General features: G+C 41.8%; 1 protein-coding gene across 1 annotated transcript; it reads left to right on the top strand.

The window, feature by feature from the left end:
* Positions 1-43,830: 43,830 nt before the first annotated feature.
* LOC108699921 (tubulin polyglutamylase TTLL11) lies at positions 43,831-141,431 on the top strand. The gene is given in 8 exon segments (XM_018232610.2): positions 43,831-45,067; positions 55,259-55,316; positions 57,437-57,570; positions 81,179-81,754; positions 82,592-82,687; positions 88,354-88,472; positions 125,156-125,410; positions 138,865-141,431. Coding segments are annotated over 8 exon segments (2,424 nt in total). The 5' UTR covers positions 43,831-43,987; the 3' UTR covers positions 138,971-141,431.
* The last annotated feature ends 629 nt before the right edge of the window (positions 141,432-142,060 follow it).

Below are 142,060 nucleotides of genomic sequence, written 5' to 3'. Positions count from 1 at the left end.
CCTTATTCTGTGTCCTGTGCTAAATATTCACTTACCTGTGCACAGGTCCGGACTGAGAATTAAAATAGGCCCTGGCTTTTCAGGTACACAGAGGCCCACTCAGCCGACATAGAGGCCCAAACAGCCCCCACCAGCCCACTAAATACTGACTTTCTATGGGACCTTATAGCAGCCCCTCTGGCATTTGCCAGAACCCACAGATTGCCAGTCCAGGCCTGTGCAGTACCAGCCTTATTCATCATTTATTTATATAGCGCTGTCAAGATACGCAGTGCTTCTGAGTCTTGTGCTAAATATTCACTTACCTGTGCAGTACCAGCCTTATTCTGAGTCCTGTGCTAAATATTCATTTACCTGTGCAGTACCAGCCTTATTCTGAGTCCTGTGCTAAATATTCACTTAACTATGCAGTACCAGCCTTATTCTGAGTTCTGTGCTAAATATTCACTTACCTGTGCAGTGCCAGCCTTATTCTGAGTCCTGTGATAATATTCACTTACCTGTGCAGTACCAGCCTTATTCTGAGACCTGTGCTAAATATTCATTTACCTGTGCAGTACCAGCCTTATTCTGAGTCATGTGCTAAATATTCACTTACCTGTGCAGTACCAGCCTTATTCCAAGTCCTGTGCTAAATATTCACTTACCTGTGCAGTACCAGCCTTATTTTGAGTCCTGTTCTAAATATTCACTCACCTGTGCAGTGCCAGCCTTATTCTGAGTCCTGTGCTAAATATTCACTTACCTGTGCAGTGCCAGCCTTATTCTGAGTCCTGTGATAATATTCACTTACCTGTGCAGTACCAGCCTTATTCTGAGTCCTGTGCTAAATATTCACTTACCTATGCAGTACCAGCCTTATTCTGAGTTCTGTGCTAAATATTCACTTACCTGTGCAGTACCAGCCTTATTCTGAGTCCTGTGCTAAATATTCACTTACCTGTGCAGTACCCGCCTTATTCTGAGTCCTGTGATAATATTCACTTACCTGTGCAGTACCCGCCTTATTCTGAGTCCTGTGATAATATTCACTTACCTGTGAAGTACCAGCCTTATTCTGTGTCCTGTGCTAAATATTCACTTACCTGTGCAGGTCCGGACTGAGAATTAAAATAGGCCCTGGCTTTTCAGGTACACAGAGGCCCACTCAGCCGACATAGAGGCCCAAACAGCCCCCACCAGCCCACTAAATACTGACTTTCTATGGGACCTTATAGCAGCCCCTCTGGCATTTGCCAGAACCCACAGATTGCCAGTCCAGGCCTGTGCAGTACCAGCCTTATTCATCATTTATTTATATAGCGCTGTCAAGATACGCAGTGCTTCTGAGTCTTGTGCTAAATATTCACTTACCTGTGCAGTACCAGCCTTATTCTGAGTCCTGTGCTAAATATTCATTTACCTGTGCAGTACCAGCCTTAAGGTGGCCATACACGGATAGATCCGCTCGTTTGGCGATGTCGCCAAACGAGCGGATCTCCCTCCGATATGCCCACCTTGAGGTGGGCAATATCGGGCTGATCCGATCGTGGGCCCTAGGGCCCAACGATCGGATCCTAGCGTTCGCCAGACGGGCGGTCGGATCGCGGACCGCATCAACGAACAGATGCGGCCGCGATCCGACGGGATTTTTAACCCCATCCGATCGAGATCTGGCCGACTTTCGGCCAGATCTCGATCGGGGAAGCCCGTCGGGGGCCCCCATACACAGGCCAATAAGCTGCCGACTTGGTCTGTCGGCAGCTTTTATCGGCCCGTGTATGGCCACCTTTATTCTGAGTCCTGTGCTAAATATTCACTTACCTGTGCAGTACCAGCCTTATTCTGAGTCCTGTGCTAAATATTCACTTACCTGTGCAGTACCAGCCTTATTCTGAGTCCTGTTCTAAATATTCACTTACCTGTGCAGTGCCAGCCTTATTCTGAGTCCTGTGCTAAATATTCATTTACCTGTGCAGTACCAGCCTTATTCTGAGTCCTGTGCTAAATATTCACTTACCTGTGCAGTACCAGCCTTATTCTGAGTCCTGTGATAATATTCACTTACCTGTGCAGTACCAGCCTTATTCTGAGTTCTGTGCTAAATATTCACTTACCTGTGCAGTGCCAGCCTTATTCTGAGTCCTGTGATAATATTCACTTACCTGTGCAGTACCAGCCTTATTCCGAGTCCTGTGCTAAATATTCACTTACCTGTGCAGTACCCGCCTTATTCTGAGTCCTGTGCTAAATATTCATTTACCTGTGCAGTACCAGCCTTATTCTGAGTCCTGTGCTAAATATTCACTTACCTGTGCAGTACCAGCCTTATTCTGAGTCCTGTTCTAAATATTCACTTACCTGTGCAGTACCAGCCTTATTTTGAGTCCTGTTCTAAATATTCACTTACCTGTGCAGTACCAGCCTTATTCTGAGTCCTGTGATAAATATTCACTTACCTGTGCAGTACCCGCCTTATTCTGAGTCCTGTGATAATATTCACTTACCTGTGAAGTACCAGCCTTATTCTGTGTCCTGTGCTAAATATTCACTTACTGTGCAGTACCAGCCTTATTCATCATTTATTTATATAGCGCTGTCAAGATACGCAGTGCTTCTGAGTCTTGTGCTAAATATTCACTTACCTGTGCAGTACCAGCCTTATTCTGAGTCCTGTGCTAAATATTCACTCACCTGTGCAGTGCCAGCCTTATTCTGAGTCCTGTGCTAAATATTCACTTACCTGTGCAGTGCCAGCCTTATTCTGAGTCCTGTGATAATATTCACTTACCTGTGCAGTACCAGCCTTATTCTGAGTCCTGTGCTAAATATTCACTTACCTGTGCAGTACCAGCCTTATTCTGAGTTCTGTGCTAAATATTCACTTACCTGTGCAGTGCCAGCCTTATTCTGAGTCCTGTGATAATATTCACTTACCTGTGCAGTACCAGCCTTATTCCAAGTCCTGTGCTAAATATTCACTTACCTGTGCAGTACCAGCCTTATTTTGAGTCCTGTTCTAAATATTCACTTACCTGTGCAGTACCAGCCTTATTCTGAGTCCTGTGCTAAATATTCACTTACCTGTGCAGTACCAGCCTTATTCATCATTTATTTATATAGCGCTGTCAAGATACGCAGTGCTTCTGAGTCTTGTGCTAAATATTCACTTACCTGTGCAGTACCAGCCTTATTCCGAGTCCTGTGCTAAATATTCATTTACCTGTGCAGTACCAGCCTTATTCTGAGTCCTGTGCTAAATATTCATTTACCTGTGCAGTACCAGCCTTATTCTGAGTCCTGTGCTAAATATTAACTTACCTGTGCAGTACCAGCCTTATTCTGAGTCCTGCGATAATATTCACTTACCTGTGCAGTACCCGCCTTATTCTGAGTCCTGTGATAATATTCACTTACCTGTGAAGTACCAGCCTTATTCTGTGTCCTGTGCTAAATATTCACTTACCTGTGCACAGGTCCGGACTGAGAATTAAAATAGGCCCTAGCTTTTCAGGTACACAGAGGCCCACTCAGCCGACATAGAGGCCCAAACAGCCTCCACCAGCCCACTAAATACTGACTTTCTATGGGACCTTATAGCAGCCCCTCTGGCATTTGCCAGAACCCACAGATTGCCAGTCCAGGCCTCGCTGTGCAGTACCAGCCTTATTCATCATTTATTTATATAGCGCTGTCAAGATACGCAGTGCTTCTGAGTCTTGTGCTAAATATTCACTTACCTGTGCAGTACCAGCCTTATTCTGAGTCCTGTGCTAAATATTCACTCACCTGTGCAGTGCCAGCCTTATTCTGAGTCCTGTGCTAAATATTCACTTACCTGTGCAGTGCCAGCCTTATTCTGAGTCCTGTGATAATATTCACTTACCTGTGCAGTACCAGCCTTATTCTGAGTCCTGTGCTAAATATTCACTTACCTGTGCAGTACCAGCCTTATTCTGAGTTCTGTGCTAAATATTCACTTACCTGTGCAGTGCCAGCCTTATTCTGAGTCCTGTGATAATATTCACTTACCTGTGCAGTACCAGCCTTATTCCAAGTCCTGTGCTAAATATTCACTTACCTGTGCAGTACCAGCCTTATTTTGAGTCCTGTTCTAAATATTCACTTACCTGTGCAGTACCAGCCTTATTCTGAGTCCTGTGCTAAATATTCACTTACCTGTGCAGTACCAGCCTTATTCATCATTTATTTATATAGCGCTGTCAAGATACGCAGTGCTTCTGAGTCTTGTGCTAAATATTCACTTACCTGTGCAGTACCAGCCTTATTCTGAGTCCTGTGCTAAATATTCACTCACCTGTGCAGTGCCAGCCTTATTCTGAGTCCTGTGCTAAATATTCACTTACCTGTGCAGTGCCAGCCTTATTCTGAGTCCTGTGATAATATTCACTTACCTGTGCAGTACCAGCCTTATTCTGAGTCCTGTGCTAAATATTCACTTACCTGTGCAGTACCAGCCTTATTCTGAGTTCTGTGCTAAATATTCACTTACCTGTGCAGTGCCAGCCTTATTCTGAGTCCTGTGATAATATTCACTTACCTGTGCAGTACCAGCCTTATTCCAAGTCCTGTGCTAAATATTCACTTACCTGTGCAGTACCAGCCTTATTTTGAGTCCTGTTCTAAATATTCACTTACCTGTGCAGTACCAGCCTTATTCTGAGTCCTGTGCTAAATATTCACTTACCTGTGCAGTACCAGCCTTATTCATCATTTATTTATATAGCGCTGTCAAGATACGCAGTGCTTCTGAGTCTTGTGCTAAATATTCACTTACCTGTGCAGTACCAGCCTTATTCCGAGTCCTGTGCTAAATATTCATTTACCTGTGCAGTACCAGCCTTATTCTGAGTCCTGTGCTAAATATTCATTTACCTGTGCAGTACCAGCCTTATTCTGAGTCCTGTGCTAAATATTCACTTACCTGTGCAGTACCAGCCTTATTTTGAGTCCTGTTCTAAATATTCACTTACCTGTGCAGTACCAGCCTTATTCTGAGTCCTGTGCTAAATATTCACTTACCTGTGCAGTACCAGCCTTATTCTGAGTCCTGCGATAATATTCACTTACCTGTGCAGTACCCGCCTTATTCTGAGTCCTGTGATAATATTCACTTACCTGTGAAGTACCAGCCTTATTCTGTGTCCTGTGCTAAATATTCACTTACCTGTGCACATGTCCGGACTGAGAATTAAAATAGGCCCTAGCTTTTCAGGTACACAGAGGCCCACTCAGCCGACATAGAGGCCCAAACAGCCTTCACCAGCCCACTAAATACTGACTTTCTATGGGACCTTATAGCAGCCCCTCTGGCATTTGCCAGAACCCACAGATTGCCAGTCCAGGCCTCGCTGTGCAGTACCAGCCTTATTCATCATTTATTTATATAGCGCTGTCAAGATACGCAGTGCTTCTGAGTCTTGTGCTAAATATTCACTTACCTGTGCAGTACCAGCCTTATTCTGAGTCCTGTGCTAAATATTCATTTACCTGTGCAGTACCAGCCTTATTCTGAGTCCTGTGCTAAATATTCACTTACCTATGCAGTACCAGCCTTATTCTGAGTTCTGTGCTAAATATTCACTTACCTGTGCAGTGCCAGCCTTATTCTGAGTCCTGTGATAATATTCACTTACCTGTGCAGTACCAGCCTTATTCCGAGTCCTGTGCTAAATATTCACTTACCTGTGCAGTACCAGCCTTATTCTGAGTCCTGTGCTAAATATTCACTTACCTGTGCAGTACCAGCCTTATTCTGAGTCCTGTGCTAAATATTCACTTACCTGTGCAGTACCAGCCTTATTTTGAGTCCTGTTCTAAATATTCACTTACCTGTGCAGTACCAGCCTTATTCTGAGTCCTGTGCTAAATATTCACTTACCTGTGCAGTACCCGCCTTATTCTGAGTCCTGTGATAATATTCACTTACCTGTGCAGTACCCGCCTTATTCTGAGTCCTGTGATAATATTCACTTACCTGTGAAGTACCAGCCTTATTCTGTGTCCTGTGCTAAATATTCACTTACCTGGGCTGTGCAGTACCAGCCTTATTCATCATTTATTTATATAGCGCTGTCAAGATACGCAGTGCTTCTGAGTCTTGTGCTAAATATTCACTTACCTGTGCAGTACCAGCCTTATTCTGAGTCCTGTGCTAAATAGTCACTTACCTATGCAGTACCAGCCTTATTCTGAGTCCTTTGCTAAATATTCATTTACCTGTGCAGTGACAGCCTTATTCTGAGTCCTGTGCTAAATATTCACTTACCTGTGCAGTACCAGCCTTATTGTGATTCCTGTGCTAAATATTCACTTACCTGTGCAGTACCAGCCTTATTCTGAGTCCTGTTCTAAATATTCACTTACCTGTGCAGTGCCAGCCTTATTCTGAGTCCTGTGCTAAATATTCACTTACCTGTGCAGTACCAGCCTTATTCTGAGTCCTGTGCTAAATATTCACTTACCTGTGCAGTACCAGCCTTATTTTGAGTCCTGTTCTAAATATTCACTTACCTGTGCAGTACCAGCCTTATTCTGAGTCCTGTGCTAAATATTCACTTACCTGTGCAGTACCCGCCTTATTCTGAGTCCTGTGATAATATTCACTTACCTGTGCAGTACCCGCCTTATTCTGAGTCCTGTGATAATATTCACTTACCTGTGAAGTACCAGCCTTATTCTGTGTCCTGTGCTAAATATTCACTTACCTGGGCTGTGCAGTACCAGCCTTATTCATCATTTATTTATATAGCGCTGTCAAGATACGCAGTGCTTCTGAGTCTTGTGCTAAATATTCACTTACCTGTGCAGTACCAGCCTTATTCTGAGTCCTGTGCTAAATATTCACTTACCTATGCAGTACCAGCCTTATTCTGAGTCCTGTGCTAAATAGTCACTTACCTATGCAGTACCAGCCTTATTCTGAGTTCTGTGCTAAATATTCACTTACCTGTGCAGTGCCAGCCTTATTCTGAGTCCTGTGCTAAATATTCATTTACCTGTGCAGTGACAGCCTTATTCTGAGTCCTGTGCTAAATATTCACTTACCTGTGCAGTACCAGCCTTATTGTGATTCCTGTGCTAAATATTCACTTACCTGTGCAGTACCAGCCTTATTCTGAGTCCTGTTCTAAATATTCACTTACCTGTGCAGTGCCAGCCTTATTCTGAGTCCTGTGCTAAATATTCACTTACCTGTTGTCAGGGCCCGAAGGCTCTGTTGTAGTGTGGACCAAGGAGGACACAAAACAACACCAAGTTCGCAGTACAAGAGGGTTTATCAGAAGAATGGTCAAAAGCAGGCAAATTGGTCGGTACAGGCAGCAAAGAATCAGAATCGTTAAACAGGCAATAAGTCAATACACGGAGAATCCAAATAGCAAGAAATCGCACCCAGGAACTATACAAGATAGACCTATAATTGGGCAATGACAGGATGGGCAAATAGATTTAAATAGTACATAGTTTGGCGCCAAAACTTGACGCGCTGACGTCATGACGCCGACGCCGGCGTCCTCACGTTGGTGTCCTGACGCCGACGCACATTCTGACGCCGGCGTCCATTCCGTCGCCGGCGACCAATCCTGGGGCGACACGTTTCTGACGCAGTCCCACTGCGACCAGGAAGAACCGCATGGTGGAGCAGGAGGTCGCCATCTTGGATGTCCCGTGGGGTAAGTTCCTCCATTTCCATTACAGTACCCCCCTCCTTAGGGGGGGCCTCAGGACCACCGAGGCTAGGGGAAGAAGGAAAAAGTCTGTGGAACTTACGGACCAAGACAGGAGCATGAACGTCAGAACTTCTCACCCAGGAACACTCTTCTGGACCGAACCCCTTCCATTCGATAAGGTATTGAAGAATGCCCCTAGAAATACGAGAGTCCAAGATTCTCTTGACTTCGAATTCCTTATGATTGTCGACCAAGACAGGAGCTGGAGAGGAAGAAGAAGAGGGGCAAGACACAGCAGGTTTAAGCAGGGAAACATGAAAAACATTGGGTATCCGCAGCTCAGGAGGAAGTTGAAGACGAACAGCCACAGGGTTGATGATTTAGATGATAGGGAAAGGACCGATGAATTTAGGAACAAGCTTGGGTGTAGGAATCTTGAGACAAATGTTGCGTGTGGAAAGAAAAACTTTGTCACCAGGAACATATGGAGGGGACGAAATCCTTCTTTTATCGGCAAACCTCTTCTGCACCAGGGAACTTTTCTCCAAGTTTGCCGCAGTAGCATGCCAAATAGCCAACATGTGAGCAGCTTGGTCATTGGCCGCAGGAACGTTGGTAAGAAGAAGATCCTGGGAAAAAGCCAAGGGATTCAGACCATACACACAGAAGAAAGGAGTCTTCTGGGAAGAAGAATGCAGAGCGTTGTTGTGAGCAAACTCAGCCCAGGGAAGAAGATCCGACCAATCATCCTGGCACAGGGACACATGACAACGAAGAAACTGTTCCAAGGCCTGATTGACCTGTTCTGCGGCTCCATTAGACTGTGGGTGGTAAGCAGAAGAAAATTGAAGAGAAATGTTAAAAGCCTTGCAAAGAGATCTCCAGAACTTGGAAACAAACTGGGAACCCCGGTCGGACACAATCTCGGCAGGAAAACCATGAAGACGAAAAATGTGTTTAATAAAAAGTTCAGAGAGTTCAGGGGCGGAAGGCAGTTTCCGAAGCGGCGTGAAGTGAGCCATTTTGCTGAATCTGTCGATTACCACCCAGATGACAGTGTGGCCAGAAGAAACAGGGAGATCAACAATGAAATCCATTGCCAGGTGAGTCCAAGGTCGAGATGGAATGGGAAGCGGCAAAAGTAAACCCTTGGGGGGGAATGTCCGGACTTGGAAACAGCACAAATGGAACAAGAAGAGACAAAGTCTTTAACATCTTTCCTTAGGGTCGGCCACCAAAGCAAACGAGACAAGAGCTCGGTTGTCTTCTTAATCCCGAGATGACCAGCCTGTTTGGAACTGTGAGATTGGGATAAAATGGCATGACGGAATTCCGGAGGAACAAAAGCAACACCAAGAGGAGTCTCTACAGGAGCCGAAGACTGAGCAGAAAGTAACTGAGAGGCACAGGAGGGAAACAAGGCGGCAATAATCTTGGTAGAAGGCACAATGGGTTCAGGATCTTCAGGGCAGGAATCTTCAGGAACAAAGCTTTTGGACAGAGCATCAGCCTTCCTGTTTCTGGAGCCAGGACGAAAGGTGATAACAAAATTAAAGCGAGAAAAGAAAAGTGCCCACCTGGCTTGCCGGGGATTGAGGCGCTTGATGGATTGAATAAATTCAAGATTTTTGTGGTCAGTAAAGATGGTCACAGGAACTGAAGAACCTTCAAGTAAATGTCTCCATTCTTCCAGGGCCAACTTAACGGCAAGTAGCTCGCGATTCCCAACATCGTAATTTTGCTCTGGGGAAGAAAATTTTTTAGAGAAAAAAGCACAAGGATGAAGTTTACCATCAGAAGAAGATCTTTGAGACAGAACTGCTCCAGCTCCAACATCAGAGGCATCAACTTCCATGAAGAAGGGTAGTAGAGGTTCAGGGTGTCTAAGAATTGGAGCAGAAGAAAAGGCTTCTTTGAGGGTCTTGAAGGCTTCGAGAGCTAGAGGGGACCAGTGTTGAGGTTTACTCCCTTTACGGATCAAGGCAAGAATTGGAAAGATTTTGGAAGAAAAGTCTTTGATAAACTGTCTGTAATAATTGGCGAAGCCAATAAACCTCTGAACTGCCTTGATGCTGGTAGGAAGGGGCCAATCCAAGATCGCAGAGACTTTGGCGGGATCCATCTTGAAACCTTGTGGAGAAATGATGTAGCCAAGAAAAGGAATGGAAGAAGCTTCGAAGATGCATTTCTCCAATTTGGCGAAGAGATTGTTTTTCCTCAACCTGGAAAGAACTTCACGCACTTTGCAACGATGATCCAGAAGATTCTTAGAAAAAATAAGAATGTCGTCTAAATACACGACCACACACTGTCCCAAAAGATCACGAAAAATGTCATTGACTAATTCTTGGAAGACCGCAGGAGCGTTGCAGAGACCAAATGGCATGACGAGGTACTCGTAATGTCCATCGCGAGTATTGAAAGCGGTCTTCCATTCATCTCCCTCACGGATCCGAATGAGATTGTAGGCCCCGCGTAGATCCAGCTTAGTAAAGAAATTAGCACCCTTAAGCCGATCAAAAAGTTCGGAGATGAGAGGAAGAGGATATCTGTTCTTTATGGTGATCTTATTTAACCCCCTGTAGTCAATGCAGGGCCGCAAACTACCGTCTTTCTTTTCGACAAAGAAGAACCCTGCTCCAGCAGGGAGGTAGAAGGACGAATGAAACCTCTTTGAAGATTCTCCTGGATATATGACTTCATAGCAGAAGTTTCGGAGGGAGAAAGCGGGTAAGTGCGGCCTCGGGAGGGCATTGAGCCGGGTAAGAGTTCAATAGGACAATCATAGGGACGATGAGGTGGGAGAATCTCAGCGGATTTCTTATCAAAGACATCGGAAAAGGCTTGATACACAGGAGGAAGAGAAGAATTTGAAGATACTGAAGAAACTTTAACAACAGGAACAGCAGGCAAACAATTATGTAGACAAAATGAGCTCCAACGGGACACTTGTGTGGTGGACCAGTCAATGACTGGATTATGAACATACAGCCACGGCAATCCCAGGACAACAGGAGTGGAAGGGTAATCGATAAGAAGAAAAGACAGTCTTTCCAAATGCATAGTGCCCACCTTGAAAGAAAGTTCCTGAGTAGACTGCGAGATGATGGCAGAAGAAAGAGGACGATCATCGATCGCCAGGACTCGAAGAGGGGTTGCCAAGGGTTGGAGCGGAATAGCATGTTTACCGGCAAAGGCTCGATCCATGAAGTTGCCCGCAGCGCCAGAATCGAGGAAGGCTTGAGAAAGGATCTTCTTGGAGCCGAACTGGATTTGTATAGGAAGGAGAAAATATTGAGCAGAGGAATGGGGAGAATGAAAAATTCCACCCAGGTAAGTCTCCCCAATCTTACCTAGGTTCAGGAGTTTCCCGGCTTCACTGGGCATTCATGGGCGAAGTGGGCTTTTCCCCCACAGTAGAGACATAACCCAGCAGCCCTTCTCCGGAGCTTCTCCTGTTCGGAAAGACGTGCCCGTCCAATCTGCATTGGTTCTTCAGGAGGTAAAGAAGAAGTAGCAGATGCCGCAGGAGGCGGAGAAAGAAGGTTGGAAGCCGGACTGGAGAGTAAGGGTCTTTGGAAGCGTGGAGCCAGGGTGGGTTGGAACCTGGAAAACTTCCTAGCGCGTTCCCTGTCAAGTTCGACTTGGAACTCCCTTTGTCTGGTGTCAACTTTCACAGCCAACGCAACAAGATCTTCCCAGCGAAAAGGAATCTCCCGTGATACAAGATCATTCTTGATGCGCATTGCCAGGCCGTTGTAGAAGGCAGCATGGTAACCATCATTATTCCAAGAAGTTTCAGCCACAAGAGTGCGGAATTCGATGGCGTATTCCGGAACAGAACGAGTCCCTTGCTGCAGCTGAAATAAACGAGCCGAGGCAGAGGTAGCCCGACCAGGAGCATCGAACACCGTGCGAAGGTCATGGATGAAGGCCTTGGCATCGTCAATAACCGGATCCTCCTTCTCCCAGAGAGGAGAAGCCCACTCCAGAGCTTTCCCTTGCAGGCGGGTGATGATATAGCCCACCTTCGCTCGCTCCGAGACAAACTGACCTGGAAGCAGGGTGAATTGGATCTCACACTGGTTGATGAAACCACGGCATGATTCCGGATCACCGCTGTACAGAGGAGGTGCAGGGATGCGAGGCTCGGAAACCTGGAGCGGAGTAGCAGGGACAGGCAGAGGAACTGGAACCACTGGAGACAAGGCAGACAATTTCTCCAGGATTGCTTCTAGTGCCTGGCCGAAGTGGGTTTGTTGGGCTTCGTAGGTCTGCATGCGAGAAGCCAATCCACAAACAGCTCTGCCGACATCAGTAGGAACTTGAGGCTCCTCAGAAGGGTCCATGGCCCAATTATACTGTCAGGGCCCGAAGGCTCTGTTGTAGTGTGGACCAAGGAGGAGACAAAACAACACCAAGTTCGCAGTACAAGAGGGTTTATCAGAAGAATGGTCAAAAGCAGGCAAATTGGTCGGTACAGGCAGCAAAGAATCAGAATCGTTAAACAGGCAATAAGTCAATACACGGAGAATCCAAATAGCAAGAAATCGCACCCAGGAACTATACAAGATAGACCTATAATTGGGCAATGACAGGATGGGCAAATAGATTTAAATAGTCCATAGTTTGGCGCCAAAACTTGACGCGCTGACGTCATGACGCCGACGCCGGCGTCCTCACGTTGGTGTTCTGACGCCGGCGTCCATTCCGTCGCCGGCGACCAATCCTGGGGCGACACGTTTCTGACGCAGTCCCACTGCGACCAGGAAGAACTGCATGGTGGAGCAGGAGGTCGCCATCTTGGATGTCCCGTGGGGTAAGTTCCTCCATTTCCATTACACCTGTGCAGTACCAGCCTTATTTTGAGTCCTGTTCTAAATATTCACTTACCTGTGCAGTACCAGCCTTATTCTGAGTCCTGTGCTAAATATTCACTTACCTGTGCAGTACCAGCCTTATTCTGAGTCCTGTTCTAAATACTCACTTACCGGTGCAGTGCCAGCCTTATTCTGAGTCCTGTGCTAAATATTCATTTACCTGTGCAGTACCAGCCTTATTCTGAGTCCTGTGATAATATTCACTTACCTGTGCAGTGCCAGCCTTATTTTGAGTCCTGTTCTAAATATTCACTTACCTGTGCAGTACCAGCCTTATTCTGAGTCCTGTTCTAAATATTCACTTACCTGTGCAGTGCCAGCCTTATTCTGAGTCCTGTGCTAAATATTCATTTACCTGTGCAGTACCAGCCTTATTCTGAGTCCTGTTCTAAATATTCACTTACCTGTGCAGTACCAGCCTTATTTTGAGTCCTGTTCTAAATATTCACTTACCTGTGCAGTACCAGCCTTATTCTGAGTCCTGTGATAATATTCACTTACCTGTGCAGTGCCAGCTGTATTCTGAGTCCTGTGCTAAATATTCACTTACCTGTGCAGTACCAGCCTTATTCTGAGTCCTGTGCTAAATATTCACTTACCTGTGCAGTGCCAGCCTTATTCTGAGTCCTGTGATAATATTCACTTACCCGTGCAGTACCAGCCTTATTCTGAGTCCTGTGCTAAATATTCACTTACCTGTGCAGTGCCAGCCTTATTCTGAGTCCTGTGATAATATTCACTTACCTGTGCAGTACCAGCCTTATTCCGAGTCCTGTGCTAAATATTCACTTACCTGTGTAGTTCCAGCCTTATTCTGAGTCCTGTGATAATATTCACTTACCTGTGCAGTACCAGACTTATTCTGAGTCCTGTGATAATATTCACTTACCTGTGCAGTACCAGCCTTATTCTGAGTCCTGTGATAATATTCACTTACCTGTGCAGTACCAGCCTTATTCTGAGTCCGGTGATAATATTCACTTACCTGTGCAGTACCAGCCTTATTCCGAGTACTGTGCTAAATATTCACTTACCTGTGCAGTGCTAGCCTATTCTGAGTCCTGTGCTAAATATTCACTTACCTGTGAAGTACCAGCCTTATTCTGAGTCCTGTTCTAATTATTTACTTACCTGTGCAGTGCCAGCCTTATTTTGAGTCCTGTTCTAAATATTCACTTACCTGTGCAGTACCAGCCTTATTTTGAGTCCTGTTCTAAATATTCACTTACCAGTGCAGTACCAGCCTTATTCTGAGTCCTGTTCTAAATATTCGCTTACCTGTGCAGTGCCAGCCTTATTCTGAGTCCTGTGATAATATTCACTTACCTGTGCACTACCAGCCTTATTCCGAGTCCTGTGCTAAATATTCACTTACCTGTGCAGTACCAGCCTTATTCTGAGTCCTGTGCTAAATATTCACTTACCTGTGCAGTACCAGCCTTATTCTGAGTCCTGTTCTAAATATTCACTTACCTGTGCAGTACCAGCCTTATTCTGAGTCCTGTTCTAAATATTCACTCACCTGTGCAGTGCAAGGCTTATTCTGAGTCCTGTGATAATATTCACTCACCTGTACAGTACCAGCCTTATTCTGAGTCCTGTGCTAAATATTCACTTACCTGTGAAGTACCAGCCTTATTCTGTGTCCTTTGCTAAATATTCACTTACCTGTGCAGTGCCAGCCTTATTCTGAGTCCTGTGATAATATCCACTTACCTGTGCTGTACCAGCCTTATTCTGAGTCCTGTGATAATATCCACTTACCTGTGCTGTACCAGCCTTATTCTGAGTCCTGTGATAATATTCACTTACCTGTGCAGTACCAGCCTTATTCTGAGTCCGGTGATAATATTCACTTACCTGTGCAGTACCAGCCTTATTCTGAGTCCTGCGCTAAATGTGCCAGTATTTGGCCAGTGCCAACATTATTCTAAGTCTTATGGTAAATGTTCCAATATTTGGCCAGTGCCAGCCTGGGTTTAGGCAAATGCCCGGTGTGCTGCTTGGTAAATGCAAATGAGGTCAGTCTTTTATATGTAAATAAGCCGCTAGCTTTAGAAATGTAAAAGAGTTGTTCGTAATGGACACGCACAGCTAAGCCAATGCTTGTATTTGTTAGTGCACATGCGCATAGTGCACATTTGTTTATGAGTGACTGGGGGAATATACTGTATAGGACTACTAATCCAATGGAAAGAAACACGGGCTGCTTTGATACCTTTGCCAGGGCTGCTTTTTCCTCCCAGTCCGGCACTGGCCGAGCCCGTCTTGTTTATGGATTGTGTGGTAAGATGAGGTAGTGCCAGTGACTTAATGGCATATACTCTTCTCTATTATTATATGCATTATTTATATAGCGCTGACATATGTTCCACAGTTCTTTTCAAAGATTATACAGGTATGGCACTTGCTATCCAGAATGCTTGGGACCTGGCGTTTGCTGGATAAGGAATCTTTCTTTAATTTGGATCTCTATACCTTAAATCTACTTAAATTTTTTTTATATTAATATGATTTAACCCAATAGGATTCAATGACAAGGTATAATCTGTTATTATAGAGAAAAAGGAAATATTTTAATTATTTGATTAAACTCCAGTCTAAGGGAGACGGCTTTCTGGATAACCGCTTTACGAATAAGGGATATACCTGTAGATTATTTATTTTTATCAACCCCTATCCCAGTGGAGTTTACAATCTAAGGTCCCTGTCACATTCACACATAACCAGGTTAAACAGTCCCTTAAGCTTATTTGTGCCACTGACCTCCGAAGGATTTTTGTGTGGATAACAACAATCGTGCAAAAAGTGACCTTTTTTTGTTGTTTTTTTTTTTCATTTCAGTCTTGCCTAGTGATTACTTTGCCTGCAGAATCTTGGACAGTCACACAAAGGGATCTCCTGGCATGGTATAATTTGTGTTTGCAGTGCCAGTCTGGTTTAGCCAGAGTGTAAATAAACCACAGTGTATGATTGAATAGGAGAGACTGGTTCAAAGGGCTAACTTTAATTTATGCAGAGAAATTTCCTCTCCTTAAAGGAAAAGTGCTAGTCATTGCCTGGGTTTAAAGGAGAAGGAAAGGTCATTTTTAAAATGTGTATCCCTGTCTGAACTGCGCATGCGCTGAATTTAGTCCAACGATGATGTTGCCTTGTACCACCTGACCGCAGTATCGCTGCTCTCATGGGGGAAGAAAAGGATATTATTGTACGCATGCGCAATCTATACAACTTTATTTGTATTTTACCTTTCCTTCTCCTTTAAGTAGAGTTCAGTTTCTTTTGTGGCCAAAATCACAATGCCTCCTGAATCTCATTGTCAAATTTAGGGCTGTTTTTTTTTAATTGAAAAATATTACATAACCTTATGTTAAGGCATAAGAAAAAAAAAAGGAACTGGGTTGGCAACCCTGCATGACCCTGCTGAAAATGAACCCTGGTCAGATTCAAACCAGTCACACAGCTTTGAGCTCATTGCCTTTGTCTGTGCTGTCAGCCTCCCTGCTGTGCCTGTATGCTGGATAGATCGATGAATTCAATAGAAACAAAGAGGAGAAAAACTGTCTTTTCTAAAGAAAAAATCTTGGTGGACCAGGTTTTGGATAAAGAACCTGCCCTTGTATCCAGGAAATACACTGATAAAGCATTGACTTTTTATACAAGGAAATAATGGGGTAACTAAATATCACTAGGCCCCCCACAATTTAGGATGTCAAAATAAAAGGGGCTTAAAAATTTTTTCTTTTGCATACTCTGCATCACTGTTTAATGTTAAAGTTGATAATGAATTTAGCAACAGAGTCCTTGCAGGTACAGGCATAACACTTAAGAACCACATGAGCAGTAAAATCCTTTTCATATGCAGATGAGTCTTTGCAGCTGAAAAGTATGTTAGCTGTAAAATCCATGCCAGTAACCAGTAAATGAGCAGTAGCGTCCTGTAGCTGGCAGCCATATGAGCATAACATTCTTTGTAGCTAATCAGAACTAGTACAGTTTTACTGTAAAGTCTCTGGAAAGGGAATGTGACTGTGGGATAGCAGGTATAGTAGGGAGAGATGGTGCCTATAGTAACAGTGGGATAATAGTCTCTGGGAAGGGAGTGTGGCTGTGGGATAGCAGGTATAGTAGGGAGAGATGGTGCCTACAGTAACAGTGGGATAATAGTCATTGGGAAGGGAGTGTGGCTGTGGGATAATAGGTATAGTAGGGAGATGGTGCCTATAAGTAACAGTGGTATAGTAGTCTCTGGGAAGGAACTGTGTCTGTGCGATAGCAGTTATAGTAAAGAGAGATGGTGCCTATAGTAACAGTGGGATAATAGTTTCTGAGGAGGGAGTTTGGCTGTAGTATAGCAGGTATAGTAGGGAAAGATGGCGCCTATAGTAACAGTGGGATAAAAGTCTCTGGGAAGGGAGTGTGACTGTGGGATAGTAGGTATAGTAGGGAGATGGTGCCTATAAGTAACAGTGGTATAGTAGTCTCTGGGAAGGAACTGTGTCTGTGCGATAGCAGTTATAGTAAAGAGAGATGGTGCCTATAGTAACAGTGGGATAATAGTTTCTGAGGAGGGAGTTTGGCTGTAGTATAGCAGGTATAGTAGGGAAAGATGGTGCCTATAGTAACAGTGGGATAATAGTCTTTGGGAAGGGGCTGTCGGATAGGAGGTATAGTAGGGAGAGATGGTGCCCACACGTGTCCATTAGATGGTATACTGCAGACAGTTGATAATGAAGGTGGGCTGTTTTGCAACCACAATAAATATCCATAAAGGTGACTCATTGCTTAATTATTCACCGCTACATCATTTGGTTCTAAAGTTTATTTTTTCAAAGTAAAGGCCATGCATTAAATAATATGCCAAACAACAAATAAAGTAAATTTAATACCAGCTCGCATGTTGGTGAGAAGAATAAAAACAAAACTATAAAACGTGAATAATTATCCCTTCCAATAACTCCCATCAGTTTTGCCATTAGCCTGATTAGAACAACAAAACATGTGGCGCTTCCCCTCCAAGTCTGATAATAGGCCCGCTTTGCTATAAATTGTAAATAATCTCCTCATTTACATGATAAAATCCATGATGTGACTCCTGCTGTGCCATTTGGTGCCGCTCTCAAAATGATTGACCCTCCTCTCAGTTCAGTTCAGTTGATTTAGATTTGATTCCGCTTCTCGTTAGGGTTCTCTTTGTTGCATAGAATCACAATACGTCAATTTAATTTACTGTATGGGGTGATCAATACACAATGTACGGTTAATGAGGAATTGGCAAATGCTGCGTGGGTACAGCTCTGGGAAATGCATTCTGCAGTGTCACAACCTGACTTGCTGTATATCAGTGAAATCGCTGACTAGGCCAAAAGTTGTCACCTTAGTGCACTAATTGAATTGCTCAGAAACGCGCTGCCAATACAGTTTTGTCATGTGTTAAAATGAGTTCGTGGTTCGGCCTTTCACAAGTAGTTTATATTAGGGGCTGCCTGGTAGGGATGTCGCGGACTGTTCGCCCGAACATCGGGTGTTCGCGTCCGCCGAATGTTCGCGAACGTCGCGCGACGTTCGCCAATTTGGGTTCGCCATAGCTGGCGCTTATTTTTGAACTCTCACCCCAGAGCAGCAGATACATGGCAGCCAATCAGGAAGCTCTCCCTCCTGGACCACCCCCACACCCCCTGGACCACTCCCCTTCCATATATAAACTGAAGCCCTGCAGCGTTTTTTCATTCTGCCTGTGTGTGCTTGGAAGAGCTAGTGTAGGGAGAGAGCTGTTAGTGATTTGAGGGACAGTTGATAGTAACTTTGCTGGCTAGTAATCTACTTGATACTGCTCTGTATTGTAGGGACAGAACTCTGCAGGGATTTGAGGGACATTTTAGGTTAGGTAGCTTTGCTGGCTAGTAATCTACCTTCTACTGCAGTGCTCTGTGTGTAGCTGCTGTGGGCACTGCTTCTGAGCTCTCATCTGCTGACTGCTGTAATAACCCAATAGTCCTTGTAAGGACTGCTTTTATTTTCTTTTTTGTTTTTTTACTTTGCTAGTTGCTACTATAAGAGCCCAGTGCCATTAGTCTAGCTGTGTTGGGGTGGGGAGTGGGACTGGTGTGCTGCTCCTAGTAGTTCAGCACCAACCAGAGTAATTTTTTTTTTTTTAATATATATATATTTTTTTATTTTACTTATCTCACTGTTCTTTAACGTGTCCAGTGCTGTTTGCTGTTCTTCATAGTAGTGCACCAATAGTAGTGCACTTGCAGGCATTATTTGCCCAGTGTGTTCTTCAAACAACGACCACCTAGCTGTGTGAGCTTGTTCACATTCTGTCTAAATATCAATAATAATACCGTCTCCAGAAACACCACCTGAGTGACGTTTTTCAAGCAGCAATAATATATTCCGTATCCACTGCTGTAGTGTATACGTTGACCTTGCAGGCATTGTTTCAATTTGTTTGCCCAGTGTGTTCTTCATTTTCAAACAACGGCCACCTAGCTGTGTGAGCTTGTTCACATTCTGTCTAAATATCAATAATAATACCGTCTCCAGAAACACCACCTGAGTGACGTTTTTCAAGCAGCAATAATATATTCCGTATCCACTGCTGTAGTGTATACGTTGACCTTGCAGGCATTGTTTGCCCAGTGTGTTCTTCATTTTTCAAACAACGGCCACCTAGCTGTGTGAGCTTGTTCACATTCTGTCTTAATATCAATAATAATACCGTCTCCAGAAACACCACCTGAGTGACGTTTTTCAAGCAGCAATAATATATTCCGTATCCACTGCTGTAGTGTATAAGTTGACCTTGCAGGCATTGTTTCAATTTGTTTTCCCAGTGTGTTCTTCATTTTCAAACAACGGCCACCTAGCTGTGTGAGCTTGTTCACATTCTGTCTAAATATCAATAATAATACCGTCTCCAGAAACACCACCTGAGTGACGTTTTTCAAGCAGCAATAATATATTCCGTATCCACTGCTGTAGTGTATACGTTGACCTTGCAGGCATTGTTTGCCCAGTGTGTTCTTCATTTTTCGAACAACGGCCACCTAGCTGTGTGAGCTTGTTCACATTCTGTCTTAATATCAATAATAATACCGTCTCCAGAAACACCACCTGAGTGACGTTTTTCAAGCAGCAATAATATATTCCGTATCCACTGCTGTAGTGTATACGTTGACCTTGCAGGCATTGTTTCAATTTGTTTGCCCAGTGTGTTCTTCATTTTCAAACAACGGCCACCTAGCTGTGTGAGCTTGTTCACATTCTGTCTAAATATCAATAATAATACCGTCTCCAGAAACACCACCTGAGTGACGTTTTTCAAGCAGCAATAATATATTCCGTATCCACTGCTGTAGTGTATACGTTGACCTTGCAGGCATTGTTTGCCCAGTGTGTTCTTCATTTTTCAAACAACGGCCACCTAGCTGTGTGAGCTTGTTCACATTCTGTCTTAATATCAATAATAATACCGTCTCCAGAAACACCACCTGAGTGACGTTTTTCAAGCAGCAATAATATATTCCGTATCCACTGCTGTAGTGTATAAGTTGACCTTGCAGGCATTGTTTCAATTTGTTTTCCCAGTGTGTTCTTCATTTTCAAACAACGGCCACCTAGCTGTGTGAGCTTGTTCACATTCTGTCTAAATATCAATAATAATACCGTCTCCAGAAACACCACCTGAGTGACGTTTTTCAAGCAGCAATAATATATTCCGTATCCACTGCTGTAGTGTATACGTTGACCTTGCAGGCATTGTTTGCCCAGTGTGTTCTTCATTTTTCGAACAACGGCCACCTAGCTGTGTGAGCTTGTTCACATTCTGTCTTAATATCAATAATAATACCGTCTCCAGAAACACCACCTGAGTGACGTTTTTCAAGCAGCAATAATATATTCCGTATCCACTGCTGTAGTGTATACGTTGACCTTGCAGGCATTGTTTCAATTTGTTTGCCCAGTGTGTTCTTCATTTTCAAACAACGGCCACCTAGCTGTGTGAGCTTGTTCACATTCTGTCTAAATATCAATAATAATACCGTCTCCAGAAACACCACCTGAGTGACGTTTTTCAAGCAGCAATAATATATTCCGTATCCACTGCTGTAGTGTATATGTTGACCTTGCAGGCATTGTTTGCCCAGTGTGTTCTTCATTTTTCAAAAAACGGCCACCTAGCTGTGTGAGCTTGTTCACATTCTGTCTTAATATCAATAATAATACCGTCTCCAGAAACACCACCTGAGTGACGTTTTTCAAGCAGCAATAATATATTCCGTATCCACTGCTGTAGTGTATACGTTGACCTTGCAGGCATTGTTTCAATTTGTTTGCCCAGTGTGTTCTTCATTTTCAAACAACGGCCACCTAGCTGTGTGAGCTTGTTCACATTCTGTCTAAATATCAATAATAATACCGTCTCCAGAAACACCACCTGAGTGACGTTTTTCAAGCAGCAATAATATATTCCGTATCCACTGCTGTAGTGTATACGTTGACCTTGCAGGCATTGTTTGCCCAGTGTGTTCTTCATTTTTTCAAACAACGGCCACCTAGCTGTGTGAGCTTGTTCACATTCTGTCTTAATATCAATAATAATACCGTCTCCAGAAACACCACCTGAGTGACGTTTTTCAAGCAGCAATAATATATTCCGTATCCACTGCTGTAGTGTATACGTTGACCTTGCAGGCATTGTTTCAATTTGTTAGCCCAGTGTGTTCTTCATTTTCAAACAACGGCCACCTAGCTGTGTGAGCTTGTTCACATTCTGTCTAAATATCAATAATAATACCGTCTCCAGAAACACCACCTGAGTGACGTTTTTCAAGCAGCAATAATATATTCCGTATCCACTGCTGTAGTGTATACGTTGACCTTGCAGGCATTGTTTCAATTTGTTAGCCCAGTGTGTTCTTCATTTTCAAACAACGACCACCTAGCTGTGTGAGCTTGTTCACATTCTGTCTTAATATCAATAATAATACCGTCTCCAGAAACACCACCTGAGTGACGTTTTTCAAGCAGCAATAATATATTCCGTATCCACTGCTGTAGTGTATACGTTGACCTTGCAGGCATTGTTTGCCCAGTGTGTTCTTCATTTTTCAAACAACGGCCACCTAGCTGTGTGAGCTTGTTCACATTCTGTCTTAATATCAATAATAATACCGTCTCCAGAAACACCACCTGAGTGACGTTTTTCAAGCAGCAATAATATATTCCGTATCCACTGCTGTAGTGTATACGTTGACCTTGCAGGCATTGTTTCAATTTGTTTGCCCAGTGTGTTCTTCATTTTCAAACAACGGCCACCTAGCTGTGTGAGCTTGTTCACATTCTGTCTAAATATCAATAATAATACCGTCTCCAGAAACACCACCTGAGTGACGTTTTTCAAGCAGCAATAATATATTCCGTATCCACTGCTGTAGTGTATACGTTGACCTTGCAGGCATTGTTTGCCCAGTGTGTTCTTCATTTTTCAAACAACTGCCACCTAGCTGTGTGAGCTTGTTCACATTCTGTCTAAATATCAATAATAATACCGTCTCCAGAAACACCACCTGAGTTGTTGTTGTTGTTGTTTTAAAAAAAATGCCAGGCAAAGGCAGGCTGCCACGCAGAGGCACTAGGGGCCGTGCTGCTATGCTATCCTGTGGCCCTAGGAAATTGCCCAGTTTTACAAAGGCAATTACCCTGAACTCCCAAAATGCTGAAGAGGTAGTTGACTGGCTTACACAGCACACCCCATCCTCTACCGTTTCTAACTTTGCCACAACATCCTCATCCTCCTCTGCTATGGGCACCCCACGTAACACTTCCTCCACCACCGGCGCCCCTTCTTCACTGGAGTCAGAGGAGTTATTTACACATGAGTTTTTTTAACTGAGTGATGCGCAACCATTATTGGCAGAAGAAAATGAAGGAGATGAGGACGTTACACCAGATATAATTCTGGCAGACAACACAACAGAGATGGACATAATGAGTGATGAGGAGGTCCCCGCTGCTGCTTCCTTCTGTGAGCTGTTAGAAGAAATTGATGCATCTGAGGAGAATGATGATGAGGAGATTGATGTTTTGTGGGTGCCCAGTAGAAGAGAGCAAGAGGAGGATAGTTCAGATGGAGAGTCAGAGAGGCAGGAGGAGAATAAGAATTAGAAGAAGCAGGGAGGACAGCTCGCAGGGAACAGTAGGGCAACAACATGTATCGCCACCTGTGGTCAGCCGGCCAACGCACCCGCCATTGCCGCCAACTTCTACTGTTACCACGAGATTGCCAGCTTCAAATAGGTCAGCAGTGTGGGATTTTTTTAATGTGTGTGCCTCTGACAAAAGCGTTGTAATTTGCAATGAGTGCAGTCAGAAACTGAGTCTTGGGAAGCCCAACACCCACATAGGTACAACTTCTATGCGAAGGCACATGAACGGCAAGCACAAAGCACTATGGGAGCAACACCTCAAAGGCAGCAGACAAACTAAAAGCCACCCTCCTTCTGGTCCAGCAACTTACTGCTCTACCTCTGCTGTCCTTGACCCGTCTGAACCACCCTCCACTCCGCCTTCCACCTTGACCACCAGTTCCCAGTCATCTGCCCCCAGCCAAGTTTCTGTGAGGGCCATGTTTGAGCGTAAGAAGCTAATGTCTGCGAGTCACCCCCTTGCCCGGCGTCTGACAGCTGGCTTGTCTGCACTCTTAGCCCGCCAGCTTTTACCATACCAGCTGGTGGACTCTGAGGCCTTCCGCAAATTTGTAGCAATTGGGACACCGCAGTGGAAGGTACCCAGCCGCAATTTTTTCTCCAAGAAGGGAATACCACACCTGTACCACCATGTGCAGAGCCAAGTCACCGCATCTCTGTCACTTAGTGTTGGGGCAAAGGTCCATATGACTACTGACGCATGGTCCTCCAAGCATGGTCAGGGCAGGTATGTCACCTACACTGCCCACTGGGTGAACTTGCTTATGGCTGGGAAGCAGGGAATGCGTGGCTCAACAACAACAGTGGAGTTGGTGTCACCGCCACGGATTGCACGCGGTTCTGCCACCACCTCTACTCCTCCTTCGCTCTCTACCTCGTCTTCTTCCTCTGCTTCCTCCTCCTCTGCTGCTGGGTCCTCCTCCTCCACACCTGTGCACCCCCAGCTCCCCCTAGGCTATTCGACGTGCCAGGTACGCCGTTGTCATGCTGTCTTGGGGATGACGTGCCTGGAAAGCAGAAACCATACCGGATCTGTACTCCTGTCATCTCTGCAGTCACAGGCCGATCGGTGGCTGACCCCACACCAACTGAAGATCGGAAAAGTGGTGTGTGACAACGGAAGCAATCTGTTGGCAGCACTGAGACTGGGCAATTTAACACATGTGCCCTGCATGGCACATGTTCTGAATTTAATAGTCCAACGTTTTATCTCGAAGTACCCAGGATTCCAGGACATTCTCAGGCAGTCCAGGAAGGTGTCGGCCCATTTCAGACGTTCCTACACAGCCATGGCACGCCTTGCTGACATTCAGCAGCGGTACAACATGCCAGTCAGGCGTTTAATTTGCGACAGCCAGACTCGCTGGAATTCAACGCTCCTCATGTTTGAACGTCTGCTGCAACAACAAAGAGCCGTCAATGAATACCTGTTTGAACTGGGTGGTAGGACTGGATCTGCAGAGCTGGGGATTTTTTCCCCCGTTACTGGGTGCTTATGCGCGATGCCTGCAGGCTCATGCGCCCTTTTGAAGAGGTTACAAACATGGTCAGTCGCACCGAAGGCACCATCAGCGACCTAATGCCCTTTGCTTTCTTCCTGGAGCGTGCCGTGCGACGAGTGACAGATGAGGCTGTAGACCAGCGTGACGAGGAGCAGGAAGCGCACGATTTCTGGTCGGAATCACCAGAACGAGCCCAGGCACCTGCTGCAACGCAGGGAGAGGTGTCAGAAGTGGAGTCAGAGGAGGAAGGTGGCTTTGTGGAGGAGGAGGACCAACAGGAGCAGGCTTCCCAGGGGGCTTGTGGTGACCGTTTGGGGACCCCTGGTCTTGTACGTGGCTGGGGGGAGGAGACCGTGGATGATGTAGTCCTTGATAACGAGGAAGCGGAGATGGATACCTCTGCATCCAACCTTGTGAGAATGGGGTCTTTCATGCTGTCATGCCTGTTGAAGGACCCCCGTATCAAGAGGCTTAAGGAGAAGGACCTGTACTATGTCGCAACGCTACTAGACCCTCGGTACAAGCATAAAGTGGCAGAAATGTTACCAACGTACCACAAGTCCGAAAGGATGCTGCATTTACAAACCAGCCTGCAAAACATGTTGTACAATGCTTTTAAGGGTGATGTCACTTCAGGAACTCATCAACATTCCAGGGGCAGAGGTGCCAGTAATCCTGCCACGAGCGCACCTGCAAGGACAATGCACTTTGGCCACTCTGTAACGTCAGACATGCAAATGTTTTTCAGTCCAAGGCAGCGCCAGAACCCTTCAGGATCCACCCTCAAAGAACGCCTCGACCGGCAGGTAGCGGACTACCTGGCATTAACTGCAGATATCGACACTCTGAGGAGCGATGAACCCCTGGACTACTGGGTGTGCAGGCTTGATCTGTGGCCAGAGCTGTCACAATTTGCCATGAACCTCTTGTCTTGCCCCGCCTCAAGTGTCCTCTCAGAAAGGACCTTCAGTGCAGCAGGAGGGATTGTAACTGAGAAGAGAACTCGCCTAGGTCACAAAAGTGTGGATTACCTGACCTTTATTAAAATGAACGAGGCATGGATCTCGGAGGGTTACTGCACGCCGGAAGACTTGTTCTGACTCCCCATGCAGCTGTCCTTCTCTGCACGCCGCATGACTCCACACACAGCTGTCCTTTAGCGTCCTCCTCCCTCCGCCACCGTTACAAACTAGGGTGCAAACCCTACTGGTTTGGTTTCATTTGAACCAAAACTTTTTGGACAGGTAAATCCTGAGTTTTTCTGGCCTCTGTGCTTCAGTGGCTGCGACAAAAAAAATGACTATTTTTAGCATTTATATGGCATATTTTTTCTGGCCTCTGTGCTTCAGTGGCTGCGACAAAAAAAATGACTATTTTTAGCATTTATATGGCATATTCTTCTGGCCTCTGTGCTTCAGTGGCTGCGACAAAAAAAATGACTATTTTTAGCATTTATATGGCATATTTTTCTGGCCTCTGTGCTTCAGTGGCTGCGACAAAAAAATGACTATTTTCAGCATTTATATGGCATATTTTTTCTGGCCTCTGTGCTTCAGTGGCTGCGACAAAAAAAATGACTATTTTTAGCATTTATATGGCAAATTTTTCTGGCCTCTGTGCTTCAGTGGCTGCGACAAAAAAAATTACTATTTTCAGCATTTATATGGCATATTTTTTCTGGCCTCTGTGCTTCAGTGGCTGCGACAAAAAAAATGACTATTTTTAGCATTTATATGGCATATTTTTCTGGCCTCTGTGCTTCAGTGGCTGCGACAAAAAAAATGACTATTTTCAGCATTTATATGGCATATTTTTTCTGGCCTCTGTGCTTCAGTGGCTGCGACAAAAAAATGACTATTTTTAGCATTTATATGGCATATTTTTCTGGCCTCTGTGCTTCAGTGGCTGCGACAAAAAAAAAAGACTATTTTCAGCATTTATATGGCATATTTTTTCTGGCCTCTGTGCTTCAGTGGCTGCGACAAAAAAAATGACTATTTTTAGCATTTATATGGCATATTTTTCTGGCCTCTGTGCTTCAGTGGCTGCGACAAAAAAAATGACTATTTTTAGCATTTATATGGCATATTTTTCTGGCCTCTGTGCTTCAGTGGCTGCGACAAAAAAAATGACTATTTTCAGCATTTATACGGCATATTTTTTCTGACCTCTGTGCTTCAGTGGCTGCGACAAAAAAAATGACTATTTTTAGCATTTATATGGCATATTTTTTCTGGCCTCTGTGCTTCAGTGGCTGCGACAAATAAAATGACTATTTTCAGCATTTATATGGCATATTTTTTCTGGCCTCTGTGCTTCAGTGGCTGCGACAAAAAAAATGACTATTTTTAGCATTTATATGGCATATTTTTCTGGCCTCTGTGCTTCAGTGGCTGCGACAAAAAAAACATAATTTTTCAGGAAAGTACACATGCCTAATTTTTCAGGGTTCTGCAACAGTGGCAAAATCGCATCTCTTATGGTCACCGCAGGTGATCAATAAAGTAGACCAAAACTGGGCCCACACTGCAGAATCAGTGTTTTTTGGTTCACTTCACTGTACATTGAATTACCTCTGCCTGACCATGCACGTGCGCACAAGCACGGTGACTGCTAAACACACCACTACAGAAATATTGCCACCAACAGGACGAACATCCTGGAGGTGACAAGCAACTAGTAATTAAAAACTATTATTTGCTCACTTGACGGTATCATTCATGAAAGCTCTTTGCGTTTTTTTGCGTTGCAGTAAGCGCCGCGTTTTGTCTTTGCGTGTGAACAGGCTGTAACCTTTACACGACTTGATTGGCATGTAGACGCCGGACGTTTTAAAGCAGTTTATTACACAAGTTTAGAAATGTAGTGTGATTTCTGCCCTTTACAGCACAAAACGCAGCGCTGTGTCAACAATGTATTTTTTAGATACATTTTTGCCCTTGATCCCCCTCTGGCATGCCACTGTCCAGGTCGTTGCACCCTTTAAACAACTTTAAAATCATTTTTCTGGCCAGAAATGTCTTTTCTAGCTTTTAAAATTCGCCTTCCCATTGAAGTCTATGGGGTTCACGACGTTCGCGAACCGTTCGCATTTTTGACGCAAGTTCGCGAATATGTTCGCGAACATTTTTTCCGACGTTCGCTACATCCCTACTGCCTGGTACAGGTATGGGATCTATTATGGGAGATGTTTTAATATTTAAACATTAAATAAACAAAGTATGATGATTTGACTTAGGGATGTACCGAATCCAGGATTCGGTTCGGTATTCGGCCAGGATTCGACCTTTTTCAGCAGGATTCGGCCGAATCCTTCTGCCCAGCCGAACCCAAATCCTAATTTGCATATGCTAATTAGGTGCGGGGAGGGAAATCGCGTGACTTTTTGTCAGAAAACAAGTAAGTAAAAAATGTTTTCCCCTTCCCATCCCTAATTTGCATATGCAAATTAGGGGTTGGTTCGGTATTCGTCCGAATCTTTCACAAAGGATTCGGGGTTTAGGCCGAATCCAAAATAGTGGATTCGGTGCATCCCTAATTTTACTACATGTATGGGATCCATTATCCAGAAAATCAATTATCCAAAAAGCTCCGAATTACGTAAAGGCAGTCTCTCATAGACTCCATTATAATCAAATAATCCTAATTTTTTTTTTTTTTTTTAAAAATATATTTTTCTCTGTAATAACAAAACAGTAGCTTGTACTTGATTCCAACTAAGATATAATTCATTCTTATTGGAAGCAGAACCAGCCTATTGGGTTTATTTAGAAGCCCATTTTTCAAAGTTCGAATTTTGAATTAACGTCAATTTTTTTTTATTCAAATATACAAAATAATCGAATGTCCAATATTCGATCAAATGGTTCCGACCCGAAAATTCGTATTCGATTCGTACAAATAGAGTTCTTCTCCCAAAAAAAAAACCTTTAATGTCAGGAAGGCTATTAACATCTCCAAATGACTCAACAGACCTCTGCCATTGACTTGTACATAAATTTGGCAGGTTTTAGGTTGAGAATATTTGCATTAGGACTGTTTCCATTGTCAAGGTATGATAAATCTCACATTCACATTTACGTTCGAAAAGGGAGATTAAAATTCGAATGTGTGAATTTTGAAACTCGTAAATTCAAATTTGAATACGAATTTACTATTCGACCCTTGATAAATCTACCCCTTAATATTTACATAATTTTCTAGTAGATTTAGGTGGTTATTTATTAAAGTCCAAATGCCAAAAACTTTTGGCTATAAAATATACATTTTTAGTGAAAAATTATTTATTGTACCTTGAGGATGGAAAAAGTCCAAATCTGAAAATCAGACCTGCCGAGGTTGTATATAAATATATAATATATATATAAATATAAATCAATGAGAGAAGTCCCGAAGATATCCTGATTTGCGCTGTGTTTCGTGCAATAATCCGAAGATTTCTTGGTTTTTGAGGCCGGAAAATCCGAAAAATTAGTACGATCCAAATTTTTAAAGATTTTTTAAAGATTTTTCCTACACTGGAAATTTTCGGGAAAATGTACTGATAAATAAAGGGAAATAACCTGTGCAGATCTGGCCGGAGTATATTTCAGAAATAAATGAGATCAATTCAGATTTTGATAAATAACCCCCTAAAGGCAGGACACCACGGACGATTCCGGAGCGATCCGACGCGAAGTGCAAAAACGCAGGTGTCACGTCGGATGCGACGGAAATGAGGTAAGTAATGCTATTGTCGGATCGTGACGCTGCATCTACATCTGACAGTCATGTCGCGTTGCATCAACAATGCGACACACTAATTCACTAACTTGCGGATTTTACTGAAAGTTACCTCTTGCGCCAGACTTTACTTCGCCAGCTTAGACCAGGCGAAGTGCAAAAGAGTAGATAGGAGTTTGTCAAAAAAAAAGTTGAAAATTTTTCTAAGTCCCCAAAAATGCTTCAGTTTTTTACTGCGTGATAGGCTGAAAAAGATCATAATTTTTTTTGGGGTACCCTCCTTCCCTACATTTGGCACCTAAACTATACAGTGGGCATATGTGTAGGGCAATATAAGACCTCTATTAAATTTTATTACGTTTCCCTGGCCTTGTGTAGAGTAATGTAGTTGCTGCATCTTACACGTCCCTTGTACTTTAACTGCACGCCGTATGCTAATTAGGCATCACTAGCGTAACTTCGGACTGCTTATCGTATTATCGCTAGCACAACTTTGCAACTGTTTGGTAACCTGTGCGCAACTTCGAATCTTCGAATTTGCACAGCCCTGGCGAAGTGTGGCAAAGCCATCGCTAGCGCATTTTCGGCTCATAGTGAATTTGCCCCTATGGGAGAGAGCTGTCCTGTAATTTGGAACTTTTTGAAGATCAGGTTCCGGATAAGAGATTATATACCAGTGTCTAAATGTCTTTTGTTATCTCAACAAAAATTATTTAAAAGGCAAATATATGATTCCAAGCACAATAGTGTAGATATCTACACATAAGGAATTATCATTTTATCATTACCATTTTCACACCAACCTAGAATAGAGGCATTCTTTCACTGCTATTTTCTGAACAAGAAATTGGGGAAACTAATCTAAAAATTACAAAAGAAGAATGACAATGGTATAAAACATGAAAAATACAATCATTTTGGAAATTAGAGAGCTGATTTGCTATTTATCGCCACAGGGCTAGGCAGAGAATTACCTCCTGAAAACGAAAAATATTAGAAATGTTTCAAAAGAATGGAGACGTGGGTGCTTGACAATGATTAAAGTGGCAGGTATTGCAGAGAATTATTACTTTAATAGACACGTCGGTCTTTCCAGAGGACACAAGGGCATCCCTTTAGACTGCAAGAAAGGAGGGTTCTTTATAGTGAGAGCTGTGAAGTTGTTCTATTGCCTCCCTTAACTGGTATATACATCAAGAAAGGGTTGAATGCCTTTTTACCAAGGTTAATTCAAGGTTAATGAAATTAACTGTCTTGTACCAGAGTTTATGCAGTTAATTTCGTCACGTTAGGAAGAAATTTATTCCACCCCATCCATTAATGCCAGTAGCGACCTTCCCTTCTTTCTTCTTCACTTCGTTCTTTATTTGCCTCTATTTAAATATTTTCTTTCTTCTTCCCCTTTAGCTCTTGTTTATTCATTTTACCCTCTTCTTTGCTTATGTTATAGAGCTGCAGTGAAGGGCAGGGCTGTAACTGTTCTTGCTGCTAATGTCCTTCAGATCAATAGAAAAATTAAATTTGAGAGGTTTAAAAATCCATCTGAAGCCTCTAGTTATAAGATAATGATCTTGTGACGTTAGCGGATTGTTTTGGGGGATTTTGCTGCCAGCATGTTGAGCAGGAGTATAAAGTAATTTGGTTAAAAGTCTGAAGGTTATTTTTTAAAATGTCTTCTGTGTCTTCTCAGCAGGTTATTCCAGCAGTGCTTTGTATTGTAAGGTTTCGACTGCTTGTGAAAGATTCGACCCAATACCGAAACGAATCTGAATCCTAATTGGCATATGCAAATTAGGGGTGGGAAGGAGGAAACATTTTTTATTTCCTTGCTTTGTGATAAAAAGTCATGCAATTTTCCTCCCCACCCCTAATTTGTATATGCAGGTTTGGCCTGGCAGAAGGATTCGGCCGAATCCAAATCCTGCTGAAAAAGGCCGAAACCTGGCCGTATCCTGAACCGAATCCTGGATTCTGTGCATCCCTAAATTACAGTTTTCAAGGGAAGGGGGAACAATAACACAAACTAAACATTGTTCACTTCCAGGATTCCATAGCATATACATACATTCGCAAGTTCTATTTTTTAGCAGTACACAGGGCCTGATTTACACAGTGGGCACCCCTAGGCTCACTGCCGTTTGTCTCCCCTATCCCCTCCCCTTTATTCGTGCAAATTTTAATCATCTGGACTGTAGCAAAGGGGATTGGCGCATGGGAAATTTAAAAAATAATTGTATATGCAGTGCATTCCCAGTGTTTTTGAACCAATGTGGGATTGGTTGGGCAGCATGCCGCCCCCCTAAAATCCTGCTGCCCTAGGCCCGGGGCCTAGGTGGCCTTTCCACAAATCCAGGCCTGGGGGTACAGCAGCTTTAGCTTTATCATTGTATCCTTTATCATTTCTGAGAAATGCCTCAATTGGAACAGTGTGCAAGTTATGTATTACTAGCAGAGTGTATGAAACTGACATCTCAACATGCTTGACATCTAGCTATGGATTCCATATCTTTTTTAAACTTAAAGGAAAACTATACCCCCAAAATGAACACTTAAGCAACAGATAGTTCATATCATATTAAGTGGCATATTAAAGAATCTTACCAAACTGGAATATATATTTAAGTAAATATTGCCCTTTTACATCTCTTGCCTTTAGCCACCATTTTGTGATGGTCTGTGTGCTGCCTCAGAGATCACCTGACCAGAAAAACTACAACTCTAACTGTAACAGGAAGAAGTGTGGAAGCAAAAGACACAACTCTGTCTGTTAATTGGCTCATGTGACCTAACATGTATGGTTTGTTAGTATGTTTGTGAGTACAGTGAATCCTACGATCCCAGGGGGCGGCCCTTATTTTTTAAAATGGCAATTTTCTTTTTAAGATTACCCAATGGCACATACTACAAGAAAAGTATATTATTATGAAAATGGTTTATTTACATGAAGCAGGATTTTACATATGAGCTGTTTTATGCAATATCTTTTTATAGAGACCTACATTGTTTGGGGGGTATAGTTTTCCTTTAACTGGGCAGCCCTGGGTTATGTAGGTAAGTTTGAGAGGTGGTAGGGTTTTATTAATTAAATTGACCCAGGCTTTAATTGTTGGGGTACTGTGTCCCATCCAACCCATTACAATCAATTTCTTAGCATAGTACAATGTGACTCTCATAACTAATCGTGTCCTATTCAGTGGCAGCAAGTCCTCTACCAGCCTCAGTAGACAGACCTCCGGGGAGCATAACCACTGCATTTTTAATGTGTTTACTGCATAGTAACGGATTTAAAGGGATACTTAACTGTATTCATTTTGTGCTACGTACAGTAACTTAGAAGCTAAGACCTCCAGTGACAGTAGGTTCAGGAGAAAATTAACCTGCATGTATGTTTTTGGAAAATGGAAGGAATACAACTCAGGATCCCAATGCTCCAAGGAAGAAGCACTTTCACCTCCTACTGTACTGTTAACAACCATGGCAACGCCAACCCATAAGTATCAACGCAGACATACAGTGAATTTTTGTATGGGTCTTTCAGTAAGTTATACCTTTATTCTCTCTATAGGAAATATATGGCAGCAGGTTTCCATTATACAGTCATGTCTGGGCACACATTGAGCTTTTCCCTTTAAACTGCCACATTTGTAACCTTCAAAGTAACTTTTTTCCCCTTGATCCTTAGTCTTTCTAACACCTGCTGTGATAGAAGATGAGCCATGAATATGATTTAAAGTTTCCCAGGTCTAAACTATAATTGGAAATTCTTTATGAAATACTGCATGCTAGCTGGTCTCTGGCCTCTGCCTTCATTTATTTTATAGCATGGCATCATCATTAAAAGCCTTGTATTTTAATTAGGTTGCAGTTCAAATTGGAGTAATCAAATAAAATGTAATTAGTTGGTAGCATGTTTTCCGTTAATGGGAAATGTCGGCGTTTATATACCAACCATCACGAAAATAAGGATTTATAGTTATCATCTTCAAAGGCATGATGCTAATAAACCTGTTCCAACAGGAGCTAGACTGTGAGACAAAAAAAGCAGCTTATTAAAATTAGCATTTTGGGTGTCATTTAATAATAGGCCACGGAATCTAGTTGGATTTAGGCAGCAGACCCTGTTTCTCTGCCTTATGATGTCCACTGAAAGTGCATACACATTTCAGTAATGTGGTTGTTGTTTGGATAGGACAAAGGGCACAAACATTCAAAGTAATGGTAAGTGGAGCAGAAAAAATAGGGACCTGAACCCGAGCACAGAGAAGCCCAGGTCCCGGTGGCGTAACTATAGAGGAAGCAGACCCTGCGGTTGCTAGGGGTCACCAGGGAACAAGGGGGCCCAGGACTCAGGGCCTGCTTCCTCTAAGTTACGCAAATCTCCCCTCTGGAGCTGCATTCCTAATTGAGAGCCAATGGGGAGCAACAACAACCAGTGAAGGGGGGGACGGCAGGTGGGCTGGTATTTGGGGGGCGTTGCAAGAGCGACTGTGCCCGCCTCTTAAAACCTTTTGGGCGGGGGGCCCGGTGGCACGTTGTTATGCTGCTGCCAGGTCCCATTCTTTGGATACCATAATGGGATGCCTTAAAGGATAGATGCAGTGTATTGCCAATAGATTCGCCACAATAACGCAAGCTATAACACTATATTTATTCTGCAGAATGCTTTACCATACCTGAGTAAACAGCTCTAGAAACTCTCTCTGTTTTGTTTAGGATAGCAACTGCCATATTAGCTTGGTGTGACATCACTTCCTGTCTGAGTCTCTCTTTGCTCACTCATAGCTCTGGGCTCAGATGACAGCAGGGAGGGGAGGAGGGAGGGAGAGAGAGAGAGGAGCAAGCTGAGCATGCTCAAGCCTTTGCCCTGGAGGTTTAGGCTGAAAACAGGAAGTCTGATACAGAAGCCCATGTGTACACAGTAGAATGAATGAAATGCTGTTTTTCTTTACATAGGACTCGGAGCAGCGTTACTTTGAGGGATTACTGATGTATTTATATAGACCTTTCTGATAACGCTTACTTACTTTTAGCCTATCCTTCGCTTCTAAAGGAGAAATCAACCCCCTAATAATAAAACCCCCTACATAGCCTCCCCTCCACCCCCGCTCAGGTGATAACATCTGTAAGTGCCCCTAATTACCTCACATTGCAGAGTCAGCGCAGTGGAGCTCATGGGCGCCATCTTCGTCTTCTTCGGGAAGTGAGCATCGTATTGGCACAGTCTTCTGGTTTGTGACACCTGTGCATATGCAAAATGTGACGGAAATTGCTGAAGGAAAAAAAGAAGACCCGAAGAATACCGAAGAGCTGGAACATGGCACCTGCCAGCTCCGCTGACTCTGCAACGAGAGGTAATTAAAGGATTAGGGCCAATTTATTATCACCTGTGCGTGGGGGGGGAGCGGGAAGGGGGGACTATGTAGGGTAGGGAGTAGGGGTTTTTTATTAGTGGGGGGGTTGAATTCTCCTTTAAAGGGGTTGTTCACCTTTGAGTTAACTTTTAGTATGATATAGAGAATGATATTCTGAGAAAATTTGCAATTGGTTTTCATTTTTTTATTATTTATGGTTTGAGTTATTTAGCTTTTTATTCAGCAGCTCTCCAGTTTGTAATTTCAGCATTCTGGTCCGAATTATCCTAACAACCATGCACTGATTTGAATAAGAGACTGGAATCTGAATATAAAAGGCCTGAATAGAAAGAGGAGTAATAAAAAGTAGCAATAACAATACATTTGTAGCCTTACAGAGCATTTGCTTTTACGATGGGGTCAGTGATCGCCATTTGAAAGCTGGAAATAGTCTGAAGAAGAAGGCAAATAATTTTAAAAGTGTAGAAAATAAATAATGATGGCCAATTGAATAGTTTCTTAGAATTAGCCATTCTATAACATACTAAAAGTTAACTTAAAAGTGAGCCACCCCTTTGACTAAGATGGCTAAAATTCCGTTTCTCTTTAATATAATATCTTTCTTTTTGTTCTGATGGGGGACTTATGTCACACTAGCAAATGCATAGCTACTACTTTTAGTATTCTTTACTTGATTTTCTTACTTATAAACAAGAAGTTAAACAGCTGCTTACTCTTCCATTCCATTGCCATTCCTGGAATCCCTAACTGGCAAGGTATTTTTTATCGCTCATCTCTCAATGTCTCTTTCTTCTCTCTCTTTTACATACTGTGTCTTGGAATTTGCTGCCACATTCTAATTAAAATGTAATGACAGATGGGTAGATGATTATAATTTTGATAAGTGATGGACATATAGTAACTTGAAAGGATAGCTGTACTGCCTCGACTTGGGGCCTGCCTCATCTCATACATACGAATTGGAAGCTATTCTTACCAACATAAACAAAATGAATGGGGACACACAGCTGGCAGTGTGATAATGAACTCTTTGTAGGTCAATAAATCATAAGCAGAGCTAGGCTGGAGTGTAAAATAAATGAAAAGGAGGGAGACAGGGAAGATAAAGGGGGGAGCCAAACACATACATGCAAGCTTTTCCATAAGGACAGCATAGACAAGAAACATACAGTATTTAAATCAAAGCTGCTTGGAAAGTATCACTGAGAAACAAATTGTTGATAAACCCCTTATTACCAGCAAAGTTGACCTGAAAATATAATGATGTAGGGAATACTTTTCCTCAAGAGACCTACTGTAATGGTAAAAGGGTAAAATATTCATGCCTTGAATAGTGTTCACTCTTTTTGGGAACCACAGTTGAGGGCCACTGATGTAGCTTGGGCTTACTGCCTAGTAGGATTAGTGATAATAGCACCAAGGTTTGTATATGAAAATATAAATGGGGTTTTCTCTTCTATGATATGCCTATCGGGGTTCAACATGATGTCAATCGAAAGCAGTGTCTATTTCCTTTGCATATGTCTGATGAAGATCATGGAAATAAAGATGCATTTTTGTTATGTTTATCCCACTGCTTGACTGGAATCTCTAGGACCGTATCTATTTTCTACTTTGGCGACTGCAGCTCTCACAGCAATGCAGGGTTAATAGAGCCGCAGAACACAACAAATATTTATTATCTAACCCAAACCTCTTAGTGAAGACATAGTGAGGCCTACTGAGCTGTGATAAGAATCTTTATGTAACCAGGAAAGAAAAACAGCCGCATAAGTATTTACAGGGAGACTCGGGGAGGCATACAGGCTCTGCGCCTTGATAAATGAGCTGCTAATTCCAGGAAGTTTAGTGCATGTTGCCTTTACATTCAATTGCAGGCCAATGACTAATCTCTCGACAAACTGAACACTGGAACAAAATGAGTTCATCGGAACTGGTAAACAGCAATGAAGCCGCCATTAATTTGAAGGGAAACTGTATTAAATAATGACTGATGCTCCGGACACAATGTCATACTGGGATGCTAGGAGCCCACCAAAAAAAAACCTTAGACCGTGGGCCCACTTTCCAGACTATTATTCCTTCTCTCCTCACTCAACCTCTTTGTTTTCCTAGTCTTTTATATCTGCTTACTATATTCTTCCATTATTAAGCATTTTTCCCAATAAGGAAATAGGGAATGACCATGAAATAGGCTAAATGGTTAGAAGTAAGAGGGCCCACTGACACCTGGGCCCAGCCGGAGTTTTCCCGGTGTGCTAGTGGGCCAGTCCAACACTGGGCATTAACATCAGATGTGTGGTATAGTGCACAAAATTCCTAAATGGCTTCCCTTACCCTACAAAAAGAGACAGATCAGGTGCACATCAGTTTTTGGGTATAGGTTACAGCAGAGGCGTAACTACATATTATTAGGCCCGAAGGAAATGTAGGACCCCAAAATATTGGTAAGTTGACTTTTTATACTATGATATATTGAAATTGATCATTAGTGATGGCTTCATTAGACCGCCTACACTCCTTGTTGTAGGGTCTGCCCTCGGTTAGAGGTGACCCATATCAGTGGCCAACCTTTTTATTTGTGGCAGAATCGTGACGTTTTCCAGTTTGATGCTTTGAGCAGTTTAACAAGCCAAATGTAATTAAAGCAGTCGAATTTATGTGAAGTCATAAAAACCAGAGAGAAAAATAATTGTTAGATATATTTTGGGGAGCGTTTGGTTTCGCTCCATAATTTTCTTATGTACCACAGCACTAATATATCTATGTACAGATGGCCTGTCCCTTCAACCACACAGATTTAGCTTATTATATTACAGTGTGTAGTCAGGCGCCCTGTAGTGCCCTTACACACAAAATATTTGTGTTTCTACCTAGGGCCAGCTTATTGGTGTCTTGAAGTTTTTTATATTTTTGTTTTTTATATTTGAAAAACTCCAGGATAATTTGGAAAGAATAATCACTCTCCTTTGATAAAGAGAGCGAAAGGCTGGGAACTGCATTGGGAATACCCTTATCGCCAAGCCTCATTCTCATTAAGCATACTTGGGAGAAAAAATCTTTAAGGGATAGAGATCATTATAATCACGTGGAGATGTGTGTGTGTTAGGGGGGTCCACTTTGTAGGCACCCCCCGGTGAATTTAATCACCAACCCTGGGATGCTGGAAACTTAAGAGGAGTGCACATGAACAGTAAAAGGGACTATTGGGAAATTGTTCAAAGATGGAACTCCAATAGAAGACACCCAGTGCTGGTGCATTTTTTTTGAAGAATAGCACTAGTCTGGGGTCCAAGGTTAGCAATTCTATTCATTGGGAGGTGCATAATGACTTTTCTTGTCCTTTAAGAATCTGACATAAACAAAAAAAAGTCTTCTGCATGATGTAGACCATTAATCTTATATTAAACCCATTCATAGCCTCATTGGTTAAATGAGTGTAAGATCAAAAGGGTTGCACATGATCATTTTTATTTATTATATTAATCATTTTCCCAATCATTTAATTTTTTAAGCTTTTAATTTATGCACTCTCCATTTATCTCTTTATATATTCAGTTACTTGATTGTAATCGGTAATCAGCACCAGCTCTTCTCCCCCCCCCAGTGTTTTTGATCTTGAACAGAATTATTGCAGATAGAAAGACTGAGGATTATGTTGGTGAAATTAATTAGGCTCATTATGAGCGACTTTGTGGCCCATTCAACTGTTATAAAGGCAGAGAGGCAGTGACATGACCAAAATAAAGACTCCCTGTCTTTAGAGCTAGCAGAAATGTTACACCTGAAATAAAACACAATATTGTTTGTATAAGACTTGTAAGTGCAGACCTGTTCTATCTCTTCTTTCTACTGACCCAACTTAAGGGAACTCTCCCACCTTGCATCTGACACTCACTTCCAACCCCTATCATTTGCCTCCTTCCAATATGCTATGCTACCAGACTGGAGCCCCCTATTGTTTTCTTACAAGGGTGCTCTCCTACTGTAACTATGAATCTGAATTGTTAGCATGAATTTAAACATTTTCAGAAGAGCAACTTTGGGTAGGTGTGTATTTACCTCATTGGATTTGGTACAGTACAACTATATACACAGTAACATTTGGAAGACACAAGAATATGGCAGATATTGGGAAAATAATCACAAAGAAAATCGCTATTTCTGCCTCATTTTGTGTCTCTTTTTGTTTAGTTCTGATTTGGGCAGGCGTCAAAGTTCTGGTAACCTACCTAACTTTAAGCAGGATGCCATCAAGGAAGGACGTTACCACAGATACTTTTCTTTGGATTTTTCCATCCTGTGCCTTGCCATCAAAAAAAATGGCAAGGTACATCTCCGGTAGGATCCTGAAATACACTATCCTGAAGCTAGCGGGTTTGTATTTGGCCATCAAAATCATGGAAGATTACCCCCCCCCCCCCCGAAAAGAAAAGTTCCTTGACATGTTTGGGGAAACTCACTACACACCATCATTCATAACGTTTCTGTAGAGGATCATCCTGTACCGACTGGAATTTAATCTGCAACTGCCCACCATCTACTTTTTTCTTGAACCTTCTGAGAGTTTCCAGCAAGGAGTGTTCAGAAGTCAACATCGTTAGAGCAGCCAATGCCCTTACAGCTGCAAGAGGCATTGCAGCACTGGCCATGATGAAGTATGAGTTTGATACATATGCACCATCTTTACTGGCTCAGTGCTGCCTTAAAGCTGCAGAACACATTCTTGGTTACAAGTCATTCTGGCAGCTGCCCATCGACCATCCTAGACCCATTCTGCAGAAATGCTTTTAAAAAGGACTTTTTAGATCAACTCATGCCAGGAGTGTTCCCTGTGACATTCCCAAAGTTTGCCAAAAACATCCACAAAAACACCAAAGAAAGAGACCAAAAAAACCCAAAGGCAGAGAAGAGTCAGCAGCAGCTGCATGCGTACCCAGGACAAGAAGAGCGCATAGTGCTCAAAATAATCTAAATTCTGCCAAGACACACAATCACTAATACCAAATTCCTCTATTCAGGAGGCTGCTCCAGTCAGAAGTCTCTCTTCATAGGCTACACTTTATCAGTTCCTTGACCTGCTGGGTTTTGGGGGACAGAGAAACGTTCCAACAGTACAATTATATTGGAACATGCTGGTTGATAGTCAGTGCATGAGAACTTTAGGGTGTAACCAAGAGCTGTGCTGGCGAAAGCTGCTCTAGCCATCCAGAAACCAGCTCCCCAAGGGACTGTTGGGGAATAGAGTGCAGCCTATGTTGAAACCCTTCTCGCCCAAGTGGCTTAAAGGTGCTTATGTGTATGCTTTTTCCCCTCACCCTACTTGCCTTTATCAATACGGAGCATTGATCTTGGGAGCAAATCCAATCGCCTTTAATGAGTCAGGAAGGAATTTTCGCCTCTAGTGAAGCAGATTGGTTCAAGCTTTTCAGAGTTTTTTTTGCCTTCCTCAGGGTCAAAAACGCCCAATTTATTCCATCAATAAAGCTGTGGCTTTACACAGATTAACCATAAAGCTGCTCTGTGTGTGTCTTTATTCTGGGTATTGGGGATAAAGGTTGAGTCTTCCTTCAAGCAGCCAGGGTTACATATACAGGTGGAGAGGAGGTGGAAGAAGGGATAAAATAGTTCCAGTAGTGTTTGCCAGGGTCCCTTTAACAACCAGACTGACAGACTGGGAATCCATGGGACAGGGCCTTAACAGGAACAAAAATGTAGACTGATATTTCTTATTATGGTTGTGTTCTAAGTTACTATGTAAAGTGATTAGTTCAAACTCTATACTTTTTTGAAAAAGGTTAACTACTTAAATTTGCAGAATAGAAAGTTGATTTAGAGTTAAACCTAGTGTTGGCCATCCTGGCTCCTACCTTAATGGTTTCAGAGTTAGCAATCATTTGTAAATCCTCTAAATGTATCACTTTAAATAGTAACTTAGGAACTATAGGAACACAACCATAATACTGCATATAAACAAAATTTGAACTTTAAAGAAAAACAAGCCTTAAAAATACCCAGAAAATGATAGTGAAATTGTCATTAGAAATGCAGATAAAGGGGGACAAATAGTATTACTAAATAAAATTGATTATACTTTAATTGCTTTTCTATAATTGGTACATTGGTAGCCACCTACACATTTCCCATTGGTTATTTTCCTTTAAATACCATGTATGTCGTACTTGGCTTACTGTACTGGCTTGTGCCAGCCTTCTTATGATGTTTCCAGGTGTTTACTCCCTCTGCTGAAGGTCTGGGGCGTGTGCACCCGGGCCCACCATACACAGTTGGAAGCTTCTACTCTGCACCTTCCACACTGGTTTTTCCTTATCCTATTTCTTAGGTTTTTATTAACACCAGCACAGGAGTGTTGGGGCTTTTGGCAGGTTAAAATAAGGATCTATTACCATTTGCTTTTATCATGTCAGCCATAACAACAATTTATAGTTGAAAGAAAGTGATAACAGTGGTGTAAGTAGATGTTATTATTGGGCCCCACAGCAAGTTAATTTTAATGCCCCCTAAATACATCTTTAAATGGCTCATTAATTAGCCTCACTTCTCCTCTCATCACTTCTGCCCATTCCCATCTACAAGACTTTCTCTGGCTTCTGTTTTTCTCTGGAACTTTCTGTCTTGAGCTGTCAGACTATTGTACTCTGTAAACCCTTGTTTGTTATAACTAAGGTAAAGCACTGCATATGTTGTCGGCACTATATAAACTATGATGATTAATTAGGGTCTTATATGGCCCCTTATATCTCCTGGGCCCCTCTGCAGCCGGAGGGTCTTCTTCCTCTGTAGTGATACCCAACCATTAACAATAAAAAATTAAAACCAATTGCAAATTGTATCAGATTATCATTGTTTATGTCTTAATAAAAGTTAATTTGAGGGTGAACAACCCCTTAAAGTTTTATTAACCAACTTCTATTTTTCCAACAAAGAGCAAATGTTCCCTCTAGTGGTCATTTTCTAAACTACAACCCGATGTCGCCCAACGTCTGTCTTTGGTCTTCAAGTGTTTAAAATATAAATGATCAGGCTGGCGTGGCAGTGACCTTTGCAGAAAAGTAAAATAATTAATTCCATATTTCACAGAGAAATGGCTGATGGAGTGTGACAAATACAAAGGTGAATCGGTGGCGTTTGAATGATAGGCCCTTGTACCTGCCTAATGATAAAGAAGGTTTTCATCAGAGCAGGTTCTGATAACAGATTATTATATGTCTCACTTCTAGAGTGAATTACTGTGTCACAGTGCCCTTATGATGATGGTTAGATTAGCTGAGAAAACCACAGGGCCTTATTGCACAGAGCAGTAGGAAATCTCTCCACTTGTGTATCATCTGCTGCACCCGCCCAGCCACCAGGACAGCGCTGCTTCAGTCTCTGTGTTAAGGGCAGGCGCTGCTGACACCAGAAAATAACCTTTTTTTATATCCATCATAACATTATCTTTAAATGCTATTTATAATTTTAGAATTCTGGGTTATAATTCTATTACCTATCTGATCCCCCATGTTCCTCTATCAGGGGGCTGCCATATTTGTGCAGCAGGAGTCTGTTAGCATTAGAAACTCTGGCAGACTGAGAAGGGACAGTCAGGTTGGCAAAAGAGTCAGGTTTATGAACATTAAGTAATAATTACTTACAAAAGCAGAACTATCAGCAAAAAACGAGCAACATGACTATTTGTAACTTTTAATGTAGATTAATATTTTCAAAATAAATTTTTAGTGTCAGTATTATGTAGACTTACTGGGTTAATAGACAGAGGCAAGCATCTGGTGAGTGACAATGGTGGGCTGCATTGTGCTGTACAAGGACTTGACAGAGAGGAGCTGATAGGCAAGCAAAGGGCTGACAAGAGAGATATTGGTTGGTTATTGGCAGTGGTGGGCTGTCATGTGGCACAAGGACTGATAGAGAGGAGCATCTTTGAGTGTTAGGGTTCCCGGGCTGAAAAGGGAGGAAGCAGTTGGCAGGGGCACTGCCACTCGCTTCAGGTGGCAGCAGCCTGCAACTTACCAGGGACTCCAAAATTCCAATTTTTCAATAAGATTTTCTGCTCTGCTATTGCAGAGAAAGCGATTTCGCTCTCCGCATTAGCAATGCTCCCCCCTCTACACCAACTCCGGAACAAAATAATGGTATGCGAGGGGGGCAGCATCAGAATGGCCGACTCATGGTAGTAAGGACCCCCGAAGCACCCCTGGCGCTTAGTGATTGGCAGCTGTGGGCCATGAAAAAACGCCCATAGATGCTAATGTATAGTAAAAAAAAATAATAAAGTGATACAGTTTGGAAAAAGTTGCAAACAAAATTGCCCATCAACTTCAGTACGTTTGGTGAATTTTTGGTCAAGCAAAACGGGTCAAAATTGACCCATCACTTGGGCTTTTTCATGAAGCACAAGATCTGATACAGGTGAGCATGTTTAGGTACAGGGTTGGAGGAGGGCAAGCAGTTGGTGTTTGGCAGAGGTGGACTGTCTTGTGCTGCACAAGGACTGATAGGAGACTGCTGTAAGATGCCATAGATAATCACATATTGGGTCAGTCCAGACCTTGTCCTCATGGACTGCCTCCTGCTCCACAAGGCCTGACAGAAGGGCATCTCAGTGCTACTAGGGGAGGACAGGCAGTTGCTGAGTGTAGCTTCTAGGCTGTATCAGGCATTCTTAAGACAGGCAGAATAGGAGCTGCTGCAAGCCAATGAGCCAGTGAGTGGAGGCTAAGGCTAATTTTGCTTTTTCCCCCCACCATCCTGATTATTTGGCATTGAAATATGTAATTCACCTGTTGCTATGCACACTGTACAGATCTCCAGTTGGATAATGAACACTGCATTAACATCAGACATGCCAGTAAGATTATTATTACCACTGTATACAGAGCTTTGCAAAAAAGGCATTATAAACACTGTATTAAGCTCAGAGGAGCCAGATCAGGTGACGTTAGCAAATGTAATGTTTTTGCAGTGATATCCCTAATAGATCTACAGCAAAGAGTATTGGATTTTGTTGGTTCAATGCAAATTTCTTGCACAAAACCCTTAATCCATCTGCACTGAGCCTTTAAATGAACCCAATTACAAATGTAGAAGTCTTTTGTTCCTTAAAGGGGTTGTTTACCTTTAAATTAACTGTTAATATGATGTACAGAGTCGTTTTCTGAGACAATCTGCAATTGGTTTTCATTTTTTATTATTTTGAGTTATTTAGCTCTTTATTCAGCAGCTCTACAGTTGGCAATTTCAGCAGTCTGGTTGCTGATGATCCGGAGCTTACAAAATACAACTACTTGCCGAGAAAGAAAGCGATTGTAAGGTTAAGAGGTGGACCGTACAGACCGGGTATGTGAAGCCCTGCAGCTGAAAAGAGCAATGTTATCCAATGCATGGGAAGAAATCACATAAGAATTCTTATGGAACGCCCTCGCTGATTTGTCCCTCGCCGCTTGCCATTCGTTGCGCTGTCAACCAGATCCAAACAATATCGCGTGTGAGAGGGGCGGGGCTAGAATGAGCTGCAGGTAATTGAACCAGGTGCTGCCCAGGGCATCCTGGGAGAACCCCCTGAGAAAGTTATTGTCCGGGAGGAGGAGGAGGAGGAGGAGGGTAGAAATGTCAGGGAATGGGGTGGGAGACTGTTTAGGAGGAGAAGCAGAACGGGAGCTGATTGGTGAGCTGGTACAAGTAGGCGCTGATCTGGCGGTGACATGTGGGAGAATGCGAGAAGGGGGTTCGGAAGGGGTAAGACAAGAAGGTGCAGATCATAGAGAAGTAGATGGGGTAAGACAAGAAGGGGCAGATCATAGAGATGTAGATGGGGTAAGACAAGAGGGGGCAGATCATAGAGATGCAGAAGAGGGAAGACAAGAAGGGGCAGATCTGGGAGATACGGATGATGTAAGGCAAGGAGGGCGAGGGCCAGACCCAGGGGTGTCATGTGGGAAAAGAGAAGAAAGGGCATTGCAGGCAGCAGGTGATGATCCAGTAGGAAGCATTGAGCTGACAGTAACAATGGATGAAAGGCTGAAGCCAAAGGCACCATGTAGGGACATAGCAGGGCAGACAATTGGGTTAAGTCTAAAAGGGACAGCATTTGATGTAACTACTGGGCTCCACCATAAAGGGATAGGGCAGGAAAGGATTAGGGAGACAGAGGAAGGACCAGGACAGTGTCTGACAGTTAAGGCAGCTCAGCTAAGCCCCCCTAAAGTAGGGCATGAGACACTGAAATCAGGAACTAGGGTGGTAGGGAGGGCAGCTGAGTGTAAGGGCTGTGGGCATTTAGGGAACAAGCACAGTGGGACACAGGAGGCCGTATGCAGCATTTCTGTAAGATCAGGACCCTGGTTGGCATCAGGGCGGCACAAAACCCTGCGCAACACAACGTTTAATAAGAGAAGAGAGGGGTCATTGGAGAGGGAGGGCCTGAAAGCTAAACATGCCTATAACAGGTTGTCTGCCAGTCGAGGAACAAGGTGCCCACCTACCACCCGTAGAAAGTCCGAACACAGAGTTGCTGAGAGCAAAGCGACAAGATAACCAAGCCGGGGACCCCAACAGCAGGAAATGAAAATTGGGCAAAAGAAAACAGAGGCAAGGGGTAATAAGAGGCAGGTGACGGTGGACAGCTCCAAAGCCAAGACATCCTTAGAAGCCCTAAAGATGAGCATCAAACAGCTGAAGTGGAAAGAAGTAAGTACACTTGCCACATATATCCACCTTTCTGCTTGAGCTCTGGAACATGGTAGATCAGAGCCCCTTTTGCTCTGGCTGCCTGTACCATTCCAAATCCACCACCATGTTTAACTACTGCCAACAGACATTGTGGGCTGAAGGCATCCTTCTATTTTCTATTTATGACCTTGTTCTTGAAGTTTTAGAGTTTAAATTTTCATCTTCTTATGTAAACAGTTCTAAATTGATACATTATTTCATGCATTTTTTTTTTTTAGCTTTATGCCTTCTAAGCAGAGTTCCAGAGTTTCACAAAGGGCAGCTGTTACAATTGATACAGTCATTGTTAAACTTCAAAGATTCTGCTGACAAATGGATCAAGTCATGTAGCAAATTGTTACAGTTCAGATTACGGAGCTGCCAGTCTGAAACACAAGCGACAGGAAACGGGAAACTTTAAACTTCAATTTTGGAAAGAAAAATTATAAATAAAAATATTATTGGGTGAACAGACATAACAACTGAACTGGAAAATGTGTTTGGAAGGTGAACAATCCTTTTAAAGGAAAGGCATGTTATACGTGGGGGGTATCAAAAGTTAGGCACCCCCAAGTGATTGTATTTACTTACCTGAAACCCAAGACCTGCAGAAAACTGCACAGACTGGGGGTTATTCCATTGAGCACCACGGAGCGTTCCTGTACCTGTTTCTTTCTTCTCACAGCTGTACCTGCTCAGAAGAGCGAAAAAGCCGAACTGCAACAAAAACACTGGCTACAATACAATACAATATACAAAAAGGGGGGTTGTGGGAATGTGCATTAAAAAGTAGCACTTCCATTATACTTAAATATACTTTAACTTAGCCTTTTGAGTGCTCCCACAACCCCCCTTTTTCTATAAAGTAGATACAATCACTAACTTTTGGCACCCCCAATAAAAATGCCTTTCCTTCTCCTTTAATAGAGAACTAAACAAGCACTAGATGCGTCTTTTTGGTGTTCAGTGCCAGGGAGTGGAAGTGAAGTATCTGAATTTGGAGGCCACCAACCCCAATCTTCAACTCTTTGTTAGACAGATTGATAGAGGAAGGCTGTTTTAGGGGGCAATGTTGTGATGGCACAGGAGAGGTGGTGTGTAGGGGTCCTATGTTGGCTAAGTGGGTTTAGTTCTCTTTTAAGAGAATTCTGTGCAGCTTTTTGAAGCTCATGATATTCAGTTTTTATTGAGACTGACTCACATAGATCATCATGGGTCCCCTGTTTCTTTTTTTCCCGATGCAATTTGCTTATGTTTGAGTCAGATGAGCATGATTTGTGTTGCCTCTGCTGTTCAGCACTGACAGGTGGACAGCTACTTACTGTTGCTTGAAAAACTCCCACATCAATGTATTGAATATCAGACCTCTGTAATACTTTTCATGCAACTGGCACATTAGTCACCAACATAGCTGTCTTTGTTTTCTGTTACAGTTATCCACCTTTTGTATATGGGTTGGAGCATATTTACCTCCCACAATATTTGTGGATTGTGGCTGGGATCCATAGGCTATCTATACAGAAACTCTTGGAAACCCACACAAACACACATTCTTGTTAAATATTTTTCAGAATAAACAGTAAGGGAGCAAAAGCCTATTTATTGTGATAGCAATGGACCAGGCTGCTCGTACTGATCACAGCACTGGTGCTTTGTTTCTTGAGAGCTCTGCTGTTCTTTCTGTTCTGCAACAGTCAAGTACAATTTATATAAATGGTATCCATGCCACTGAATATTTACCCTTGGCGGTCATCCTTTCAATCTCTTTGATTTGATATTAACCTTGGGCTTGTTGCTTTATAGCCACAATGCCATTTGTGCTTGGCACTTGCTCATCACAGTTGACTTTGAACTTTGGCAGGTACTTGGCAAATACTTGATGTATCCATTTGAGTAACAATACAAGAGGGCCATAAATCAGTCCTTTATAACTCACACTATATTCAAACTTCACATGGCACGTGTGCGTGAGTTATTACGGCAGTCAATGGCTGTAAACTTGCTCACTTGACTATGGGTGCTAATACATTCTCTGAACTAAGGAACAGTGAGAATGTATCACATTTCCTTTCTGTTCCAACAGAAGCTAAATGAATAAAACTCAAGCTCAGTCTACATTTTATTTGCGTTGGTCCTTCCAGTTTGGGTGTATACTAGCTACAAAGGGAATAATATTCCCCCTTTTGACAATAGTGTGTTGGGCTATTAGAGTGCCTCTGGTCATTCTGTGCTTTCATTAATAATGTTATATTGAGTTTTCAAAATGACTATTTTATAGAGGAAGTGGTAGATTATAGGGCAAATTTCCTACATGCAGGGCAAGGTGCAAACTGTATGGGGTGATTCGCCATGTTTTTTTTTTTTAAGAATAGCTGCAGAGTTCTGCTTTCAAAGACAAAACACAGAGACCTGTCTTCACCCTGTGAATAAAGCCTGCCTCTGTTCTGCAGTTCTGTATTTGTGAGGGGTGGGCTAGGGAAGCACATATGCAATCTGCTCCCTACCTGCTCCCCTTAATGATGCAAAAGTTAGGGGGCAGGACAGATACAGTGGTGTGAAAAACTATTTGCCCCCTTCCTGATTTCTTATTCTTTTGCATGTTTGTCACACAAAATGTTTCTGATCATCAAACACATTTAACTATTAGTCAAAGATAACACAAGTAAACACAAAATGCAGTTTTTAAATGAGGGTTTTTATTATTTAGGGAGAAAAGAAATCCAAACCTGTGTGAAAAAGTAATTGCCCCCTGAACCTAATAACTGGTTGGGCCACCCTTAGCAGCAATAACTGCAATCAAGCGTTTGCGATAACTTGCAACGATTCTTTTACAGCGCTCTGGAGGAATTTTGGCCCACTCATCTTTGCAGAATTGTTGTAATTCAGCTTTATTTGAGGGTTTTCTAGCATGAACCGCCTTTTTAAGGTCATGCCACAACATCTCAATAGGATTCAGGTCAGGACTTTGACTAGGCCACTCCAAAGTCTTCATTTTGTTTTTCTTCAGCCATTAAGAGGTGGATTTGCTGGTGTGTTTTGGGTCATTGTCCTGCTGCAGCACCCAAGATCGCTTCAGCTTAATTGAGGCAAGTGAGGCCTGCAGTTCTTTAGATGTTGTCCTGGGGTCTTTTGTGGCCTCTCGGATGAGTTGTCTCTGCGCTCTTGGGGTAATTTTGGTCGGCCGGCCACTCCTGGGAAGGTTCACCACTGTTCCGTGTTTTTGCCATTTGTGGATAATGGCTCTCACTGTGGTTCGCTGGAGTCCCAAAACTTTAGAAATGGCTTTATAACCTTTGAAATTGAACTCAGGTGTGAAAAACCACAGTTAAGTTATTTTTTAACAAGGGGGGCAATCACTTTTTCACACAGGCCCATGTAGATTTGGAGTTTTTTTTCTCCCTTAATAACGTAAACCTTCATTTAAAAACTGCATTTTGTGTTCAATTATGTTATCTTTGACTAATAGTTAACGGTTTTTGATGAGCAGAAACGTTTAAGTGTGACAAACATGCAAAAGAATAAGAAATCAGGAAGGGGGCAAATAGTTTTTCACACCACTGTATGTGCCTTATGGGAGTCCTTACCCTATAGCAGGTGGTAAGGACAGGGCTGCCTTGTGTCTATACTAGCGATGCAGTAAATACACTATTTTAGTATTCGGCTGACTCCCTTGTGAACCAAGCCCTAATTTGGATATTTAAATCAGGAAAATGAGGGGGTAAGAGAACTGTGCTCTGCATCGGCATATAAAAATTTACTTTTTTTTACGTTTGTGTGCGAAAAGTCTCCTGATTTTTTGGATTCATATTCAATTTGGCAGAATGCTGCTGAAAAAGGTAGAATCTTGGCCAAATCCCAAACCAAATCCTGGATTCCTTGCATCCCCAGTCTGTACCTCGTACTGGATTTTTTTAGATGACATGAGGTGCAGAGTACTGCCAGACCTTGGACACAAGTGTGTTTAAAATAAGGAGTGAGGTAGGCACTTCTGTGCCCTTAGGCTAATGTCACACAGGGCACTTACGCCCCCTGTACAGTAACAGCCATTGATCTGCTCCCATGTGTTCCATGAATTATGTGCACTGCATCACCATACAGAGTGATGTTTGGTGTGAAAATGCATATCTTCACTTTACATGCCAAGATCTGATGCCCAGAGGCTGATATGGTGACTGTGAGTGCACTAAATGCAAGGAGTATCTTGGTGCAATTCTGCTTGGATCGGCTGTTACTCCACATGGGTTTCTATGGAGGCAAAGAAACACTGTTGTATGACATTGACATTAGTGTCCTTGCGTTGAGGGTGTCTGGGCTCCACCATAAAGGGATAGGGCAGGAGAAGATTAGGGAGACAGAGGAAGGACCAGGACAGTGTGTGACAGCTAAGGCAGCTCAGCTAAGGACCCTTAAAGTAGGGCATGAGACACTGAAATCAGGAACTGGGGTGGTAGGGAGGGCAGCTGAGTGTAAGGGGTGTGGGCATTTAGGGAACAAGCACAGTGGGACACAGGAGGCCGTATGCAGCATTTCTGTAAGATCAGGACCCTGGTTGGCATCAGGGCAGCGCAAAACCCTGCACAACACAATGTTTAATAAGAGAAGAGAGGGGTCATTGGAGAGGGAGGGCCTGAAAGCTAAACATGCCTATAACAGGTTGTCTGCCAGTCGAGGAACAAGTTGCCCACCTACCACCCGTAGAAAGTCAGAACGCAGAGTTGCTGAGAGCAAAGTGACAAGATCACCAAGCTGGGGACCCCCACAGCAGGAAATTAAAATCGGGGCAAAAGAAAACAGAGGCAAGGGGTAATTAGAGGCAGGTGATTGTGGACAGCTCCAAAGCCAAGACATCATTAGAAGCCCTAAAGATGAGCATCAAACAGCTGAAGTGGAAAGAAGTAAGTACACTTGCCACATATATCCACCTTTCTGCTTGAGCTCTGGAACATCGTAGACCAGACCTAAGAGCCCCTTTGCTGTGGCTGCCTGTACCATTCCGAATCCACCACCATGTTTAACTACTGCCAACAGACATTGTGGGCTGAAGGCATCCTTCTATTTTCTATTTGTGACCTTGTTCTTGAAGTTAAAAGTTTCATTTTTTATCTTCTTATGTAAACAGTTCTAAATTGATACATTATTTGATACATTTTTTTTAGCTTTATACTTTCTAAGCAGAGTTCCCGAGTTTCACAAAGGGCAGCTGTTACAATTAATACAGTCATTGTTAATACTCAACAGATACTGCCGACAAATGTATCAAGTCATGTAGCAAATTGTAACAGTTCAGATTACACAGCTGCCAGTCTGAAACTCCAGAGACAGGAAACTTTAAACTTCAATTTTGGAAACAAAATGGTAAATAATAATATTGTTGGGTGAACAGACATAACAACTGAACTGGAACATGTGTTTGGAAGGTGAACAATCCTTTTAAAGGAGAAGGAAAGTCATATTATACTTGGGGGTGCCAAAAGTTAGGCACCCCCAAGTGATTGTATTTACTTACCTGAATCCCCAAGCCGGTGCTCCTATCCGCAGAAAACTGCACCGGCCCGGGGTTATACCAGTGAGTACCACAGAGTGTTCCTCTTCCTGCTTCTTCTTTCTTCTCGCGGCTGCACATGCGCAGAAGAGTGAAAAAGCCGAACTGCAACGAAAACGCTGGCTAAAGAAAGAAGAAGCAGGAAGACGATCACTTCGTGGTGCTTGCTGGAATAACCCCCGGACCTGTGCATTTTTTTCCTGGTAGATGCACTGGCCCAGGGTGTCAGGTAAGTAGATACAATCACTAACTTTTGGCACCCCTAAGTAAAAATGCCTTTCCTTCTCCTTTAATAGAGAACTAAAGAAGTTTTAGGGGTCAATGTTGTGATGGCACAGGAGGTGGTCTGTGTAGGGGTCCTATGTTTGCTAAGTGGGTTTAGTTCTCTTTTAAGAGAATTTTGTGCAGGATTTTGAAGCTCGTGATATTCAGTTTTTATTGAGACTGACTCACATAGATCAACATGGGTCCCCTGTTTCTTTTTTTCCAGTGCAGTTTGCTCATGTTTGAGGCAGGTGAGCATGATTTGTGTTGCCTCTGCTGTTCAGCACTGACAGGTGGACAGCTACTTAAGCTGGCCATAGACGCAAAGATCCGATCGTACTAATCGAGGATCCGTACGATATTCGGACCGTGTGTGGAGAGTCCCGACATTTTTTGGCCGACGGAGATCGGTCGTTTGGTCGAGTGGCAGGTCGGGAGATGGGAAAGTCCGATCGTGCGTTGATTCGTACGATCGAATCTTTGCGTCTGTAGCCAGCTTTACTGTTGCATGAAAAACTCCCACATCAATATACTGAATATCAGACCTCTGTAATACTTTTCATGCAACTGGCTCATTCGACACCAACATAGCTGTCTTTGTTTTCTGTTACAGTTATCCACCTCTTGTATATGGGTTGGAGCATATTTACCTCACACAATATTTGTGGCTGGGATCTATAGGTTACCTACACAAACACAGAAACTTTTGGAAACCCACACAAACACACCTTCTTGTAAAATATTTTTCAGAATAAACAGTAAGGGAACAAAAGCCTATTTACCAGTATTGTGATAGCAATGGACCAGGCTGCTCGCACTTGGGTCTGATCACAGCACTGGTGCTTTGTTTCTTGAGAGCTCTGCTGTTCTTTCTGTTCTGCAGCAGTCGAGTACACTTTAGATAAACCCATGACACTGAATATTTACCCTTGATGGGCAGCCTTTCAATCTCTTTGATTTGGTATTACCTTGGGCTTGTTGCTTTATATCCACAATGCCATTTGTGAGACAAAAAGGAACACCAAGAGCCCCAATAGTGTAATATGTTTTTACAAGGAGTAATGGTAGAGTAAACAAGTTAATACTCACAAACCAGGGTTACCGATAGGCAACCACTGTATAGGCAGGTGGGGAGATTATCCTGACCCCACTCAGGAATAAAACGTCGCTCTCTGTAGAAGAAGAAAACGGGGATGATACCCCTCCACTCGGGGTGGACTCAATATGGTAGTAAGACAAAACAGAGGCGCAAAAAGGGATAAAAATAGCTAAAAGCACTTAAAAACCCAATGGGTAATTCAGAGGAGGTAGTGATGAACTTACCTCCTCCAAGCAGACACCAACGAAAGTGGTAATTTTCAATAATAGTTTATTCACAAAACAGTATTGCAATGCGTTTCACAGGCATTTCCTGCTTTATCAGGCAATATGGAACGGGAACAAAAACAACAGTGTCTTTGTATAAACACGCGCCGTGTTTATACAAAGACACTGTTGTTTTTGTTGTTTTTGTCTTACTACCACAATGCCATTTGTGTTTGGTACTTGCTCATCACAGTTGACTTAGCACTTTGGCAGATACTTGATATATCCATTTGAGTAACAATAAGCAAGGGCCAGAAATCAGTCCTTTATAACTCACACTATATTCAAACGTCTCATGGCATGTGAGCATGAGTTATTACGGAAGTAAATGGCTGTAAACTTGCTCACTTGACTATGGGTGTTAATACATTCTCTGAACAGTGAGAATGTATCAAATTTCCTTTCTGTTCCAACAGAAGACAAATGAATAAAACTCAAGCTCAGTCTACATTTTATTTGTGTTGGTCCTTCCAGTTTGGGTGTATACTAGCTACATAGGGAATAATATTCCCCCTTTTGCCGATAGTGTGGTAGGCTATTAGAGTGCCTCTGGGCATTCTGTGCTTTCATTAATAATGTTATATTGAGTTTTGATCAAAATTACTATTTTATAGAGGAAGTGGTAAAGATTTTAGGGCAAATTCCTACGTGCAGGGCAGGGTGTAAACTGTATGGGGTGATTCGCCATGTTTTTTGCACTTTGTGCCCTGGCCTACACAAAGTAGAATAGCTACAGGGTTCTGCTTTCAAAGACAAAACACAGAGACCTGTCTTCACCCCTCTGAATAAAGTGCTGCCTCTGTTCTGCAGTTCTGTATTTATGAGGGGCAGGCTAGATAAGTGATATGCAATCTGCTCTCTACCTACTCCCCTTAATGATGCACAAGTTAGGGGGCAGGACAGCTATGTGCCTTCTGGGCCCTGTCCTTACCCTATAGCAGGTGGTAAGGACAGGGCTGCCTTGTGTCTATACTAGGGATGCACTAAATCCACCATTTTAGGATTCGGCTGAATCCCTTGTGAAAGATTCGCCCGAATACTGAACCAAGCCCTAATTTGGATACTTAAATCAGGGAAATGAGGGGGAAAGAGAACCGCCCTTTGTACGTGTGTATAAAAATTTACTTCTTTGTGTTCTTTGTCAGAGTGTTTTAACTTCTGCTCCACCTTCAGTAAATCTCTGTAACTCTTCTAATTACCGAGGCTTTAATAAATGTGCATGTGTCACTGAACATGACTTTTTTTACCAGAATAATTGATTGGCTAAATTAGGGACATCCAATCTAAGTTACAATGATGAGAGAAAGAGAGCACAGATTCCCAATGGTTTGCCACTTATAAAATCAACTATACACAATGGTGGGAGCTATTCCCTTAGACAGTACAGTATGAGGGTATAGCTTATTGTGTGTCAAGAACATTCCTTCTTTGTATATTTGTATTTATACATATGGGAACATCACAGACTTGGGACTAGTATTGCTTTACTCCTGTGTGAGCATGTTATTGTTAATAAGAAGAAAGTTGGCAAGGCAGAGTTCCCTCTATTGTTCATAAATATATAATGGTTTACAGCCTTTCCTAACTGTGAAGACATTGCTAGAGAAATATAATATAATTTTTTTTTATGTAAACAGTCGAAGAATTTGCCTCCAGACCCAGAAAAAGTAGCCAATTAACCTCAGACAGAAAACTGCTCCCACTGGTGTCACAGTACATTAATTATTGTTGCTTTTTAATAGAATGTGAGTGACAGATGAAATGTTGAATTGTGGTATGGGAGAAAGTAAAGTGTTTATCCAGCTGGGCTTTTTGTTCAGCAAAGTTATCATAAAAGTCATCTTGCCTCAATCTTCTTACCCAGAGAGAGTGTGATATTTATATGTAGTGTGCAAAATTAACAGTATAACACATTCCTCCCTACTGCCTGATCATTTGAGTCCTGACACTGGTGGGTGACACTCAGGGTACAACCCCTCTCTAGGCTCCTTGTTGGAGCTTCTGACTGCTCTTCTAACTACGTGAACCTGACTTTCACTTTCAGCATCAGCTATAACATGAATTAACTACTCCTTCTGAGGCCTCCTGTCTCTGCCTCTCCAGCACCATCCACCCTTCCAGGAAGTGAGACAGCAGCTCATGGTGCCTCCCTTTTTAAAGTCTAGGGACTCCTGATACCCCTGGTCAATAGAGAATTATCTCTTCCCAACTCTGAACACATCAAGTGTAATGCTGTAGTTAAACCTATTGGGGTTTTTAAAACTGACAAGGAAATTGTATAAGGAGTCGTTATTACTGTAATAAGCAATTAAGATATTTCTATTATTCCGCTAAAGCTAGCCTATGCAGAAACCAGCACACAATCTTTCATCTCCTTTATTTTTAATCAGGCCAACCAATGCACTATAAATATCATCTGCCTGATTTGTACAGAGCCTCTCAGTACCATTTTAGTGATGAAAGCCCAACCCGGCCATCGATTCCGGCATGAACTACAGCACTGGCTCTCAGAATTACAAATGGTTGCAGGGTAAACAAATGAATGAGGTCAGCGAGAGGCCTAGCCTTGTCCGAACGCTTTTGGCCAAAACAGACCTTGATGGATGGAAGGAAAACTAGTGCGACTGGATCTGTTACAATTTCGCCTGAGCTTATTTCAGAAAGTTTTCAATAAACTTTTAATTGGCCAGCAGGATGGCTCAGTAGTTAGCCTTTGCAGAACCGGGGTTCTAGGTTCCATTCCAGACAGGGCATTGTCTGCAAGGGGTCTCTGTGGTTTCTATACCTTGTTTATAATCCTTCAATCCCCCTACAACAAAAGGGCTGCACTTGACTGTGTGTTGTGCACTCAACATTTCTATTACTTTGTGCATGAGCATGAAAGAATCTCGATCAGTTCTACAGAATTGGCTATAACCAGGGGAGATTGGGTGAATAGCATGACTTTATTTCCATATTAGTATTAAGGTACTGATAACTTTGTTTCTTTTGTATCCCAGTTTCCCATGGGTCGACGCCAACCTTGTGATATTTATTGGCATGGAGTTTCTTTCCACGGTACCCATCGCTCACAGATGCTGTGGTTCAGTTTTTAAATAAGAACCCAATTAACAGGAAGATTACCACTTGGTGCTCCTAAAGTCAGTTTTTAGAAAACAGGAGCATCAGCCCAGGTCTCAGGTAAGAGATAACTAGTGGGTGCTTAACATTTTTTGCACCCCCTGTGATTCTGACTTTTAAGAGCAACTAGACTGGGGGAATCTTTGCTCTGCTTGTTTCAGAAGCACGTTTGTTTTCCTAGGTTACTGATAAGCTTAAGGGCAACCACATTTCTTATCATTGATCTTCCGGATCAGGCCTTGGCAATTTCGACAAGAGTTGCCAGCTCCTAATTGTTATTCATCTAACAACTTCCAGGATTTATATAGTTCCATCCATCTCCCGCTGAAACCCAGACCACATAGGATACATTTAGAGAAGAATGAGAACTAAATCAGACTGCGGTTGATAAAAGCCAACGCAGCAGATTGCTCTTGCGATTCGGCCACTGCGGGAAGATTGGTCATCATTCCTGAGCTTTTACCTGCAGTAAAGCTGAGAACTTCAAATGAAGATTGCTTTGCTATGAGACACACACTTCTATACACATCTCAAAGGCCATCAAGGTAAAGAAATGCTTTCTTTCCTAAAGATCGGTCGCGCAGAATGTTCCGGCACATTTCCTAAATCACTCGGAATCCCAGGCTGCCAAAGGCTATTACTTCTAACAGCAGGGGTGCCGAAATGTGTAGTCGTGCCAGGTTTGACAGTTAGCAGAGAAATTCATACCAAATCAGATGTACCCAGGGTCTATTAACATCATTCAAACCCATCTTTTAAGTGAAAATATCCTGTCTTCCCTTCGATTAATAATAATAAACTGAAAGGTAATGTAGAAGTGTCTTCAATATTGAAATCGTGTGGAGGGTCGTGACACCTCGTTCCTAGTTCTGCTCCCTTGCAAAAGGTTAGCCCAGCCTAGTGCTGCAGGACATGAAAATCAGCCCTGAGCTTGTCAACGGCAGAAAATTAGGGGATAATTTCCCCAGGTGGGGATTATATTGTGCCGACATCAACAAGAAATATGGCAGTTGGGAGAAATGAGTGCCGGAAAATACGCCACGATCATCTCACTGAGAACCATGTGACATTTGGAATATGCTTGCGCTTACTGACATGCCAAGAGTGATATTCTTAATGCTGCGTGTGCACTTTTGCTGAGAAATAGGGTTTTTATGACCTGTTAAGCACGGATTATATATTCAGAACTTTGTGCGAACAAGAAAAAGTTGCAGTTTAGGCAGGCCGAATGCATGAAGTGCATCTCCCATTTCTCTTGCTCTCTGTATATTGTCATCTTCTGCTTGTATTGTCTGCTTGGCATTATATGCTGCCAGCATTCACAGCTATCTCATTAAACTAAGCCCCTAACTCCTATCAGCCTCACTGAAGGGACACATATTGGAGTGAAAATGTTACAATTTCCCTACTGTGTTCATCTTTCCCTGCTTTCTTTATCTGACTCAGCTGTCACCATATTACCTTACTGTCTCCATTCTGTCCTATTGTTTCCATCTTGTCCTAATGTCTCCATATTGCCCTGCTGACCCCATCTTGTCCTACTGTCCCTATCATGCTCTTTTGTCTCCATCTTGCCCTACTGCCCCAATCTTACCCTTTTGTCCCCATCATATACTACTGTTCCCATCTTGATGTTTTGTCTCCATCTTGTCCTACTGTCCCAATGTTGCTCTTTTATATCCATCTTGTCCTACTGTCTTCATATTGTTCTATGGTCTCCATCTTGTCCTTCTGTCCCCGTCTTGCTCTTTTGTTTCCATTTTGTCCTGTTGTGCTATCTATACTTACAACCCTCTTTCTTCTTATTTTCAAACCATTATCCTACAGAATCCACGCACTATAACAGGTTCTATAACTTTTGCAGTTTTTAGTACATTTGATTGACCTGGAGATGGCCTGTAGACCACAGAGTGTTGTCAGTGACCCTCTTGTGCTAATGCAGTATGTCTTTTAGTGGCTTCCAAGATTTTTCAAAGAGGTCAGCTGCATGGTATAAATGGATAAATCACCCTATTACAGGCCCTAATACTAATGCTAAATAAATTAATTGATTTCAGGGATGGCCGAGATGGTGCATAAAATCAGCCTGAGCCGGGCCGTGAGGACCATGCAGGAACTGTACCCGGAAGAATACAACTTTTATCCCCAGTCCTGGATCCTTCCTGAAGAGTATCACCTCTTTGTTGCTCAAGTGAGTGGCCCTTTTCTATTCTGTACAAACTGTTCTGCTAAATTAAGGCTAAACAGTCTGCAGTGTGTCTCAGTTTTTCGGCCGTTCAGCACCACAATTCGACTGTATGCATTAATAACGTACTGAGGATGACTTGCACAGAGCTTTTAAAATAATTAGCTCATTGATACAAGAAACTCTCCAATGCTTCATCATTGCTTTATTTATGTCATTACACAATGGCCTCTAGATGGCACTGCATCTCATTGCACTATAGAGTCATAACCAATTGCCTCCTAAAAGAATGCTATCTCGCTGTGTTTTAAAGCACAGTCAGGGCAGTTATAGATGGGGTACCACCTACAGACCCTTATTAGGGCTTTTCAGTGTATTGCAGGGTTTTCTGATCATTCGGATAGTAATGATGAGCATCAATGCATGTTATTCCCAAACCTGTTGAGGACAGTGCATCAGATGTCTGCTATGCACATTTACAGTGAAAGAAAGCCAATCACCAAGGGACAGTATACACATATGTTTAAAATGAATTCAGTAAATAAGTCTTGGTTAGATTATACTTTCTATGGTTTTGGTTATGTTCTTATATGCATAACTACCAAATGGGGCTTTCATTTTCCAACTGCTTTGGTTCTTTAGAATAATTGTGGGTTGAGAAGAAGGCAGCCAATCACGTTAACATAGTCCTAGTTATATCTGAACTCCACCTTATCTGTAAACCTGAGACCTAGCAACTAGAGGAAGGGTGGAATTTATATATACAATGCTCATTGCCTCTAAATGAACTATGCTGATTTCAAGAGGAGTGGCAGGAGAGGGAGTAAGGGTAAATGCACAAGAATGATGCATTAATGCTTTGTAATAAATAAAAAAGCTTTTTTTTTTAAAAAAAAAAAATATGCACAGGTCTTTATCACCTTTTAGTCCTGGTGAACTAGACACAGCTGCAGCATTGCTGTTGCTCCGTTTTTAACCATGGCCCTTCGCTGTATGAACTTGCACAGTAGCTGCATGGTACTGTAGGAAATATTCCTGCAGTTGCCCCAATGAACTACAGATGGCACTGCAAACAAAGGTATCTGCACTGTCACTTATGCTGACAAATGTTAATTTTGCAGTGTTTTCATCTAATTTAAATAAAAGAACCTACACCTGCAGGGATAACACTGGCAATATATTTCCCCCTGCATTTTGGAATGCAGTTGCCTCCAATCATCTCCTGTCAAGTACTCATGGAGACTCCGCTCTCTGTAGGCCTTAAGCTTACGCTTTATTTTGCTTTTATTTATTCCTTCTGCCTTCCGTTTAGTAACTTGTTTTTTATAATTGCCACTCCATAGAAATGGCAGCCCCTGAATTTCAAGCCCCGGAATACAAAAAATGGCAGTAATTACTTTCCCCTCCATTCCTTTATTATGTACGTTTGTAATACTGTAATTACATATTATTATTTTCCTTAACTAATTGTAATTATTGCTATTGAGCGCCGTAATTACTGTTGACGACTGTTTTCTTTTGAGAAATAAATTGATTTGTCTGTCACGGCCGTTTGCATTTGGAAAATTATCTGATTTGCAGATTTTTTTTTCTTTTTGCAAATGGAATGTGTCTGGTGGAGATAAAGAGGGGAGTTTGGGATTGTGTATCCGGGTGCTCTGACTGGGTTGGTAATAAAGAGATATTAAACTATGTATTTCCAGTAAATGGTATGGGAAGCAACTGTACATCAGATTGAAGTTTAAGCCTAGCTTCATCTCAGTCATGTTGGTGGACTTCCACAAATGAATTACCAACCTTAACAGATCCTTCCACAACATTTCCACCAGATTAAGTTCAAGACTCACTGTCCATTCCAAAGCATTCACTTCTTCTTTTACCCAGCTCCATATGGGGCCTTCCCAAACTGAAGACTAGACATCTATTGAATGGGTTAGAAAATGGCGGAATGGCATCAACATGTTGATTTGGTCCTCTACCACTGGGTCTCTCTAAGCCCACACTATGATCTGATCCTTGGCCTGATATCCAAATCATAACATCACCTTGATTTGGCCCAGCTAGTTTGTGGCCAAACTGGGTAAAGATTCAAGGTCACCTACCTAGTGGATCTTATAGCATATGCACAGCATTACAACTTTCTCTTGAGCTTCAGTCTATGGATGGATACCCTAACATTTTACTACATAATTCGCTGGTGTACAATGTATAAGTTCCATCAATGATGGCAAGACATCCTGGCCCAGAGGCAGCAAAGCACCCAAAACATGATACTGCAGCATCATGTTTCACTGCTGAAATTCCATGTTTGTTTTTCCCCAAATTTTCCAACCAAAGAGTTATTTTTTGGTCTCATCCATCCAGATAACATACTTCCTGTAATGTACGGTGTCCCAAACCCAGAACTAACTTCAAGGTCCCGGTCTTGGCTCACTCTTCTGCCTATAGCAGCCACCTTTGGCTTCGAGAGGAGCCAAAGTCAAAACCAACAGACAATGCGCAGTACAAAATTGTGAGCCGAGAGAACAGTCAGTAACAGGCAATGGTCAGGACAGGCGGCAAACTTGGAATGATCAGGAACAGGCAAGGTTAAGAACCAGCTGAAAAAACTTTAATAGAACCCATGAAATAGGAAGAAAAGACCTATGTTGGGTAAAGTGAAAAAGGAATAAGCACATTAAAATATTTGAATTTCGCACCAAGTGATATGACGTCAGACACAGATGCACGTTAAGAACCCGGAAACAGTGAGAGCGCAATGTCAAACAGGGGTCGATACACTCGGAAGAAGTTAGTGCTGCTCACGTCCCCACCGACCACCAGGTATTCTCACACTTCCAATAGCCTTCTGACTTATCAATGTGGTCTATTGCACAATGGACAAGGGCAACACTATTCTCTTTTGATTGTAGTGGCTTTTTGTTTGCAACCCTGCCATGCACACTCACAAATGCAAGAGAGGCCTTGAGTTCCTTAGATGTTAGCCTGGGGTTCTTTGATATCTCGCAGAGCATAGAGAATTCCATTGGGCAAGAAACAGCATCATCATGTTAATTTGGTCTTCTTCTATAGGTCTCTACAGGACTACATTATGATCTGATCAATGTCCTGAGAGCCAAACCAGATGATGAATATTCAAGGTTGATTACTTAGTGTAAATTGTTCCCTTCATTTATGCCATTGACCAGACATGAAGAAGAGTGGATACTATTGTTTTTTAATTTGGGTGGCAACGAGTACACAAGGGACAGTTGAAGAATGTGCCCTGATCTTCCCATATCCCTTTCTCTTTTTTACGTACCAGCTGAAACGGGATAGAATAAAGCAGGTCTAAGACACCTCTACCTATGAGGATTCCATCCCCACCCCCCCCACAATTTATATTTCATTGCAGTTAGGACTCCTTCGTTCAACCTGGTAGATGTTAGCTGGGATCCCCCTGTTTGTACTAGTGGGTCAATGACCCTAGCAACCAGAAGAAGCCAAATATTAAATAGATACACTCACAAAGACCAAAAGCTAATTAACTTCTTCTTCAAAAAAAGGGGGTTGCTGTGGCTGTGCGATTCTGTGAGTGTTAGTTCCACAGCACCCCGGGTTGCCGATCCCTTGCTTTGGAGCATGACTTGCTAAATAAACTGTTTGTCCTAATTTGCCATAGTGTAAATATGTAATTATGCAGATAGATGCCACAGCTGGTGCTGAGCCGGTGAAATTAGATTTTGTTGGAAGCAGCTGCGTTCTGTAACCGATACAGTTACACGTGTGCTTCTCTTTACCCATTAGTTGTGCCGCAAATGCTGATAAGTATGGCATTGTTCTGTAAATCTTCCTACCACTGCATCAGAGAAGAAATATTCTGGACACACAATAAGCTATACCCACATAATGTACTGTCTAAGGGAATCAATATGGCACCTCCCTCCCATATGTATAAATACAAATATACAGAGAAGAAATATTCTGGACACACAATAAGCTATACCCTCATAATGTACTGTCTAAGGGAATCAATATGGCACCTCCCTCCCATATGTATAAATACAAATATACAGAGAAGGAATGTTCTGGGCACACAGTAAGCTATACTCTCATAATGTACTATCTAAGGGAATCAATATGGCACCTCCCTCCTCCCATATGTATAAATACAAATATACAGAGAAGGAATTTTCTGGGTGCACAGTAAGCTATACTCTCATAATGTACTGTCTATGGAAAATAAACCAAGAGTTTAAACTAATAGTTCTGCTCATTACTTTCTGTTCCATGAGCAGTCCCTGTTTTTAGATGTAGAGAAAAAAAGAGAAAAGTATGACCCATAGATTTGCACCATCCCACACTGGTTAACTGGATTCCCAAAGCAACAAATTAATGTAATAAAATATAACTTTTATTAAATATATCCTAAAATTGTAATGAGACAAAATAAGGGTAAAGCGTACATTAAAATCAAGGTTAGGTAGGGGAGCTGAAGTAGACTCAAGATCATCAGCTAATAGACGGTATTTGCTTGTCAGAACAATGCGGTTTACGTTCAAAAGTGCGGTGAGTTACCCAAGACTTCACTCACAGTCTTGGGGTACTAGTGACCCACCATGTATATGTGGATCGGGTGGAAGTAGGGTTCAGTGGTACTATATGTGTAACCCCGAACTGGTCCGTGAATAAGCTCCAATTCTACAGACCTTACTCTATTTGGGCAGTTTGAAGTCCCTTATCCTTTAATAGCCTTAATGAACTTTGTATGTTTCTAAGCCAAGAGAGACCGAATCCGCCGAGTTGCGAGATCCGTCTGCTCTGTTTAGCTAGACAGAAAATAATTATACTTGGTGTGCGGACCGTCCAGTACATGCAGAGAAACAAACGCCCGCTTACTCCATTACAAATAGCCGTCAACGCCGGCAAGGAGAGGAGGCTTCTCTAATCAGATTTAACTGTCGGCTTCAACCCGCACCACCCTTCCATTAATGAGACCAAACCGCCGGCTGGAGAGTAACAAAGCCACGGAGCAGCGCAGCTTGTGTCAGTATGCCGATATTACCCACATCATCCTTCCGCCCTTCCACCCTTCCACCCTTCCGTTTTGTTAAACCCGCAGTTACTCAAGACACCGTCCCTGCCTAACAGTTTTAAAATTCTAAGAGCGCCTGACGCGCGTTTCGCTTGCTAATCCGCAAGCTTTATCAAAGGCCTTTGATAAAGCTTGCGGATTAGCAAGCGAAACGCGCGTCAGGCGCTCTTAGAATTTTAAAACTGTTAGGCAGGGACGGTGTCTTGAGTAACTGCGGGTTTAACAAAACGGAAGGGTGGAAGGGTGGAAGGGTGGAAGGGCGGAAGGATGATGTGGGTAATATCGGCATACTGACACAAGCTGCGCTGCTCCGTGGCTTTGTTACTCTCCAGCCGGCGGTTTGGTCTCATTAATGGAAGGGTGGTGCGGGTTGAAGCCGACAGTTAAATCTGATTAGAGAAGCCTCCTCTCCTTGCCGGCGTTGACGGCTATTTGTAATGGAGTAAGCGGGCGTTTGTTTCTCTGCATGTACTGGACGGTCCGCACACCAAGTATAATTATTTTCTGTCTAGCTAAACAGAGCAGACGGATCTCGCAACTCGGCGGATTTGGTCTCTCTTGGCTTAGAAACATACAAAGTTCATTAAGGCTATTAAAGGATAAGGGACTTCAAACTGCCCAAATAGAGTAAGGTCTGTAGAATTGGAGCTTATTCACGGACCAGTTCGGGGTTACACATATAGTACCACTGAACCCTACTTCCACCCGATCCACATATACATGGTGGGTCACTAGTACCCCAAGACTGTGAGTGAAGTCTTGGGTAACTCACCGCACTTTTGAACGTAAACCGCATTGTTCTGACAAGCAAATACCGTCTATTAGCTGATGATCTTGAGTCTACTTCAGCTCCCCTACCTAACCTTGATTTTAATGTACGCTTTACCCTTATTTTGTCTCATTACAATTTTAGGATATATTTAATAAAAGTTATATTTTATTACATTAATTTGTTGATTTGGGAATCCAGTTAACCAGTGTGGGATGGTGCAAATCTATGGGTCATACTTTTCTCTTTTTTTCTCTATATTTAACTATTAATGACCTTGCACACCACTATTTTTGTTTCAAATCACTATCAATGGGAGGTGCTACCTACTAAACTACCATACCTGTTTTTAGATGGAATAATACACTCAAGCAGCAACGCTGGCATTTATTATATCATTATGAATGGTAAATCGTTTATTTTTTTTCATTTAAATGAAAATTTCTTTCTAAAAACTGTCTAAAGAAGAATGCTGCCATGACAAACACTGTTGCCATTTAGAGTAGCAGAATTCCAAATGCCAAATTAAAGCACCAGGCACTGTTATCTCTTAGTTTTGTTAGGGTGACTAGAGGGAGCCAATTAAAAAAGATGAAATCGTTCACAGGAGGTTTTTGTGTACTCAGGGTGAGAGTGCAGCTACAGCAGTCATATAATAATACATTTAGGTAGTCTGTCTATAATCCCCTCTTTGGTAGAATCATATCTGTGTACTCTTGATCTCTATAGGATAGAGTAAAATACCTTGTTTTGCTTACAAGGTTCCAGCTGCATCTTAAAGTGATACTGATGCTAAAAATTTTCTTTTAAAAAAATATAAATCATTAGAAGTTACCTATAGGTCGTGTTGATAATTTTTCATTGATAGTTCTGCTTTTGTAATTAATTGTTACTCGAAGTTCCTTAACCGACTGTTTTGCCAACCTGACTGTCCCATCTCAACCTGTCAGTTAGAGTTTCTAATGATAACGTACTCACAAATATGGCAGCCCCCTCATAGAGGATAATGGGGGTAAGAAAGGTGAAGTAAAAGCATCTGGCAAATACTTTTATAACAAAGTTATAAATAGTATATAAAGAAAATATAATGATAGATATAAAAAGGTTATTTTCTGGTGTCAATATCTCTTTAAGGCCAGTTTTCCTGCTTTATAAACTAGTATACGTTATTATATGGTGTCTTCAGGACCAGTGATCCCTAAAGCTTAAGTCACAATGTGCTCAAGTGATAATCAGCAGTGTCCTATCTGCCAATCACCACTTCCCATAGACCAGGAGTAACCAAATTGTGGAATTGTTGGGTTCAATCTGAAATCCAGTTAGGGTGAGTTTTTATATGTGCCCTGGGTACCCCCGGAACTATAGCAGGGTGACTGTTACCCCAATGTTTCTATTTATTTGTAACCTTGTTATGAGCTAAGGGGATCCATTCTGAAGGCCCAATAAGCATAGCCAGAGACCTATATGGGAAATGTGATGCATAAACCAGATGTGACTGTGACACAAAAACCATCACTTAGAACACTTCAGTCAGAAAAGGAGCATTTTGACTGCTAATATTTCCCACCTGAGCACAATGGTGGTCAAGATGCTCCGTGTGCAATAGGCTTAAGAGGATAACTGTACACAGTACAGGAAAACATAATCCTAGCGACACCATCTCTATTCTGCCAACTATATTTTTTCTCTCTCTCAATATATATAGAATAAGTGATTATCCTGCCAAGACTAAAAAAATAAAATCAATCTCGCCCATTATGTTATCGTATAAGCCCGCTCAGTGAGTATAAGAGCGACATTTATCGATGCTTGCCGAAGGGAGACACTTATGACTCTGGCCTATAATCTTTTTAAAAAATCATTATGGTTTGTAGGAAAGTGCTCATGTTCATTCCTCATGTTTAAAAGAACCTGCAAATTGGGCAAATTAAATTTAAAGCTCTTTCAACCCATTTTCAACTAGAGAGGGGTCGCTATTGCCTATTCGTTATATCCCTGACTTTAATAATCATCATTCACTTATTGTTTGGAGGGAAAACATTCTTAACTCAGGTTGAGAAATCATATTTTATGATGGAAAGTGTTACAGGTATAGGATCTATTATCTGGAAACCCATTATCTAGAAAGCTCCAAATTACAGAATGGTTGTCTCCCATAGACTCCATTTTATCCTAATAATCCAAATGTTCAAAAATGATTTCCTTTTTCTGTGTAATATAACAGTAATTTGTACTTCATCCCAACTAAGATATAATTAATCTTTATTGGAAGCAAAACCAGCCTGTGGGATTTATTATTTAATGTTTACATGATTTTCAAGTAGACATAAGGTATGGAGACCCAAATTATGGAAGGATCCGTTATGTGGAAAACTCCAGGTCCTGAGCTTGTACTGTACCTGTACTTAGATGATATTTAAAGAGGTAGTTCAGTTTTGTAATTGGGCTTTTGTTCATCAGTTCTCCAGTTCAAAATTTCAGCCGATATTTAGTTGCTAGGGTCTTATTTACCCAAGCAACCAGGTAGTGGTTTGAATGATAGACTGAAATCAGCACCTTTAAAGGACAAGGAAAGTTGCATTCACATGGGAATAAACTTGAATTAAACCCAAAAGGGTTGTTTTGCCTCCAATAAGGATTAAATATATGTTAGCTGGGAATAAGTACAGGTATGGGACCCGTTGTCTGGAAACCCCTTATCCAGAAAGCCACAAATTACAGAAAGGTCGTCTCCCATAGACTCCAACTAATCCAAATTTTAAAAAATTATTTTCTTTTTCTCTGTAATAATAAAACAGTACGTGATGCCAACTAAGATATAATTAATCTTAATTGGAGGTAAAATCAACCTGTTGGGATTATTTAATGTTTACCTGATTTTCTAGTAGGCTTAAGTTATGAAGATTCGAATTATGGAAAGATCCGTTATCCGGAAAGCACCAGGTCCCGAGCATTCTGGGATAACAGATCGCATACCTGTACAAGGTACTGTTTTATTATTACAGGTATGGGATCTGTTATCCAGAATGCTTGGGACCTGTGGTTTTCCAAATAAGGGATCTTTCTGTAATTTGGATCTTCATACCTTGTCTATTAGAAAATCATGTAAGCATTAAATAAACCCAATAGACTGGTTTTGCTTCCGATAAGGATTCATTATATCTTAGTTGGGATCAAGTACAAGCTACTGTTTTATTACTAAAGAGAAAAAGGAAATGATTTTTAAAATTTTGGATTATTTGATTATAATGGAGTCTATGGGAGACGACCTTTCGGAATTCAGAGCTTTCTGGATAACAGGTTTCCGGATAACAGATCTCATACCTGTACAAAGAAAAAGGAAATCATTTTTAAAAATCTCAATTATTTGATTAAAATTAAATCTATGAGAGATGGCCTTCCAGTAATTCCGAGCATTCTAGATAACAAGTTTCCGGATAACAGATTCCCATAATGATAGAAAAACAATTGGATAAAAATGGGTAGAACCCTGTGTATCGCTTTAGCACTGGGCTGCCCTTCTTCCAATGAGCAGTTCATTTGAGCCACCGTCTCATACCTAGCCCTCCAACTCCTGCTTCCCGTTGATCAATTAATACAAGGCCTGCATACTGTATTTATTACGTTTCTAATTAACAGAGCAATAAAATGTTTTATGTTTTCAATCGGCCCGCTTGACTTTTAGCTTCCGCCGTAATGTATTGCTTAATAAAAGTATCTCATAGCCTGGAACATTCCATACATAAATGCTCTGGGGCTGAACATTTCTGATGTACTTGCGTTGTTTATTTAATCATTTCCACCCATACCGATTTACCGTCTGGTTTAAAAACAAACCATGCTGGGTTGCGATGTTGATTCATAGCCCTCCATTTGTTTTAAGGATGGTAATCCATGCGCGTGGATGATTCATGGGCACAATTGGCAGGAGGTATACCTACTGAGCCACGGCACTTGTTTCTGAAGTTAAAGGGAAGCTCAGCAATATATCTATTTTTGGACTTTTGAACTAACTTGTGGCAGGGAGGCAAGAGAAGCAATGTAAGCACAAAGTGAGTGCTCCATTCTGAGTAAGCGCAGGCAAATTATAGCTGCAGGGAATCTCACAGCAGCCGCAGTGGAAGGAAGAGCAGGAAAAAAATGATAATAATAGAAATCAGGGTTAAGGTGACCTTGGCATGTCATAGTAGACGGTATAGAAAGCACAAGATTTTTGCCCCAACAAATGTTTGCTTCTCATGCTGTCTACTGGCGCTAAGAACTTTACTTACATGAGCTAATACAACTGCCAATGTGGTGCCCTTCATATTGGACTACTGATAATTGCACTGTCTATGTTGGCCTCTATTGGGCAGGTTAATAAAATCCCATTGGGTGAGGACCCTAATTGATCCGACGCAACACGACTGTCGGATGCAGACGCAGCGCGTCCTACCCTAAAAGTGGCCATAGATGTAACTATTACGATCTTTCCTGGAAAAGATCTTTCCAAGAAAGACAGTTCATTTCAAGACAAATATGTAGAGCTCAATCTTCAGATATACTGATATAAACAATACAATTCTACCTGTATCTGACAATTCAGCACTAGCAATGGCTGATTTTCAGTTGCCTTCTTTGGCACTCAATGAAAATTTTCCACCTGGGCAGATCAACGAGCCAACTGGTATCCAAATCTTCTGCAGATATCGGTTGGCTCATCGCCCTCCATACACATGCCCAATATTGTGTGAAAATACGATATTGGTGTGTGTATGGCCACCTTACCGTATATTTTTGCTTTGTCTCAAGCTAAATTAACTGTACATTTCACGGATTTTAATTGAGAACTGTGGTCAGGTAGCAACTCAGCTAAGTTGTGGAGCTAATGGACCAGTCTCCCTTCTTTTATCCAGTCCCTGCATTCGACCAGGATAGCCTGGGCAGTTTGTGCACAGTCATGCTGCTTACATACGTTTTTATGGTCATCTATAAATGACCATTTAAGGTGGGCATACACAGGACATCCATCTATGGTCCCATTCCTTCTGCCCAAAGTCAAAACAGTTGCAACAACAGGACCTACATTGTCAGATGAAATTTTCAAACCTTTCTGATCAGCGATCTAGTTTCAGACTTAAATCTAAAAGCAAATAGTTTGAGTTTATTGGATACACACAACTTCTGGTATTCATAGAACGTGGCTGATTCTTCTCTGTCTCGACTAAACAGGATCCCATTACAACAAACATGCCTTGGCGAACTAAACTTGCATCAAATTAAGGTAGAAGAAGCCGGCTGATAACTCAGCATTCTTCTACCGTTGATAGAAATTTGCCCATGGCACAGAACATTCAGGAATGATACCTTTGCTAGAAACCTTGCCACATGCCTGCCTAGATTAGAATAAAAATTGTAGTTGTCAACTTGATTTTAACTGGAGGTTCCATTATTACATGGTGTTCCCTCTCAAAGGTGGTGACGAGCAGGAATTGATCAAAATCCCAATCCACTGAGTCGGAAAACCGATCCACTGGAAAATCAACATACTGGGGCTCATTTATAAACACTGGGCAAATTTGCACCTGGGCAGTAACCTATAGCAACCAATCAATGACTGGCTTTTTTCAGCCAGCTGCAGGTTGAACAGTGAAAGCACCATTGACTCTTCTATGATAAGAGTATGAAGCTGATCTTGCTTATCATATTACTAGTTTTTATTCTTATTTTATACATTTGGTTAAAGATCTATTCAAATATTGGGGTAACAGTCACCCTACTATATTTCTGGGGGTACCCAGGGCACAAATAAGCACGCACCCCAAATCTCCACCTAACTGGCCATGAGGCTGGACCCCCTTCGCTCATAACAAGATTACATATATATATATAGAAACATTGGGGTAACAGTCACCCTGCTGTAGTTCCAGAGGTACCCAGGGCACAAATAAGCACTCACCCCAAATATCCCCTTAACTGGCCTTCAGGCTGGGCCCCCTTTGCTCATACCTAGAAGGACAAGCTTACCGCTTTCCATAAAGGGTCAGGGTGCTCATGAACTGAAACAATATGTAATAAACTAACACCTAGCCTTATTAGATTCAAAGAACATCATAATACTTGGCTACAAACTAAAGGCTGTTTCAAATGTGGGGCAAATAGATGCATTACCTCCAAATATCTAAAGAAAACACCGGACTTTATCTCTTCCACTACAAATAAGACATATAAAATACAACATTACATCAATTGTAACACGAGAAACTTGATAAATTTACTAACGTAAAAAATGTCAGAAACGATATGTAGGTCAGACTGTGAAAGGTAGGATGAGGGAACATGTATTAAACATTACTAAAGAAAATGACATAACCCCTGTAGCAAAACATTTTGCTGAGTGTAATAACAGAAACGTGTCATATTTAAGTGTAATCGGCATCGTCAAAATAATACCCAATATTCGTGGAGGGAATGTAACTTCAGACCTTTTAAGAAAAGAAGCAAAATGGATTTTCACCTTGGAACTAGCCAACCATTAGGTCTAAATTATGATTTTGATATCTCTTGCTTTATCTAACACAAAAAAAACCCATTTGTATTTATGTTCATATTTGTATTTTCTATTTATATTGATATGTACATTTTTATAGTATATATAATCTGTATAAAAAATATGTATATCTTCGCTGAAATATCTATTTGTACTTCAAATGTTGTTTACTAATGAGCCACTAGGGGCAATGACATATAGCTATCTGAGGACTAATTATGACTCCGCCCAACTATTGGCTCTTTTTCCTTTAAATACTGTGTATATACTAGAAACAAGTTAGCCTATGATTAAGTGTCATGTGGGGACACGAAACGCTTCAGGCTTTTATTTTTATACATGATGTAAATAAAGATTTTTGTATTACTTCACAAAAATTTTGGACTCCTGGATTCTATTTATTAATTAAATTATAAATTAATTAACTTTTTTTGGTGTTCCGGAATGGTGCCTGCTCGTCATTCAAGGTGTTTACGTGTAACTCCCCTTAGCTCATAACAAGGTTACAGATATATAAAAACATTTGGGTAACAGTCCCCCTCCTATAGTTCCAGGGGTACCCAGGGCACAAATAACACTCACCCCAAATCTCACCGTAACTGGCCTTCAGGCTGGGCCCCTTAGCTCATAACAAGGTTACAGATACAGTATATAGAAAAATTTGGGTAAAATTCACTCTGCTATAGTTCCAAGAATATCTAGGACAGCAAAAAAAAGTGATTACCCCAAATTTCACCAGTGTGTTTCAAATTTTAATTACTTAGTTATGCTTTAGTTCTCGTTAAAAAATTACCCAGGCGTGATTTAACAGGCTCTAAAGGTGGCCATACAAGGAGAGATCCGCTCGTTTGGCGACTTCCTCCGATATGCCCACCTTGAGCAATATCGGGCTGATCCGATTGTGGGCCCTAGGGCCCAACGATCGGATCCTAACGATGCCTAACGGGCGGTCGGATCGCGGGACTGCATCAACGAATAGATGCGGCCGCGATCCGACGGGATTTTTTGTCCCATCCGATCGAGATCTGGCCGACTTTCGGACAGATCTCGATCGGTGAAGCCCGTCGGGGGGGCCCCATACACGGGCCAATAAGCTGCCGACACGGTCTGTCGGCAGCTTTTATCGGCCCGTATATGGCCACCTTTAGTTTGTATTCGGGACCCTATAGTCTTGGCTTACTATTGCAAGTACAGCAGATCATTTAAATTAGATCAAGTAGAACGGTTGGCTTCAGAATTTGTCAAATATTGCATTCTTCTCATGTCTGAATGATGAGAAATCTTTTGAAAAGACACAAGACAAATATGCCTGTGGCCGGACGCCAGGTGACTATCTACCACCTGATCTAATGGAGAAATATTGCAGGGGATCCCAACGCTGTGATAGAGTTCATCTGTTAAGAATAGCAGAATTTTCGTCGTGTCACATGTGGTGTTTACTGCCTGCAGATATTTTCCCTATTGTTTTATGATAGAAACATAAAACAATCTATAAACCCTTACAGTAACAACTTTGGTAATTGGCAGTGAAACTACAGAGCTTGCTTTTCAAGGTCATTGGTCAGAATCCAGCCGAGACCGGAAAGTGGAAAATAATGACCTTCCGACAGATGGGATCTATTTGTCAGAACTTGGTGGCTTTGGGCTGGTTCCTGGACAGCAGATGCCCATTTCACATCCGTTCATGTCACTGGTTCATAATCGCCCTGGTGTGGCCGTACATGAAACGAATTTACAAACACAGTTTCTTGGGTTAGGCGTGTTGAAATGCTTTGAAACATGTGCCCTTTTGTATCTTTGTAGAACAGATTAGCAGAGCATATTCAAGACTTGTAATGTATAATTTAGGCACCTGATTATCTCTGTTCCAGATGTGTTGTGTTCTTTCTTTCTTTGTAATGAGCACAATAATAGCTATTACCTCTGAACAGCTGACATCACACATCAATGCCAAAGCTGGAATTAAAGCAAATACTTCCTTACGAAATAGAATGGTCTAGGCACATGACCTATACCCTTATTCTGTTCTAGGAGAAACAATATGGCAGCTTCCTCCCATACATATAAATACAAATATACAGAGAAGGAATGTTCTGGGCACACAATAAGCTATACCCTCATACTGTACTGTCTAAGGGAATCAATATGGCACCTCCTCCCATATGTATAAATACAAATATACAGAGAAGGAATGTTCTGAGCACACAATAAGCTATACCCTCATACTGTGCTGTCAGAGGGAAACAATATGGCACCTCCCTCCTCCCATATGCAGGATAGTGAGCTTGAGGGTGTTCCGTTTCCGTTGGGTCGATCCTTTAAGTCCTTTGCCTACGCGGATGATTTCACTCTAGTAATATCAAAACCTGAGGAGGAAGGCAAGGTTTTGGAGTGTATCAGAAGCTACTCTGCGGCATCAGGATCTCTGATCAACGTTGGAAGCTTTTTGGACTTTAGAAGGGGAACTTTGTTTTAAACTCGAGAAATTCCCAGTGGCCCCAGAAGTAGTTAAGATCCTAGGGGTGAAATTTGGGAAGGGAAACCTGGCAAAGGTAAATTGGGAAGATAAATTGAATGCCGGTCAGGCAAAAGTTCAGCGATGGAAAGCATGGAAGCTGACCTATATGGAAAGAGTTGACATTATTAAGACTTTCTTGGTTCCGCTTTTTCGTTTAATTTCTTATGTCTTTTTGTTGCCAGAATCTTTCTATGCCCGGATCTAGAGTCTCTTCTTCCAAATGCTTTGGGGAAGCAGGCTCAACCCAGTAAAAAGGGGGATCACCTTCCTGCAGAAGAAAAGGGGAGGGTTGGACATGCCTTGTCCTGTGGTTTTCTTCTGCATCATTTTTCTGAAGTTTAACTTTGGAGGAGTGGTGCAGGGGAAGGAATCTCTGTAGGAAGTCAGTGTAAGAGACTGGGCATTGCATTTTATTAGAGATTGGCTACTCAGTGGTAGAGTGAAAGAGGTAAGGATAAGAGGAGGCCTCGCTCCCACCTATCTGCGGCAGTCAGTAAAAATCTTAAAAAAATGGGATATTTGTTCAGAAGATTTAAGATCCTTACATAGGAAATCTTTGTATTGGAAAATGATAGACCTTCACTTTGCCTCTGAAATTAACACCAGAGATTGTCCTAAGGAAATGTTAGAGGAAAGTATAAAGTATCTGATAGATAGAAGAATGCCAAAAAAAGTTTTGGGACACTTAATGGCTTTCCCTACAAGGCAAGACATTTGTAAGAGGAAACATGAAACATCTAAATGTTAAAGACAGAGAATGTCCTTGGGGTGTGAAGTAGAAGAAACTCAGCAACATTTTTTTGTAGATTTTCCAGTCTCTTGTTCTCTAAGGGAAAATGTTGAAAAGTATCTTCAACTGAATCTAGTAAAAAATCTAGATTTCTCAGAATTGTCCTATGGAATAGTAAAAAAACAGAGAGTTGGAAGAAGAAATAAAGCCACTTTATATATTATTATTGCAGTAATGCGTTATCATTTGTGGCAAATGAGATGCAGGCTGACTATTGGGCAGATACAAGTATCAGTGAAAACAGTTACAGAAGCAATTTGCAGAGACATTGGGGCAAATTCACTAAAGAGCGAAGCGGCTAACGCTAGCGCAAATTCCCCAGCGTGACTTCATTTTGTTACTTCGCCGATTTACTAACGGGTGCTGGCGTAAATTCGCTAGCGAAGTGGACCTACTCTAGCGCTACTTCGCACCCTTACGCCAGGCGAAGTTGTGCTATGGCGATGGGATGTAACTACGCTAATTCACTAACTTGTGCATTTTACTGAACGTTACCTCTTGCGCCAGACTTGCCTTCGCCACCTCAGACCAGGCGAAGTGCAATAGAGTAGATAGGGAATTTAACTTGGCGCCTAATGCAAATTAGGCATCGATAGTGTAACTTCGCTTTCCTTGACGAATTAATGCTAGCACAACTTCGCTACCGTTCGCCTCCCTAAGCGCAACTTCAGATTTTAGTGAATTAGCGTGCCCTGGGGAAACTTCACCTGGCGAAGTGCGGCGAAGTGTGGCGAAGCCTGCGCCCATAGTTTTCATAAAAACTAGAGAATCTGAAATTTCAGAAGCTCAAAAGAAAATGTGGGCAAATCTATAAATTACTTTGTCTTTATTTTTTGTTTGATTAATCATGTAATTGATTGAAATGTACTCTTTTTGTACCTTAGTTTGAAAATTTCTGGTTTATGTTTATTATATTATGAATATTCTAAATAAAATACCCTCCTCCCATATGTATAAATACAAATATACAGAGAAGGAATGTTCTGGGCACACAATAAGCTATACCCTCATACTGTACTGTCTAAGGGAATCAATATGACACCTCCTCCTTCCATATGTATAAATACAAATATACAGAGAAGGAATGTTCTGGGCACACAATAAGCTATGTATAACTGCAAATATACAGAGAAGGAATGTTCTGGGCACACAGTAAGCTATACCCTCATACTCTACTGTCTAAGGGAAACAATATGGCACCTCCCTCCTCCCATATGTATAAATCCAAATATACAGAGAAGGATTTTCTGGGCATTTGATAAGCTATACCCTCATACTGTACTGTCCAAGGGAATCATAATATAGAGAGAGAAATTCCAGTGGCACACAGAATGTTGAAAAAGTGTAAAATTTATGCACCCCAGAATTTATTCACATTCAGAAAAAAGGCAACGTTTCGGACCACTCGGGCCCTTTATCGAGGCTTGGTCCGAAACGTTGCCTTTTTTCTGTATGTGTTTGGGGTGAATACATTTTACACTTTTTCAACATTCAGTGTGCCACTAGAATTTCTCTATGTACCTGTATGACCCGTATGGCAGGAGTGGGTCCCCCAGTGTAGCACCTGGTACCACAAAGGGTACATGATCAGGGGTGGAAGCACTCTACCATTGTTGTTGCAAGGGAATCATAATGGCACCTCCCTCCTCCCATATGTATAAATACAAATATACAGTGTTTAAGTTTTTGGGCGCTCAAATTTTTAAATGTTCATAAATCTACCTGTATGGGCCAGATTTGTAAGACTCCAGAGATCTCAAAAATGTGAATGAAAACCTCTCCAGCTTCTAAAGAAGTCAGTGGAGGGTTTTTAGAGGTGGCCATACACGATAGGTGGTGGCGACATCTTTTACCGATATGCCCACTAACGGTAGGCTGATATCGGCTTAATCTGAATGGTCAGAATCAGACCCGGACTGGCAATCTGTGGGTTCTGGCAAATGCCAGAGGGGCTGCTGTATGGTTCTATAGAAAGTTACCATATAGTGGGCTGGTAGGGGGCTGTTTGGGCGTCTGTGAACTTGGAATGGCAGGGCCTATTCTGACTCCCAGTCCGGGCCTGGGTCAGATCACATTGAAGAGGATGGGCGCCGACAGGTCGTAGGACTGCATAAACTAGCCGATGTGGTCCTCGATCGCAGGAAAAATCGAAAATTCCCTATGGATATCAGCCCAAATTTTGGCCAATCGATCGGGGGGGGCAGATAAGCTGCCGAATTGGTCTAAAGGAACAATATCGGCAGCTTTAATTTGCCCGTGTATGGCCACCTCTGTGGCAAAGTATTCAAGCTAAATAAAGCTGATATTTGCGTTTTTATTTTGTTTCTGCACTTTTACAGCCTCATTTAAATTGAGTGGACATTTTCTTGTGATTTACATTTTTCCCCACCATCAAACCATGATTGCATAAATAAATGAGGGTAAAGCACTGACAGGGATAAGCTTTTATTCAAATCTGAATATACAAATTAGGATTTAGATTCAGTTTGGCCAAGTCTTTTGTGCAGGATTTATCCTTGCGTGTATTATTTCTGGGGATAAAAAGGAATTCTATAGATAGCGGCTCTTCTCCGTTTCTTCTTCGGAATCTTCATTGCCAAACTATGTCATTAAGACATGGAGAAATGGACTGAATTCTCAGTAATATCTCTCAGTGGAACGTTAGAGGGAGCTGCTTCACTTCCACAGAGGGAAATCCAAGATGACTCTGAGAAAACATTTTCGAGATTAATCAAGTCAAAAATAACCATAATGCAAAAGGTTTAACAAGGTGCATCAGTGAAGATTTAGCTTAGAATTTTTTTTTTTACCTCTATACCTCCATAAAGATTTGTCTGACCTATTTGATGGTAAAGAGTCATCAGCGAACAATTCATTGAGCATGCACTGGGCTAGATTTATGCCTTTTAAAACATTGAACAGAGAAAGGCTTTTTGCTAAAGCTCTAATTTAAATCACTGATTTCTATTCACTGGATTTTTTTAGAGCTTTGCTCTATTAAAGGAAAACTAAGGGCAAAGTGGTTATTTTATGTTTTAAAACCAAGGACCTTTGATCCACTATCTGCAGTAAGGAACGTAAAAGATTAGTTGTATTCACTTAAAGCCTCTTCTTTTAAACCTCTTATATTGATGATTGCCTCAGAAGGCAACCACTGCTCTCCATTCTTCAGCATAATGGAAAATGGGATGTTTTGACTGCTGTCCTCTGCTGGGAACTAGAGCAATCAAAACTCATCTTGGGGAGAGCTAGAGCAATCAAAACTCCCTTTACCAAAGGCAGTGGTTTGCCATTCTGTGGCATAAGATATTCTCTTCCTTATGGCCCAGATTAGTGATATAAAGAGAGTATAATTTGAGAATATCATCTTCTGTGCTGTGGTCCTCCCTAAAGCTAAGAAGTACAAAATCACCGGCACAACAGGATATTTCTGGCAGGGGGTACGAAAACGTTGCATCCGCAAATAAACGAGCAAGGGTTTCCCTGCCAGAAATATCCTGTTGTGCCGGTGATTTTCTACTTCTCTGTCTGTTGTGGAGGCTGCCAATACCTCCTTCATCGAGCACCAGGTTTCGCAAAATTCGGACGGCCAGGGTGTGCGAGGTGATTCTACTTGTCCTCCCTAAAGCTGCACAAAAATTTGCCAAACACCGAAGGCTAGTATAGCGGGGATATCCCCTACACGTTTATTTCGTCAAGTGATGTAATGTTTCGGGGGCGTGCCCCTTCCTCAGACATCATGATGATAAACGTGTAGGGGATATCCCCGCTATACTAGCCTTCGGTGTTTGGCAAATTTTTGTGCAGATATTATTGGGAGAGGTGCTGACCCCTCCAGCCAGCACTAGGCAACCATTATCAGGAGAGTACCTAGGGGAAATAGGGAATCTTTTTTGCTGCCTCCCTAAAGCTGGCCATACATGAGCCGATAAAAGCTGACAGAGCGAGTCGGCAGCTTATTGGACCGTGTGTGGAGCCCTCTGACGGGCTTTCCCGATTGATATCTGGCCAAAAGTCGGCTAGATGTAAATCGGACAGGGTTAAAAATCCCTTTGGATCGTTGCCTCATCTATTCGCTGATGCGGTCCTGCCATCCGACCCTGTATTGGCTACATTATAATCCGATAGTTGAGCCCTAGGGCCCATGATCGAATCACAAAGGATGAGGTTCTGCACTCTGGAACCTCATCTTTGTTGTCCATTTTGAGCAGCATGGGATGGCAAAGGAATCCAGCACCCTACTATATACCTACAGGCTGGTACAAGAAATTGCTGGCGCACAAGGTAATGCTAGCCGGGTAAGTCCTTGCTTAGAATTTATTGCAGCATGTAACGTTTCTGGGTAAACCCCTTTGTCAAGTACCACATTGGAATTTAGGTGGCCATTCCCTCTATCACTGTGCACCAGGGTGTCGTTATTTCTGGAGGGCCAAGGTGTGCAAGTGCATCCAAAACTTTTTGATATATACTTACAGGCTGTCACATCGATCATGCGGTGAGCCGGAACGGTTACGCTTACTTACTTTCCCCATGATCGGTTCAGCCTGATATCACCCACCTAAATGTGTGCATATTGGGGAGAGATCCGCTCATTTGGCAAAATCGTCAAACGAGCTGATGTCTACATGTATGACCACATTTAGAGGACTACAATGATCACATTTATCTGTGTTCCAAAGCTGCTTTGATATGTTAACTATGTTCATTATCTGGTCAACCACAAGGACCTTAGTAAACCAGTACGTATTATGTCCTGTCCCATTTTAGTAAATGTCTTCAAAATTCTAGAACTGGATTGTTCAGGTAGTTCTAGTTATCTGAGAAAATATGTACCCTCTCAAATAGTCAACCTTAATAATAGCAAATCATGTGATTGCTCTTTGCATGTCCCACTGCTGAAATTCTGTTGTAAAATATTGGACTTTCATCTCTTTCTCATCAATGACTTTCATTGGCATTCTCCTCATTAGACCTTATTAGGGATGCATGGAATCCAAGAGTTGGTTATGGATTTGGTTTTGGATTTGCCCAAATCAAGCCCCCTTTTTCCCACAAGATTCTGCCAAATCCTTAGTCTTGGTTAAACCAAACCAAAAACCTAAATATTAAGAGACTGCAGAACTCATGAAAACTGGAGGTAAAGAGATTGCATGCTTTGTTTTCCATACTTCCTTTTGAATATACCAATATAAGGTTCAAAATCAGTTTGGAATTTCGCTGAATCTTTTGTGGTGGATTTGGTATTAATATACAATAAATCCTAAAATCCTGGATTCAGTGCATCCCTAGACCTTCTCAAGAAGGAATGTTTTACATCAAGTAGTTGAGTTAATGGAATGCAAATCATTAGAAAGCCCTCTACAGTTATTAACCTTATTGGCCACTTGCTGTTGCCGTACACCCAATATTGGCATAATGTTTTCAAACAGACAAGAAGAGTGATATTATGACATTGTGTAAAGTAAGGGTGGAATTTTAGGTGGCAGTAGTTTCCCACAGACAGAATATACTAATTTAAAGGCTATAATTCAACCAAACCTTAGGTCGTAAGGTGACTCCCAGCTCTAATTCAAATTCAAATCAAGTTTAAAGAGGTAGTATAACCCTTTTTTTTTTTAGCATGAGCTCAATGTATATGTTTAGCATTTGGCATTTTTCCTATTGTTTTAGTTAAGTTGGTTTTAATTTTTGTTTAGTGCAATAAATAGCAAAACAAAAAAAAAAAGATGATATTTCTTAAGAGTCCCTGTAGTTGTGAAACAAAAAAAGAAAACTAACAAAGGCGGCAGCTTTGGAAGGGGAAGGGTTTGTTTTTATACAGAGATCATTGGATCATTTTCAAAGAGTAGATTTCTAACACAGGTCCTGTTTAGTGTGCTTGTGTTAGGGTAGGACTACACGGATGTTTTCAGTGCGATCCGATGCGCTGCAACAAAACGCATGTGACGGAGATAAGGTAAGAGATAGAAATGTCTGATGAAGTTGCAGCGTTGATCCGACGTGACACAACCGTCGGATGCAGACGCAGTCTGTTAATCAGTGAATATTTCTGATGTTGATGAAATTGCCTTGAAATTAAGAAGATCGAGGAGCATCTAGAATGCTGCAATAAATAAGAATGCAGAATTGCAGGTGGCTTTCCAATGTCTATACTTGTGTGTGGCCATTGTACATTTGAATTGTTTTTCTTTACTGGCACTCAAGCACAAATATTCTTTCATCAATTGGGCTTGCGTTATCCTTTATCAATTCCAGTAGAAATAACAAAACATTCGAAATATTTCACTTTTACTACCGCGTATTCATTTTCTGAAGTTTTATCTTTCCAAGTAGCGTGTGTGACACTAAGCATTGCAACATATTGATACTACTCAGATAAATAACCAATGTATTTTAAAATTGTCGGATATGAATGATGAACATTATCAAGTTTGAGAGAGAACAAACAATGTGTGCCAATGTTATTCATGTAATTTCAGAGAAAACTGATAAAACTAAACTCATAGGTGACCACAAATGAAAATACCATCGTTAAATTTGTTCATAAAATGTGTTCAGAATTCTATGATGTAAAATAAATATTTTTATTACTTTTTAATCATTATTTTTTTTCTTTTCAAATAATGTTATTTCGGTAAGAATTTATCCAGGTCTCTGGATCTGTTTATTGGTTTGCACGTCTGTTGTTCAATTTAATTCTTGGTTTAAAATAAAACAATGTGACAGTTCTGTTTTTTTTCAAAGTGAAAAATGTCATGATAGGTGGAAGCTGTTTTCTGTTTTACTAGAGGTCCAATTTCTCTAAGGGGCACATGTATGAAATATCACACGGTCCTGTTTAATTAATCTTGCATGGTCTGAAATAATCTACATTGTGATGATCGTTCAAACGTGTGTTGAGTCTGACCGTCTCTTAGAAATAACTCGAATGGGCTCCTCTTGTATCAGGTTCACTCTCCAGCAATATCAGGTGACATCTCAATTACCTGAGTTTTCAGGAAAAAATAAGACAGTTCCAGAACTAGAATTTACAATTCCCATTGATTTCAATTGTATCTTGGTAGATTTGATCTGGCAAGATTAAACTTTTGGCCTGACTTCCTCCAAGGCCTGGTCAATAAATTAATGTACCTGCCTCGAAACACAATTCCACAGACACTGATTTTATATTTTACACCATGTTTGCTTTATTATATGAAGATCTCTAGAACCTTAAAATGTATTTATATGTATTTATATGTTCCCTAATGTTACACTTTCCCATAGTTTATATTTATAGTTCATATTAACACAGGTCCCCTGGGAATTATATCCTATCTTAGAGTTTGGAAAGAGAGGTGATGACCCAGGACCCCTTTTCCTCCCACTCCACTCTGGTACATCTCAACAGTAATGGGGACTGTGGTGGTGTTTGAGGGTGTCTGGGATTGTAAACAGATGGAGGGCTGTGGTGGCCAGTGGCAGCAGAAACAAGGGCAGAGTCCCAAGGGATATTTGCCTTGGTCACAAGTACCTCATAACCTGATTCTGCTTCCTTGTCATGCTCCCTTAATTATATGCCAACTCTCTTTCCTTCCGCATGAGCCGGCCTTTTGGCTTTGCCAGAGCAAAACACAAGAAAGGACTAGGGCCATACATAATCACTTGCAGTGACAAAAACACTAGTATCCTCAGAGGTTGAATCTTGTACTAAAGCTCAAAAAAGGAACCAAAATTAGTAAGATTGTCAACATACAAAAGGCCTTATATCATATTAAAGGCTAGAAGATTAAAATGGGATATCAGAACTTCTGTTGTAGAGCAATTACATCTCCTGTTGCTTCTCAAGATGATAGGAGTTGTGGGGTTGCAGTAATCATAGGGCACCAAGGTATAATGTGCTGATAAATAAAACACATGTATCACTAAGTTTGATATTCCTATGAACTTTCAAGGTACGTCTAGGAAAAGAAAATGACCCAACATGGAGACCAACGTTCATTGTGAAACCAGATAGTGGTTGTCAGGGTGATGGGATCTACCTCATTAAAGACCCCACTGAAGTCTGAATGATGGGGAGCTTGCAGAATAGACCTTCAGTAGTCCAGGAATACATCACAAAACCCCTTCTTATAGACAAGCTCAAATTTGACATCCGCCTCTATGTTTTACTAAAGTCCATAGAACCTCTGGAAATTTACATAGCCAAAGATGGCCTCTCCAGGTTCTGCACAGAGGCATATCAAGAGCCTAACCATAAGAACCTTCACCACACCTATATGCACTTAACCAACTACTCGCTCAATCTCCACAGTGGGAACTACATACACTCGGACAGCATGCACACCGGCAGCAAGAGGACTTTCTCCAGCGTTCTCTATATGCTCTCTGCCAAATGACTGGATGTTAAGAAAGTGTGGTCTGATATAATTTCACTTGTGATCAAAACTATTTTAGCTTTAATACCTGAGCTCAAGGTTTATTACCAAGCTGATATACCCCCGGGAAAGCCAGGACCAACGTGCTTCCAGGTACTGTATACTGACCTACTAAATGAAACCCAAGCATCATCCAATACAACTCCCAGGTAGACCCATATTGTTGATTATATTAGCAATTTGTTCAGGCTGTACAGATCAGTCTTTATCACTACTGTAAAGTGTTATAATGCCTGGTCATGTACATGTTCACTCTGGGGCTTGGACATACACAGCCAGATCCCCAGCCAAATCAGCAGCCTAAATTTGCAGAGGTTGCCAAACAAGTGGCTCTGGAACTGATTTGGCCACCTTTGTGCTAGGCCTAATCTGGATGATAAATCATTTAAAAAAGATATTGTAACTGTTTGCTACTGTTGTGACTGTAGCCTCGGTTATTAATAGTGTAGGCCCCAGTGTAACATTTCAGCAGGGTTCTGCATTGACAGACTGCTTGTATCCTTGCAGAACAGCGACAGCTTTAAAAAATGGAAAGGGTGAGGGGTTTTGTGCCCACGGACTTGAATTAGCTCTTAATGAATGAGGAATTATAGCAACAATAAACAAGGTCAAAATGGTACTTAACTCTTCTGAAAAGTATTTACGGGAGATAATTCCAACTCAATTTTTTTATGCAGTGAACTGTATTAATCTACTGTCTGTTAACCACTAAGCTACCCCAAAGGTCTCCTGCTGCTTAGACTTCTCATCACTGCTCATCTAATTTACACTCTCTCATGTGACATCTGTGAATCATCTTCAGTAGATGCCTGGGACAGATACAGTATGGTCCCATTTATTACATATGAGGAATAGTTAGCAAATTTAGAGCCATAGTCATTCATATACTGCCCCTGGATGTTCTTAACAAAGGTATTTTGTCTGCTTTAGATTTTAGGGTTTGATATTCTACTTGTTAAAAACTTGAAACCTGTGTTACTTGAAGTGAATGCAAATCCAAGCATGAAGATAGACCATGAGCAAGAGGCATTTGCTGTCCTGTCTGTCTATCTATCTATTTTTTGAAATGCTAATAAAAAAACTGTGAACACGCAAGAATGATTAAGATGTTCAAGAAGACCCTATCTGTTCTTACTTGTTCCTATGGGGGGGGGGCAAGCTACTGTAGGTAGAAGGTTAGTTAACATTGCCCCCCAGTCCTACCCAATAACTAACCCATTTGTTAACTGAGTCCCTAGTAGGTGGACCCTTCCAACAATTATAATGGACTGGGTCCCTAAAAGGAGAGCCCTTCTAACAATTAGAATTTGACGCTAATAGAAATAAATTGCCCACACACTCATGGCAACAACTATGATCGACTAGGATGTCTAAGAATACCCTATCTGGGTCCCTAGAAGGAGAGCCCTTCCAACGATTAGAATTGGACCCTAATGGACTCACACACTCATGGCAACACCTAGGATCCACTAGGATGTCCAAGAAGACCCCATCTGGGTCCTTAGAAGGAGAGCCCTTCTAACAATTAGAATTGGACCCTAAAAAAAAATAGGCCAGACACACATGTCAACACCTTTGATCCATTTCAGGCATGCCTTATTATTACAAAACCTGCTCATGATCCACCCAAACGCTCCAACTCTCCTGCAAACCCTGCTCTCTTGTGTATCACACTTTTATGTCTCCTGGGGCCCCTGACAGCAGTACTCCCTGCCCTGGGTGTAGGCATTTTGAACAGGTTTGTGGGATCTTCTGTTGACTAGAAGGTCCTTTAGTAAACAAAATATGTGTGTATAGAGGTAAGCCAGGGATTGCACATTGTGAGGGTACAAGTAATACTGATTGATCTGATATTCTATGTCTATATTCCGTATCTCTGTTGTTTTCTAGATGATTTTCCATTGACATTCCTGTTTCTGTTCCTGAATATTCCATTTAGAGTTAGAATCCAATGTTATCATGGCATTGCCCTGCATGGAATGTTTCTCATCCGCAACTATATTTGTTTTCTGTCCGTTGTCTCTGCCTGCTATTAAGGGTCACATTAAATTTATTCTGGTTATTCATTTTCAGGGGCTATGATTGATGGGTCCCAGTTCTTACTGCTGTGGAGTAGATTGTATAGACTGATAACCCCACTGTTATCTCTCACAGAGAGCAGGAACTGACTGCCTTTATTCTTTACATCAAAACTTCCAAAACCACCAGAGGGGAAAACTGGGGTACTTGCTGGTGGGCTAAGCCCATTTAGGGTGAGATTTGGGGAGAATACTTATATGCTCTTCTAGATACTCCTGGAATCAAAGCATGAGGGCCAAAGAGTAAGGTCTCATACAGCAATATGTACAGGTATGGGACCTGTTATCCAGAATGCTTGGGTCTACAGCTGTGCTGTAATTCGGATAATCCAGATAACGGATCCTATACCGCTTTACGATAAGTGGAGCTCTAGCAAAAGGGTTGAGCTTCAAAATGAGCTTCTATCACCAGCCCCTGCCTTGCATTATACCAACACCCAAAGAGAGAGAGAGAGTGTGAGCAGGATGACAGACAAGTACTTTACATTTCAATGTTCAGAAATTATGGGTATCCAGTAACAGAAAATGCAGCTTCTTCATGCCAGTGAGAATCAGAGGTGGCATATTTACATACAGAGAAAAGTATGGGCCATTAGAAGTATCCCTTGCCAACTATAGGGGAGCGGTGCATAGGGCATCTGCGAAACAAAATAATAACAAAATGTTACCCTCTGTCTCCTAGTAATGGGTAGGTTTGCTTGTAGATATAGTTAAATGCATATTGTAATGCTGGTATAGCATCCGTTATCTGGAAAGCTCAGAATTATGGGAAGGCCGTCTCCCCATGACCCCGTTTTAAACAAATAATTCAAATTTTGAAACATTTCTTAATTTTTTCCTGTAATAATAAAACAGTAGCTTGTACTTGATTCCAACTAAGATATAATTAATCCTTATTGGAGGCAAACCTCCAAAAAAGCCAATTGGGCATAATTCATGTTTGCATCATTTTATAAGGTATGAAGAGCTAATTTACGGAAAGATCCATTACCAGGAAACCCCCAGGTCCAAACGATTCTGGATAACAGGTCCCATACCTGTAATTGAAATGGTTTTGGGGGGCCTGTGTATGCTTGGGTTAGGGGTTTGCAGTGTCAGGATTCACTGTTCTACAACCCCCCCCACTGCATACATGAAACCTCAATTTACTGTTGCTGAATGTTCCAGTGTGCAAGAAAAAGAGCGCTAAGGGTTGCAAAAGTGCACAATTTATGGCCTGTGCATTTTCCTGCTGCATTTGGGGCAATGGCTGCTACAGTCTGCGCTCTGCACCTTGCAAGCTACAGAGCACAATGCAGTCCAGTTCAAGGCAGCCCTGTACTCGGGCAGTTGGTAAGTGCAGGGTTCCCTTTAGCCATGCATCCAGTAGGGTTTCTAGTTTGTGCAACTAAGGGGAGGTTCATCATGTACTGCCTTCAGCCCACTCCACATGAATACAACATTGATGAAAGCAGACAGCACTGTATCCATGGGAGAGGTGCAGGTTTTTTTTATGCTAAATTATGGAGACCTGCACCTATGGGTGCTACGCTTGAACCATGGTGCAAAGTAGGCATGCACCGAATCCAGGAGTCGGCCTTTTTCAGCAGGATTCGGATTCGTCCGAATCCTTCTGCCCGGCCGAACTGAATCTGAATCCTAATTTGCATATGCATATGCTTTCACTTTCCATTCAGCACTTCCTAGAAATCTCCACATTCCCCCGTTCTCTTCACCATTTCATTGTGTAGCCAGGGCATGGGGATGGACATCAAGTCCCCCATTCTGGTGTACAAACAAGATTCTGAGATGATGGAAGGCTTGTCTTAATAACAGTATCCACAAACTGGCTCCTGTCTGCTTGCTATAATTATGAATTCCCAGACTGGAGGAAACAAGATTCAAATAATTTATATAGAGTAATTAAAGTTAATTTTGCTTGACTGATGTGATAAAATAAGATTATGAATAAATTTTTTTGATGACGGGTCCCCTTTAAGGCATTTACATGTAGCCTTATGCCTTTACTTTTGCTGAACTGTCTGACGTTTAGGCTAAATACAGCCAAAGTTTGTTCGCATGGCACACATTTCTTGGGTAATTCATGCTATATTTTGTAATGTGTCATATTTAAGTACTGTGTACGGCCTGTAAGATACTTGAAGCACAGCACCAGTTTATGCTAAAAATATAAAAAAGCCTTTATTCGAAACACATGGCAACGATCTGGATAACAGCGCAGTTTCAGGCCCTGTTTGGCCTTTTTTCAAGCTTCAAAAAAGTACAAACTGGGCCTGAAACGTCGTTGTTATCCAGATCGTTGCCATGTGTATCGAATAAAGGCTTTTTCATTTTTAACATAAACCGGTGCTGTGCTTCAAGTATCTTACAGTATGTGAATGGACGGTGGCCATTAATTGCACCTGTACTGGGAAATTATTTTTCAAATATAGGGTTACATGGAGCTGATTCTACCAAGTTTGCAAGTACTGTGTACGGCCTACCAACAAATAATTACAATAAAAGATACCTAGAATCTCAGCCATAAAGCAGGGCTGGACTGCTGCTTCCAATGGGGATCAGATAGGATCTGTGCAGCCACTGGGACAGAATGCTCTGTTATACAGATAGCTAGAATCTCAGCCATAAAGTATGACAATTAACATTAGCTTTGTAAATATGCTGTTATATCATCGTTGGGTGGTGGGGTCCATTTAATGACAGGTAGCACTGCATGGCATAAGCACTATGTCAGTACCATAAAGTGACAGCAGCTGCTCAGGGATTTCTTTTAGCAAAATAAAACAATTGGTTCTGTTCTGTTAATGGCAGAATGATAAATCAGCTCATTGGGATGTGAAATATATTCATTTATCTGTTAGCCATTTATCGGTAAGTGCATGGAATCACTGTGCTGAATAATACGCATTTGTGCTTTGTGTGTATGCCCGATGGAGATCAGCGGTGGAACAGAAACGGCATCACTTTCATCTTTAAAAAAGCAAAAAAAAAACAAGAATCCCCTTAAGTGCTCGCACCTCTTTATTTCTGATCACTAACATAGAAACCGAGAGATTGGGATTTAAGGTGATGGCAAATGGGGAGATGGTTCGCTCACAGGTAAATCTTCACTACCCCATGTGACAAGTCCCCCTCTTTTTTGAGGGATTCATCCGGATAGCCATGAGTAATAATTTTTACTCGCAGTGATCATATTGTTATTCAATGGGAAATCTATTTGGGGAGATTTGTTGTCTGAGGTAGGGAAGATTTAACCACGGGCAACAAAACTCCCCTTGTGCCATGGCACTTAAAGGGGGGCTTCACCTATTCGTTGACTTTTTGTATGTTATAGAATAGCTAATTCTAAGCAACTTGATCATTTTTATTTTATTTTTTATAGGTTTTGAATTATTTGCCTTCTTCTGACTCTTTCCAGCTTTCAAATGAGGGTCAGTGACCCCATCTAAAATAACAAATGCTCTGTTAAGGGTACACATTGTTTTTGCTTCTTTTTATTATCTTTCTAATCAGGCCTCTCCTATTCATATTCCAGTCTCTAACTAAAAGTGAACTCAAACTTAACATTTAGTATGATGTAGAGAGAGATATTCTGAAATAATTTACAATTGATTTTCAGCCAGTGGCTGCATATATCTGATCCCCCATTGGAAGCAGCAGTCCTGTCCTGCTTTATGGCAACTGAGATTCTAGCTATCTGTATAACAGAACATTCTGTCCCAGTGGCTGCACAGATCATATCTGATATCCATTGGAAGCAGCAGTCCTGTCCTGCTTTATGGCAACTGAGATTCTAGCTCTCTGTATAACGGAGCATTCTACCCCAGTGGCTGCACAGATCCTATATGATCCCCATCGGAAGCAGCAGTCCTGCCCTGCTTTATGGCAGCTGAGATTCTATCTATCTGTATAACAGAGCATTCTACCCCAGTGGCTGCACAGATCCTATCTGATCCCCATTGGAAGCAGCAGTCCTGACCTGCTTTATGGATGAGAACTTAATAACCCTCATACTATACTAAGGGAAACAATATGACACCTCCCACCCATATTATAAATGCAGATATTATTATTATTGTGCGTAGAATAAGCTATACCCTTCTTCTTTATTGTTTAACATGGCAACACCTACCACTCTTATATAATACAAAAATATAATACAAAATATACAGAAATGGAAAGTTGGAGACTGAAAGGACTGAAGATCCCTGCAGATTAAGACTATTCTTCTAATACGTGTATTGTAAAGTACATTTGGGTATTACTAAACACATACAAAACACTGATAATAGGAGCTGCAGTGTGGAGGAATTAATGTAGCGGCCTTTATCTGCTGTAATTTACATTGTGAATTTACACATGAAAGACTTTTCAAGGCAAAGCTCTTGGGCGCTTCAATATTCTCATTGAGAGTGTAATATTAATAACGGCAACCTGTCTGCTAAATAGCTGGTGGGTATGTACTGTTTAAATACAGTAACACAGGTAAACGCAGGCACCGGTGTGAATAAATTGCTTCTAATTAAATATGTTAATCTGTAATATTTCACACAACAGAGTGCAAATATTTGCTCCATAACATTGTACATTTTATTTTTATTGCAACGTGGAAAGCTCCTACCGGGGGTATATGAACACGTCCAGAGTCTAGTCGATGAGGAGGTGAAAATCCCCATCATCCGGGATACTCTGCGTCTCGTGGATCCTGCAAGGACGAGGATTAACTGTAATCAGTGAGTTTTCTTCTTATTTATGTATCTTGTTTTTGCTAGTGATGTAGGCAAGAATGGGTTTGGGATTTGGGTTTATCTGTACCAACAGTTTAAGCAGTCGATCTTAGGCTAAGGCCACACAACACGGATTATTTGCATGCAGCAAAGCCACTGCATCCAAGTGAATAATGATTCCATGTGCAAGCAGCAAGTAGGAGCGGATTCTCAGAGAAATGGAGGCAGAGATTTGTGTTCTGTGTCCCCTGCTTGTTTGGCAAGATCTGGGCCAAAGCAGGTTTATTTGATCATTGGCCCTAGTGCCATCAGATCATCCATTGGGACCTATGGAGAACCATCTGACAAGGACCATGTCAGTGTGCAGATATTTCCTTGTCTGAACCTGCCCAATTTCCGTCCATTTATCAGTTGGGCAGACCTGTAGGTGTTGAAGGCCTGATGTTGAATGTTTTTGGGCTTCAACATTACCCCCAGTAGCTCGTGTTGGGCCTTCCCCAATGGTGATGGTGCTCCAAACATCAATGTACCTGCCTTGTCCCAGCCCTGACTGTGATGCACTCGCTTTTGAAATGTCTATCCGTGACGTAACTGAAGGGGCAGATTGGGTAAGTAATAATAATAATACTAAGGGAGGAGGTTTAGGTTGGGTTGCGTCATGGTTACCACATGGTTACGGGTTAGGGTCGACACTTAGTCAACATCATTAATTTGGTAGAAAATCGATTGCAAGTTGTGGGTAACATTTTCAGGAGTTAAGGTGGCCATACACGGGCCGATAAAAGCTGCCGACAGACCGAGTCGGCAGCTTATTGGCCCGTGTATGGGGGCCCCCGACGGGCTTCCCCGATCGAGATCTGGCCGAAAGTCGGCCAGATCTCGATCGGATGGGGTTAAAAATCCCGTCGGATCGCGGCCGCATCTGTTCGTTGATGCGGTCCCGCGATCCGACCGCCCGTTTGCGAACGTGAAGGATCCGATCGTTGGGCCCTAGGGCCCACGATCGGATCAGCCCGATATTGCCCACCTCAAGGTGGGCATATCGGAGGGAGATCTGCTCGTTTGGCGACATCGCCAAACGAGCGGATCTATCCGTGTATGGCCACCTTTAGGCTTGTGCCACTTCTTCGGAACTAAAATTGACCTTTGACTCTGCACTTATTGACTCAGCCTGCTGGAACCTGGGAACCTCGTCACATTTTACCACAGGTAGCGTCTGGCTACCTAGGGTAACCCAACTTGCTTTGTGGCTGGAGAGTCCCTCTCCAGTGTCCCATAGGCACAGTGGTGTTTGGCTCCTATATATGGATGTGCAAGGAGCGTGTTTAGGTGCAAGTACCTTTTATGAATGGTATCATTTAGCTTGACTGAATTTGTGGCTGCAGAAGTAACTGACTCCTCTTAAGAGATGTCCTTCTACCTTCCAGAACTCTACTTGTCCAGTATAAAAAGCATCTTTATGTTAATGCAAAACCCAAGAGTTCCTCTTCTTGTATCACTTAATTTCTGCATTTTAATTTTACCTCTAATACTTATAACCGCCATTCAGAGTGCTGCCGGCGCACATGATTATATCATTTTAGCAGCCTGGCTTTTAACAAGACACAATTTTTCTGAGCCCGGGAATGAAAGAGACGGCTGCGGAGCTTAATAGCACAAAGTCAAAGGAAAGACCTGCAGATTGTTCCCAGCATTCTGCAGGCATCTTGTTGGGGGCAATTGACGGAAAATGATTTTGCCAAGGACTACATCAAACAAAGACAGAGTCTTTTCCGAAGCCAAAAGTACAATCAAAGGAGTACGCAAGGAATCCGGGGGAACAGATGTTTGGTACTAATCAGTTGAAACATACACGCCACCGGTTCTGCGGATTTTTCATTCAGTCGGATATCATCTTTGGTACCAAGTTAAAGTACCCCGACTGAATTCTATCTAGATACTGTAAATGGGAATGTGACAACGGAGCTCTGAGTAATGATTGAGCTTCATGCTGGACGCTGCTATTGGTGCAAAATGAATGCTTTAATTACCAAATACTTCTTGAATTTAATGAGTATATTACCTGTGTGTATCTATTCATTGCCACCTTTACAGGTTCAGATTTGGGATCACTTGGGCTTAATTTTTTATGTTTTTATAATTAATTTAGCTGTTTGTTCAGCAGCTCTCTAGTTTGGAGTTTCAGCAGCTATCTCTTTGCTAGGGTCCACTATACTTTAGCAACCAGGCAATGGTGTGAGTGAGAGCCTGAAAGATGAATAGGAGAGGGTCTGAAGAGAAAGATTAGTAATTAAAAGTAACAATAACAATACAGTTCTAATTTCACAATAGTTTTTTTAGTTGCTGGGGCCAGTGACCCCCATTTAAAAGCTGGAAAGTAGCAGAGGAGGAGGGTAAAGGAAGAGTATTCTACGAATACAGCAGTCTATAATAAGCATTTCTCCAATTTTTCTGGAATTTACACCATTTATTTTCTGGTCTTCAGTATAATGTAAAATGGGGGTTCTACTGAAGATACCTTTATCATTCATCACACTGCTCAGGTGGTTTGGCCTGGATGCAGAAGCAGTGGTTGCTTGCTCTATCTGGACCTTGAGAGGTAGAAAGTGGTCCCAAGAAAGATCAGAGCAGTCATAGATGGGACCCAGCTAAGCGTGAGAAGAATAGTTCTTTGTTTAGTTGGAGCCATGGCCGAATGACTGTTACCACCACCTTTAATATGTCTGCAACTTTGCTATGAGCTACGGAGGGGGGGCTGACTAAATGCTGGATTCCAAAATTGGGGATTTGAGCCCAAAATATCTAAAGAGGTAGGGGTGGCATTGCCACTGCACCATTAAAACAGAATCATTAAATTCATAAAGTTCATCGGCACAAACCAAATGTTTGCATTCCTGCAGTGCTTAGTCCCGATTACATAAGAGCAAGAGGAAGGTCTTCATGCAGGGATGACAGTTGCAGGTTTCCAGAGCATTCTCAGCTGGGTGGTAGAATCATATCTCCCACTGGACAGAAATTTTAGAAGCAGTTACAGGATTAACCAATGTTTAGAAAAGAACTAAGTGTTCCATGTATTTGTGTGATGGAAAGAACATTCCACAGAACTTCAAAGCTCAGAGTTAATGTTATGGCTACAGAAACATATGAGCAACTTTTGTTCAACTATAAATGCCAGCTAATGGGATGCTAATGGGGTCAGTGGGATGCCAGGGGCAGTAAATCATGGGCAATCTCACCCGAAAAGATTTTATTCTGCTCAATGAACAAATGCCTTATTGGGCCAATTTCTGAAACTTGCACCCAGCATGGACCTGCAAGCCTAATTCTTACCCAGTCTGATCTGCAACTGCTCTATTTGCAAACTGACTATATATATATATATATATATATATATATATATATATATATATATGTATATATATATATATATATATATGTATATATATATATATATATAGATCGACAAATCCTGCTGACCTGCCAAGACACCCCTCTCTCAGCGAGGAGCAAAATACCCACTTTTCTGTGTGTAACCCAAGAGTTGAGATTGTTTTTAACCAATCCCTCCATATTGAGGAGTTGAGTTCCCTTTGAAACTTGATTCCAAAGTAGAGAAGGCTGCCCAGATCCCTTATAGTTTGGATGTGTAGCTCATATGCTGTGAAACATTCATGTTGTGGTGCAGGGACCTGTGGCTCTAATTGGGTGAACTCGGACCTGCAACCTGCATTTTTACTTCTTGGAACATCATTATGAAGCAGTGATTTGTCAGGGCAGGTTGAAAGTGATGGAGAAGCATCTCTTGTGTGACCCATAATTTGACCACTGCCACTCAAGATACCTCTATATTTTTGAATACCGACTGGCTACAGGTCCCCACTCCACAGTTGTGATGTGCATAAACCATACCCATGGCTTGTGGGGCGTCTTTCCTTCTACTCTGACTATATCAGTGAACAATCTGTACTTCCCTTGCACCTGCCTGTGTTTGAGAGTCTTCTTATCCCTGTACCTGATTCCTCCAGCCCTGGCAGATTACATGAGTAAGGGCCCAGAATTTCATTCAGCCGAGCAAAGCAGAAGCTGTTGTCCCCCTAATGGATACACAGAATATATGAGCGCTCACCGTGCCTGGAATTAATATCTTATTGGGAAGAATTGGTTGCCATGCCGGTGCAATCATTTACAGTACTCTGAAGCCCAGGCAGTACATTGCTGCAGTCAAGTACTTACTTGATACTTCTGTAATAACGAACGGCGAAGGATTTCACATTCACCTTCAACTGGTGAAACTACAAATCCTTGAAATCCTTAAAAACAACAAATAAACTGACTCCACATGTATCAAATGTAACCGTCTTTGGCATAGGGCATATGAGCTGGCATATATTTTTTACTATAGGCCACCCCTTGTTTCAGTGGCACAAGGAATAACTACTGGAGGTTACCTTTAGCAAAGTAATAAATTACCTATTGAAGGTGAGTCAAATCTGTACAGGGTAGAACTGGGCCAGCGGGACACTGGGAAAAAATAGACGGGCCCTGCCCTGCTACCTCCTGCCCGTCTGCCCCTGGCCCTGATTGCAGCCGCATGGAGGGCAGGTTTTCAGCGTGTGGGGGATGCTGGAAGAGGGGGTTGCAGTTGAGGCAGGGGTCCCTGGGGGCGTGTGTGTGGGGGCCCCTAATGCAGAAGCCCCGTGGCCTCCGGAACTTAGCTTCTCAACAGCAGCCCAGAGCCTACTGAGCATGTGCAGTGCCACTGACACACAAAAGACGGCCTAACAAGATCCAAGATGGGGAGATGCTGAGGACAACTTTGAAGGCCTGGATCATTACTGCTGAGGGCTGCTGAACCTCTGGGCTGGTAAATTAAGTTCATTATATAAAATACATAATTTTTTTCATTTCTATGATTTGGTTGTCGTAGTGGCTTGTAAAATCCCAGAATCCTTTGTTAAAGAGGAGCTGGGAGAAGTTTTGCCTGAGCAAGCCCATATAATGAGATTGTCTTGTGATGAGATAAAACAGTCCCATCTCACCAGAGCACATATTCAGCAGTTATAGATCTTGTCAGGGGATAATCTGCTTTCATATAATTTTATTACAATGTGTCAGGGGATCCTCTCTAAGGGGCGCCACACCAGTAACAGCGGTACCCCCCCCCCATAGATTTACTTTCCTACAATCTCGTTTGCAATTATATGTGATGAGAAAACGAAGATTGATTCACTGAATTTCTCTGGCGCTGAGACTGCGTTGCTGAAGGAAGGCTTCTTTAGAAACAGACATCAAGCAAACAGTAATAGTCTTTAATCCTGCCCTTCGCCGGATGGTCCTGCAGCACACTGCGCATCATCTGAGCCGAATAATTCCACGCATGCTTGTGGGCCGTGTTAGCAACATTGTGCTGAAATGGTTCTCTTTCCTCCAACTAACACCAGTAACATCCCCGAAGTATCCATCATAGTTAACAATTCCACTATCACCCCCTCTCCCCAGGCCTGGTGCCTTGGGGTTATCCTAGATTCTGCCCTGTCATTCACTCCTCATATCCATTCACTTATTAAATCATGTCACTTCCACCTAAGGAACATATCCAAAATACGATCATTTATCACCCAAGACGCTGCCAAAATTCTTATTCACTCTCTCATCATATCGCGTCTAGACTACTGTAACTCTCTTTTAATTGGCCTCCCCCTCCAGAGACTGTCACCTCTCCAGTCCATAATGAACACTGCTTCGAGGCTCATACACCTCAGCAACCGCTCCTCCTCTGCCTCGCCATTCTGTCAATCCCTGCACTGGCTTCGGTTACCTTTCAGAATCAAATTCAAATTAATGACACTGACTTTCAAAGCACTTCATAACTCTGCCCCACCCTACATCTCTGAACTCATCTCTATATACTCACCCAGTCGCTTACTACGCTCCTCTACTGACCTGCTCCTCAACTCTTCTCTCATTACCTCCTCACATGCTCGCATTCAAGACTTTGCAAGGGCTGCACCCCTCCTCTGGAACTCTCTCCCACGGTCTGTCCGACTTTCTCCCAACCTTTCTGCTTTCAAGAAATCTCTGAAAACGCACTTCTTTCAAGAAGCCTACCCTCACTCTGCTTAACTACCAAACGCAACACCACATACAATACCACATTTCTCACCCACTTAATTCGATCTTGCCCACTCCCACACCTTGTGTATTACTCCCTTCCCTTTAGACTGTATGCCTATGCATAGGGCCTTCCTCACCTTTTTGTACCTGTATTGATTGTGATGTTTGTTACTCCATATATTCTATGTATGTAATTCATGTGATGTAGTTGTATAATCACATTTACTTTACAGTGCTACGCAATATGTTGGCGCTATATAAATACATGTTAATAATAATAATAATAATAATCCGTTCCACCATGAAACACTTTTTCTTGCCTAAAAGGGCCTAAAAATATCATAGTCACGAGTGCATCAAGTAAGATGCTTTTTACTCATCTCTCATCATGTTTCTGGCTCTGTATTTGAAGTTTGCCTTAAGCACATATGTACATTAACAACACACAAGATGCCTAAAATACATATATATAAACAGTATATATATATATATGTTTTTTACATCTGTTGGGCTGGTGAATCGGACCACAAACTCTCCTCTAAATAAATCTAAAATTTGCCCCAGCTCTCAGCCGAGCGTCGTTCCACTGGTTCTTAATTGGAAGGCTCCTACATGATGGAGAAGTTTATTCATTTTAAATGTGTTTTTGAAGATGTTTGTGATTACCGTGCCTTTCCTTCCAGTGCTGATAATGTGATTTCCCGTTGTGCAGAAATGAAATATTTGAGTCCCTGTTTAATATTGTTTAAATAGCTGGGAGAAGGGGATAAAAATGCACCAAAAAAAAGAATGAAGACCCTGCACTGCAATTTAGATTCAGCCTCGGAAGGGAGAAAGTTAGAAGTATCCCAGTTCCATTCAGAGTTGCACCTTTTCTCTGTTGGATATTTATGGCACCAGTGCAGAATGTTGGAAATCCAGCACCTTTAGTTTACTACAGTGGGCTGGGTGTCAGGCCAAACTGTGTCCATCTCCCACCCCGCCCGAGACCTTAGTGTGCCCAAAATACGGTTGCTACCCGCCTGGTGTTTCAACCGGCCTAGCCGTAAAATGCAGGAAATGTATCTCCATAATAACCAATTGCACCTTGCCACTGCAGTGGGTAGTGCTCCTTTGCCTCGGTGCACAATCTTCCTAGGCACAAACATAAGGGAATAATGTACCCCTTTTGTAAAATATAAGGATATTATTAGTCATGGAGGAGTTCCATGACTATGTAAAGGTACAAGAATGAAGGCCTGCCCATGTTCCTCTAAACATAAGAGGGGAAATTTACTAAAGGATGAAGTGACTAATGCTGAAGAAAATTTGCCAATTTACTAACGGCCGCTGGTGTAATTTCGCTGGTGTAATTTCACCAAGGAGATAGATTCTGGCGCAACTTCGCACTCTAACGCCAGCCAAATTTTCGCTCTGGCGAAAGAGCGTTAAACTCACAAAGTTTTTGATTTTACTGACCATTACCTCTATCGCCAGATAGACCAGGCGAAGTGCAATAGAGTAGATAGGAGCTCCTCAAAAAAAAAGTTGAACATTTTTCTAAGTCCCAAAAAACGCTGGGTGATAGGCTGAAAAAAAAATCTAAATTTTTTTTGGGGGTACCCTCCTTCCCCCCTACATTTGATAACATATGACACCTAAACTAAACTGTGGGCACACGTGTAGGTCAATAGAACAACTCTATATAATTTTATTAAGGTTCCCTGGCCTTGTGTAGTGTAATGTATTTGCGCAGCATATACGGCCATTGTACTTAAACTGCACACCGTATGCAAATTACCCAACACTAGCGTAACTTGGAACTGCTGGCGTATTTTCACTAGCGCAACATCACCAGTATTTGTTACCCTGTGCGCAACTTCGGATCTTCGTGAATTAGCATTGTCCAGACAAATTTACACCAAGTGTTGCGATGTGGGCAAAGCCAGGGCTGGCAAATTTTCGCCACTTTGTGAATTTGCCCCAAGGGTGGGCATTCCCACCAAAGATGCTTTCAGTTATCTCATATTTGACCTCTTTTTCCATGTGTCTTAGCTGTGCAACATGTGGAATTGCTCAGTACTATGTTGCTTGAGATGCTCTTCTTTATAATGTATTTATGTTCTTGTTTTACGTTACTGGTGTTGTTGGGGAAACCACAGATCCAGAGGAAGGAAAATGATATCAAGGGGAACTAGCCATCCCTGAAAGGTCACCCTTTCCCCATTAAGTAACATGTCTAGCAAGGGAAAAAATAATCTTGTATAAGGATTAAATCTCGCCACATATAAGCACGGAATAGCCCATTTATAGAGGTGACAGAAGCAAATACAATAAACAAATTGAAGAATGCCTGTTAGAGGTATAAAGCTTTCCCAAGCATGTAATCAGTTGGAGTAGATGGGCCGTCAGAATCTTGGTTCTCTCTTTTGTTTTACTCATTCTGCCACACGTCGAAAATTCAGTCTGGCTCACATTTGTATAAATTATCAGCTGTGCCTCTTAACATTAATGAAGCTGTCAGTAAACAGCCCTTCTGCTATCACAGACATTAGAATATCGATTATCGGAGCCACTACTCAGGAAATGTAGATTTCTTTCCATTAGGAATACATGTACAACCATGAAAGAATACTTGTTAGTCCATGCTCAACAGAATATTAACATAGAAAGGGTATGATGAGATCTAACATTCCTGGTGATACATCAACCTGTGTGAATTAACCAGAGCATTCTTAGGAAGTTACTGTCACTGCCCTGGGCTCGACAGCAGCAATTGTTAGTTGGAAGAGGGGGAGATCGTAGGTAGCATCTTATGGTGACACTAGGTCACTGTTGAGGAGGAAGGTTACAGTATGGAAGGACTGAGACAGTAGGGCTAGGTGGTCACTGTTGAGGAGGAAGGTTACAGCTAGGAAGGATAGAGACAATAGGGCAAAATGGTCACTGTTGCGGAGAAAGGTTACAGATGGAAAGGATAAAGACAGAAGGGCTAGATGGTCACTTTTGAGGAGGAAGGTTGCAGTTGGGAAGAATAGAGACAGTAAGGCAAGATAGTCACTGTTGCGGGAGGAAGGTTACAGTAGGGAAGGATAGAGACGTGTCGGGCTAGATGGTCACTTTTGAGGAGGAAGGTTGCAGTTGCAAAGGATAGAGACAGTAGGGAAAAATGGTCACTGTTGCAGAGGAATTTTCCAGTTGGGAAAGATAGAGACAGCAGGGCTAGATGGTCACTGTTGAGGAGGAAGGTTGCAGTTGGGAAGGATAGAGACAGTATGGCAAGGATAAAGAGAGTAGGACAAGATGGTCATTATTTAGCAAGATGGAGACAGAAGGGCAAGATAACTGTTTATGAATATAGAGACAAAAGGTCAAGATAGTAACTTAGAGCAACATGAAAGTAGTAATAGTAGAACAAGATGGCGACAGTAAGGCAAGATGAGTAAAGCAAATAATACAAAACAAAGTTTTACGCATAGATACAGATGGAGCAAGTTTAATTTAGACATATTGCTCAAAGCTCACCCTGTCCCGCCAGGTCACTGTCATCCACTTTTTTATTTGGAATGAATGTTGAGACAAGTTGTTCCGTTGCTCCATCTGTAGATAGCTGTAGCAATAGACTATAGCAATAGATAGATGGAGATAATCAGGGAGCATTTCACCATTACTTATGATGCAAGACCATTGTCATTTACTTGAACATAATGGATGGGCAGACAGATATATACAGATGAAGCAGTGGCGTAACTAGATGTTACTGGGCCCCACAGCAAATTAATTTTAGGGCCCCAAACATATGCAGAGGTTGTCCTGTTTTACCAAAATGTATTGAAATTGTATATGAATTTGAGCCTCATGGGGCCCCCTATACCTCCTGGGCCCCCTGCAGCCGCAGGGTCTGCTTCCTCTATAGTTACGCCCCTGAGATGAAGCAAGTTTTATCTTGACTTTTGGTATACCATGTCCCATCATGTCACACTGTTTAACTCTACCATTATTACACCATTTCCATTTGGAACGACTGTTGAGACATGTTGTGCCATTGCTCCATCTGTAGATAACTGTAGCTATAGATAAATAGGTATATGCAGATAATTGGAGATAGATGGTTGTTAGACAGATAGCATTTAGCAATTATTCATTGCCATTCATTTTAAAGTGGTGGTTCACCTTTAGGTTAACTTTTAGTATGCTATAGAATCGCTAAATCTAAGCAGCTTTTCATTTGGTCTCCATTATTTATTTTTTATAGCTTTTAATTATTTGCCTTCTTCTTCTGACTCTTTCCAGCTTTCAAATGGGGGTCACTGACCCATCTAAAAAACAAATGTACTACAAATGTACTGTTGTTACTTGTTATTACTTCTTTTTCTATTCAGGCCCTCTCTTATTTATATTTAAGTCTCTTATTCAAATCAATGCATGATTGCTAGGGTAATTTGGACCCTAGCAACCCTGTTGCTGAAATTGTAAACAAGAGAGCTGCTGAATAAAAAGCAAAATAACTCAAAAACAGAAATAATAAAAACCAAATGCAAATTGTCTCAGAATATTACACTCTACACCATACTAAAAGTTAATTTAAAGGTGAACAACCCCTTTAACGGATGGATGCACAGATAGATACTGATAGAGACAGGTACATGTGGCTCCACCACTTCCCATCATGTCAACCTATTTCATAGACCATTATTTCGATTATTTAGAATGAATGCTGTCTATAGATAGTTGTAGAGACAGATACGAAGATAGTTGCAGAAAACCAGAGATGGATGATAGACAGATGGAGCAAGTTTTACCTAGACTTTTGGCTCAAACGGTTCACCATCTATCATCATGTCACTCCATTTAACTAGATCATTATCACAAATGTTTCAACTGGAGTGAATGCTGAGACATCCAGTGCCATTGCTCCATCAGTAGATAGACAGAGAGATATAGAGATAAATCAATTAATAAATCTAGATAATTAGAGATAAATGCTAGATAGACGACATGGCACATATGTTCTTTTCAACATCTGACTTCGTCTCCTGGCTCTATTGCATTGCATATCCTCCATCTCCAACCACCAATTAGAGATCTTCTCATCTCACTAACGGCACATTCCCCCCTCTTCAAATTTCATATTCCATTTCCTTATACTGCACATTTGAATTCCAGGCACGCATATGGGTGCACAGCTTTTTGTCTCTTCATTAGTCATACTGTCTTGTGAAATATAATTTGTGCTCTATCTCTTCTGAGCATTCTGTTAGTGGCTCAGCCAGAGAGAGGAATGATCACTTGGAAGCATCTTATTACCTTGCAGAACTTTGCACAAAAGCCGGCCAATCTTCAGTGCAATGTGTCGTCTTGTTGAATGGATACAGTTTGCGCTCTGCAAGAGAAGAGCGAGCCACCAACACCCCTGCTGGCCCCAAATGACTCATGCATAAAGAGAAGTCATTTTGCCAGGCTACAGTGACAAACAGAAAAGGCACCTAAAGTTGTACACAAAGAGCAAGTTCCTTTCCCAGAGCTCAGTGTTCTTTGTATTGTCGACTGTTTCATAGCAGTGGCCTGTTAAACAAATTATCTGTCTTGGACTCGTTTCATGTCCTACGTTGTATGGAATCAGTTCAACTAGTTATTAATGATCCCAGATAGGCTGACCTACAGAAGCACACATGAAGGAGATAAACGGCCATATTTCTAAATATCTGCTCTGGTGTTGTCGTTTCTCGTGCCTTGTATTTCTCTGTAGCCATCCCAGCCTTTCATTTGTTTAGCCGTTGCTGCCTGCAGAAATCTATTTGTGTTTAGTTATGAGAGATTGTCTGGATTTATGACGCCGCCTGTTTCTCTTCATAGCCAAGATGATTTGCAGACAGAGTTATAAAAATGCTTGTTATCTCATTCCAAAAACAAACCCGAAAGAGAAACGCGATGCCAGGAGTCGACGGCCTGTTTGTTTCCCGAGAATTGCTGCAAGATTCAGTGCATCTTTAAATGCCAGCCAAAACCTTTATGGAGGGAGGGCAAAGTCTTTAAATTTTGATAGGCCTTTTCTTCAAAGATGAACAAGTATTGAGATGGAGTGCTGAAATAAGGATATTTTTATGCTCCAAAGCTTTAAGGCTAATGTTTTTAGCTACAGTAGCTCTTGCCACCTACACTGTAAAGTCTTATTTTTCCTGCAAATATGAATTCATGGGATTTCACAGGGTCTGAACTAGGGGAAGGCAGTAGAGGTATGTTCCTATGGTATAATTCAGAGAGAAAAAGCTACCAGTGGGGAAAGTAAAGGCGCAAGAGAAGTGAGGGAGTAAAATGTATTGACTGATGACTGCTTCTTCTCTGGTTCACCTTGTTGGTGGCCAAGCATTAAACATCTGCAGGGAGTGGAATAGCAAATTGTAGCATACTCTTCTTCTACGCAGAAATCCCACATTTATAAATAGGATTCTCTCTCAGTTTTCAGTACTGGGAGTATGAATTTGTGGGTAGCATTTACTGGATGAAAATAGTCTAAGGTGAAGTGGTGAACGGTACTAGAAGACTTTCCAGGTCTTGGACACAAGTGTCTTAAATGGATGTCGTGAACCAGACTAGAATATTCTAATGGAAGTCTGCAGGAGCAGAGAGTGCTGCAATGAGCTGGGTTAGAACACTCTCATGGGAGCTTATAGGGGAAGGGAGTCTGTCAAGGGACCAGTGGTCCAACATGTTGCTCACCAACCCCTTGGATGTTGCTCTCAGTGGACTCCAAGAAAGTTCTTATTTTTGAATTTCAGGCTTGGACGCAGCTTTTGTACTGACAGATGGAGCCTCCTGTAGGCTGCCTATCCACACAGAGTTTACATGCTGGTGATGCTTGTATTTTTACATTTGGCTCATGTGTAAAAAGAAAAAAAGTTGGGGACCCCTGATGTAATACATACAGTGGATTGGATCTGTACACCCTGATGACATCTTACAGAGGGAGAGTCAGAGAATGTGCAACTTAAGTGGCGGGCAGAAACTCTATAACTCTAGTAGGGAGCTGCTATAGAACGCACATATGGCAACTCAGAGCCATAGTACAGGTAGCAGGTGTTAATAATCACTTTTTCATTATTCTGTATTAAATTAAAAATACATTTTTAAACTATAAAAAAAAATCCATGGATAAGACATCCTTAGCCTAGGATTGGGTCTTGGAAACCAAAATAATCCCAGAATATTTTATAAATGAAAAACATGAAGCATGGACAAACCATCTATCTTCTGCCAAATTATAAATTACAGCTTTTTGTAAGGCCTATTTTTTCCTTTCCCCCGAGCGCCTACCTTCTAAAAGCACTGCTGTGCCTGGTGACTGGTTATGTATTACTTTTATATATGTTGTTGAGATGGTCTCTCTACACATACTGCATATATCAGTTTCTATCTGCAAGAAATGATAAACATACGCAGCAATCACTCATCGCTGAATCGGGCAAAAGGGAAAAAGCTGTGGGTCAGGTCAGATTAATAAGAACTGGGTGACTAATATGTGGGATAAGAATGGAGCCGCACGTATCTACGGTCTTTCAGGGGCTCAGCTCTGTCCCAGGCTAAGTATGCACTGCAATTATTATTATTCTCTATTTATATAGTTCAGATTTATTCCCAGAACCCAAAATATCAGAAGTGTTAAGGTGGCCATAGACTCACAGAAACATCGCCCATTGTTAGTGCTGAATCGTCAGATACAGGTAGAATTCTATTGTTTCTTCCCGTAGATCTACCTGTATATCTGACGATTCAGCTCTACACGTGTGTATTGAAATAAACGATCTTTCTTGGAAAGATCTTTTCCAAGAAAGATCGTAATTGTTACGCTTATGGCCACCTTAACGAGTGTAACATGAAATAAATCTGCAACCAGGGGCCCCAGATACACAGCCAATTGCATGAGGATGGGGCCCATTTAAAAGAAGTTGGCATCCTCCTGGATGAGGGATAATACCTGAGAGGTTTCAGTTTATTCTGTTGTACTGATCTGTGTAAAGACCAAATCCACAGACGAGCATACCTTTATCTTTGCATATAAGATTAGAAGTGTATCAAAGGCAGCTGACAATGCAAACACCTTTTAATGAAATGTTGAGTTGTTCGGGGAAGAAAAAGAGGAAATTAAAAGAAAAAAAAGGGTTGTTGTCCAGTGCGTGGGATCTGCACCTCGCTGCCAAGACATAATGGATTAGGGAACAGCCAAACAGTACCGACTGTACTTTTAATTATATTTACTGTCAAGAACAGAACGAAGGGCCTGCAGTTATTAACTCTTTATGATGTTCTCCAGCAAGGTGATGAAAGGCTACTTAAAATGTTACATAATGAGATGGAAAAAGCAAATTCAGCCGAGTTTAGCTTATGCATTGAAGGCAATCAAAGGTCTCCATAGTGGAGGATCATTCCTGGCCTCCAGCAATCTTAATTGTAATCTCAGTTACTTGCACTTTTCTCATCCAACCAATGAATCCCATTCATCCTCTGCTCAGTAGTTGTGCCTTTCCCTCAGTGACTTCTAATATCCTTATCAATTACAATAGGGGGTACATTATCTCTTATAATAGATGAGATACTCAGCGTTCCCTGTATAACTCAGCCTGCAGCCTTTATATGGTCACAGAACCTCTCAATATCCTTATCATTTACAGTAGGGGGTGCATTATCCCTTATAATACATGAGTGATACTCAGAGATCCCTTATGCCTTTATATGGCCACAGAACCTTTCAGTGACTTCTAATATCCTTATCACTTACAGTAGGAGGTACATGATCCCTTAAAATACATGAGTGATACTCTGAGCTCCCTGTATAACTCAGCCTGCAGCCTTGTGCCTTTATATGGTCACAGAACCCCTCAGTGACTTCTTATATCCTTATCATTCACAGTAGGGGTTACACAATCCTTTATAATACATAAGTGATACTCAGAGTTCCATGTATAACTCAGCCGGCAGTTTTGTGTCTTTATATGATCACAGAACCCATCAGTGACTTCTAATACCCTTATCATTTACAGTAGAAGGTACATTATCCCTTTGGGTAAGGGCACCCTGGCGACAAATCGCCTCTTCTTCGGGGTGACAATCTCCCTAATCTGCTTTTCTCTACCTTCCAGTTGGCTATAATGAGAAATCGACAGTGGGAAGGCACTCGCGGTGCTTCGTTTTCCGAAGTTGCCTCACGAGGAACCTTGGGTGACTTCGGAAAATGAAGCGCTCCGAGTGCCATCCCGCTGGTGATTTCTCATTATAGCTGGGGGGAAGGTAGAGGATTGTCGACCCAAAAAAGAGGCAATTTGTCGCCTGGGCGACTTATCTCCCTGAATCTGCCCGTGTGCCCTTACCCTTATAATACATGAGTGATACTCAGAGATCCCTTATGCCTTTATATGTTCACAGAACCCCTCAGTTACTTCTAATATCTTTATCATTTACAGTTGGGGTACTTGATACCTTACAATACATGAGTGATACTCAGAGTTCCCTGTATAACTCAGCCTGTAGCCTTGTGCCTTTATATGGTCACAGAACCCCTCAGTGACTTCTAATATCCTTATCATTTACAGTAGGGGGTACATTATCCCTTATAATACATGAGTGATACTCTGAGTTCCCTGTATAACTCAGCCTGTAGCCTTGTGCCTTTATATGGTCACAGAACCCCTCAGTGACTTCTAATATCCTTATCATTTACAGTAGGGGATACATTATCCCTTATAATACATGAGTGATACTCAGAGTTTCCTGTATAACTCAGCCTGCAGCCGTGTGCCTTTATATGGTCACAGAACCTCTCAGTGACTTCTAATATCCTTATCATTTACAGTAGGGGGGTACATTATCCCTTTTATAATCATAGAACTATGCATTACTGTTCTTCCATTGTATCTTACAAAAGAATTAAAGGAACTGAAGAACTGTTATTTTTATTCATACAATCCATTCATTGGGGCTCATTTATCAACACTGGGCAAATTTGCCCATGGGCAGTTACCTATAGTAACCAATCAGTGATTAGCTTTTTGAAGCCAGCTGCAAGTAGAACAATGAATGCAGCAATTTGATTGGTTGCCATGGGTTACTGCCCATGGGCAAATTTGCCCAGTGTTGATTAATCACCTCCACATTCTTCTTTAGACAGAAGGTATTTAATGACTCTTATTGTGTGGAACAGAATTATTAAACATTTATTACAATTTGGATTACAATTGGGGCGCATGTTTATAGTGATGACAGTTCTCTTCAAGCCTAACACCTCACAATAGGTATATGGCGAATCCATATGTGCAAGCTGTTATCTCTGCTGGCCTCCTCCTCTCCATTCTGCTGGCAATATATTTTCCTGGGGCAGCAGCACAGTAACACCATGTGTCTCTTACCATTATACTGTCAAGCTGTTCTCCCTTCTAAAAAATAGATCACAGTTAAGTTGGGTATTTGTTAAAAACATATATTCCGTTTGAGTCCTAATGAGTTATTTGAAATGTCCATCAAGACATTGCAAATATCACTAACATGAGGAGCAGGTTGGAACAGGACAGGAGCTGGAATGGGTTTTCTACACATTAAAATTAATTGGACCCAAAATAGAACAAGCAGCTCCAGTAGCTGTGATTCTGCAGTGCCCTTAGCATTTGATTTCACTGTGTTGTAAGTAGTCTTTCTCACAGCTAAGCAGTCACACAGGAACTCGCGTATTCAAGCTCAAAATTAAAGGGACACTGTCATTCCAAAATGTCAGTTTTCTTTTAATGTTTTCTGTGTCATTATTTTTATTCAGTTCTAACTAGCGTTCAGCCGTTTGTGTAGTTGTTTCCTTTGCTTTAATATTCTTTCTTATCTCAATCACTCTGATTAGTCACACACACATGAAGCAGTTCTAAATGTTTCTGACTGAGCGATTTCTCTAGGCTGGTACTTTGTATCTCCCAACCATTTATATCAATAGCATTTATTCTTGAGTCTTGTATCAAGCGTTTGTGACTCCAAAAATATGGTTGGTCCAGACCATTGAAATTGAGGATGTGGAGATGACTCTGAGCGAATTTTCACCTGTCCACCAAGCACAAAATCAATTTGGTGTAAAAAGAACTAATGGTTCCCCAGTGTTTCATTGGCCTCAGAATTATACAGTGATATAAACAGTGAGTTTCAGATAAGTGGTGCAAGAGCCATCATTTCCCTCTGGTCTGGCTGTGTTCTGCTCCTTAAGATGGAAGGCACTGTCCTATAGTGTTGTGCGGGTTGACCTGAAACCCATGGTGACCCCTTGGTTTACCAGGTAGGGGTTGAAATTTGGTCAACCATTGAGAGTTCAGGTTGGGTGCGTGTCTGCCCGGGGGAAGTAGATTTCTCTACTTTTCCCGGAGATTCCCTGTCTTGGAACCGGAGTTGGGCACAAAAATAGCATGCAGAGTGAGATGACGCACGTACAGGTTGGGTGTGTGTCTTACAATGGCAATATTTTGCGGGTCAGGTCCCGGTTAAGGTTTTGCAGGTTAGGGTTAGGTGCAGGTTAAGGTTTTGCAGATAAGGTTTGGGTGCAGGATGAGTTTTTGCAGGTTAGGGTTGGGTGCAGGTCGAGTTTTTCCAGAACCACACATCACTATAGGCCAACCCTGTGGAGATGGTAAGGCAATTCTGCTGTGGCCTGTGTCCTATGACACTTAGGTGGGGGAGGGGATGGGATGAGGATTGCCTACATATCTGCCTTTGCAGGCAGAGTGGAATACACGGGGTCAGCCCCAGGTTTCACAACACAGAACCCTCCAGTAATTCAGACATAATGGAAAACAGGATGCAAAGTGAAAATAAAATGGTGACTTGCACTAGTTTCTTGGATTTTGCACCCGCCTTTCATGTTGTAAATAAACCCTTATGTTTCTAGAGTCCTTTTCATAAAACAAGCCTTTTTGCCAGAAAGGAAGTAAACAGATGAGTAGCAGGAAGTGCAGTCCACAGACACAAAAAAATGACGAGCAAGCTGTTTCAGAAGATACACAAGTCAAGTAGCCTTCTTGGTATGTCCCTACAGACATTTACTATGCAATCACTTTTGTGCCAGAACACAGTGATTCATCTGAATGTCAATTCTTTTCAGTCCTCCATTGACCTTCTGGGAATGAAAACTCATTTACCTTCTCTGCTTTCCATGGAAATATTCTGCTTTCCGACCTGACCTCATTTGTTCTCCTTTCATACCATTGAATAACAATCTATTAGGGGAGTTAAGACAAATTTGTACTTCGCTTCTGCCGGTTATTAATAACCTCTTCAACACCACTCTGCAAGCAACTCTGCACTGGAAACAGTTAAAGGAAAACTATACCCCCCAAACAATGTAGGTCTCTATAAAAAGATATTGCATAAAACAGCTCATATGTAAAACCCTGCTTCATGCATTTTCATAATAATATACTTTTCTAGTAGTATGTGCCATTGGGCAATCATAAATAGAAAATTGCCGCCCCCTGAGATCGTACGATTCACTGTGCACACAAACATACCAAAACACCATACTTGTTAGGTCACATGAGCCAATTAACAGACAGAGGGGCAAATTCACTAAGATGTGAAGTTGCGCCAGGCGCAACTTCGCCGCACTTCGCTAGTTTCGCCAGCGCTTCGCAAATTCACTAAAATCCGAAGTTGCGCACAGGGGTAGCGTAAGATTGCGGAGTTGCCCTAGCGTTGTTTCGCTATATAAAGCGAAGTTGCGCTAGCGAAGGCTAATTTGCATACGGCGCGAAATTCAAATTTCAATGGAGGAACACGTATCTGCACTACAAATGCCTAGAAAACCTTCAAATCTGCAAATAAAAATTTTATTTTGCCCTACACATGTGCCCACTGTCTAGGTAAGTTGCCATGAGTCAGGAAATGTAGGGGGGAGGAAGGGGAGCCCCAAAAAATTTTCGATCTTTTTCAGCCTATCAGCCATCATGTAGAAAACACGCCAGCGTTTTTTGGTACTTAGAAAAAATTTTGACTTTTTTTTAAACAATCCCTATCTACTCTATTGCGCTTCGCCAGGTCTGAGGTGGCGAAGGAAGTCTAGCGTAAAAGGTAGCGTTCGCTACACTGCGCAAGTTAGTGAATTTGCGTAGTTTCGTCGCTAGCGAAGATTCGCCTGGCGTAAGGTTGCGAAGTAACACTAGCGAAACTACGCCAGCGTTCGTTAGTGAATTTGCGCAGTAGTGAAAATGCCAAACGCTAGCGAATTAACGCTAGCGTTCGGCGCTTCGCGCCTTAGTGAATTTGCCCCAGAGTTGTGTCTTTTGCTTCCACACTTCTTCCTGTTACAGTTAGAGTTGAAGTATTTCTGGTCAGGTGATCTCTGAGGTAGCACACAGACCATCCTGAAATGGTGGCTCAAGGCAAGAGATGTAAAAGGACAATATTTACTTGAATATATATACCAGTTTGGTAAGATTCTCTAATATGCCACTTAATATGATGTATACTATTGGTTGCTTAAGTGTTCATTTTGCGGGTATAGTTTTCCTTTAATGTAATATTGTGTTAATTGAAGCACCAATGACTTCTTATCATCTCTTGGAATAATGAAACTTTTTATCATCGTAAAGTGTCGGACCTCTGTAACCTGCAATAAACTCTGTTTGAGATCAGAGGATGGAGCCTTATTAATTTTTGCTGTAGTTCTGCATGGAAACCACTTGCGTTTTCTTTTTAAACAAAAGTGCAGTAATATGATCAAAAAAGTCCCAAACTGAAACTAGTGGTTTGAAGTAGCTGATTGATTTTAAGGACCTTTATTCAAGTCTGGACCTACTAGACCAAACACAAAAAATATTGATTTCCTTTTTAGCCAGTGCAGTCAGGTTATAACATTATGTGAAGACCAAGCATCTGTCTTTTGAAATAGGCCCTCTCTAGAGAACGGTATGATGCATAAGCTCAGATGGTCTTTCCATAGAACCATCCATGTCAAGATACATGACTTGCTCTCCAAGCCACCCTTTTTCTTAACTTGAAAACACCAGGAACAGATTTGTTGTTTGAATGCAGGCATTGCTCGCTGTTGGTCACCGGTCCTAGAGCAACCATATAGACTAATACTACATAACCCTGAATCATTCAGCCCATTGTGTATCCAATCACTCTCAGTGGTTCCTTGATGTTCAGTTTTGAAACAGACTAGATTAGCGTTCTTCTTCAAGGAGTATCTAAATACCATTCACCCTTTGTGGCTCTCAAGTTGAGTCTTAACCAATGATTTTCATTAGCCTACTAGGTAGGCTAACCCTACCATTGCTGAACCACTGGTCTAGGTTATACGACTTAATGGTCAGTGTAGAGGAAAATGGAACCAGTGGATTAGTACGTTTTGGGGAAATGTTGCACAACATGGTATGAGAATGACATTCATTGATGGTGGATAGATGATGGAGTAATAAGATACAGGACGATTAAGGTCACATCTTGGTATGCAGTATGCTTCTTTTTTATCTATATAGTGGCAACATATACAACAGTTATTGTTCATCATTTACAGTGTTGTTCTGGGCCACCAGTGGTGGGCCCTGGCAACCCAGTCTGCTAAATAGCCCGGAACATAGCCTCCACATAGCCTCCACCCCCTGGATTCGATAGCAGCCAAGGAGGAGGAGGTGAAGTGGTGCATGTATGGCCTATGTTGGATGCAGGGTGCCTTGAAGAGTGCCCTTTGGCCAGATGGGCCCTGGATTGCCCAGTCCGTAGTCTCACACACTAAGGTCAGTTTTATCTGGAGCTAAGTAGAAGAGACTGGAGTACCCAGAAAAGTGTATATGGTCAATCTGTGCCCTTTCATGTGCTTCAGGGTGACTAAACCAATCAGAGATGTATTAGTTATGGCCAAGCAAGCTGATATTTCTGTGTTTGACTAGCTTTAGTTACAGTTGCATTAATAACTCCAAAAGATGAATTTCAATCTCCTGTTGAATTTTGCACCAGATGTTGAAATGTTATATTGTATTCCTGTTTGGACTCTGCCACTGACATTCAGAATTAGAATTTACTCAGCCTCTCTATTCTTCTAATTAGCCTGTAAGATTCATAAGCTGAATGCTAATGACTTTAGTGGAATTGGTTGTTTCTTTCCTCTAGGGAACGGTGCTGCTCTGTAAACAGAGGTTTCTTTTATTTTGATTCCATAAAAATTAATATTTTCTGTTTTGGGTTCAGCTTCAAATTCATCACTTGGAATTCTTTTCAAACACTCTATGAGGCTTAAGTGGTTTCAGAGACTCCATGGCTATAATGCAGCTCAAAGGAAATGTCATTTCCCAGAGAGATTTTTGTGTGTTCAGCTACAGATCGCATGAGTTATGGAAACACAAATTTGCAGTATGGCTTGGGAATGTTAAACTTTTAATATCAACCCCCAACGTACTCAGCCAGCTGTCATAATCATCAAGGTAATTCACTGAGCTGAAATTCTTGAGAATCTCCCTTTTATGTTTGAAAGGTGTTTCATCACCCCATTGGCACCATTAGCTGTAGAAACACATCGCTGTATACCAAAGTTACTGTAGATCGATAAAAAGTTACACTTTTGACAACACCGTTCTATTGTAACTATCAAAAACCCATTTTCTACCCCCTGTGCCAATTTGATGACCCTGTTTTTGTCCAAAAACTATATAGTATTCTATAATCACACAGTGCACATGGCATAGTGTTGCTCCTTTAAGGTGTTGATACCCAAAACTGTGGAGTTGCCCCCCCCCGAGGGTCCTCAGCCTGAAAGCTAATTAAGGTGATATTTTGCTTAAATGCCTCCTTTCATTCAAGATACACCTAACAGCCCACCATGAAGGTCATTAAAGGTAAAATTTGGGGTAAACACTTATTTGATGTCCTAAATATTTTTCTGACTATGGCTGACACAGCATTGATTCCTACATCAGTTATCTTCTTATGAACTAAGGGTGCAAAGGTGAGTCCTCCAAAAAGGGCTTCAACTGGAAAAGTCAGACAAGTACTGTTGAGGATTTACAGTATAAAAGAGAAACTGATGTATATTTAAGAAAAGCAGGGGCCTAAAGGGGAACTAGGAACTGACTGGAAGAAGGCAATGCTAGAATCGATCTGGAGAGACTAGAACGGGACAGAGTTTTCAACAGCTTTTTTGACCCAGTGGTTAGCTAGAATTTATCAATTCAAATCAGACAACCAACTCGGACATCTTACTTAATTTGTCCCACATCTACCTCCGTTTGTTGGCACCAAAAAAGCCAACATTCTCTTTGAACATTCAGTTGAACTCAAACTGTATGCACTCAAGAAGCAAAGGGTTGCCTGGATCTGATGAATGATCTGGTCATTCCTACCTCAACCACCAGAACATGGCATGAGTGATTTTGTAAAACTACTGTGTTGAACAATTAGCTTGTGACCAGCACACCCATAGCTTCAGGTTATAGTACAAACAATTCTGAAGGAAATGGGAGATATCAAGAGCCCTGATTAAACTGCTGCTTGTTCCCCTGGATCTGTAGCTGAGTGACTGTTACACAACTGAGGGTAGAATTTGGGTGGAACCTTCTGTGCTATGTTTTTGCTTTTGAAACAATGCCTAATTTGTGACCTTGAGATCAGGTATTACAAGAAACAATCTTCTTGTCCAGTATCTGCCAATGAGAGATACATTGGGCAGCTTGTTTCCTTTGAGGGTCAACAAAGAAAGATCAACCTGAGCACTAATATCATTGATGAAGAATATCATTCATCAACATCATCAAATGACCTGCCCTTCCAAGGTCAAGCAAATCTAAGAATTACCTCCTTCTTAAAGAGATGAAGCCATTAAATGTTGACCCAATTAAATGTTGACAGTTTAAACAAGGCTTCCAAGGAACAAGAAGCCAAACCGTGGTTAGGATTCCTGAAGGTAAATGGGGATACGGTGTATCCAGATGGAAGCTGTAACTCTGATCCGAAAGAAAAATGAATTGAACGGCATTCAACAGGACCTCATGAACCCAACCAGTCACATAATCCATTAAATCAGTGTTTTCATCAGCACTAAATACCCTTTCTTGATGGAATTTAACATGAAAGGAAGAAAGGTGTTATCTTTTTCCTTGATAGACGCTACTCCAGCACTGAATAGGTGGTTCATATGTATTGATAGGTTAAAAAGAGAGATCAATGTAGATCGTATCATTTATTCCTTGACATGCTTTCTTATTTGTCTAATATATCTCCGGCACTGGCATAGTGAAATTGACTGTCAGAGCTTGCTGGAACCAAAGATAAGAATTAATAAGGCTCCAGCAATAAGTGGAGCTCTTTGTTTACACGTGAGAGATTCTATTTTCAATTTCCAACCATATTAGATATGTTTATAATTGCTTTTGGGGAGGAATAGCTGCATCTGCAGACAAAGGAGACGTTAAAAAGAAATAGTCAGCTGCTGTGACACCTTAATGAGGACTTCAAACTTCTCTTATCTTAAAAACCAGGGGCCTAACTACAGAGGAAGAAGACACGGGGGCCCAGGTGTATAGGGGGCCCTATGAGGCCCTATTTAATGAGCAATTTCAACATATATTTGTAAAAATAAAAGACAACATCTGGATTTGCTGGGGGTCCTAAAATTTATTTGCTGTAACATCTAGTTACACCACTTTTAAAATGGAACTTAAGGCTTTTAGCTACCATTGAGTTCCCCACAATGCCTTGAAGACATCTGTGCTTCTCCATCTTCATGGTTTTGTTAATGACAGAACATGCATAACATGGATAAGAACATGCATAACATGGATAAGAACATGCATAACATGGATAAGAACATGCATAACATGGATAAGAACATGCATAACATGGATAAGAACATGCATAACATGGATAAGAACATGCATAACATGGAGTCTTGGCTGGATTTGTAGCAGGTTCTCCAGGTGTCGACTCTTGGGTTAAATAACCATTCAAATGGGATGGGGACGCTTATGACAGATCATATATACTGGTATGGGATCTGTTATCTGGAAACCCGGTATCCGGAAAGCTCCAAATTATGGAAAGGTCATCTCCCACAGACTCCATTTTATCCAAATAATCCAAATTTTTAATTTAAATTTAAAAAAATATTTCTCTGTAATAATAAAACAGTAACTTGTACATGATCCAAACTACGATATGGGTATGTGACCAATTATCCAGAATGCTCAGGACCTGGGGTATTCGGAATAACAGATCTTTCTGTAATTTGGATCTTTATGCCTTAAATAACCCACTATACTGGTTTCGCTTCCAATGTGGATTAGTTAAATCTTATCTTAGTTTGGATCAAGTACAAAATATTGAGAAAAAGGAGATCATTTAAAAACATTTGATTATTTGCATAAAATGGAGTCTATGGGAGACAGCCTTTCTGTAATTCTGAGCTTTCTGTATAATGGGTTTGCGGATAACGAATCCCATATCTGTATAAGCAGTCCTTATTGGAAGAAGAACCAGTTATGGAGTTATTAAATGTTTACATGATTTTTTAGTAAGAAATATCCATTATCCGGAAACGGTCTAGGTCCCGAGTATTCTGAATGAAAGGTTCCATACCTGTACCATTAAAATGACACTATACTTAAATTTTGAGAGCTGAATGTATTGATTGTTCGTTGATTTCCTACCTAAACTCTGCTTACTTTAGCAGCCATTGTCTCTTACTGACCAGAAGATTCCTTATCCTCTACCGCAGCCCTCCTATTGTGTTATGATCCCATTGCCGTGAGCCAGAATGGGGTGAGCATTCCTTCAGCAGAAATTTAGTTCAGCGGGAATAATTCCCCCAATGTTTGTTCTTGGGTGAACAGAGAAATCCCATAGAACTATGCTACCCTCTGCAGTTGTGCCTCTTAAAGTAGACAACAGATGCAGGAAAAATATTCAACCCTGTCAGCACCTGGTTATAGAAGAAATGCTTGAATAAACTCAATCTGTATGACTCAGACACCTTAAGTTATCCATCAAACTGTCCATGAACGGAATGTTGTAAAAGCAGGTGCATTTATCCTCTATATCAAAGTGACTGGTCATGAACCTGGTAGTATGAATGTACCTACTGCACTATAAGTACATTTATCCCATGTCCATCAGACCACAAGTTACAATTTAACAGCAGGCTATACTGTATGTGGTCCTGAAGGTATAAAATAATATCCTTAATACTCATGTTTATGCCTTATATTGATACCTCTACACAGAGGTTGGTTTGTTTTGCCAAACTCTTAACACAATGATAATTTATTTGTATGCATAATATAAAGCTCCGTTTATACAAACACCAGCTGTATCAGCTTGAGATCCAATAATCCTGCGTGGTGTGACGCCCTGGTATGAACTATTTTAAGGATATATCTCGTTCTGTGCAGTACAGAAATTGGGCTGCCTAGGTATAGAAATAGGAGACCACAAAAATATGGTTTTCCATATTTTTCTTTAGCCCTTAGATAGAGAAAAAAAGAATTACCCCGGGGGTGGTTGGTGACCTAAAGGGGTAGGCTGATGATGTAAATTGACAGGTTGTAAATCTGGCCATAGAGGCACTCATGCATTTTCCCCGTCGTCTGTGGAGTCAGAACAATCGTCCCCACAATTTTCGTACCATGGCGATTTCTTTGTCAATTGGACAGGGGTACTGATAACATATTTGCATGTGTTGTTTATCTAACGATGGCAATGGCTGACTGTCACTACTATTTAACGGACATAACTTTCGTATGATTGCTGTCAGTCATCTAATGGCCAGAATGTCCTCTGATTTGTTATTTTTCCTATTATAAGCTTACAGTTTAAATCTGAATGGCTAGTTTTAGATTGTTGCCACCCGAACGTTTATCATACAAGGAACAAAATCTGAACGTCTATTGCCAGTTCAAGGCAGATTTTGGTTTGAAGTTTTGAGATGGAGCGGGGATTGGAGTAGATCCGGGCTTTAAGGGCACCTGTTGGGCAAAAATATTATCCCCAACCAAAGGTGAGGGCTAAAAGAGCCCGCAATCCAGTTGGAGGTAATAGTAGTTTGTTTTTTTGTTTTTTAAATTGCCACCCACTCGCAGTGGGAGCTCATGGTATGCAGCCATGTTGGGGCACACACATGCGTATAATAAGCAAATGCTGTGACTTTCTCATTATGTGCATGTGATATACACAGCATGGCTGCTTTCACCGGAAGCTCCCTCCACATCAAGTGTCCTAGCATGGCAGAGGACAATTTAAAAAAAAACTAACTGTTACCCCCAAACGGAGTGTGGGCTCTATTAACCTGCACCTTTGGCTGAGGACAGCTCCGGACTGAGAATTAAAATAGGCCCTGGCATTTTAGGTACACAGAGGTCCAAACAGCCCCCACCAGCCCACTAAATAGTAACGTTCTATGGCACCTTATAGCAGCCCCTCTCAGAACCTCCAGTCCGGGCCTTGTTGAGGATAATATTTTTGCCCACCAGGTGCCCTTTAAAGGAGAAGGAAAGTCGTTTACCGATTTGGGGTGCTGAATGTTAGGCACCCCCAAGTGAATGTATTTACTTACGTGAAACCACAGGCCGTTGCTCCTATCAGCAGAAAACTTCACTGGCCCAGGGTTATTCCAGGGAGCACCATGGAGCGATTCTCTTCCGGCTTCTGTTTTCTTCAAATTTCCCGGGGAAACTTTGTGCGCAGTAGAATGAAAAAGCTGAGGTCTTTTCACTCTAATGTGCATGCCAAAAGTTAGGCAACGACAAGTGATTGTATATACTTACCTGAAACCCTGGGTTGGTGCTCCTATCAGCAGAAAACTGTACCGGTCCGGGAGTTCTTCTAGTGCACACTATGGAGCAATCGGCTTACTTCTTTCTTCGGGTGGGTGCGCACTTTAATGAATATGTCGCTATTTTGTTCTACTGCGTATGAGTCTGCCCTTGGGAATTTGCAGAAAGAAGAAGAAGGAAGTCGATCGCTCTGTGGTGCTCGCTGGAAGAACCCCCAGACCGGTGCAGTTTTCTGCTGATAGGAGCACCAGCCTAACTTTTGGCACCCCCAAGTAAATACAGCCTTTCCTTCTCCTTTAAAGTCACGCTTGTACTGCCTCACCAGATTGTTTATCGCTTCCCGTTCTGCAGCCAAACAATGCTCCTATTTTCTGTGACATTTAAAATACTGATTGTACACATAGGGGTTGAGCAATTGCATACAATCATTTAAGGCACTGCCAAAGATAGGATATTATTTTTTCTCTGCATGGTTTAGAAGTAGAAAATAGAATCCTTTCTGCTTGTCTGAAGTTAAATACAAGTGAGCAGAAAAAAAAAACACATCTTGCTTCTGGTGACAGTTTTGCTTGTCTCGACTTTTACGGCATCAATCACCAACAGCTTAAGGCTTCCGAAAACATCACCACGGACAGATGTTGTCCCTGTCTTGGGAATAGAAATATCTGTTTCCATTAAGTATAAATTAACTTAATCACCAGGTAGGAAAGATAAGGCGCTTAAACTCTGTTCCCTGCAGCTTTCATTAAAATTAAAATTCTATTTAAAACCAGAACTTAGATTTTCCCAGACTTGATCCTGCTTCCAAGGAGATTATATCTGCCTTCATGTTAAAAAGAAGCCAAAATGACTCGACGTGGGACCGTGATGTTCTGTATAATTTAGCATCTGCTCGGCGGCCCTTTTCCCTCAAATGATTTTATCTTAAGCAACAATTCGTTTCTGACACGGAACAAATCTGCATCCAGAAAAAATGAAGTGACAAAGGAGCGTTTGTGTTTGATTGCGACAGTGGTTCCTCTCATGGAGCGTGCAAAATGCCATTTAGCGAGGTATTGTTTGATTGATGCACTTACTGTGCTTGTTAATGACTGCATTTATTTGGTTTTAAAAGATTTTTTTTTATGATGCTTCTTTTTTTATTCGTAATATTATTTGTCTATTAACTTGCCAACCATGGTTTGATGTTGAGAGGATTTGCAGGGATTTGAACAAGAGACCCTGGTGCCAGTTGAGGTGCCAATTGAAAAATGTGCCTGTTGAATTTGGACTTATCTGCCTTTCCAGGTGTGTGTATCATTTCCTAGCAAGCTCATTGGGTAGTTAAGGCCATCCAATCACAGCTGAGTGCTTCCTATATAGATCCTTGATTTTTCTTACTTCTTGTCCAGAGCATTGAAGCTTAGCTTTTGTCACTGCAGCGAAGCCAAGGCCACCTCGCCTTCTCTGGGTGTCCGAGCCTGTCCTGCCTTGCTTTTGTATTCTTCTACCCTACTACTGTCCTATCTCAGTCTCTCCAAATCTTCACCCTTTCCAATTTGTTCCAGTCTGATCTTAATTCTCCTTTGGACCATCATATCACCAGAAAAGACTCACACAATACCCTTTAGCAGACTTGTATTATAGACCCTTGGGCTCATTTCTAAGTAATTTCTATCCAGCTTTTTCCAGATAGTGGACTAGATATAGAATTAACCACATGATAGGAGCCATACTTTATTAAAATCAATATACCTTAAAGGAGAACTAAACCGTCAAAATGAATATGGCTGAAAATGCCATATTTTATATAACTTATATAACTTATATAACTGAACTTATTGTACCAGCCTAAAGTTTCAGCTTCTCAATAGCAGCATCTTGGAAAGTGTCTGTGACACTCACATGCTCAGTGGGCTCTGAGCAGCTGTTGAGAAGTTAAGCTTAGGGGTCATTGCAGAAAATTAGGTTGGTCTGTAATATAAGCTGATGCTACAGGGCTGATTATTAAAGTCTGGTGCTTGTTGCACTGGTTCCTGTGGTGCTATGTAGTAATTATCTGTATTAATTACTAACCAGCCTTATAATGTGACATTTCTATTCTATGTGCCCTGTATATTGTGAGTGGAGTGACAGCAGCACAGAGCATGTGCAGTGAATCAGCAGAAAAGAATATGGGGAGCACAGATGTTCCCTGCTAAAGGGCTGTGGATGCCTTGGGCTGGTACGGAAACCCAAAACATAATGTCCAACATTTCTAGCCTACTTCTGTAGTTAGGCTTTAGTTCTCCTTTAAAGCTAAGTCTGCAGAGTCCTTGGATAAATTAAGTGGACATTCTAAATCCCTAAGAGCAGTGATCCCCAACCAGTGGCTCTTGAGCAACATGTTACTCACTAACCCCTTGACTGTTGCTCCCAGTGGCCTCAAAGCAGGTGTTTATTTTTGAATCCCTGGTTTTTGTTGCATAAAACCAGGTGTACTGCCTAACAGAGTCTCCTTTTTTACATCTGAATGTTGTTCACAGGTAAAAAAAAAAGTTGGAGAACCCTGCCTAAGAGTATGGGATTTAGCCAGTGGGTCTCCATTTGGACATTATTATTATCATCACTTATTATATGAATTACACAGTGACACCAATATAAAGATCTAGAACAGTGGTTCTCATACTGCGGAGCAATGCTCCTATGTCTGTAACTTTGTTCCTAGCTAATTGGAGCCTGATGGTTGGACCTGCAAGGTTGGGCTCAAACTGAAAAAAAATCCGACTGAGAATACCTCAGTCTAATCACGTAAACAGACTTTTAGTTTGTTATAAGCTCCAGGATCAATCCTGCAGCTGCAGCTGGCCCCAGGGGTCCCAATGAAGCCCAAATAATGATTTCAAAATATATTGGTAAAACAGGACAATCTCTGGATATGTTGGGGGCCCTAAAATGAATTTGCGGTAGGGCCCAGTAACATCTAGTTTCGCCACTGACTGTTTTCTTTTAAAGTTATATTTTTGTTTTACTTGGTGTTAAAAAATAGCCCCATGACATCAAAATGAAACTGAATATTCATTAAACTGCCCTATTTGTAGCATTTCAGCTCTGTAGCTCACTTCCCCGAGCCATTAACAATTTTTAATAGGCTGTTAAACAGAAGCCGACGTAAGAAGGGCTTTACTAAAAGGCTAATAATTTTGCTAATGAAAGTAATATTTAAATACAAAAAAAATGAAAGTCGTCTTGAGAGACTTAAATTGCGGAAATACAAATTTTCTTATTAGCATCACTGCCGTGTTATTAAAAGATAACATAAATATTTTATAAATAAACCTTAATTAGCATAGAATAATTTGTAAAACAAGGATTCTATAAATATGATGTTGTTTTTTTTCCTCCTGTCATGCAAAATTCACGTTTTGAGACGGACGCAGATATTAGTCACGATGAATGCTACTGAAATGCATAAGGAACGTTCTGGACCTTTTTTGCAGTTGCTATGTTGTGTTTTGTGCAGCACCTCCATTAGTTTTAACTTGGCCTAGCTCTGCCTACCATAAACATAATGAGCAGATCTTTGCCCAGTTTGGCTTCTCGAATGTCATGAATATGAATGTTCATCTGCCAGGCCAACACTGAAATTTCATGTGGCCTGTTCGGAGCAGTTATCATTGACTGCATCCATGAGCCAACATGATCTCTAGCTGGTAGGACTTTCTGTCTGGTCGAAGGTTATGGTTGAATGACCTCTTATAGATTGGACAGTGATAATTTTGGCCCATACACTGGACCATCAGCTGCCAATTTTAGAGGCCAAATGTGTAAACAATGGTTTCGGTGTACAGGCATTTTTAGAAAAAAGAGCAACCAGGGCAAACAAGAGGCCCAAGCTGAGTAGACAAAGCACTAGTTACAGTATCAATCATTGATTTACCGGAAGGTGATGCTGATCATCAGTAGGTTTAAATTTCAAGCCATTCCACACCTACGTTTCTCATAGAGGGAGGGTAGGCAGTTATATTATAATATTTAATCCTGCATACACAGGCCAATAAATGCTGCCGACTTGGCTCCTCCAGACCGAGCCACCAGCTTATTGTCCCTTAGGCCAAAAATATTTTGGCAGGTTTGAAAATCATCTTTAGTAAGGACCTTTTTCATGAGGTCCTTGTCTTGCAAGTCTCCATAGGCCCCTCTTGGGTGTATCAGCCCAATTTGGCCTAGTGTATGGGTTGATATGCTTTACGATATATTTATTGTCATAAAGAAACAATAGAGAGGAAAAATAACGCAAATGGTGTGCAAGGACTTAAGCTGGTCATACACAGGTAAATAAATGCTTCCAAGTTGCTCCTTCAGACCGAGTCACTAGCTTATTGTTCATTAGGCCAATATTGATTCTGATTTTGAGGCAGGTTTGATGAGGTCTTTCTCATGCAAGTCTCCATAGACCCGTCTAATTAGCCTAGTGCATGGGTGAACATGCTTTACGATATCTTTATTGTAATAAAGAAACAACAGCTTAATAGAGAGGAAGAAGAACTCAATCTTGGTGAAGTGTAAGGACTATGATTTTGGCTTATGTATTGGGGTCCAAAGAACAGGGGCGTGTCAAGACATTGGACCACTGGAAGCAGAATTACTTGGCTGCTCTCCCCTGGGTCTCCTTATTTTGAACTGTGTTTGGGGGAATTCAGACCAAGGAGTCCTTTGTGCAGTCATACCCCAAGCTGAATATCCCACTTAAGAAGTTAGGCTTGTGTAGTTTGTGTAAGTAAAATCTGTCCTTCTTCTGAGTCCTTGGTAAGAATTAGCCACTTGAGATGGGGGTTATTACCTCAAGGGAGAAACACTCCTTCTGTAGAATAGACACAAGTAGACCTGTAACATATGTAATGTAGAAGGCCATGCACAATGCAGTATAATCAGCTGAGTTGGCAAAGCATTCAGCATTGGAGCTAATTACTGTACCCAGGAGCAGATATAGTACCTTGTAGAACCAGGAGCAACAGCTGCAGCCAGTGGGACTCACTAAAAAGGGTATTGCGGTCTAATGTGAATTTTAAGCCAAGTTGTTTTAATAATAAATCATACAGTTATATTTTTCCATTAAGCACCAGAGTCTGTCTCTCTATTGACTTGCATTCTATGGTGTGCTGGCATATTAGGTCCCCATACAGCTAATTATATTTAATCAATCATTTCACCTTTATAAACACAGCTGATCTTTCCTAATGTATTTAAAAATTCCTTGTGCTTTATCATGTAAGCTGGGGAAGTAATCGTCCTTCACGCTCACCTCTAGACAGGGGGGTTGTGCTCCACTGTGTAAGCAGAGAGACCTGTCTGATGATGCTGCCACTTATATCTCAGCACAAGGTCCCCTCTAAACTGGGCTCACAAAAGTATAATGCTAACAAATCCTCCCTAATAACAAGCACAGAGAAACATTGGGGTAACAGTGACCCTGCTATAGTTCCAGGGGCAGGGCCTCCATCAGGTGGGCACAGGGGGTACTACTGTACCGGGCCTAACTGGCTGCGCTGCATTTTTCGAAAAAATTCGACCCCCCTTGACAGCGCCGAAGCCATGCTGCATCTTTTGTAGTCCCAAACCGCCAAAGTCTCGAAGAGCCAAAGTCCTGGAGCCGCAAAAAGACCCGACGTCACGTAAGGAGCCAACTTGAAGTACTGAAGCCACGAAAAGACCCACAGTCACAAAAGGAGAAGTCCTGAAGCCACGAGTTCAGTTCTACTGAACACACCATTGTTTAAAAATAAAACTTTTATGGGGGGCCCTGCACCATTTTTTTTTAACTTGTAAGGGAACTCTGACCATCAATATTTTTTAAAAAAAAACTTTTATGGTGGCCCTGTCGCCACAGTTTTTTTTTCAGGGGGCCCTGACCATCAATGGCTTTTTTTAACTTGTGTGTGTGGGGTTTACCATTTTTAGCACTGATGTCTATGTGCTCTTTTAACTGTGGTGTGGGCCCAAAAAATTTGTTGTACGGGGCCCCGTGATTTCTAATGGTGGCCCTGTCCAGGGGTACCCAGGGCACAAATAAACACTAGCCCCAAATCTCCCTCTAACTGGCCTTCAGGCTGGGCCCACTTAGCTCATAACAAGGTTACAGATATATAGAAACATTGTGGTAACAGACACATTGCCAGGCCTGGACTGGGAGTCAAAATAGGCCCTGCCATTCCAAGTATGCAGAGGCCCAAACAGCCCCCTACCAGCCCAAACAGCCCCAAACCAGCCCACTCTATGGTAACTTTCTATGGAACCATCCAGCAGCCCTTCTGGCATTTGCCAGAACCCACAGATTGCCAGTCCAGGCCTGCACATTGCTATAGTTCCAGGGGTACCCAGGGAACAAATAAGCAATCACCCCAAATCTCCCCCAAACTGGCCTTTAGGCTGGTCCCCCTTAGCTCATAACAAGGTTACAGATATATAGAAACTTTGGGGTAACAGTCACCCTGCTATAGTTCCAGGGGTACCCACCCTAACTGGCCTTCAATAACTAGTGATTTAATAGCCCTACAGTTCCAGAACCGGCTTCCTGTCTAGAACCTGCTCTAAACAATGGAAAACTTATAGTCCTCCTTTTTATTGGCCTTTGGGTCGCTTGGTACAAAAGGCAAAGCTTTATCGTTCCTGCCAAAGTCTCTGGTTTTATTACTGTTTGTTGGACAGAAATCCATGCATCAATTCCAGACTGTTAATCTTTGGCTTTGTGTAATGTGCTGCATATTAAAAATGAATAATTGAATAGAAGGATGATTTATGAGTGGAATTGGTGACTGTGAGAATATTAACTTTATGTTCTAAATAAGCAATTTGGATAAGAATTCATCCCGCTGAAAGAAATGAACAGAAACTTGCATACCTGTCGTAATCTGAGAAATTTTGGGAATTACTGTCTGAATCTGAGCTTTTAAAGGCCTGTGTATTAGACTGGCAGTACATGAAGGTAAAGGACCCCTATAGCTTTTATATGAAACATTATGGGCCACTTTTACGCCTTCCAAGGTTTCAAGTGCTCACTCACTCATTGGAAACGTCATTAGAATCGGAGTGAAGAATAAGTGGCCATCTGGGGATGAACAATAGATAATCTCAGATCCATATTCATAAGTTTCTACAACTTGATAGCAATTGAAGATTAATGACACTAACGGAGTTCTACAGCAACGGCTCAAGGGGAATATCCAATACGACATCGATATTTTCACGATCTGTCAAAAGTTTACTGGATATAGCTGGTGCCATATGCTTTTATCCCTGTAGGATTTTATTATAAGTTTTTGGGGAAGTTGCAGGCATAGAGGTGATATAGGGGCTCCCCAGCAACTCTCTTGGGCCTTTGGCTTTAGATGTGGGCGTTCATTTTTTAAATACTCTTCTTTGTTTGAAATAAAATACCTTATTTTGTCTTGATGCATGGAAATGAACACTACTGCTCCTGTGCATTTTCCTACTAAACCACAATACCAAAGATTTGCTCAACAATACCCTCGTACCAGGTTTTTGATGCAGTTTAAGAGTTATCGTATCATTGAGTTTGGTCTCTTTATTGGGACCCTGGTGCCAGCACCTGCAAGGTGACACCAAGCCTGGATACTAAATATCAATATTCCACAATATTCCAACACTGAACCAGCATATCTCATGCCTCACCCTATATTGCTCCCCTGTATCTTCATATCTCATGCCTCCCCCTATATTGCTCCTGTGTACCTTTATAACTCATGCCTTTCCCTATATTGCTCCCCTGTACCTTCATCTCTCATGCTTTCCCCTGTATTGCTCCCCTGTACTTTCATATATCATGCCTCCCCCCCAACTTCCCACGCCTTCTTTTCCCATCATTCAACTTTCTCAAACATTTAACCCTTATGGGGAATACAAGAATACTTATTAATCCAATAAATCCAATTCAGAAAAACGGTTTACAAAATAATCATCTTCAATATTAAAGTGTCCAAGTGCAGTCCATATTAAGATTTAAATATTGTGTAAAAATATTGTGTAAAATGTTTTTATTTTTTTTAACAAATTCACATCCATTATTACATTGTTATAAAAATCCATTGCATTATACAAATATTTTGATACCTTACTGCCCTTGGGATTTCTAGTAATTAATATTCTACGTTATCACTTGGCAGTTCTTAGCTGTAAAAAATAGAAACACGTAAGAAGGTTAAAAAGTTATCTCGCGTAAGAAACACGTATAACTAAAATTCTCATTAAGGCCTTCGGTGAAGTGTTCCTCTATATTGCTCTCCTGTACCTTTATATCTCATGCCTCCCCTATATTGCTCCCCTGTACCTTCATATCTTATGCCTCCCCCTATGTTGCTCCCCTGTACCTTCATATCTCATGCCTCCCCCTATATTGCTCCCCTGTAGCTGCAGCTAGGTATAGGTATTGCCGCTATGTGGTGATGACAGTGAGTGGCCTAGAATTTCTTCCAACTGATTTCTGATAAATGTGCCTCTAAAGCTGGCCATAGATGTTGAGATTTTTAAAAGATCCGATCCTCATCGTGAGACCACGATTTTCTCGGAACGAATTTACCATCAACTAAAAAGACCAATTTGCCAGGAAAACAAAGGGGAGCTGCCTGCTTGGCCTTGCAAACATAGATAGATTGCACTGGGACCGACAAAGATTTTTTGACCTGGCCGATCAATTTCCTGACAGATGTCGGCCGAAAAATCGTAAGATGTGCGACCGTTCGAATACCACTAACCTCACGATAATATAGAAGGATTGGTTGGCCTTCTCAAAAATTGGTCGTTCGGCAAGAAGAATCGTCGCTTCTATGGGGAGCTTAAAACCCAACAACCATCCAATAACTTGTATCATTGAAATCAAATGCTGATAGAGGCGCAGGCTACACAGTGAATACTATCCATGCTGAATCAGAAACCTTCTCTATTGACATTTGTGCTGTTACCCTGCGGTACAACTGCTCTATATGCAGCATTATTCAGTATATAAGTAGTTGGGGAGAGAGATATCAGAAGAATCAACTGCCAGCAGATCCTGTTTCCCTGTGTCAGGGTTACAGTGACAAGTCCCTTTATCAGGTTGTAATATATACGCTTGGCATTACACAACGTTCTTTATCACTTCTCTATCTTGTTTGCCATTCTTGCTAGGATGCATTATATTTCCTTTCTACATTATCATTGGCATTTAAAGTGTTATTACTGGGGAAGAAAGCCTTGTTTGGATGGCACGTTGCCTGGATTTCTAATACAGCAGATAGCTCAGGTTTTAAGACTGTCTTATAATAAATTTCTTCCTCGAACCTGGTATCAAACTATGTTCCTTTTTATATCCCACCAGCTGGGTTTGAGACTCTTTAATACCACTATTTTTGCTAATCTTTTTTTTTTTTTCAACTCTCTGTGAAATGTAGGATTGCCACTAGAGTGGTTTAATTTTTTTTTTTTCTAATGTGGTCCTAAAAAACCTGAAATTAAACTAAAAACAAACCAAAAACTTACATTTAGTGTAGGGCAGCAAATAAGGTCACTTTGTAATGAAATGTAGCAAGGAAAGTTCCAATGCAAGGGGGGGGGGTGACAAATGTTAGGGTATCCTCCAAGGATTGTAATGACTTACCCAAAACCCTACGCCAGTGCTCCTGTTAGCAGAAAACTGCACTGGCTGGGGTACTCATGAGCAAGCAATCATCTTCCTCCCTTCTGTAAGATGATGAAATTTGCACCATGCCCTGTCCTTGTTTATGGACTTATTAATAGGCAAGAAGCCATAAATTCTTAACCTGTGTGGTGGGACTCATTTTTATTTTTCTTTATGATTGTTTTCAGGTCCAATCCCTCAGAAAGCACATTGGAAACAAACAAGGGGTTATACATAGAGTCAACCGAGCAAGTAGATCCAGAGATGAATAAACTTCCAGAAAGCTCTATTCCATCTAATTGCTTCAAGCAAGTGTTTCCGAAATATTCCAAGCAGTTCAATTACTTGCGGGTAGTGGAACGAGTGGCTTCCATCTTCCTACAATTCCTCGGCATCAAGGGTACCATGAAGCTTGGACCAACTGGATTCCGCACATTCATAAGGTTTGGAACCTGATGCCCTATTTAGCAGTCAGGGGCACAGTAAGTTGACAGCTGCCACCATGTAGTTGCCAAAGGCACAGGGATTATTAATAGTCAATGGTGAGCATACAGAAATGAGCCTTGTTATCCTAGATCAGTGATCCCCAACCAGTAGCTCTCGAGCAACATGTTACTCTCCAAAGCCTTGAATGCTGCTCCCAGTGGCCTCAAAGCAGGGGCTTATTTTTGAATTCCAGGCTTGGAAGCAAGTTTTGGTTGCATAAAAACCATGTGTGCTGCCAAACAGAGCCTGCTGTAGTCTGCCAGACCACATAGGGGCCACCAAATAGCCAATTACAGCCCTTATTTGGCACCCCAGGAACTTTTTGCATGGCTTTGTTACTCCCTAACTCTTTTTATTTTAGAATGTGGCTCACCGGTAAAAAAGGTTGGGGACCCCTGTCCTAGATAAAACCTGAGTGCCTTACTCTGCTTCATGATTTGCATTACAAATCAGTTAGGGATAAGATCAAAATAACATGGCTTGCCACCATTTGGCCAGACAGTGGAATATTACTCTGTTTCTGTCAAGGATAGGGTAGGGAGTGATGTGGAGGCAGAGATGGGGAGGGTCCTTAAGTTAGGGACTGGCTGTGCACACAAGAGAGGTAGGACAGGAACAGGGTGATAAGGGCGATGAGTCAGAGTTGTCTGAAACAGGATGGAGTGGGCATACTAGACTGGACTGGACAGGAACAGCACAGAGCGGGCATACAGAGCAGGACTGGCCAGGACAGGACAGAGCAGGTATAGATCAGAACAGTAGTAGGAGAACTGGCGCAGGACAGCATGGACAAAGAGTCAGACCTGAATGGGGACTGGACAGCAAGGTTCAGACAGGACTAGATAGCCAGGTTCAGACAGGACTAGATAGCCAGGTTTAGACAGGAATAGGAACATGATCAGGCAGGACTGGAACCAGACTACAATATAATTCATCCTTATTGGAAGCAAAACAAACCTGTTGGGTTTATTTAATGTGTACATGATTTTCTAGTAGACTTGAGGTATGAAGATCAAAATTACAGAAAGATCTGTTATGTGGATAACCCCAGGTCCTGAGCATTCTGGATAACAGGTCTCATACCTGTATACAATTAAGGGTAAAGTTTTGGTATTCCGTTTTTTGGAAGATTCAGTAGTTGGCCAAATGAAGTGCATCTCTACTTTTCACTTTGGTCCAGTTTGGGGCAAATTTTGCACTTTATCATAGCAAAATAGGCCTTGAGGATGTATGTATGGATGATGGTCAGGTCCTGGGCCACAATATAAACAAATATCACTTTTGCCTCCCCCAGCTTCTGGTGATGCCACTCCTGATTTGCTGTGACATCACTTAAGGTTTGCAGCAAAACCACTAGGTTAAGGTTTGCCGCTTGCCAGCCCAGCCAAACTCTGCAAGTATTGTTCCAAATGAAACCATATCATAGCTCCTCGTACGTCACCCCAAAATGTCATCTTGTGCCCCTTATATTATCCCTCCTGCTCTAATGACATCACTGCCTTGTTTTGCTGCATTGGAAAGTTGGTAACTCTAGAGGTAGGCAAAAGAGGACACAGTGGTGAGGGGGTGCAAGGTATGTACCTCTTCTATGTGGCTACCCCTAATTCAGGCCTCTGGGTGAGGGAAATCCCCCTTGCCTTGGGTGCCTCCATGACTAGGCCGGCCATTTCCTACTTTTGGATTAATTGTAGGCAGCGGGTTGGGTTGTGGATAAAGCAGTTGCATTGGATTGGGTAGCGGGGTTAAGCAGGTAAAAATAGGTGTGGGTCCAGGTGTCAGAAATAAATTCAGAGTAAAGGTCAAGTTTCTATGGCCAAATTTGGATTAGTATGTGGTTTATTGGAAGCTGCATTTCTATGCATTTGCACTGGCACCACCAGACTTGCCCGTATGAAGCCGATTTCCCTCAACTTATACTTTTCCACAACCGGAGACCTCTTTCACATTGCCGTGTCCCATTAATGCAAATAATAATGATGTCCCTCATTAATATTCATCCCAGAAATGTGCGATATGAGAGTAATCCTCTTCTATTTATATTGCTCTCTGTGTAATTATTGAGAATGCTTTGCTGGTGCATTTGCACAAGGTCTGCTCATTTTTTCTCTCTCCTTATCATGAAGGCAAAAGAGAGCACTTTCTCAGTCTCACCCCCTTATCTCTCTCTATGAAATCCTTATTCCAGACTGTGAAAGAGATCAGCTTTATAAAAATAAATTGCCGCCGATTCTCTCCCAGACTCATTCTTCTAAAGATGGAAAGAAAAAGAAAAAAAAAAGGGAAAATAACAAGAAAAACGGCTCATATTCTCTAACTGGGGAGGGAGATTTAGAGTTCAAACACATGGTGGTTTTTAAAGGAGACGTTCAGATTGGTACGTCTCAGATCACGTCTCAAAATTTTTTTCCCCCACTAGAGGTTCAGGCTAAGAGCCAGTTGTTTTTACAAATAATTGCCCTTGCAAGTGCTTAGTAACCATGACTGACTGTGAGACTCATGATGCACATGCATTTCACCCAACATGTCAATGGCTACAATGGGTGCTCCCTCCTGGGGCAGGATGGCTTAGTGCTTGTGAGGGCAATTTTTTAGAAAACTATAATTGGCCCACCCCTCAGGTTGATAGGTGCCCTTGAAGCCCTCCATTCAGCTCCCACCATGTACAACTCCTGATCCTCCCCTCATTTACCATTCCCCACCCCATGTTATTGCCACCCACATAGAGCACTGACACCCCACAGATAAGTAAGATTTCACCCCAAAGGTGGCAACTAGTGATGTGCAGGTTGTCAAAAAAGTTGATTTCCACTTGATGTCAAACTGCCCTCTCCCACCCTGTATCTGACCAAACGAGACACTGTTCCTTACATAACCATGCCTTCCTAAACTGCCCTTTCCCACCCTGTATATGACCCAATGAGACATGTTCCTCGTATACCCATGTCTTCCTAAACTGCCCTCACCCACCCTGTATCTGACCACACAAGACACTGATCCTTATATACCCATGCTTTCCTCAACTGCCCTCTCCCACCCTGTATCTGACCCAACGAGACACTGTTCCTCTTATACCCATGTCTTCCTAAACTGCCCTCTCCCACTGTAAGGACTCACCCTGGTGGTCTAGTGGGCGGCGGACTCCCCCGCCACATGCTGCCGTGTTCCTCCTGTGCCGGCTTCCCTATGGTGTGCACGACGCACAGTTCCAGGTTTTATGCGCCAGCGTGTTGATGTCATCGCGCAATGGTGCGAGATTCAAACTATTTAAAGGGATCTCAGTATTTGTAACATTGCCCATTGTTAGGTTCAATTAGTTTGTTCCTGGTGCTTTTTCTATGTGATTCCTATTGATCCTCTGGTTATTGACCCTTGCCTTGCCTGACTATTCTGAACTCTTTATCCTGACCCTCGCCTGCCTGTTTATTGTGACCTTTTCAAGCTGATCCTTGCCTGTCTGACTATTCTACGCTCTCCAATCCTGATTCCGCCCTGTCTGACTATTCTAACTCTGCTTGTGCTAGCCTGACCTGCCTGTTCCATGCTGTGTTGTCTGGCCTGCCTTCCTAGTGGTGTTCCAATCGTGCCCCTTTGCTCGTCCAGAACCTGTAGCTTTGCTCCTCTCTTAACAAGACCTGGTGGCATCCAATTAGCCGTGGACTCCTCCCGAGGTGAAAGGCAGCTGTTAAAGGCAGAAGCAAGAGCCGAGACCAGGGAGCCTAGCTCTCGTTCTTGATTTAGGGTGCCGTTCGTGACACCCACCCTGTATATGACCCAACGAGACACTGTTCCTTATATATCCATGCCTTCCTAAACTGCCCTCTCCCCCCCTGTATCTGATCCAACGAGACACTGTTCTTTATATACTCATGCCTAACTGCCCTCTCCCCCCGTATCTGACCCAATGAGACACTGTTCCTCATATAATCATGTCTTCCTAAACTGCCCTCTCCCACCCTGTATCTAACCGAACTAGACACTGTTCCTTATATACCGATGCCTTCCTAAACTGCCCTCTTTCACCCTGTATCTGATCCAACGAGACACTGTTCCTCATATACCCATGCCTTCCTAAACTGTGCTCTCCCACCCTGTGTCTGACCCAAGGAGACAGTTGTTCCTTATATACCAATGCCTTCCTAAACTGCCCTCTCCCACCCTGTATCTGATCCAACAAAACACTCCATTGTTGTGTGTCTATCCACCAATAAGGACAATACCTTTCCAAGAAAGCTAATCAGAGTGATAAATATATTTAAATTAAAGATTTTTTGTTTATGATCACGCCTACCAATCATTTAGGAGACCAATGGGGTATTTTACCAAGGTGCAAAGTGGCACAAATTGGCTCAATCTGCCATATTTTTGCAGTTTATACACAGACTTCCATGTTGTTTAATTTGTCACGAGTCTTTACTCTAGAATCCTGTGCCAGTTCAATTTTTGAAACCCGATAAAGACCCACTTACCCACTTGGACCTGCTACCTGACCCTCAAACCTGATGCTCTGTCAGTTGACTACCATTAAACTGGAAGGGCTACTGTTGCTGCAAACCAGAAGTGACCTCATCGGAAGGGCAGGGGGCAAAAAAACAGGGAAATTAAGTTTAAAGGAGTAAAATGTAATTATTTTGAGACCTGTGACCCCCTGACAACCCATCTGGCAGATCTAGTTGCAACATAGGCAAGTGTACAGTGAATATTTCATAGGCGCCCCTTGCTAGTCATCGTCGGCAGTACCCGCACGTAAAACAGATTAACAGCTATTCTTCTGTCTAAAGTCTGTATTACCTCTTTAAGTATGGGTCGCCTGAGAACCCGGAGCCGCATTTCATATCAAGGAAAATTCTGAATATTTAAGCAGATTCAGAAACACTTTAAATATAACCAGGTCTCCCGCTGAGAGCATTTCAGGCATCGTGTAATACTCGCTCTAAAGCTTATTACTTAACCTTTTTTAAAATTGTGCCTAATGTATTCTGAATGCAAACAGATCCCTGGGCAGCAGCACTCGGCACGGGAACAAGGCAAGGCTCGCAGAGTGAGGGAGAGAGCTAATATGTGTTTAAAGGGCCATCTGAAATCTGTCAATTGTTTTAACCTAAAGGAGGGGAAAAAATCCATAACTCTTGGTATTTCCAGGTAATAAGCCATACATCGTTTATTTTTTGAGACCTGTGACTCTTGGTATTCGCAGGTAATAAGCCATACATCATTTAATTTTACATGTCTCCTGGGCTGTTCAGAAAATTTTTTAAAAGATGCAATGTAATCAGATTCTCCTTTCTAGCAAATGTCTTGAATAATGAATATATCCTTATCTGTAAAGCCTAAAACACAGCAGTAATCAAAGGAGGTGGGTTTCATTATATCTCTTTATACTAACTTTGCTGAAGGGTGGACAAGTTTGGGTAAGGTTAATAACTGTATGAAACTAGGGGTCATTTTTTGAATCCCTGGGGCACAAATACTAGAGTGCTAAGGGCACAAAAGTGCACTGCTCAAAGGGGAATGTTGCTTTTTGCACCAAATGCTGGATCCCTGACTTGAGTGCTCCCTAACTTGGGTGAGGGACATAACTTAGTGCCTCCCCCTGCCCACCCCTCTTGGATAAAATAGGCAGAATTATATCCAGGGATACTGGTAAGGTGCAAGTAAGGTACCACACAGTGTAAATGGATAACAAAGGTGTTCCCCTGATGGAATTGCCTGTGAACTTTCCTTTATGCCATACTCTGGTGACATACAGATCCATGTAACGTGAGTGCACACTAGGAGCCTTCCACAAGGTATTATTTAAAAAGACATAATGTTTTTTAGAAAAAATTTAAAAACAGGCCAACGTTTCAAGCTCCTTTTAAGACCATTATCAAGACCATAGGTGTTGTAAAAACATCACTTTAAATAGACATAGTGTGTAAGCACTCACCCAATCAGGTGTGAATAGAAGGAATAGAATAATGCGCAGAAGAGAGAACATCCAATCACCAGAGTATACCAACCCACTGTGTAACATAAAAGCAAACAGCCCTGTGTCTAGGGTTGCCTTCCTATATGCCTATATTCCTATATCTTGCCTTTTTTTCCTATTAATAACATTGGCATCAAGCATAATTTTTACCGGCCAGGCCGGTAAAATACCGACAGGTGGCAACCCTACATGTGTCGGAAAAAGAGCATAAATAAAACAAAGAAGTTACACATTAGTGCACATAACTGAGAACTGTTTAGCCAGAAGGAGAGACATATATGTAACAATTGTTACTTAATAAAGTTTGAAATTTTCAAAAATTAAATACTTTTGTATCCATGTTATAAACATAACCATCAAATTATACAAAGATTCAAAGTAACAATATAATAACAATATTATAGCAAAGGTGGAAATTTCAGACAGTTTCATCGAGGTGGGATATGATCAATTGCAATGTACTAAATTGAATGTTGGAAGCCTATGTCCCTGTTCTAGGAAATGTTTGGCTACTGGTTTGGTTGTCCTCCCATCCCTAAACGCCATGCTTATTGCTGAACGGTGTGCATCCATTCTTAACCTAAAAGTCTGATCTGTTTTGCCAACATATGACAGGCACACGGGCACGTGATTAAATATATCTCTTAACACCATATCTGTATAGCCCCTTTCTTTAAACCGATACCACAAATCAGTGATTTGCTTATCACAAACAGTTGGAACCGAGTTGTTTCTCAAAACTCTGCAAAATTGGGAAATTGGCAGGGACTTTTTCATAGAGTTTGGGTGACAGCTTGTGTAATGCAACAGAACGTTTTTGTCAGTTGGTTTATGATAAAGAGAGTAGTCCAAATGATACCCATTCAATGTCAAGACTACATCCAAAAAAATTTATCTCGTGAGGATGTATAGTGTAAGTAAACCGTACTGGGCTGTCTATCAGATTGAGCTCATTATACAGCTCAATGAATTGTGATTCAGTGCCACACCATACAATGATCAAATCATAGCAACGAAAAAAGAGGAATTTGTCACCCAATTTCGGCAGGATGTGGCACTGCTCATATAGATGCATAAAAAGATTGCCATAAGCCGGTGCCATGACAGCACCCATAGCGGTACCAGATACCTGCAAAATACTCTGGAGAGAGACATCCCAAGTGGTCTATTATTAGAGCAGTGTTGGACTGGCCCACTGGGATACCAGGAAAACTCCCAGTAGCCCCTGTTATCAGTGGGCCCTAGTGCTTCTAACCATTTAGCCTACAGTTAGGTCCATCAGTATTCGGACAACTTGGCCAATCTGCAGTCATTATGGCTGGCAGAATAACCACTATATCTATCCATAGAGAGATCACAAGGGCTTTAATCCCTGACTGCGCTGGCATTTCATTCCTGTGACAGATAATGTGAAATCTGTTTGTGCCCGTGCATGGGATGATGAGATTGTTTTTTTTTCCGGTGAAAGGAACCTAAAACTCCTACGGGGAGAATTTGCCGAAAAACAGGAAAGACTGTTGAATTATTGTCTTAAAACATAGTTGGCCGTTCAAGCTGAGTCCCATTTTCATTTCTATGATCCCTCCTTTGATGGCAAATCCCACAGTTTGTGAAGATTTGCTGTAAGCGTTGGTGTGTTGTTGAGCTGCTGTGTAGTCCTGGGGGCAGCCAATCAAGCACAGGATACACAGTAGGTAACAGATAAGTACTACTATAGTTTATATAAACAAGCTGCTGTGTAGTCTTGGGGGCAGCCATTCACGCACAGGATACACAGTAGATAACAGATAAGTACTACTATAGTTTATATAAACAAGCTGCTGTGTAGTCCTGGGGGCAGCCAATCAAGCACAGGATACACAGTAGATAACAGATAAGTACTACTGTAGTTTATATAAACAAGCTGCTGTGTAGTTAGTCTTGGGGGCAGCCAATCAAGCACAGGATACACAGTAGATAGATAAGTACTACTATAGTTTATATAAACAAGCTGCTGTGTAGCCATGCAGCTTGTTTATATAAACTATAGTAGTACTTATCTGTTTGTCTGTGCTTGAATGGCTGCCCCCACGGCTACACAGCAGCTTGTTTATATAAACTATAGTAGAGTTTATGAAGAGAAACCTACCGTTTGTACCAGTGCAGCACAACACCACATTATACTGTCATTTGGCAGGTTATGGAAAGTTTGAACACATTTCAGCGTCAGGTTTTATGTGTTATTACAGTTTTGCTAATGAAGGTGAATTGCCCTTTAAACTGCAAGTCCCAGTTTCCCCAAGAGACCTGCTTATCTTAAATTGTTACAAATGTATCTAAGTGCAGGAGCTGAGTATTCTTGGCTCTCTGCCAAAAGCTCCTTATTTAGTTTAATTACATTTCAAAGACATTGGGGTAAATTTATCAAAGAGTGAAGTTCCGCCACTAGAGTGAAATGCTGCAGCTCTCAATTCATTTCTATGGGATTTTGAAAGGCTTATTTATCAATGGATGAAAGTGAAAGTTCACCCTTTGATAAATACTCCTATAAAAATCCCCTAGAAATGAATGGAGAGTGGCGGAACTTCACTATTAACTTCACTCTTTGATAAATATACCCCATTGTATATTTGACTGGCTGTTCAGTGCAGGAGATCAAAGAGAAAGTCAGGACATTTCAGTAACAATCCTGGACTGTGGGTTGAGCTGTGAAAATCGGGAGGTATGCAAGTGTCGCAAAGTCCAACTCTATAGAGGCTGTAAAGAATGGTGGCATTGTTTTTAAAGTAGAACTAAAGCTTAACCAAAGAAGTAGCTAGAAATGTTGTATATTATGCTTTGGAATTCTGTATCAGCCCAAGGCAACCACAGCAATTTAGCAGGAAAGAGCTGTGTCTCCAAAGATGCCCCAGTAGCTCCCCATCTTCTTTTCTGCTGATTCACTGCACATGCTCTGTGCTGCTGTCATGTACTGAGTTTAGGGACCAACTCACATTATACAGTACACATAGAATAGAAATCTCACAATATAAGGCTGATTAGTAATTAATGCAGATAATTACTACATGGCAGCACAGAAATCAGTACAACTAGCATCAGAATTTAATAATCAGTCCTGTAGCATCAGCTTATATTACAGGCCAACCTCATTTTCCGCTTGATAATTTGTGACAACCCCTAAACTTAGCTTCTCAACAGCTGCTCAGAGCCCACTGAGCATGTGAGTGTCACAGACACTTTCCAAGATGGTGACCCCCTGTGACAAGTTTGAAGTCCTGGATCATTGCTGCTATTGAGATGCTGAAACTTTAGGCTGGTGCAATAAGTTCATTATATAAAATATCATTTTTAGCCCTAGTTTTTTTTTTTAGGGTTTCCTTTCTCCTTTAAGGGGAAAGTCATTAAAGGGGATATGGGAAATAAACCCAAGAAACAATGGTGGCATAATGAAAAAAAAAATCATTCTAAGCTTCCCAATATCCATTCATTCCACATTCTCACTGGGTTTATAGTTCTGTGTAACTGTCATTGTGCCTGTCCCTTTCTCTTCTCTGCACCACTGCCTCTGACTCCTGATACAGCTTCCCAATATACATTCATTCCTCATTCTTACTGGGGTTATAGTTCTGTGTAACTGTTATTGTGTCTGTCCTTTTTTCTTCTCTGAACTGCTGCATCTGACTCCTGATACAGCTTCTCAATATCCATTCATTCCTCATTTTCACTGGGTTTATAGTTCTGTGTAACTGTCATGTTGTCTGTCTGTCCATTTCTCTGCACTGCTGCCTCTGACTCCTGATACAACTTTCCAATACCCATTCACTCCTCATTTTCACTGGGTTTATAGTCAGGAGGAGAACAGGACCATATCACTTTATGTCTGCTTCAACACCTTCACCTGTACACAGACTTTGGGCTAGTTACATGTACACAACCTGCTTTCCCCATATCCACAATTAAAGTTCAAAGAGACGTCAGGGGGCAGTTACAGGGATCAGAAAATGCCATGCATAGGGGAATCAGTAGGGTTGTAAAATGCAGCCCCATGTTAATTTCTAGCTCTGCTTTACTTAGAAGGAGTGCATCAATTTTACTAAAATGAATGGAAAATGACAGTAGGAAACCCCTCACTGGCATTTAGTATGGTAATTAACCAATCCCATAATGGCTTGTGTGCTTCATGGCAGTATCCAGTCATTATACTGCTCTATGGCTTCAATTCCAGCTGCCACAAAACAAGCTGAGTTATTAGCGTTACAGCAGCATCTAATGGGCAAGCCATATTACTTTTAATGATTATCGCTTGGCTTGCCCCAAAAATAAAAGGATTCTATATGAGCTTTTTCCAGCCAACTTGGCCAATCTGCAGTCATTATGGCTGGCATAATAACCACTATCTCTATCCATAGAGAGATCACAAGGGCTTTAATGCCTGACTGCGCTGGCATTTCATTCCTGTGACAGATAATGTGAAATCTGTTTGTGGCTGTGCATGGGATGATGAGATTTTTTTTTCCGGTGAAAGGAACCTAAAACTCCTACGGGGAGAAGTTGCAGAAAAACAGCAAAGACTGTCGAATAATTATCACTTTGACTTAAACCCCCCTAACATATAGAAGCCATAGGGCCCTGGAAAATTGTCCCCCCAGTGCCTCCCTGATGGCAGCCCTGATTGGGGGTTGTTTGTTTAATAGGTTTCCAGATAATTGATCCCATACCAGTAGTATGTGCCATTCTGATGTTTCCCTTCATTTGGAGAGACAGCTCAAACAATCGCAACACCTGGTAGAAAAGAGGAGCTGCTGGTCAGAAAAAGGACCGATCCCTGTGCCTATCTATATCCACAGTACATGATGATTTGTCTACACAACTTTTTTTAAAAAACCCAATCTCGGTGACTTAGCGGCTGTAGACAAACCTACGAGTCGCCAGCTGCTGCCAGGATAAATTGCGGGTCATTTGTGATATGGCAATTAGTTGCGACATTTTTCAAAAGTTGCAGCAATGAATTGTGCATCTTCTCCCTTACTGGCCAAATGAATGGATGCAATAAAACCGCAAGCCATGGAGGCGCTATTAGCGATCTGCCATCTCATTCATTCGACTGCACCTGAGCCTCAATCTACTTCTCTCCTTCATGCTACAGTGCTGGTCATTGGCTTGTGGACCAGTGCCTCATCCAGTTTAAACTTCAACCCTCCCATTGAGCCTCTGCAGGTACTCTGACCTCATCACCCAAATTGGGGGTACCAAGAGGTGCCGCCCTTCATTCTCAAAGCAACAAGTGTATTAAATGTGAGTATGGTTTTTAGCTAAATACTCCTTGGTTTGTCTTGTGGGACACTGGTTCTCTTCACATATATATATACTCCTTGCCATAAAGCAAGAGTCGACTGCTGTTAAAGAGCAATGTATACTGTCTACAAAGTATACCTTTTATTACTTTGTCCAACAGAAAATAAACAACAAAGGACGTGGAAGGTCATTGGCCTCTTTTTCCCAGGCTGCCAGCTGAACTGGACTCCAGTACTTTGTTCCGCTTCCCTTCATTAAGCTGGAGATGGGTTTCCGCTAAATATTTATCCATTTTGTGTTTAATGGCCCCCATGAATAAGAATCACAGCTCAGTTATCAAAGTACATTATTTCTCGATTTGTTTGGCACTTGGCAGAGAGTCGTTATAATCGGCTCTTGATTACCAGCTCTGTTATATCCCATCCACAAAGCATTAACAAACTTATACAGCCACTAGGGAGCCGTGCATTAAAAATAACATTTCATATGTAAACAGTGATTAAACAGCTTACAAGATAATGCTGCGCTCGATGGATGCTCATAAAGGGCCAGATTTCTCGATATGTGCTCTGGCTCTCCTTAAAGTCTCAATCAGGTCCCATTACCCTTCATAGTAAATAATGACTTCTGCCATTGGGGTTCATGAATATTTCATTTTGAAATTTTTTCCCAACACAGTTTCTGTTACTTTTTTTTAATCATATGTTTATATCATTAGTAGTGATGCGCAAATTTATTCGCCAGCCATGGATTCGCAGCGAAATTCCGACATTCCAACATGTGCATATTTTTTCGCGAAAATTCACCGAGACAAAACACACATTAGAAAAATCTCCATTGACTTTAATGCATTAGGACAAAAACAGTCGCCATAAGAAGAAACGCCCATTGACTTTAATGCATTTGGAAAAAAAATTGTCGTGTGTGTAAAAATTTGTTGCATGTAAAATGCATTTCGCAAAATTTCTTTTTCTTTTAGCCGAAAAATTCGCGAAACGGGGCAGTTTCACAAATTTTTAGGCAAGACGGGGAAGATTTGCTCATCACTAATCATTAGAGATGAATCCAGCTTAATAGCCTGGAAAAGAGGATTCCGCCAGTAATCCCATATGAAAGTGCCAGCACAGTGATGCCAAATTTTTGTGAAAATGATCATGGCTTTTTTTTTTCTTTTTTATAATAATAGGCCTGTGTATTTTGCTAAATTGTCTGTTGCAGACTAAAGTGCTGCAAATCCAGGAAACAAAGGAGAACTAAAGCTTAACAATTAAGTGATGTCTTTACTATATAGAACTGTACCACTATCAGGATTCATCACTCCTAGAGCAGTAATGATCTAGGCCTTTAAAGTTGTCACCTGTAGCTGCCCATATTGGATCTTGATCGGCCATCTTATGAATGTCAGTGGCACTGCACATGCTCAGTAAGCTGTGGGCTGATGCTGAGAAGTTAAGTCATACGGGTGCAAGGCCTTGCATAATCAGTAGCAGCAGGGCACCTTAGGCAATCTGGCTGCCTCCCACTCCATGCGTGCCCGACCGCGACAAAGGGGAGAGTGACTGAGGGGAGGGAGGAGAGAGCGGAGAGCAATGGAGGAGAGGGTGACATGAAGTAGGGGAGAACGACGGAGGGATGGGTGACAGGAGGGAGGGGAGTTAGACTGAGGGGTGGGTGACAGAGGGAAGGAAGCCTGAGGGGTGTGAACCCTGATTAGTGGGAGGCAGAAGACTTTCAGAGGTAGCTGACCAGCGCCCCCCTATCATTGCACCCTAGGCAGCTTTCTCTTCTGCCTACCCCTAGTTCTGGCCCTGAGTAGCAGTTACATTTCCGAATAAGTATAAAACCATTTTTATACCATTTATCATGTTAATTAATGTACTGTATATAATATAATAAGAATATAATGTATATTGGGAAGTTGCTTAGAATTACATTACTTGTTTGAGGGGAAAAAGAGGCTTTACGAATGCCAGTCCCCCTTTAAGAACCTTAGATGTGGTTGTCTTCTTCTCGTTAAGCCTAGTTGTAAAGTTAGCATTAATATATAGTATTTTTTTTTTTAACTTTTTTGTCCTTATGATGACATCTTTGAGCTACTAACCAATAGGTTTATTTGGAACTGAAACCGTGGATGCTGTGTTTACATAAACTTTGGTGTTCTCTTTGCAGGCATGTCCTTGCAGGCCTTTGTGGAAGCCTTCCTCTACTTGGCCCAGAGACGATTCAAATGCCTTCCTCTTCAAGAACAAGTCCAGTCTTTGATATCATTGTGTGAAAGGCACTTGGACTCCTTGGATGAGAAGAGACTTCTCTGCAGTCGGGCTCCAGCTCCGAGCTGCTTTCTCCACAATGATCTGCACTTTACCTCTCGTGTTCCACGACTTAACCGCACTTCGACGGCCTGCAAGCTCGCTGATTATAAGCTGCAGCATTCTTGAACAAAAAATGCATTGGATTTCATTTGTACACTAAAATGTTTTGCATTTTAACCCAACTCTGCTCTGAATGTTGTACTCCTAATATCTAGACTTCCACTGCTCAGGCTGCTTATTATTTATACATGATACAAGAGATTTGGATGGGAAGGAAGACGACTAGAAGACCACTAAACACTATCCATGATCCACAGGGAAAATACACTGACTGCTAAGTGGTTACATTTGCCTCTAATACACACTTCCATATTGGTACCAAACTGGTCATATGTGCATGCTAATCAAGCAGACCTTTGCTCAAGTAGAGGGACAGATCTGATTGGTTGGACTCCTGGCCCATGACAGGATCACATTAGACATGTGCTGAATTAGCGGCTGATGGGATTTTGCTGTTTCCCCATTTTATAAGCGACCGTATCAGTTCTGAAGACCACACATGGGCAGTAGGTACTAGGCACATTCTATATTGTAGGGCAGCTAATGACTGTGAAGTAAAACTTCCATTTTTAGCTTATCAGTAACCTTGTTTCAATCACACGTTCCCATAAAATATGTGCAAAGTTTGTTCTTATTCTTCTTAACATATTTACGACAAGCGAGGGATTTTGATACCAATGATGAAGAGACATTATGCGATAAAAGATTTGGATGCAGACCAGTTTAAAAACAGCACAAAATGCATTATGAAGTGTTCAGTTAAACAAGCAGCATACTTTAAGATTCATATACTACATGGGGTGCAAAGTGCACACAATCAGACCATGTTTGTTACCCAGAATGTATCCTGGACATACACAATGTGGACAACTCAGGCACTTCCCTTCTTAATGCACCTACTTACGCCTGCTAAAGAACGGCCTTTAGTATAGACTCTGCTTTGCCTGTGAGTACCAGCTATGGTTGCCACCTTTTTCTTTTGGCGAATAGAGGCAGGTGGTGGCCGGTGATGTAGAGGGGGGTTGATGTTAGGGGCAGGGCTGATGACGTAACTGATGATGTAGCGATTGGCTTTTAGCCATGTCATTCACTTTAATGTCCTGTCCAGATTTCCTAATTTGGAAATATAGACAGGAACTTTTCACCCGGGCAGCCCTTCCAAAAACTGGACTGTCTGGGTAAAATCCAGACAGGTGGCAACCCTAGTACCAGCTACGGTTTCCACCCGGCTGGTATTTTGCTGGCCGAGCTGCTAAATCACCAGGTAGGGCCAGGGACCTGAATTACAAGTTTAACAGCAATGTAAATGCCAGTAAATTTATAATAACCTGTAAATCCCTCCCTTTGCTGACAGACAGAAAACCAATTATAAGGACAGGCCTACCTGTGCCCTGCCCATATCCCCACCTGCTCCTCCCATTTCCCCACCTGATCCTCCCAATTCCCCGCCTAGTGACATCATCTTCCACCCCAGTTGACATCACCACCCATTCCCTGACACAAAGGTTGGTATTATTCAGTGAAAAAGGTGGCAACCTTAGTACCTGGGCAGTTTCTTATGGGGTGATTTATTAATTGCGGGTTAGGATTGGGTAAAACAAAGTAAAAAATATGTGTTCATTTTCTCTCTTTTTTTGGCAGTTTTTTTTTTTTTTTGATTAATCAAGGTTATTAGTCGCACACGGGAAAGCTATGCCATTTGCAGGTGATAGATCTACTGAAAATTCCTTACCACCCAGGTCCTGGGTTATTGTGCTAAATGCCTTTTCACGCATGTTCTCGCAATGAAAAGTGTTTTACATGTGGCAGCACTAATGGATCCGGATGGCAAAGTCATTTTCGGGCAGTTTGTCTCCCATGGGACAGGCAATATCCTGCAGGTGACAAATCGTTACATGGCAACATGATGCATGCATAGAACTCCAACAATCGCTCCAATACTCATAGCTCCTTAAAACCATTTCAAAGGACACTGGGGCTCATTTATCAACACAGAGCAAATTTGCCCATAGGCAGTTACTTATAGCAACCAATCAGTGATTAGCTTTTTAAAGAATTGTACCTGTTTGGATAATAGTAAGGAATTACTATCTGCTGCTTTCTTATCCTACAGCACTGCAGCCCAAGAAGATTAGAAAAGGTAAAGGAGTCATATACAGTTATCTTCCCTTTTTCTTAATATAGACACGCTTAATTTCAGGCGAGTATCACTTTAAGTTGATTATGATAGTTCACGAATGCACTGAGAACAATTCCAGCTGTCTGAGGTTTGTTTTAATGATATGATATATATAGCAAGAATACTGTGTCCTGGAGAATTTCTTGGAATTCTACTCTATTTAATTAAAATGTTATTTTTGGGTTGAAGTCCCCTTTATCCTGTGGTTTTGGTGCTGCTGGCCAGGCCTCCATTATCTCTTTTAGCAATGTGCAATTTCTCCCTATAATAGTATAAACTACATTCTGCTCAACTAGCTCTAACCCAATTATAGGGTCATGGTGCTGAATCCCTGAGTAAATTTGGGTAAAGGTATGGGATCTGTTATCCAGAAATCTTTTATCTAGAAAGTTCCGAATTATGAGAAGGCCGCCTCCCATAGGCTCTCATTTTAATAAAATTATTCAACTCTATAAAAAGAATTTCCTTTTTCTCTGTAAGTTATAAAACAGATCCTTAAACGTGATCCCAACTTAGATATAATTCACCCATATTGGAGGCAGCACAATCCTTTTGGGTTTAATTAATGTTAAAAGGATTGTTTAGTAGAGTTTAGCTATGGAGATCCAAATAACAGAGACCCCTTATCCAGAAAACCCCAGGTCCCAAGCATTCAAGATAACAGGTCCTATACCTGTACCATGAGAGTAGAAAAAATATCTATACAGACAGACAGAACAGACAGAACTTTCTATACATATATTTGTAAGTAGACAAGGAATAATCTAGTCTGGATAATCAAAATAGGCCCTGGCATTCCGAGTCCTGCACAGGT

This window comes from Xenopus laevis, chromosome 8S, assembly GCF_017654675.1.
Source record: "Xenopus laevis strain J_2021 chromosome 8S, Xenopus_laevis_v10.1, whole genome shotgun sequence".
In the NCBI taxonomy this organism is placed as follows: Eukaryota; Metazoa; Chordata; class Amphibia; order Anura; family Pipidae; genus Xenopus; species Xenopus laevis.
This window is presented reverse-complemented; position numbering and strand designations above follow the sequence as displayed.